We start from the raw sequence: 144,179 nt of genomic DNA, 5'->3' as shown, positions 1-144,179 counted from the left end.
GTCATATGGCGAGTAAGTTTTCTTAGTTTCTTTTTCTGAAGTCTTTGATTCATTTGCAGAGTTCTTTTCTGATTTTGCTGCCATGATTATGCAGTCTAGGTTCTTTTTGTATTTCTCGATATTAGAGTCGTTCTGATATCATGTAGAAAATAAGTTGTTTCAACCAACCTTTCTATTAGTCATGAACACACATATATATACATCTTTTGATATAAAACTATATCAAATCTTTTCTATCTTAAAATGCATAATTTACGATCCTAATAAATTAGAATACATAACTTTCTATCCTAATAATATACATGAGAGTACTAGCTCAAAGAATACTCTATATATCTATACTTTATTATCTATTAATAGAGTTATAAAAAAATGAAGATTTTAACACAAAACCCCACTAATATAGTTATACAGTTATACTATAATTTCTTCCCACTAGAAATTGCTAAATTTTTGTTCTGTTATCTATAAAATTCTTTCATATACATAGGGAACTAATAGTATAATAAAAATTTTAATTTTAATATATTAATAGTATAAAATATTTTATACAATTATCTAATTATATTCATTTTTTGGATGAACATTTACATAGTTAATATAAAAAGTAATTTTTTTTATTGACATAATATTACGTAATTAAATATATCTATAAAACTAAATTAAAATTAAATTAAAAAATAAAAATCAAATCCATTATCTAATATATTTTTGGGCTGTTCATGCATCTCATCAAAATCTAAGTTTGATCAGTACATTAGGCAAAGGACATTAGTTGGTGGCCAATTTGTTCTCCATGTCTCCCTTTTTGGAATTGTGAGTTGATGGGTGGGGAATTGAAAGTTAATTTTAAGTTTGCTTAATTAAGGTTTAAGTGGACACATGATCAAGAGTTAGTGAGCCAAAAATAATAGTAAATCCCATTTGCCGGTTGTTAGCAAAATGTTAATTAATTTTGTGCACGTAATATAAGATCATGTTATTAAATATTTAATTTTTAGTATTGAGTTTGAATTTTAAAAAATAATAGCAATAATGCTGAATTAATTTATTTATGATAATTAGACTTGAAAATTGATGTAAAACCCCCCAAAAAGAAAACTAACAAATGGGTAAAGACAATAATATAGAGGTCCCCTCAATTTTCTAGCTAAGATGGGTCATACATACATTTTTTTAATAGTGGCACGTGCTAGTGCTTCAAAATATTAAAACATGAAATTCCCAACCTATATCTCTGATTTGGGAAATTAAAAACCCCTCAATTCCTTCATTATATTAGGTAGAGGAAATTAAAATTAAATCTCTTATGCGCTCTCAAAACCCATTACAATAATTTAATTAAATGAAATTTGTAATACATATATAATACTTTAGAAGTTGAATTGAATTCGATAAATAATGTTTCATATAGTAATAATAAACTTCCAAAAATACGTAATTTAAAAAAAAAAAAAACTCACATCGTCAAACATGTACCATGAGGCTTAAGAGACATATTCAAATTAGGATGTCTTGTAAGACACAGAAATTGCATGTGATAACCTCGTGCCTCACAAATTGAAAGATTGGGCCTTCCCTCACGTAGTTGTGTCCCTAACATACCAAGGATGAAGCAACAAAGATAACAATAATAATTAAATACATTATACACATTACCATCACATCTAAAATGGAAATAAGTATAGGCCACACTTCTTCCTTAACTGATTATACCAAGTATAATCGTATATTATAGCTAATTAATTCGAGATTGGTTTATTGTCTATTATTAATTTATTATAGATTATTTTCTTAATTTTAAATTGGCTTATCTTTTTTTTTTAATTTTAAATATGTTTATATTCTATCTTTTGTCAATTATTTTGTTAATCAAAATATTTTTTCCAATATTCCCCCTATACATTATAACTACGGAAAAGTCTAGGGGTCAGCAACTTTGTTAAATTCTGACCAGCATGTAACCAGCAAAGAAAAATAAGTTATTGGATGAAATCTCACACCATTAAAACCATCATTGATGACTATTTGATGGCTACAAATCACAAAAGTTACTCTCCCCTAGCATTTCTTGTAGAATTATAGAGAATAAACAAAATTACTAAAATAATAATGTAGATGAAACTACATACAGTTGATGTTATCAGCGATAAACAAACAATTGTCGAAAATGTGATAGACTTAGAACTAACAAGAGGACATAAATCCATTTTAGGTGTAAAATTGTGAAAAACAACCGTAAAAAAAAGAATTGAGAGTAAAAAAAATTCAGAGAATTAAATGGTGATCAAATATGAGTGATAAAAACATAAACAATTTTCTTTTACAAAAAATTTGGGATAACAATATCAGAATACTCAAGAAAAATACCATAACTCTCATATCATATTAGAATTCATAATAATAACACAAGAATAAGCTTGATATTCAAATGTTATTGTTGTGATGATGCACAATGAAGAGTGCCTATTTATTATAGGCCAAGGATACAACCTAATCTTAATAACAAAATCAACCTAATATCAAATTAAATAAATCTAAAATCAATATTATATTATATTATATATATATATATATATATATATATATATATATGATATAAAATGGAAAAAAAATATTTTGACTAAGAAAAGATTTGCCAAAATGGTAGAGTTGAAATGTATTTAAAATTTTAGATACAGAATTAAAACAAATTAAATATTATGAGCACATTTTAAAATTTTTAAAAATTTCAAAAATGAAAAGCATACTTGAGATATTTGAGAAAGTCTAATCATATAGTTATAATGAAAGTAAAATGATGCTCATCAATTGAAAACATGAAACGTGACGAGCAGGACATGCACATCGGTTTGGATATCAGTTTGTCTAAGACTCTAAGCATATATACATGATGAGTTGAAGTAGAAGACATTAATTTAACTGAAACGTATAATATCAATAACTAAACTAAATTAAAGCAGAATACATCAACGAAAATAGAAGACATCAATTCATCGAGAGTATATAAGCTAGATCAGAATTTGAAGGCCTAGAACACATTAGTCCAAAGTAAGAAAGGCAAAACTTGTCAAGTTTGTTTGTTTAACTCGTGAAAAAAAAAAGTTAGGTTAAACTTTAATTTGATACTGCAAATAAAAAATGCATGTCTAATCCGTACTATTTAATCCGTGGGCTATAGTAGGACGGGATGGTATAAACTGACAACATCTCTCTAATACTTTTTTTAGGATTATAAAATTAAAAGCAAAGAAAAAAAAAAGATAAAATCAAACCCTAAAATTCTTATTTCTTCTAAACACAATTACATAATCACATGGAAGATATTTTAAGAGGGGAAGATTTTTTTAGGAGTTGGTTCAAACGTGGAAACTCATGTGCAGTCGACTTCACGTGAAGTTGATATCTGAGAGCTTCATCTAACGGCTCTCAGATATCAACTTCACGTGAAGTCGAGTTCACTTGAGTTTTCACCTCAAATAATATATTAATCAACAAGATGATAATAATGGTGATAATTAAGCTACTAAAATTTACAAGAATGAGGCTTCTTGTCAATTTTTTTATAATACTTTTTCTTATTAACTGTTGGTAAGATATAATATATAAATTACTGAAATGTATATCTATAAGGTAGTATTTGTTTTGAGGTATTGAGACAGAGATTGAGAGACTGAGACTCAGTATCATATTTGTTGGTTCAGAGCCTGGTACTAAAATTTCTGTCTCTGTCTCTAAAATTTCAGTATTTCAATACCTCCAAAAAGTAGGAACACAGGGGACTAAAATTTTTAGAGATGGAGACTGAAACTTTAATAACATTTTATACCTAAAATATCCTCATTTCAATTAATTAATTCTAATTTTACCCTTTGTACAAATTAAATTAGAGTTTTATTCTTCAATTTCTGTCTCTTACTTTGCACCAAACAGAATATTGAAATTTAGTTCAATTTCTATCTTTTAGTTTCTATCTCCCAGTTTCAGTCTTTTCGTCTCTGTCTCTCCACCAAACGCTACTTAAATTTTTATAATGGACTAACAGGTTAATCTGTCAGTCCATTATCCCATAAAAAAACGAGACGAATTAATATTTTCATATTATTTTTCTAGACACACGAAATTGGTTGGCCCGTCTTATTTAGTAACAAGTATCTCTGCTTGTCACTCCTAGCCAAAGAGATTAAACCAAGATTTCAAGTTTTATAAAATTAAAAAAAAAATTGCATTAGAGAAATTGCCATGAATGTTCCCCCTAGGGTTTAATTTGTGATGATATAATGGCATAAAGTAAACACTTCACGTACGGCGGTCAGCCACTGCGTTTTCTTTTAATTAATATAATCACTTTCAAAGATGTTGTTTTGTTGTTTTATTATCTGGCTTCATATAAATTAAGATACTGATTCAATAAATGATTATGACACTAATTAGGCACACAAGGTCATAAAATAATGAAGCATCACTTTCGTTCAGATCTAAGTCAGTGACTAACTATTAGTTTAGAGTTTGATATATGTATGTATGTGTGCCAAATAATAATTCTCATCTCTTTTTCTTTTTTCTTTAAAAAGATATAAAATAAAATATTCAGTGTTCTTCATATAATATAGTTAGGAATATTATTTAAGGATCTACTATAGTTCATAATATTTAGTCTATCGGAATTTTCCCTAGTTTTAAACTATGACTTTGAAACTAAAAATAATTATATTAAAAACATAACTCAGCATGATTTGATAAGACATATTAAAATAAAAGAAATGAAGTATGTGTCATAAAATTATTTGTCCTAAAAACCTAAATTATTTTCCCAACAAATTTATTTAAAACATTTCATTTGTCAACAATAATAATGTCCAATATACTAACAATAACAAAATTATTCATTATTGGATAAGGACACAAATTAAGAAAACACTTTCTAGATAGAGCCTAAATTATTTTAAGTATTTTATTTTTTTTTAAATTAGGACACAAATTAGTGGTTCTCTTCATCCTATCTACATATTTGAAACTATGAATTAGACTAATACTAAAAAAAATGATTTGATCAAACATATTATATCAAATTGAGTTAACATCTCCTCTAAGCATTTCAAATCATGATTTGGAATTTCTTGACGACATAAAAACACACTAATTAGCATGATAGGAGGCATATTTTATTTTGATTAATTATTTAACACATGTATTATATTCAATGAACATTATGTCATCCTATGTTGTTGTGAACTGAATCACAAGCCTGAAACATTGGAGCGGTGAATGTTGAAGGTGGCAAGTGTTTTAGGGTACAATTACATGGAATTCTGTGATTATTAGCATTAAGAAATTAAAACATAATAATATAGAGAAAGGCAAATAAATAAATATTTATATAAGGGTTTTTTATGAAAATATGAAGAGGATCATTTTTATTTTCTCTTACTATGATGATCACATGGTCCTGCTAATAGAGACATGTACATTGAGGCCCACTTTGTTAGCTTAAAAACAAACACACTCTTATTAGTGCCACTTGAAATCAAACCCCAATTTGGGAACAACACACACAGAAGGAAAAACCTACACTCTCCCTACAAATCCCTCTTTTTTCTCTCTCTCCCTCACTTTTGTTTATTAACACAAGTAATTTTTGTATTATTATTATTATTCAAAGTGTCTATATATGTCACACAATTTTTAATTAATAATTTGTACAAAAAAGTGTTTGTAACGTAACTTTTAAATAAGTTTGTATTTCTAAAATATATACTGAATATTTCTGATACTTGTATAAAAATATAATTATTATTAATTAATTATATATTTAAATTGTTTTTAATTAATAAAAAGTACATGTTAATAATTAAAAAAATATTTATGTCAAAATAATTTCTACCATAAAAGGTATAGTGTAGCATAATTATTGACACATTTTTTTTCAAGAAATAACAAACTTAGAAGAAAAAATGAGTAGGACCCATCACTATAGAAAAATTTCATAGAATTGCTCAAACTCAAAATCGTAAGTTCAATATATAAATACGGTGGATGTTAATATGTCTATCCTTAATGTAATTATAGTTATTATGTAAGTATCGATAAGATTAAAGTTATATTTTTTTGTTTATATTTTGTTAACATTTATTTAGCAATATTTTTTAAAAAACGTTATTGAATAATAAAAATATTATTTTAATTTCAGTAATATTTTTTAAACACTATAATTAATGTAACATAGAGACATATACTAAAATGCACCTATATATAAATATTAACATTCACTTATTGTTACCATCCAACATCCAACTGCGCCTCAATTATATGCTTTTGGTCCAAAGCCGTCCATTTGGATTATTCCTGTGCCATGAGATACCAAAATCAAATTATATCCTTTTAAATTCAATCAGTTAAAGATCTTTTTTTTAAAATAATCAGGAATATCTATAAATTTTAAGTGAAACATCTACTCAAAAATATGTCATTTAATTCTAATTTGATTTTAATCGGAGGCTACATTTGTTTTTTAAAATAGAATAAAATAAGACACAAAAATAAGATATAAAGAATTGAAATATAAAATTTAATATTTTTATATTTTGTTTGATAATAAAGTAGAATAAATTATAAAAATTTATTTTTTTTATTTTTTTATTTAAAAAATTTAAAAAAAATATAATAATAAAAAAGTATAATTATAAAAAATTAATAAGAATAATAAAAAAATAAAAAATAAGTTGTATTCTTTTATTAGTATCTCTATTGCTATATTTGGTTGTTGTCTCAACATAAATAAGACATGGACATATATACATAAGAGTACATAGACATAAGAAGACACTGATTTTATATCTTGGTAAGTTAGATATGACAAAAAATTATAAAAGAAATTAGTGTCTTAAGTTAAAAATTAATGTCTCAACATTTTAGAAAAACACAAAATACATGTTTTTAATGGGTGCTTGTGTATAACCGTGTCTTTTATCATTTTTGTCTTCGTAAACAAACACCATACATGTACTCTTGTGCACTTCCGTGTCTATGTTTTGATAGACATGTATACAAAAAACAAACTCTGCTTATGTTTTTTTTATTATGATAGACACAAAAATACACTAATTTAATATCTTTAAACACAATATTTCTATCCATGTTTCATCTGCTAAACATAATAATCGTGATAGATTAAAAATTTTTGTCCACGTCTAAAAGATCACACAAATAAATACTATTGACAAAATTAATTTACTAATTCCACAATATAAAAATGAAAAAAATTTTGTATTTATTTAATCTTTAATACTGTGAGTTCAACAATCATGATTAGAAGGCCAAAAAAATTGTATTGTTTCTTAATCAAGCACCATTGCTTTATTTCCCAAGGCAATTGTTTTCTTCACATCCAACATCAATGTCTTGTTATTAATGTACTCTCTCTCTCTCTTTCTCTCTCTTGTGGTCCTTGAATCCACTCCCTCACTTTCCTTTATTTATATCTCCCTTATCACTTTCTCCATTTCTGCATAAGAAACCAGCTTCTATAATCCAACTACACTACTAAACCATTTTTCTCTTCTTCTCCTCTAAATAATTCCACTACAATCCTTTCTCTTTAAATTTGTTTTCGTTAATTATTCAAACTCCCCAACCAAACCCCATTATATATATATTACATCATAATATATATACACTTTAATTATTTATTCCCTACACTACTTCTATCTTCTTCTCGGTTGGTTCTGTTTGCATCAGTTTCTATATTAAAACCCTGAAACTGAAGCATCATCACACAAAACCTATATTATATATAATTTACTAGCTTCAATTCATTCATCATCGTAGACCAAATAATATTAGCCCAAAAATAATATATATTTTTTTCTTAGGGACATATATAAAAATATATATTGAACATTATGTCTAGCAGAAGGTCAAGGCAACAATCAGGGTCTAATAGAATCTCCGATGACCAAATCATCGAACTTGTTTCAAAGTTGCGCCAACTTGTTCCTGAGATTCGAGATAGGCGCTCTGATAAGGTATTATTATTATTATTATTATTATTATTCTTTTTCCATTTTTTTTATTTTTCAATAATGTCCTTTCTCATTATTATCTATGTTTTTTTATGTTTGAATTCTATATGCATGAAAGATTAATACAATAATAGTACTAAATTAAACTTCAACAATGTTTGGTCTAACCTAGCTAGCTAGTAGGATAAGTTGTATATATATAATAATATATATTAAATTATTCATGGAATTGATTTCACCAATATATATATATATATTGCTTCAAAAGGTTCATATATTAATTGATTATATATTACTTTAGCTTGAAGAAAATAGTTGTAGTTAATTTCAAGTATGCTAGGTATAATGCAGCTAGGAAATAGGAAAATGTGATTTCTTATGAAAATATCTTATTAAGAGATTTTAAATGGTTTAATATTTTAACAATATATATTTAAGTGAACTATTTTATATTTTGTAATATGGTCTTCACATAAAGACTCCTTCAAAAAGTAACCAACAAAAAAAAAATAGAGGGTCTTGAATTAATTTTACTAATTCTGTCAAGTTCTGGAAATTAAAAATTATTAAAGGGTAGCTTGTGTAGGGAAGCAGGGCAATTAACATAATGCCATATGGCTCATATGGCACATGTAAATCATATTATTATTATTATTATTATTATTATTATTATTATTCAAGAAGGATTCCAAATAACCCCATATTTTAAAAGCATAATTCTTAAAAAATTAAAAGACAAATATTATTATTGTTTTTACTTTTGATATAAAAAATAATTAATAAAAAAATAGAATTAAAATATACACAAAAAATAAAGAATCGTTTCTTAATTCAAAAATGTAAAGGAATCTCTATAGGTATAATGGGTCAAGGGGTTCACATTGACTTGAACATATGTGTATGAAGATTTTGAGGGTAAAAAAAGGAAAGAAAATAATAAAAAGAAGGAAACAGCACAGAAGCCTAGATGGTGGAAAACTGGAAAAGAGATAAAATGGTGTCTGCTCCATAACAGTCATGTGGTTGATTTGGACCTACTTCAACTACTGCTCAAACGAAACTTCCCTCTATATGCTCTATGGTCCCTCAAATATAGTCAAATAGGACTTCATAGTACATTTTAAATAAATACACATTTTCTATTTACTATAATAATAAACTAATACTAAAAAACAAACGGTTAATTTCAGTCAATATTATAGTAAATTGTCAAACAAATTCAAAAAATAAAATTTTGTTAAATTTGTATTTTAGATATTTTTTTATTGAGTTTTGAATATTCTTATTTTTAAGAATTTTAGATTATTGACTATTGCATGTTATTGATGGGGCATGGTTAATTATTAATTTTATGATGACTTTTTGTTTTGAATAGGTTTCAGCTTCTAAGGTTCTACAAGAGACATGCAACTATATAAGAAACTTACACAGAGAGGTTGATGATTTAAGCGAACGTTTGTCTCAATTATTGGCCACAATTGATGCTGATAGTGCTGAAGCTGCCATCATAAGGAGCCTAATTAACCAATAAAAATTTAAATATTATTAATTATGCATGATTTTCCATACTCAAGGAGATCATATATTATATGAGTGTACCTTTAATTAACTTTAAATTTCAATTTTAGGGTGGTAATTAATTAGAGTGCAGTTTGATATGAGTTATATTATGTGTGCCTCCCCTCCTCTATATGGTAGGTGTAGTGCACTTTTATTGTATGGAAAAAAAAAAAAGGGTTTTGTAATAAGAGAATTTAAGGACTTTTGTCTCATAGTTATAATTATTATATATAGCTCTCATTTATAGATGGGCCAAAATGTATCAGCTGTTAAATTTATTAAAGTTATTTAAGTGTTTTAATTACTTTTTATTATTTCATGACTTCATATATATTATCGTGTGTGGGAGAATTGGAAGACACATATATAATATATTCCAAGTTTATCAATAATAATATTAAATCAATGGTTTTATATAATAATAATAAATATATAATAAAAGTACAAATCTAATAGAATATGCTAATTAATTAATAATGGAAGCTATAACATGAACATTATCATCGTGATGTGTTTAATTACTTAAGGTATTTTGTCGGCAAAGTTGGGTTCAAGTTTATAAAATGACATAATATTCAAAAGATCGTCCTCATCAAAGCGTTTGACGTGAAAGTGATTTGAACTAATGATGGATATAGTTGCTCATATAATAACATATTTAGAGATGCCATATTTTTCAATTCTTTTTCTTTTTTCTCATTTTCTTGGTTTATCGATATAAGGTTACATACCCAAGAAGCTAATTTTCGATATAAAATATGTAATAAATCTAAACTAATTTTATTAAGTCATATATATGACTTACATTTTTTGAACCGTATATTAAAAATATATATATTAAAAATCAATCATTCGTATAAAATATATATAAAAAATAAATTAAATTATATATATTTATACAAATGTATAATAATTATTTTTCATTTACACTTAGCATTTTTGTATTTTTTTTTTCCAATGCTTTGGTCTTTACTTTGAGTTAACCCTCTTTGTTTGAGGAACTATTTTGGAAGGTTGCTTCTTACTTTCCTACTTGACTAATGACTAACTATTTTGATTATTTCTTACAAAGACAATTAAATATAGAAAATATTTACAGTAGTGTTGATTTTAAAAAAAAAAAAAAGATGTTAGGTTATTATTATTTTTCTTTCTACTATTTATCTTACTTTGAATAAACACTAGTCAACTCCTCCTTGTTTTCTGTTAAAAGTGTTGACTACTCCAAGTATTTCTCTATTTTTAATTAAGAAATTGAATTTTTAAACATTTAAAAATAAAATACGAATATAAAATCTTAGGTAAAAATTATTTTTGTGAATAATTTAAATAACTAAAACATAAAAAAATGTTTCACAGTAATTTAAAAATTTACAACATTAACGGTAATACTCAAAATTAACAACTGGATTTTTATAAAGAAATATGATTTTAAAATACTTATTAAATTAAATAAAATATTTTAAAAACTTTTTAATATTTTTTATTTGTCAATACTTTTAATCAATAATATAAAAATAATCATTTTTTTAAAAATCTTAATTAAGTTAACAAAAGCTCAAAAATGAGTTATTGAAAACCCGGAAAAAAACCCCTAAAATTAACTATAATCAAAACCGGAGATGAGCATAATAAAGATTGACAAAACCCTTTTTGTGCTTTTCTTTTCAACTTAATTAGATTTTGTGGTTTGACTTTACATGAAAAGATATTCATGAAAAAAGACAATTAGCAATCATAATCATTCTAACAAACTTTAATTAATAATATAGACATATAGTGACACTGCTCCATTTCATTTACTACTTCACCTCTCTACCAATCCTACACATCTTATCAACTTTTAGCACAATCAACTTCTTACATTTCCTCAAATATAAATAAATAAATAAATAAATAGGTTCTCCTGTTAATTACCACTTATGGTCACTCCCCATCTTTAATTACCACTTCACCTTTTTTTTCAAACCTTGTTAATTAATTGACCATCAACCTCTTTAATTTCATTAACATTTTCTTCACATCATACTTGAGGTTATGTTATTTCGAGAGTTAAAAAGTTCTCCCAAGTCTTTTTGGTTAAAATAAGTTTTCAGATAATATGAAAGATTATTGCTTATTAAATTCTCAAGATTAGTGTAGCTAGTTATTAAGGAACCAATATATTTTTATGATGATGTCAAAATAAACATAATGGAAACGAAAAGAAGATATATATATATATAAAAAAATAAAAATATTTGGTAACTAAAAAATTTATCCAAAATATTTAGTATTCATGTAGTAATTAATAAATACTAAATAAAACAATTTTTGATTTTTTTTTCTTGTCTCTAACAATACTGATAAGAAAAAAATTTCGAAGTAACACTATCATATATTAATTCATACATTAATTAGCTTTAAAGAATGAAAGGATTGGGTGGGAGCCAACATTGCAGCAAATATTATTCAACATAAGAAAATAAATCTAAAATTCAAACTCAATAAAAAACATACTTTTAGTAAATTTCATAATGAGTTTGTTTAGCAACTTTTTATATTATTGTTGACTGAAATTAACTCTATAGTACCTCTAATTCTCTAAGATTGTGTGTGTTTACAAGCATAAACAATAAAAGATGGATATAGAGATACAAAATTATATTTGTCAAATAAAACATGGACAAAAATATTATGTTCTATAATATTAAATTAGTATATTTTGTACAAAAATATTAGTCAGAAATATAACCTATTTTTTTCTTTTCTTTTATTTTTATTATCAATATTTTATAATTACATTTTCTACTATTTTATTTTTCTTTCTAAGTTTTGTGTGAAGAAAAAATAAAGATAAATTAAACTTTTTATTATTTGTTCAATCTTATATTCAGTTTGTCATTAAACAAAATAAAAAATACTAAAGTTTATATTTCTATTATTTGTATTTTATTATGAGTGTCATGTTTTTTCTTGTTTTCAAAACTAAACGTAGCCTAATATTTACTCTTAAAGAATTCATATAGCAGTTCTTTTTATATATGTAAAAATAATTGTTTTTATTGAGGGAAAAAAAGACTAACTTAATAATTTTGCAAGAGAGTGTTTGTTTTTATTTGGTTATTTGTATATTCCGTGTAAGAGTGTGGCAGTAACTGTTTTCCCTGCCGACTAATTAGAAAAAATAACAGAAAGAAAAACCTACAAGTTAAACGACATTGTACTTATTTGCACAGAAACATGCTAGAGCATAGCTCCATTAATTATTAGGTGGTTGATTACCCATTTGAGGCATATATTTACTAATAATAAAATGCTATATTTTTAGCTGAAGCAAGGTTAGCATAGGTAGCTATATCCTAGACAAACATGGTTGGCCGCTACATTATATTCATATATGGAAATTAAATAATAATTATTAGTATCTTAATAATAAATACAAGAACTTTATTTATTTTCATTATTACTAATTTGATGAGGATTATTTTATTCGGTGATTTAGTTATTATTAAGTATTAACTATTTTTGTCAGCTCTCATATACCCTAGTCCCTAGTTGTATGTGTCTAGATATTTTGTAAGGGTTATCTATCAAAATAACCAATTTGGTTGTTCGATTCGTTTGTGGGAAATACTATTTGTACACCAAAAGTAGTTATTAAAATCAGCCACTAATGTATGTGTGTATAAATACATGTGTAGTTTAATTTATTTTTAATATATATTTATATTTTAATATGTATTTTATACTGGTGGTTGATTTTGGTGGCTAATTTTGGTGTACACGTAACATAACCCTTCATTTATTTATGTAAGTGTGGAGAGTTTGAATCTAATTTTGTATATATAATAATTTATTAGGCAATGACAACCTATTAAATAAAATTCAAATCTACGAAAAATTAGTTCTTATCCTATTAGATTAAAGAATACTATAAAAAATAAAAAATTATAAAAATAGTAAATCAATTTAGTTTCCAATAAATCATATGTTTTAAATTAGTCTCTAAAAAATATAACAGTAAATCTGAGTGATCCTTCTATTTAAGGGAGAGAAAATTGAGATTTTAAGTGAAATAAAAATAAATAAATTAAGTACGTAAAACATGAAATTGTAATAAGACAAAAATAAAATCGTCAGATTTAGTACAAATTTTGTAAATTTGATTGACTTATTTAAAATTGTAATATCAAAAAATTTTAAGAATTAAATCGATATTCTAACTATTATGCTTCCATCAGTTAGATGATGATATATACATTATATAATAATTTTATAAAATGTTATCATTTAATTAGTAAAATAATCAATTTGATTTACTATTGTATCTTTTATTAATCAATTTGAGGAATTTAATCTTTCGTGAATCAAATCGATAACTACATTATTTTCAAATATCATTTTGACCCTATTTTGTAATAATAATTAAAAAAAAAAGTGTACGTAGCTATAGCAATTAAACTCTGACTTTTACTATGCAAGTTGCATATATATGGTTACAATAACGTGGTGAGAATGAGAATGGTAGAAGAAGTCCTTTAAAAAAATTAAATGTGTAGTTATGAGTTATTATATGGACAAAAAGGGAAAGGGACTAAACGCTTTTCCAAAGGGTCCAGTTGTGTGCCATATGATCCATACATGCATGGTGGATGCTTCTTTCTCTGAATTTGGAAAACGATAACTGAGACTCATACGGTTATAATCATGTATAGTGCTCAGTGTGTATCAAATCCGCAGAAATCCATGAAAGGTGACACTCATTATCAAATTCATCATTTTCCTCATTTATGTTTTCTTGTTACCATTCTTTTAAATTGTGGTTCTCATATTGCGCCCTCTAATTCTAACCAAATTAACTCAATTGGTATCACTTTGTAATTATTAAAAAACAAAAAACCTAGTTACCGATGAATATTTTCATATTTTTTTTTTATTACGACGGATTATATGTTAGCCGGTAAACACATTATTATTGTTTACATGGTTCTTACGTAAGCCCAGCAAACTCAGCCCAAACTCACCCAGTAAATAGTGAGTCAAACTGAATCTCTTTGTGCGGCTTGGCCTAACGAATTAGAGGGATATCTACCTCTCTTAAACCGATAATATTAAGGAGACAAAAAAAAAAGTCAAAACTTATCTTATTTAACATTAGCGATAATTAATGAATATTAAATAAGACAAATTCTAACTGTTTTTATTTGATTTTCTTTAGTTACCAAATATTTTCGTCTTAAACGAATCAGCCGAGTCGAACACAACTGGTAGTAAACGGTGCTTCTGATCCTATCTTATGTCGTTATTTTTCTACTTTTTTAGACGATTCTGCACTTGATTGGTTTTTATTTTTGCCTGCAGATTCTATTTCACGCTTTCAGGAGCTCACCAAGCTATTTGAAGATCAGTTCGTTGCTTCTTCCATATATTTACACGACTCTAATTATCTGAACACTATCAAGCAAGGACAACATGAAAGCCTAAGGGAGTATGTCACTTGCTTCACCAAATAGCAATGAGCATTCCAAACCTCCACCCAAAGGTACACCTACATGATATAAAGAGTGGACTCCGTCCAAAAAAATTTCAAGAGGCTATCATAGTAGCCAAATCCAGAACCTTGGCCGAGATTTGCGAGAAAGCCAAGGGTCAAATGGAGATTGAAGAGCTGCGCCAAGCTCGGAGATCTGAAAAAATCCAAACCAATAAGAATGACAACAAAGTTCGGGACACAAGAAACCCTTTCATTTAACACCGCGTTACGATTCTTATACCCAATTCAACACCAAAAGGGAGAAAATAATTAAAGAAATACTGAATGCAAAACTAATCAAACCCCTTTGGAAGGCTAGAAACTACCAAGATTTAAAGAATGTGGACAAGTCAAAGTATTGTACCTTTCACCGAAAACATGGATATACTACTGATGAGTGTGTCGTAGCCAAAGACTTGCTAGAGTGACTAGTTCGACAAGGACATTTAGACAAATACATCGGCACTCACATTCAAAACCGTACACCACATTCAACCAACCAACTTTCTGCAGGGAAATCTTCTCAAGACAAGGACAAAGCAACTCATGCCCAACCCAATCAATATTGAAGTATCATTAATTGTATATTTGGGGGCTTTGCTGGTGGTAGAACTACAAGCTCGGCTTATAAGCGCAGCTACTGAGCTATGCTCGCCGTTGAAGGCGCCCTTAATAGTCTACAACCTCTGCCCAACTTTTCAGAGATGACGTTTCAACCGTCCGACTTCCATTCAAATGAAATCAATTTAGATGACCCAGTCGTTATCTCCATTCAATTGGGGGATCTAATAGTCTGCAAAGTGCTATTAAATCTCGGGAGTAGTTCCGATGTTCTTTTCTACTCCACATTCCAAAAAATGAAGCCGAGTGACAATACACTACAACCATCCGCTGGAGACTTAGTAGGGTTTTTAGGTGAACGAGTACCTTTCTTGGAATCTGTGTGGTTATAGACAACACTTGGTGAGAATCCTCAAACAAAAACTCTAGATATTCAATACCTTGTGGTTGATTATTTCATTCCTTATAACTTAATTCTTGGCCAACCTTTCCTGAATAAGTTTGGTGCTATATTGTCAACAATTCATCTCTGTGTTAAGTTTCATGTGCAGGACAACCTTATTGTAACAATTCACAGTGTTCACCGTTAAGCTTGGCATTGTTATAATGTCAGTTTAAAATTCCCTATGGCCAACCGAGCTATAGGTGCGCAAGTAAACGCCGTCCATAACTCGCTCGAGCTTCCATCATTAGCCTAGTTAGACCTAAGAGCCGAGCTTCAAGAATGGCTCACCCTAATGGAGAATTTACAAAAGTTTCTTTAACTAACGATCCAAACAAGTTCACTTTTGTAGGTTTAGCTTTGCAAGAAGTTGAGAAGGAAAAGTTCAGACAATTTCTTCAACAAAATGCCGACCTATTCGATTGGACCCCTGCTAATATTCCCTGCATTGATCTTTCCATAATATCTCACAACCTGCCATTAAACTCATCAGCCAGACCTATAGCACAGAAAAAACGCAACTTTGGAATGGAGAAATGACAAGCATCCTTGGAGGAAACTAAAAAGCTGATTGATGCCGACTTTATCCAAGAAATCAGGTTTACAACATGGTTAGCCAATATTGTTATGATAAAAAAAATACAATAGTAAATGGCGCATGTGTGTTGATTTTACCGATTTAAATAAAGCATGCCCCAAAGATGCATATCCATTACCATCTATTGATGCTTTAGTTAATAATTCATCTGGCTTTGGCACTTTAAGTTTTATAGATGCATATTCTGGTTATAACTAAATCTTGATGCATCCTTCAGATTAAGATAAAACTGTCTTCATAACTGAATATGGTAATTTTTGCTATAAAGTTATGCCTTTTGGCCTTAAGAATACAGGAGCTACTTATCAATGACTTATGGATAAGATGTTCGCCAAACAAATTGGTCAGAACATAGAAGTCTATGTTGATGACATGGTAGCTAAAACCAAGATCGGCAACTCTCACGTAGACGACCTTGTGGAGATCTTCAGCCAAATCAGAAAATACAACATGCGACTAAACCCCGAAAAATGTGCCTTTAGTGTCCAAGGAAGTAAATTTCTCAATTTTTTGCTTACAAGCCGAGGTATAGAGGAAATTCCTGACAAATGTCAAGCTGTGTTGAAAATGAAGAGTCGTCAAATAATAAAGGAGGTCCAATGATTAACAGGAAGACTTGCTGCCTTATCAAGATTTTTACCTTGTTTAGCTTCTAAGTCTTCTTGCTTTTTTCAAATGCTCAAAAAGAAAAATAATTTTAATTGGGATAATAATTGTGAAACTGCTTTTTCAAACCTCAAAACTATTCTTTCAAAACCTCCGATTTTGCAAAAGCCTGAATGTGGGGGAGGGGGACTTTATCTTTATTTATCTATCACTGATTGGGCTGTTAGTTCTGTTCATGTTACATAAAGGAACAAGGTGCAAAATCCTATTTACTTTGTTAGCAAATCGCTACAAAATGCCGAGCTTCATTATCCGAATATAGAAAAGCTTGCCCTAGCTTTGGTATTCTCAGCTAGATGTCTCCAACCTTATTTTTAGAGCCATGTCATTAATGTTTGGACTGACCAACCACTTCGACAAGTGCTAACAAAGCCAAAATTAGCTAGATGACTAATAAAATGGTCTATCAAGCTGTCTGAGTTTGATATCAGATATCACAGTGGAAGATCAATCAAATCACAATATCTTGTGGACTTTGTCGTCGAGTTTACTGCTCCTAATTCCGATGTACCACCCATAGAATGAACACTTTATGTAGATGGTGCCTCTAACGCACAAGGGTGTGGGGCTGGTATTCTTCTTGAAGATGATAATATAATGGAATTATTCTGGAACATTCTCTACGTTTCTCTTTCATGGCAAGCAACAATCAGGCCGAATATGAAGCGCTCATTGTCGGCTTAAGGTTAGCAATAAAACTCAACATTCCTGAGATAAAGGTATATTGTGACTCTTTATAGTACATAAGTGAATCAATCATTTCAAGTCAAAGACCCACTTCTAACAAAATATTTAGAAATTGTTAAATCCCTCGTTTCTTCTTTTTCAAAATTTAAAATACATCATATTCCAACGGAACAAAACCACCGAGCTGACATTTTGTCCAAGCTTGCCACCACACAATCACACACTTCAACTCTTCTAGAATCTACTTTAGCTACACCAAGTATCAATTTAATTGATATTTTAAGCACCACCCACGATCATAACTGGCGATGGCCCTATATCCAGTATTTGAAAATTGGAAATGTTCCGTCCGGAATTGATAATTTGAAAAAATTCAAACGACAAGCTTTCTTCTTTACATTATTAAATAATAACCTATATAGACGAGGTTATACTCGTCGACTATTAAATTTTTTAAATAGTGTTCACACCCTGGGTCGAGATATCCGATCCGAGATGTTCAGTAACAAAGCGACCGACCTCTTCAGGTCAGGCTATCCGACCTCTTCTCAAAGAGCTCGGTCAAATTGACAGGAAAGCCCAAAAAGGGGCCCAACTTAAGGAATACGACCCAAATCCAAAGACATCCCAAGCCTACAGAGAGAAGGGTGGTTCCCTTGAAGATAAGATGACCTCACTCAAAGATAAAATAAGATAAAGATAAAATAACTAACTTATCTTATCTAAAGAAGGTCACTCCACACTATTATAAATATACTAGAGCACCCAGGTATAACTCATACTCTGATTTTACATAAAAACCTGCTAATACCCTTGCTAACTTAAGCATCGAAGTCCCTTGCAGGTACCCCCACCCTCCGGTGATAAGGGATCAGCAGTGCAGCTAGATCAACACGTCGGACACGACAACTCCGGCCGCCACTCACCAGCCGGACATATCATCTTCGACCAGCACAGAAGATCTCGTCCGAGATCGACCTACAGTTTCAAGTAACCCTCGGAACATTGGCGCCGTTGCCGGGGACCTTGGAAGTCATCCCATTACCATGGCGGACGACCATGACAACGACCACAATTCAGATCTAGAGGATAGAACACCGCACAAAAATGCGGACAATACGCTGAAAGATACCCCGGAATCTAACGGGGACAAAAACTCATCAAATCTGGGAGTGATAGAAGCGCTTCAAGATCGTTTAAAGCAACTTGAAAAAAGAAACCCAGCACCAACGAGAAATTGGGAAGGATCTTCAAAGAGAGGTAAGGCGACGCCGAGAATTAGAAGATAAACTTCTAAAACTCGAAACCGATCTCAAAGCCAAAGCTACTCGGTCCACCCCTAAGGATGACTCTTGCAAGGATCAAGATCCATTCACTAGGGAAATCATGAAAACCAAAATCCCTAAGGACTTCAAACTTCCGGATATGACTTTGTACGATGGCACTACAGACCCCAACCATCACCTCAGCAATTTCAGAAGTAGAATGTACCTCACCAATGCCTCGGATGCAGTTCGCTGCAAAGCTTTTCCAATGACTCTCACAAAGACAGCAATCAGATGGTTCGACAACCTACCTCCGAAGTCCATCTCAAGCTTTGATGACTTAGCCAAAAAGTTTCTAGCTAGATTCTCCATCCAAAAAGATAAGGCTAAGCACGCCCCCGGCCTATTAGGAATCAAGCAAGGAGATCGGGAAAGCCTTCGCAACTACATGGAAAGATTCAACAAAACATGCCTAGACATACAAAGCCTACCAACAGAGGCCGCCATCATGGGCCTCATCAATGGCCTAAGAGAGGGACCTTTTAGCCAATCTATATCAAAGAAGTACCCCACATCTCTGGATGAAGTGCAGGAATGAGCGGAGAAATACGTCAACATGGAAGAAAATTCTCGACTAAGAGAAACCTCAAAATCCGGATTCACCTACCGAGACAAAGACAAAGAGTCCAAAAAGAAGGAAGATCGACAAGGGAAAAAATTAAAAAATATCATAATTACACCCCTCTTAGGGTGTCCCTGGTGGATGTTTACAAAGAAGTCTGCCACACAGAAAAAATACCCCCAGCTCGACCACTCAAAGGCGAAAGAGGAGGAGGAAACCAGAATGAATATTGTGAATACCATCGAGTCCGTGGGCACTCCACCAACGAATGCTTTGACTTAAAAAATGTCATAGAAAAATTAGTGAGAGAAGGAAAACTAGATCGGTATCTGGCCACCCGGGACGATGAGCAAAGAAAAAGGAGAAGAGACGAGGAGGTTGGAAGAACCGAGCGATCATCTCGTACACCAGAAAGACATGTCCATATGATACACAGAGGATTCACAGGAGGAGGAATCTCCAAATCATCTCGCAAAAGATATCTCAAAGAAGTATATCATGTCGAAGGAAAGGATGAAGCACCCGACATCCCCGCAATTACGTTTACCAAGGAAGATGCATCTGGCATCATCTCAAGACACGATGATCCCATGGTCATCACCATTATACTAGCAAATGCAAATCTCCACCGCACACTGATAGACCAAGGGAGCTCCGCCGACATCTTATTCAAAACTGCCTTCGACAAGCTCGGCCTGGAAGATAAAGAACTCAAAGCATATCCAAATAGCCTGTTCGGACTGGGAGACACTCCAGTGCAACCACTGGGATACGTCCCGCTACACACAACCTTCAAAAAAGGAAACCAATCCAGAACACTCAAAATAGACTACATCGTGGTCGACGTGAGTTCAGCCTACAACGCCCTAATAGGTCGGACAACATTAAATCAACTCGGCACAATAATTTCAACTCCACATCTATGCATGAAATTTCCAACTGCAGAAGGGATAGCTACGATAAAAGCAAATCAGAAGATGGCACGCCACTGTTATAACGAAAGTCTAAACCTCAGAGGCAGAGGAGAAGAATTCCACACAATCGAACTCGGTGGAGTTCAGAGGCGAGAAGAACTCCGTCCACAGCCTAAAGGCGAAATAGAGAAAGTCCAGATCGGAGACATCCCGGACAAAACAACCAATATTGGCACGACTCTAAAAGGAGATATAAAAGAATCACTCATACAGTTCTTACGAGACAACGTCGACCTCTTTGCATGGAAGGCTGCAGACATGCCAGGCATAGACCCCGAGTTAATGTGTCATAAGCTAGCAGTCTACCCTGGATCTCGGCCAGTACAATAGAGGCGTAGAAAGCTCGGTCCCGAAAGATCCCAAGCTGTGGAAGAGCAGGTACAAGCTCTACTAGAGGCAGGATTCATAAGAGAAGTCAAGTACCCACTATGGTTAGCTAATGTCGTCTTGGTGAAAAAATCAAACGGGAAGTGGCGAATGTGCACCGACTATATAGATCTCAACAAAGCCTGCCCAAAAGGCCCTTATCCATTCCCAAGTATCGATGCTCTGGTAGATACCTCCTTCGGATATAAATACCTCTCGTTTATGGATGCATATTCCGGATACAATCAAATCTCCATGTATCCATCCGATCAAGAAAAAACCTCATTTTTAACACCAAAAGCAAATTACTGCTACATTGTGATGCCTTTTGGTCTCAAGAACGCGTGAGCTACTTATCAAAGGCTAATGAATAAAGTCTTTTCAGATCATATCAGAAAAGTCATGGAAGTCTACGTGGACGACATATTAATAAAAACACAAAGTGAAGAGACATTATTGTCTGACCTGGTCCAAGTGTTCGACACTAGAAGGAAGCATGGCATGCGACTCAATCCTGTAAAATGCACCTTTGCCGTAGAAGCAGGCAAGTTCTTAGGTTTTATGCTCACACAAAGAGGAATTGAGGCAAATCCGAATAAATGCCAAGCCATACTCAACATGAAATGCCTAACTTGTGTCAAAGAGGTACAACAACTCAACGGGAGACTGGCAGCCTTATCCAGATTTCTAGCAGGATCAGCGATAAGATCTCTTCCCTTCTATGCTACTCTAAGGAAAGGAAAGAAGTTCGAATGGACAACGGAGTGCGAACAAGCCTTCCAAGATTTCAAAAGATTTCTAGGATGGCCACCTATCCTATCTCGGCCACGAGAAGGAGAACCACTCATATTATACCTCGCGGTAGGGAGTCGGGCAGTAGCCTCGGCACTAGTTCGAGAAGAAGACAGTGGGCAACAACCCGTATATTTCATCAGTAAAGCATTACAAGGATCCGAGCTAAACTACCAAAAAATAGAAAAGTTTTCCTATGCTCTCATACTAACATCTCGACAACTTCACCCGTACTTCCAAGCTCACACCATTAAGGTTCGGACCAACCAACCCATTAAAGGGATATTGCAGAAAACAGATCTAGCAGGCAGAATTTTACAATGGGCAGTCGAGTTATCCGAGTTCGACCTCCAATATGAAGCTCGGACAGCCATCAAGTCACAGTACTTAGCCGACTTCATTGCAGAATTTACAGACACCCTGGAAACCCCCACAGAATGGAATCTCTACGTGGATGGTTCCTCGAATAAGACAGGAAGCGACGCAGGTGTGATAATTGAAAGTAATCAAGGAACCCAAATCGAACTCTCTCTCAAATTCGGGTTTCCTGCCTCAAACAACCAGGCGGAATATGAGGCACTACTAGCTGGTTTAAAGCTGGCTAAAGAGGTCAGACCTCAAAGACTCATTATCTTCAGCGACTCACAAGTGATCACTTCACAAATAACGGGGAGCTACCAAGCCAAGGACCCCAATATGAAAAAGTACCTGGGTAAAACCAGGGAACAACTCGAACAATTCCAGGAATATGAGATCCGCCACATACCCCGCGAACAGAATGCCCGAGCTGACGCACTCTCAAAACTAGCCAGCACCAAACCAGGAGGCAACAATAGAAGCCTCATCCAGGAAATACTACAGAACCCATCAATCTCGGAAGAGGAAAAAGTCCTAGCCATAACTGGTCTAGATCAAGGATGGATGACTCCTATAATTAACTACCTCAAAACAAAAACACTTCCTACAGATGAGAAGGAGGCAAAAAGGTTAAAACGGGAGGCACAATACTACACTATCATAAACAATACTCTATACAAAAGAGGAATTTTAATACCATTGTTAAAATGTGTACCGACTTCCAACAAGAAGGAAGTTCTAGAAGAAATACACAGTGGCATCTGTGGCAATCATCTCGGAGTACAAGCGCTCCACAAAAAAGTATTCCGGGCAGGATTTTATTGGCCAACTCTACAAAAGGAGGCCACAGAGTTCGTAAAGACATGTCCACCATGTTAGAAACATGCCAACTTTCACATCGCCCCACCAGAGGAGCTCATCAGCATAACCTCACCTTGGCCATTTGCAAAATGGGGACTTGACCTTCTTGGACCCTTTCCTCAAGGATCGGGACAAGTTAAATTCCTCATAGTATGGGTAGACTATTTCACAAAGTGGATCGAGGCAGAACCCCTAGCTAACGCTACTGCTCAAAGAAGTCAAAAATTCCTATATAGGAACATCGTCACAAGGTTCGGGGTCCCATACTCCATCACCACGGACAATGGCACCCAATTCACAGATGCAGGCTTCAAAAAATTAGTAGCCGACTTAAACATAAAGCACCAGTTCACTTCCGTCGAACATCCCCAAGCCAATGAACAAGCCGAAGTTGCCAACAAAGTTACATTGGCTGGGCTAAAATGGAGATTACAAGACGCAAAGAGAGCTTGGGCCGAAGAAGTCCCACAAGTCCTATGGGCATATCGAACAACGCCACATTCTACCACAAAGGAATCACCCTTCCGATTAGCATACGGAACGGAGGCAATGATCCCAATAGAGATCGAAGAAGGGTCGCCTAGAGTGGTTCATTACAATGAAGAAGCCAACTCCCAACTTCAAAGGGAAGAGCTCGACCTACTTCCTGAAATCCAAGAAAGAGCTCGGATCAGGGAAGAAGCACTAAAACGTCGAATGGCTTCCCGATATAATCAAAAGGTAGTGCCAAGAGGTTTCGCTGAGAATGATCTCATCCTAATCTAAAATGATATCGGAATAACTCGACCCGGAGAAGGAAAGCTGGCAGCAAACTGGAAAGGACCCTACCGAGTCATAAAAGTACTTGGGAAGGACTACTACAGACTGTCCGAACTCGAGGGGCGAGAGCTTCCCAGGTCATGGCACGGCTGCAACCTAAGAAGGTACTATAGCAAGGAATGGTAAGGGATCTCAGCATAGGGTGTACTCTTTTTTCTGAAAAGGTTTTTTAATGAGGCACCAAGTTGAGATCCACAAATTATCCGACTCAAAAGGATAAAAACTCCACATGTACATATTTGCATTTTCCTTTAAATAAAATATGTTTAGATATTCTACAAATGCTCAAGCCACATTAATCTGAAACATTCATCGTCCGATTATAAAGCAACAGATCGACAGAAAGTGAAAATCGAATTCACTGCACGATCACGATAAAGACCAGCAGAAATGAAAACTAAATTCATCTCAAGGTCGATTAAACAAGGATTGAACTCACCTTCTACAAATCGGCAAATATGAAAACAGAATAATACAAGAAGTTATCGAAAGTGATCCGGAGAAAAGACCTGACGAGGTCATAATGGATTGCTAAATAATAACTTAAAGACTGGCCGACGTTAAGAAGTCGGACCAAGTCAAACCAAGTTATAAGTAAACCTTGGAAAGAGGTCTGGCGAACCCTATAAAAGAGGATTACTTTAACTTAGAAAGGCTCGACATGACGAAGTCGGCCCAAAACATAAAAGTTATAAAAGTAATACCTGAAAGAGACCTGAACAAGCTCCAAGAAAGAGGATTACAAAAATAACTTAGAAGGGCCCGATATGACGAAGTCGGCCCAAAACATAAAAGTTATAAAAGTAATCTCTGAAAGAGACCCAGACAAGGTCCAAGAAAGAGGATTACAAAAATAACTTAGAAGGGCCCGGCATGACGAAGTCGGCCCAACACATAAAAGTTATAAAAGTAATCCCTGAAAGAGACCCGAACAAGGTCCAAGAAAGAGGATTACAAAAATAAATTAGAAGGGCCCGACATGACGAAGTCGGCCCAAAACATAAAAGTTATAAAAGTAATCCCTGAAAGAGACCTGAACAAGGTCCAAGAAAGAGGATTACAAAAAATAACTTAGAAGGGCCCGACATGACGAAGTCGGCCCAAAACATAAAAGTTATAAAAGTAATCCCTAAAAGAGACCTGAACAAGGTCCAAGAAAGAGGATTACAAAATAACTTAGAAGAACCCAACGCGAAGAAGTCGATCCAAAACATAAAGCTACAAAAATAATCCCTGAAAGAGGCCTAAAAAGGGGTCCAAAAAAGAGGATTATCAACAACAGCTCGGACAAAACCGACATAATGAAATCGGCGACTTCAGCGTTATACAACAAAAAGTTCCAACACTCCCAAAAAACTAAAAAGGCTGCCAAGACAACTGCAGACAGACGTGATATAAAAACTGCTAGCTATAATAATGGCAAGCTTCAGAGGCCACCAAAATCAGCCCCAAAAGCTTGGAAACTGCTTTGTTTTTCAAAATAAAGTTGCTAAACAAGCAACCAAGAGAGTGTCAACAGTCAGCAAAATACCATTTACAAAAAAAAAACAGTTCAAAAGCCCACAGACAGGGCCATACACAAATAACTAAAGAGGATCCAGAGGTTTCCCAGAAGCAGCATCAACATGGGGCGAAGGAGGACGAGTCTGGAGGGGCACAGCATCCACCGTCCCGTCATCTCGATTCAATATCTGACAGTCAAGCTCGGGCACGGGATAACTAATCCCGCCAGGAGGAGCTGAAGAAGTCGGCACAACAGTGGCTTTGGCAACTGGCACAGGCAGAGGTTCAACATCGTCGTCATCAAGGTCGTCAGGAACAATCTTGCCCTCCTTCACGATATTGTCCAGGCTGAAAAGAGTAAGGTCGACCTCGGGAGCAAGAACTCGAACTTTCCCCTTCAGGTTCTCATAAGCAGCATTTATGCTGCCCACAAGGTGACCCTGGAGCCCAGCATAGTCAACCCGGGCAGACTCCAACTCTTCTCTGAGACGCATTACTTCACGGTAGGATGTGACATAGCTGTCCTTGTGCCTCAATGTCGTGTCCTTAGCCAACTTCATGGAAGCCGCCAAGGCCATAGAACTAGCCTTTTCACCCTCTAATTCTTTCTCCACCTTTCCCAAATTTACCTCCAGCTCCTCCTTCAAACCTTTTATTCTATCAAACTCCGCCTTAGCCTCCAGCATGAAAGATTTTGTAGCATGAACCAGGATACCCTGAGCAGTTCGAAAAAGAGCCGCACCCATATGAGCCATCTTCACACTACTTATAGTTATGAACTCCAGGTGATGAAGAATGGACACATCATCCATTGGAAGACCTCCATAGGGGGCAATCTGTTGGTCGACAAACTCGACGGCATCAAAATCAGGGGCATCAAGGTTAAAAGGCTCAGATGTTTTTTGCTTTTCTGGAGGAGGAGCGCCAGCACCAGCAGCTGAAGTTTGCGGAGGGTCAGTTAGACGAACCCGAGGAGTAGGGATCACCCTCCTCGGCCCAGGTGAACTCGGCATGGATGGCTTCGATTGAACCTGGGACGATCCCTCTCCGGCCACTTTGGCCGAGATGTTTTGGGCGACAGTAGCCTTCCTGGCCCTCTTGAAGGCCTTCATTGATTCATTATTTTTAATCATATCTGCAAGCAACACATAACAGTGAGAAATCAAGTTACAAATTAGAAAAGAGCTTGCAGAAAATAAAATCAACAGACAAAGAAAGGAAATCGATCACTACCCAGCTCAGCTCAAAGAAGTGAGGGGCTCCCTAAGAATTTCTTGGTATCAAGATAGGGAGGCTCCCCCCAATTCTCCTCCAACATAGTCACAAAGGCCTGCTCGACCTCGTCCAATATCTCCCTTGAATACCTCGACACAGCAACGTTCTTTTGCCACTCTAAAGGAAAAGTGGGCTCATCATTCTCATCCAGAAAAAAGGGCCGAGCTCCTTCAACAGCTCGGACCTTGAAGAAATAGTTCTTAAAATCACGAAACGACTCGTCATACATAGAAAAAACTTTCTTCCCTTTCGAAGCTCGGAAAGAAACCCAGGCAGCCTTTTTCTTCACTACCCCAGGTTTTGTCAAGACAAACAAATAAAAGAAAAGGGATTGCGAGGCAGGGACGTCAAGTTCACGACACAACAATTGAAAGATCTTTATAAAGCCCCAAGAATTAGGGTGAAGTTGGGATGGAGCTACATTGCAAGACCACAACAGATTGGTCTCAAAAGGAGTAAAAGGAATGGTGATGCTCATCTGGCCAAAGAAAAATCGTATGCATAGAAAAAAGGACGGTCTCCAGCAACTCGAGTAGAGAAACAAACTCTCTCTTCAGAAGTAGGGAGTACAAGCTCATAATTCTTTTCCTCACTATCACTATTACAAACCCTATGATATTGCCTAAGCTGCTGACAAAATTCAGAATCAACCAAAGAAACACATAAAAGAACCATCGAATCCACCCAATCAGCCATGCCCTCAGGGACTTGAGAAGATGTTTCAACAATGTTCTTACGAGAAGACATGAGGTCAACTAGTCCTACAGCAAGAAAAGAAGAAAATGGATTACTAACCCAAACATCTCGGATAAAGTCAAAAACCATATCAGAACAACTCGGACAAGCATGACACCAGAGCAATACAAGCAGCGAAAGGAAACCCCAGGACCCACACTAAAGATCCAGGGGCATCCTTTGGAGGCAACTTATGGAACAAGGACTCAGGGAAACCTACAAGTCTACATCTCTACACATCTTAACAGGAAGATAACACTCTGAGAAGAAAGACACGAGCTACAAATCAAATAAAGTCATCAAAATAACTACCTCCCAAATTCACAGTCGCAGACGGAACTACCAAGCAACGAAAGTATCAATAAGAAGTCATCAAAGATGCCACTTTTTTCTTCGTTTTATAAACACCCCAAACAAACAAGCCACTAGAAAAAATCGTTACTTTCTACAAAGGATCATCAATAAAATCATCAACAGAGCGAAAGTCATCAAAAGGAGCAACCTTCTGGGCAAAGTAAAACAGGTTCATAAAAAACCAGAAAAACATGCAGCACAGCGACAAGCGAGCACGACAATGCAAAAAGATTCAAGCTTTCCAAACATGCATTCAAAACCAAAACTTTAACAAGAACCGAAGGAAAAAACAACAAAAAAAGCACAAAGAAAGAAAAATCAACCTGAACGAAGGAAGAAGCTTCGAAGGAGATTGAAAATGGAAAGACGGAATCGCCCAGAAAATCGCCGAATGACGCCGCAATGCAAGAAAGGCAAAGTGTAGGCGAAAACAGAAAGCGAGAGAGTGAAGGGAGAAGTTACAAATAAAAACGAAGAAAAGAAACCATTTTTTATTGCAAAATTCAAAATAAAAAGCCAAGAGAAACGGGGCAATTAAAACCAATTAATAAAGGTATTAAACCCTCGCACGTTCCCAATAACAGAGCGCTGATATAAAAGTGCGCGCTTTCAGAGGAAAACGTTCCACATTCAAAAAATTTCTACAAGGAAAGAAATCGACAAATGCTCGAGTTCGGCTTCACTAGAGAAGGATCGAAGTCAAGGACTCGACCTCAAAAAAGAAGACCGAGCTCAAGCAGGGGCACTGTTCACACCCTGGGTCGAGATATCCGATCCGGGATGTTCAGTAACAAAGCGACCGACCTCTTCAGGTCAGACTATCCGACCTCTTCTCAAAGAGCTCGGTCAAATCGGCAGGAAAGCCCAAAAAGGGGCCCAACTTAAGGAATACGACCCAAATCCAAAGGCATCCCAAGCCTACAGAGAGAAGGGCGGTTCCCTTGAAGATAAGCTGACCTCACTCAAAGATAAGATAAGATAAAGATAAAATAACTAACTTATCTTATCTAAAGAAGGTCACTCCACACTATTATAAATACACTGGAGCACCCATGTATAACTCATACTCTGATTCTACATAAAAACCTGCTAATACTCTTGCTAACTTAAGCATCGGAGTCCCTTGCAGGTACCCCCCACCCTCCGGTGATAAGGGATCAGCAGTGCAGCTAGATCAACATGTCGGACACAACAACTCCGGCCGCCACTCACCAGCCGGACATATCATCTCCGACCAGCACAGAAGATCTCGTCCGAGATCGACCTACAGTTTCAAGTAACCCTCGGAACAAATAGGTTGGAGGTAGATCTCACCTTAACGGAGGCCTACAAAGGTATCTGCAGTACACACGTAGGAGTTTGGAGTCTATCTTCAAAAATTCTCCGTGCTGGCTTTTTTGGGCCGAACTTACATAATAATTGTAATCAAAAGGTAAAAATTTGCACAAATTGCAAAAAAATTCTCCCATAATACATGTCCCAGCCGAGCTATTGAACAACTATGAAGTAAGTTGGCCCTTTTATCAATGGGGAATCGATATTTTTGGTCCATTCTCCATTACACCAGGTCAGGTAAAATTTTTAGTTGTAGCTATTGACTATTTCTCTAAACGGATTGAGACACAACCATTAGCTAAAATCACATCCCAACAAATGATGTCTTTTATTTGGAAGCATGTTATATGCAAATTTGGTATACCACAATATGTTATCACTGACAATGGTCGCCAGTTTGTCGATCATAACTTTACATCTTGTTTACAGAATTTAAAGATCCACCAACATTTCTCTTCAATTGAACACCCACAAACTAATGGATTAGCTAAAGCAGCAAATAAAGTCGTCTTACATGCCTTAAGAAAGAAATTAGATTATGCTAAAGGGCTTTGGGCCGAGTTAATCCTAGAAATTCTTTGGGGATACAACACAACTATACATTCTGCCACCAAGGAAACTCCCTTCCGCTTAGTATATAGATCAGACACTATGATTCCTTTGGGGATCTCTCAATCCTCGTTGCATACACAAATAACCAACCAACATGAAGCTCGACAGCAAGATCTGTATTTCATAGAAAAAATTCGAGATATAGCCACTCTTCACCATCGAACAATGTAGCACAACATAGCTCGATGATACAATCAAAAGGTCCATCATCGCTCATTTCAAGTCAACAACCTGGTGATCAGAAAAACCAAGCAAGTCAGATGACCTTCATCTCATGGAAAATTTGCAGCCAAATGGGAAGGCCCATTCCGAGTTGATGAAGTCTTAGGAAATAGAGCATACAAAATTCAATCTCTAGATGGTACAATTTTAACTAATACTTAGAATATCTCCTCTTTAAAACAATATTACAGCTAAAAGACAGGGACAGGCTTGTACTCTTTTTCCTACTTACAAGATTTTTCCCAAAAAAAAATTTTACTTTGAGAAGTTTTAATGAGACATGCCTACCTGCACCTTTGAAAACAAGGGTCAAATAACAATCTATTATGTTTACGAAAGCTGACTTACTGATTAATTGTTTTCCTTTCATATGATCTCTGTCAATCTGACTTGTGACTATCAAACACAAATTATGACTAATATGTCATCCTCATACAACTATTCCTTCAATCAAATGCTCAATAAACATCACAACTTTACCCATTTATGGTAAACTTTTTTGAAATGTATCCAAAACAAAATTTTACCATATCAACTTACCAACATGATACCTATCAATCATAACATGGTCACAAAAATTAACATGATTATCTTTAAAGATTATACAAATTCATCAAAAGGAACTATACCGAACTATTGGCAAAGTCAATCAAACTTCAAAAAATTCCATTTACAATCTCATTCGTCATTCCAAATGACAATGACAAATCATTGTCATTAAAATAACAAAAGCAAAACAATTAACTATTACATAAAGCCAAGAAAACTTGGCATCAGTCAAAGATCAAAATAATCACAGGTTTCATACAAAACACTACAAAATATATGAACTCAAACTTAAAATCAATCTGTCAAGTTTTCATCCTCTTCTTTGGCAGCCTCATCATTATCTACTAGATTTCCTTCACAGACAACTTTATCCGGATCCATTTGGGACAAATCTTGGTCAGGGACAAAAAACTTGGCCAGCATCACCGCCCGTTCAAATCCATTAACATAGGCTTCCAAAATTTCAGTTTGCCTACTGTACTCCAAATTTTTAAGTTTCACAATAGCTTCAATCATTTGATTTTTCATATTAGAAAGATCATTCTCTTTCTTCTTCAACAACTCTGTTTCTTTATCATAACTGTCCTTCACCAACTTCAATGCCTCCTCTTTCTTAGAAACCTTCTTTTTTATATCAGCTGCGAAACTATTCTTTAAATCCAAATATTCTTTCAAACTAGTCAGTTCATCAGTCTTTTCTAAAAGCTTCTTATGCTTCACCTCCCAACTTTGACCAATGCTCGCTAACCGAAATCCGAGCACCTATATCAGACAATAGAAAAGTTATATTATATAACTAGAACTTTATTTTTTCATTATATACAAGTACTAAAGTCGTATCTGTAAATATTGGTCAATAACCACATCTCCGACCCGATTCACTAAGGTCTTATTGGATGATGATTGAAATGACTCATTGGCAACAACCATGAAAGGAAAACTTTTGTCCCACACCAAGAATCCATCACTACCCTCGACAAAGCCGTGCAATTATTCTTGATTACTCACAAAGGTGGTTAGCTCCTCCAAAGGAATCTCTTTTGCTTTTTCTATTAAGTCGTCAAACACATCTACATCAATAAGGTTGGACTTTCTTCTTTTTAAAGACGATCTTCTTTCTCCTTTGAGTTGGTCGATTAACCTCCCCTTCTCCATCCCCATTGCCAGGGTTCGATGACGAGCCCTCCTTTTCCACATTTTTTGTCTTGAAACGAGCTTTCAAGATCGCACCCGAAACTCCCGGATATTTTCCACCTATATAAAAAACAGAACATATATAGTTAGTCAAATAAAACAGTCATAACATCTTCAAACCTTATCTACAAAACTTACCAAGATAGTTCACCACGGACACTTTATTATCTTCCCATGGAAGTAAGTCAAAAATAGAAACAAAATTTTCTCTATCAATATGCTCAACCAAATAATTAATTATACACTCGTTTTTTGCACTAATCACTTCTGGACCCAGAATATCCTGAGGTTGTGAACACCAATAAAGAGAAAATTTCTCACCGAGATGTTCATCCAGATAAAAAAAAAATCCTCGTCTACTGATTTAACTTTCAAAAATATTCAGATAAACCAAAAGACTTATATAATTTGAAAACAGATAAACCAGAAGTGATATTCAGATTTATCCAAATCCCTTTCCATACCCTTTTAGCCTGAAACATAGAAAAGAACAACTCTAATGAAACTTTTACCTCCAAAAACTCTATTAAAATTTTAAAACACCTAAAAAAAGTCCAACCATTTGGGTGCAGCTGGGAAGGTGCATAGTTCAACTGTTTTAAAACATCACATTCGAAAGAAGTGAATGGAAGTTTAACACGGAGTTATTCCAACACACAGCTATGCATGAAAAATACGAGCCCCTGAACCCGCCCTAACAATTTTTGATATCTCTATCTCACCAACACTATCCTTATCCATGAAAAGAGACCCGCAAATTTTTACATCCTCATCGATTCACTTATACGGGCCGTCATAATCATCTTTCTGCACTTCCTTTCTCTTTTTCTTACCCATCATTTTCAGAAAAATAAAGAGAAGACAAGAGGATGATGATCAAACTGAAAGAGAAAGAAACTAACCTCTTTTATTCATGTTTTACCCTCTTTCCAAAAACGTTTTAACAAAAGTGAACTTCTATTTATGAAACCCTTCAGCATTCCAAAATAAATATGCCACATTTAATATAACCGCTTCAGTTCTATTCAATCCATCACGACGGTTTTCTTCCAAAACTAACGGCACTAATTGCATTGGAAACTAGAACGGTAATTCACTTCTGATTTAATGACAAGACTTTTTCATTTTTTCATTTTTCTGTTTTTTTTTTTCAAAAAAAATCTCTATTTGCTCGTTTTTCCATTTATGTTTATTTTCATAAAATTTGTTGAATTGTGGGCTCCATATCTATAAATCAAAACGTCGAATTATAACTCATCAATAAAAGCTCAAACTATTTCATCAAAATATTGCCAAACTTGGAGGCTATGATATGAGCATTATAACTCGACTATACACGTTATACATTAGTTATCAATAATAGACATCAAAACAAATATCGAAATGCTCCAATATCTCATTATTCTCCATTAAAACAAATTATTCGGAAGTATAACTGTTAATACTTTATCCTAAATATAAAAGGAAGGTAATACGTTTATTTAAAACACAACAACAATACAGAATTTATTATACATTCACTAACTTGAGTGTCGTAGTGTCTTTTGCATGTATCCACCCCTTGTTCTCTCGCTGCTAAAATATAACTCATCTCGACAGAAGATTCTTAGTTATTCACCGACGGACGAACTATACAGCGACCCACCTACAATTAGTTAATTATCATTATAATTATTTATAGTTACGGTTATAACCATTATATATATATAATAAATTTAATTTTAGTGTAAGTCATAGTTGAATATAACCAATTTTTTTATGGAGAAACTCCAATGCCGCTCAATGTTGGTGTTTCTTACGGAAAAACTAATCTATTATCTCACTTCAAATACGTATGAGTGTAGTGTAAGCCTAATAAAAATTTTATTTGAGCATAAATTATCCATTAAACACTCCCCTTTATATATGTCCATCAGTGACATAAATGTTTATAAAAGTTAGCTAATATTCCTATATATTCACCTTTATCAATATTTGAGACCATAATTTCATTGTATACATGATATAAACATTCCTTTTTATTATTAAAAAAATTATTTTTAATAGTTATTTATTTTATTTTTAACAGAAATAAAAATAGTTATTAATATACCAGCAATTAAATGATAACCATCTTATATTTTGTTGTTAAAAGATTTTAAGTAAAAAATTTTTTAATGACTATGAAAAATATAATTATCTTTACAAAATATAAGTTAAATAAAATATATAATGACTATTATGTTATTGTCACTAAGATAGCATTTGTTTTGAGGTATTGGGACAGAGACTGGGAACTGAGACTCAATATCATATTTGTTGGTTCAGAGACTGGTACTAAAATTTCTGTTCCTGTCCCCAAAATTTCAGTATTTCAGTACCTCTAAAAAGTGGAGACACAGGGGACTGAAATTTTTAGAGACGGAGACTGAAACTTTAATAACATTTTATATTTAAAATACCTTCATCACCTCCAAAAAATGGAGACACATGGGACTGAAATTTTTAGAGACGGAGACTGAAACTTTAATAACATTTTATACCTAAAATACCTTCATTTCAATTAATTAATTCCAATTTTAACCTTTGTACAAATTAAATTAGAGTTTCATTCTTGTTTCAATTTCTATCTCTCACTTTGCACCAAATAGAATACTGAGATTTATTTCAGTTTCTGTCTCTAAATCTCTGTTTTTCAGTCTTTATTTCTCTATCAAACACTACCTAAAAATTTATAGTTAAAAGTGATTTTTATGACGGTGTTTATAGGACGACATCTTTTTTGATGAGGGGCAATAATCATTCTTAAATGGAACGAAAAAAAAAAAGAAATAGAATATTAAGATTTATTTCAGTTTTTGTTTTTAAGTCTATGTCTTTCAGTTTCTATCTTTCTATCAAACACTACCTAAAAATTTATAGTTAAAAGTGATTTTTATGATGGTGTTTATAGGACGACATCTTGTTTGATGAGGGGCAATAATCATTCTTAAATGGAACGAAAAAAAGAAAAGAAAAGAAAATAAAGATTCCAAGAGTCAAACCCGGGTAAACACCGTAAGAGGCCAACATGTTCACAACTAAACCAAAGCTTCACGTAACAAAATCGTTAGATGAAAATAAAAATGACATGTTATAACGGAAAATACCATTATTAATTATATCTACTCTATATCATAGAGGCTGACCAGGCTACATGAAATCTGTTATAACGTGGTCCAAACACTAATTTATAGTTTATAGTTCATAGAGCATAGGGAAATTAATAAGCACTATGTAAGGTTGGTGGCTGAGAAGCTAGGAGCTAATAAAGATTTTGTAGCCACTGATTCAATGATACTAATAAAGATTCGAATTTATGATGCTCTTGACTTCTTCAACCCACTTGAGAGTAAACTCCATATCCTTCTTCGTTTACCAAGTGGCAAGTGATTCAAAAATACTGTATGAATGATAGAAATCAATTCCACTAAATTATTTAGTATGGATTCAAAGTATAATACCTATTATTTATTAGTTTTTATGATCACTCACTCACATAAATGACACTATCATCTTTTAATTCTTAAACTTACCAATAATATATTTATAAAGTAAAAGAAAAGTTTAATAACTCAATACATTTTCATTTATATAAAAAGATTATTAAAATACATGAGTTCAAGTCTATAAATAAAGTTTTATAATAAAATAATAATAATTGTTATACAATTAAGTATTAATTATAATATTTTATAAAATTGATAGAAACTTGACTAGTCAAATTTTTTATTTAAATTTATTTTAAAATTTTTAAGTTTAGTCATCAACTTAAAGGTTTCAATTTATGATTTTTTTTAGTACAAAAGTGATGAATAGAACTTGTCATATAGATGCTTCATGCATAGTTCTTCTTTTATTTGTTTCATTAAAATCAACTTGACTTGTAGCTTCTAATTTTATCTAGGAAATAAAATTTAACTTGTGATTTTTGTAACTTTTAATTTCAACACTTATAATTTTTGTAGCTTTTAATTTTATGATAAATCTAGTATAACGTAAGTTGACTTAATTTTTATATACGTATTGTTTCACACAAATGTTTAAGAAAGTGATATGATAAATCATTAAAATAATCAAACTTGTTAAGTTTATGGGTAGTTTATCTCCTAGATTATCTCCTAGAGTCATCCGTCATTTTAGATCCCAGTTAATACCGACAAAGATCTCTTAATTTACCAGATGACAAGCTATACATTTAAAAGTATTAGAGAATAATCATTCATATATATATATTTTTTTATCAATTTAAACTTTAATTTTAGAAGAAATAGTTTTATGACATGGTATTAGAGTTCTGTGTTCGAAAGACTTAAAATTCAATTTTTGGTAAATCCTAAAATGAAAAAAAATAGCATAAGACAAATAAAATGAAAAAAGAAAGCCTATGCAAAAATTAAGTAAATCCAGAAGAAACTCTTGTTTGAAGGAGCGTGTTAAAGAATAACTATTCATATTATTTTCTTCTATCAACTTAAATTTTTGGAAGAAGTAATTTTCTGACAAAAATAATCAAACAATTTGAAGTTTAATAATCAAACTTTTTATAAACACTAAAAATCGACTATAACTATATATATTTTCTACTTTTATTTGCAATTTAATTAGAAATATAAACTAGTATTTTTATCCGTAATAACATTACGGAAATATAAATCTTTTAAAATTACGTCGATTCTGACATTACAGATTATGGCACAAAAAAATTATAGCATTAAACTACTTTTACAAAAAGGTCGTAAGGATAAAAGTCTCTGTCGGTTAAGAAGCTTAGAGTCTCTATAGATAAAAAAAATTAAATAATAAGTTTTTAGTTATTAATTTCATATGAAAGAGTTTAATTTTTTACTAATAATTAATTTTAACATTCATTATCTAAAATTTGAAAGAATTTAACGTATATACTTTTATATTTAATTAGGTGTTAAATCTTTTGTACAAATAGAAATAATTAATTTTTATACTTGTTATTTAAAAATAATTTTTTTCTCTATATATAAAAATATAATTAGATATTAGTATAAAAAATTTATATTAATAGTTATAAAATTAACTCAAATTTATTTTTTTAAATAATTGAATTTTGATTCTAACTTTTAATCACAATGTTAGTATTTTCTCTAAATTATATATAATAAATATTTGAAAAAAAAGAAGTAAAAATATAGATTAGAAAGATAAGCAGTAAAAATCTAAAACTAAATAAAAAATATGTATATAATAATATTTTTTATTTAAATTATTTTATGTTGTTAATTTTATTTTTTGTAGAATAGAAAGGTAGAAAAAAAATAAAGAATAAGAGAAAAGAAAAAAAGATAAAGAAGAAGAATGAGAGAGGGAGTTTGTTAATTTTGAAAGTTAAGAGTATAATAAAAAATATCTAGTGACACATTTTGATTTGTCAAATTATAAATTATATATAGAGTGAGAATGATAGAGAGAAATAGAAAGAAAAAAAAAGAGAGAGAGGTAGATAAGAGAATGTAAGAAGGAGGTTTACTAATTTTAGAGGGAAATATTTTCTCTAAATTTTAATAAGAGAGTATCATGTGACACATTTTAGTTATTAAATTAAATTAGTTAGTAATATATAAATATAATATATAATATAGTTATATTTCAATTTTAATATTTTAATTTTAATTTTAATTTAATTTGATTGCAATTAGAAAATACCATATTATAGATTTTGATTGTCAAATTTATAATTAGTCATTAATAATAATATATAAGAGAGATAGAGTGAGTGAAGGAATGAGAGAGATAGAGAAAGAGAGAGAAAGAGGAGGGGAGAACTCTTTAATTTTAAAGAAAAAAATTGATTTTAATTATAATAAAAAAGTGACATATAACATATTTTGATTGTAAAATTAGTAATATATAATAGATTTAGTTTGCTAATATTATTTATAAAATGTGATATAAGTGAGAATCAAGTTAAATTATTATATAATTTATGAAGTTTGATTTATAAATTTAAATATATAAACATTATATAATATTATTAATAATCCTATATCTTATTCGAGTATAATCTCCTACAAACCCAAAAGTTTGACAATTATTTAACGAATTTAGAAAAGTTATATTGTTTGTAGGGGTGTTTAAAATTAATCCAAATCGAATAAAACTAACGAGACGAATAAAAAAATTGAAAAGCGAAATAACCAAAAAATTAGAGTGTGTTTAATTTGTGTTTTTATTTTATATTTTTATTTTCATTATTTTCTGTCTTTTAAATTTTGTGAAGGAAAAACTGAAATTAGTAAAAATAATAAAATTATATTTTCTGTTTTTATCTCCTGTTCAACTTTTTTTTCACAAAATCCAGAAAACAGAAAACACTAAAATTAAAAATAGAAAATGAAAACGCAAACGACTAACACACCCTTAAATTATTATAGTTTTTGTTTAGTTCGATTCGGTTTTTGATTTTAGCTGAAAAAACCTGAACCAAACCAAACCAGTATATGAATAAAACTTCTAAATTACCCTAACCCTAATGAGCCTACACGGAACACTGAAGCCTATTCTTTCACTCTCACCTCTTCAGCGCTGCAAACCTCAGTACTTTCTCATATTCTAAACTCTCACAATCCCTCATCCTCCACTCTCTTCTGCCATCCTCTGGACTATAATAGCCTCGAAGGCGCCACACCCGCGGGCCACGGTGTCTCTCTCTCTCTCTCTCTCTCTCTCTCTCTCTCTCTCTCTCTCTCTCTCTCTCTCTCTCTCCACAGTGACACAACAGTAGCATGCATCATCAGCCACCGACCCATCATGTTATCATCGATGTATTCGTAGCCCTGTGTTTCCCTTTTTGCAGTACAGCACAACAGAGTCCAACTGCTGTGTCATCTGTATGCAGGTTTATTATTGATTTTCTCTCTAATTTTTCATTCTTTGTATGTTAACTTTTCTTTTTCTATTCTTGTTATATATTTTTTTTATTATTGATTGTTGTGCTTGATTTTAATTTTTTTTTGTTCACTACTATTATTAATTTTTAATTATTTTGTGACTATTTCAAACATCACTACTAATGGAAATGAATATCTGTAAACATGGGTATTTATGACTTATGAGATATACTTGAAGATAAAAATAGTAATGAAGATTTGAAAGCACTTCAAACAAAATTGTTTAATTTGTACGATCATTTTTGTTTTAATATCGTATTGTTTACTTTATTTAAAATTTGAGTATTTGACGTTTATTTTTTGTTATTGTACAAGATGTCTCTGGTACGGGTTGAGAGATGGATCGAGAACTTGCGGATTGAGGCGGATGCCGGATCACTTGGCTGGAACAATGGGGGGAGGTACCTGCAAAGACACTCCGACGCTCAAGTCAGAATGAATCTTAGAGGTATAAGGTGTGAGGGATGAATGAATACCTGGAGGGACCTGGGTCCTCTATTTATAGGTGATGGTAGCTGTCTTATCATATCTTGTTTGGCCAAGATAAAGGAGACGTTTGAATTTGAAAGTTGGTTAGGAGCTCTAGTGGGCCGGTTCGGGCCTTCTAGAAGGGTTTGGTGGGTCAGACCCGGGTAGCCGGGTTTGGGGACTATCTCGGGTGTAGGATCCGTGGGCCGGATCCGTAACAGTTGCCCCCGTAGCAGGAGAGCGAGCGAGGTTGATCTGTCGCTGGGAGGTGTGGTTTTGACTGTTTGTGGTCTTCTTTTGTTTTCTCGGGTCGTCGTTTGATGCCTTTGAGGGGAGGTTGGTGCGCCGACCCTGGTTTTTGTGGCTGAGCCGAGGCTTCGTCTGGCCGTTTTAGGTTGATGCGGCTCTTCTGCGTCCTTGCGCCTGTTGCATTTTTTGAGGCGTGCTTTATTAGTTTCGTTTTCCGAGGGAGCATTTATTGTGAGGGGACGTTTTTGGGTAGCTTCCCTTTATTGCCCCTGCGCCCACTTTTAGTTTTCAGGGCTATTTGTGACTTTTTGTCTTTTTTGAAACCGTTTTGGCTTTCCTTCTTTCTTCCCTCGTTTGTTTCATCTCTCTTTTACTCTCTTCTCTGAAAATCTCTTTCTCTCCCTTGCGTTCTGGTGTTTCTTCGTGGTTGAGTTTCTGTTTTCCTGCTTCAGCATTTTTCAAGCTTGTTTTCTGCATTACCAGGTTGGTTTCTTTTTGCTCTCGTCATTCTGTGGTATTTTGTTGTTCTGTATTTTCCATGCATTGTTTTGCCATCTGCATTCTTGTACTGTGTTTTTCGTTTTGGGTGGTGGTGGTATTTGTGTTTTGGAGGGGCTGAGCACCACTGTGTTGGACTGGTAGTAGGTGGTAGGTTTTTGGTTGTCTTCTCTGCTTCTGCGTAGGGTTAGTAGGCTGACGGTGGTGCTCCTCCCTATTTTTGGTATGCATCGGTGGAGGAGTGAAGGTGTGGGTACTCTGATAGCCCCTTCCAGGGGTGTCCCCTCCCGCTATACTTGGGTGACTAGCGATGTGTGGGGTGTTCTATCGCGGATGATGGATGCTGATCTCCAAAGGCTCCGCGATCAGGGGACGGTTTGCGGTGGCAGTGATGTGGAGCGGCAATATGAGCTTGCCCTCCCTGACGCCGATGAGCGGTTTTGTTATTTGAACCTCAATTCACCGACCGTGCCGGACTGGATGCGGGTTTATGAATCAATGCTTACTCGGCTTGGTGTGCGGCTCCCCTTTTCGACGTTTGTTCAGGAGTTGCTGAGTCGGTGTTCCGTGACGCCGTCTCAGCTTCATCCGAATAGTTAGGCGGCCGTTCGTTCCTTTGAGCTTGTGTGTCAATATCTTGATCTTCTGGTCTCTGCTCCTGTTTTTCTTTTTCTTTTCTTATGTACTCTTCCGACTAAGGAAGGGAAGCATAAGAAAGGATATATGTCGTTCAGGGCTCAGCCTCATCGTCGTATATTTGGTTTGTTTGAAGATTCTTTCCATGGTTTTAAGAGAGAATATTTTAAAGTGCGCCCCGTTCAGGGGCATCATCCTTATTGGTTGACATTAGAGGGCGAGCATCGGTTCCCGACTTATTGGAATTTTGGTGCAGGGCCGTCGGTTTTGACCAAAGTTACATACGATGGTTTGTCTCCGGAGGACAAGGACATCACTAGTGTCCTTTGGCATTTGTTCGGGGAACGTCCGTTAAATCCTCGAGACGTCATGGGGGATCCTGTGTCCTGCCGAACATATATTGGTGTGTGGCTGTCATTTTCTTTGTTTTTATGTTTGTTTTTCCTGATTTTGTGACTTTGTGTTTTTCTTTGGTTTTTTCAGTTGAGATGGCTGGTGGTTTGACTTCTCTGGCGAGGTTGAAGGCAGCAATGGATCGGGAGGAGGGGTCATCGGCATCTTCTTCTACCCCTGTTTTGAATTCTGCTGCGGATTCCCAGGCTGTATCTCAAGAGGTGATTTCGGCTGGGGTTAGGGTTGGTGCTCAGGTTTCACCTGGTCCAGTGAATTCGCCTGAAGTCGTTGTGGTCTCAGCTTCCGAGGCTTCTCGGAAGAGAAAGAGGCCTGAGGAACCTAGTAGTGAGAACTTGGAGGAGGAGGGTGCTGTTCCTACCGTGATGGATCGTTGTTTCGATGCTTCAGGGTTTATAGATCAGTACTTGATGCCTGGCACCGAGCCATTTTTTTATGATTGTGATGTGTCTTTTCAAGCCAAGTCGGTATATCGCGCCCTCCTCCGATCCGCTGTTATTGTCTGGAAAGCTGAGCCGGTGATGGCTCAGGTTGGTTTGCTGGATAAGAAGCTCCGTCATTCCCAAGCTGATGTGGCCAAGTTGAGAGAGCAGTTTGAGGCTGCCGAGGTAGCGAGAGAAAAGGCGGTGAAGTCTTCCGAGGAGGTTGGGGATGAGATCCTCCGTCTTTCCGAGGTTGAGACTTCACTTCTATCTCAGCTGGGTATGGAGCGAAAGCGGGCTTCCGATGATGAGTCTTAGGCTGCCGTACTTCTTGGCGAGATGGAGGTTCTGAAGGCTGAAGTTGCTACTTTGAAGAAAGAGAAGGTGGAGTTACTGGCTGATGCAAAGGGTGCGATTGCGGCTACCGAGGAGACGATGAGAGCTCAGGCTTTGGTGCTGGCTCCGGGCGTGGACGTGTCTGTGATGGGGGCTTTTAAGACCGTCCGTGATGGCCAGATTGTTGACCTTGAGTAGCTTATTATAACTTATATTTTATGGGACTTGTTAGTTTTTTAGATGCTTGTTGGCCCTGAGGCCGTGTATTTTGATGCTTTTCGTTGAACATTTTGTATGCCATTGTAGCTGTTTATAACTTGCTTTTCTTGATGACTCTTGTGTGATTGTGGCCGTTCGGGCCTTTTCATTTTTCGAGCCGTTTATATTTTTAAGCCGTCGTGACTTAGGGCCTTCGGTAGGCCGTTTGGTAGTTTTTGAGGATATCTGTTTGTTAGGCCCCGACGGTGATCGGTCCTCGGTGTTGGCCGTTTTGTTTGTGTTGCCGTCATAGTGGTATTGGCAAATGTATTTTTGTAAAAATGGAATTTTATTAAGTTTGGGCCTCGTTAAAAGCCTCCATTTTTTGTTTTGGTAGGGAAAGAGTACCTGAAGATAATGAAAGAAAACTATACAAGAGAAAGGAAAAATAAAGTTCAGATAAGTAAAAGGGCATAGTTTTTTAGGGGAGGAGCGCCTCTACGTGTAGTATCGCCGTAAGTTGGTGGCATTCCAGGTTCTCAGGATCTCGGTTCCGTCGAGCTTTTCGAGCTTGTAGGCTCCTTTCCCGATTATTCCTTTCACACGGTATGGTCCTTCCCAGTTGGGGGTGAGTTTTCCTTCCCCTGGCGTTGGAGTTCCGATGTTGTTTCGTTATAGGACCAAGTCATCGGGTGAGAAGTCTCTCCGTATTACGCCATGGTTGTACCTTATTTTGATTTTTTTTAGGGCTAACTCTCTCATGTGGGCTACCGACCTGACCTCGTCATTGAGGTCTTGTTTGGCATTTTCGTCGTTGCCTCCGATGGTTCTTCTCGGACTTGGGTCCCCGATTTCGACTGGGATGATGGCTTCTACTTCGTATGTCATGCGAAAGGGGGTCTCCCCGGTGGAACTTTGCGGGGTGGTCCGATATGACCAGAGGACCGATCCGAGTTCGTCTGCCCAACGCCCCTTGGCTTCGTCGAGCCGCTTTTTAAGTCCTTTGACTATTGTTTTGTTTGCCGATTCGACTTGCCCGTTCGTCGGGGGATGTTCTACCGAGCTGAAGCGTTGGGATATGTGTAGTCCCTCCAAGAATTTCTAGAACTTTTTGTTTGTGAATTGTATTCCGTTGTCCGAGATTACGACTTCCAGAATGTCGAATCGGGTGATGATGTGTTTCCAGAGGAATTTACGGCACTGGGTAGCCGTGATGGAGGCCAGGGGTTTGACTTTGATCCACTTGGTGTAGTAATCAATTGCAACAATGATGTATCGGAGCTGCCCGGGGGCTGTCGAAAATGGGCCGACGAGATCGATGCCCCAAGTTCCGAACGGCCGATCTACCGTGATTATACTGAGCTGGTGTGGGGCGGCTTTATGATAGTTGGAGTGCTTTTGGCACTTGTCGCAGTTCCTGACTGTTTGTATGGAGTCCCTGATGATTGAGGGCCAAAAGTAACCGGCTCGGATGATTTTCTGGGCCAAGGTTTTGCCTCCGATGTGATGGCCACAGCAACCCTCATGGATTTCGTGAAGTATGTATTCCGTGTCTCCGGGTTCGATGCATTTGAGTAGGGGCTGCGAGAATCCCCGTTTGTATAGATGTCCCGTTATTATGGTGTTGTTGATGACTTCCCTTTTTATCCGGTTTGCCTCTTTAGGGTCTTCGGGTAGTACTCCGTTGAGGAGGTATTGTAGGATGGGAGTGGTCCATGACTTTCGGTCGGAGATCGGTAGGCTGTTGTCGGTGGTGTTTGATATAGATGGTGTTCTGACGATCTCTTGAATTAACAACCGGTTACCGTGTCCTAGTTTGGTGCTGGCCAATTTTGAGAGTAGGTATGCCCTTGCGTTTCGTTCTCAGGGGACATGTTGAATGGTTACCTGATCAAAATCTTCTTTCAGTTTGTTTACCTTGGCGAGGTATTGTTGGAGTAAGGGGTCTCGTGTTTGGTAGTCCCCGTTGACTTGGGAGCTGACTACCTGTGAGTCGCTGCATATCTCTAAAATTTTTGCCCCGACTTCTTTGGCTAGAATTAAACCGACCAAAAGAGCCTCGTATTCTGCTTGGTTGTTGGAAATTGGGAACTCGTATCGACCGGATTGTTCGATTACGATCCCGTTTTGGCTTTCGAGTATGACCCCGGCTCCACCGGAGGTGGTGTTGGATGAGTCGTCTACGTGTAGTTTCCAAGTTTTGGGGTGGGGTTTTCTGGCGTCATCTCGGTGATGAAGTCTGCCATGGCTTGCGCTTTGATTGCATTCCGGGGTTCGAACTTTATTTGGAATTGGGACAGTTCGACGGACCATGCCAGCATTCTTCCTGCTAGGTCGGGTTTTTGTAGGACCTGTCGGACCGCCTGGTTAGTTCGGACTGTAATAGGGTGGGCTTGGAAATACTGTCGGAGGTGGCGGGATGCCGTTAGGAGTGCGAAGGCAAGTTTCTCGAGGCGTGAGTAGCGTGATTCCGTGTCTTGTAGGACTTTGCTTATGAAGCAGATGGGTCGTTGGGCTTTATTTTCGTCTTCTCGGATGAGTGCTGCAGCAAGGGCTTCTTCAGTTATAGATAGGTATAGGTAAAGGGTCTCTCCTGTTTGAGGTTTAGCGAGGACCGGGGGTTCCGCTAGGACTTTCTTAAAGTGTTGGAATGCTTTTTTGCATTCCGCTTCCCATTTGAAGGGGATTCCTTTTTTCATGAGCTTGAAGAAAGGGAGCGCTTTTTGAGCTGACGCCCCGAGAAAGCGGGATAATGCAGTTAACCGGCCAGTGAGTTTCTGAATGTCTTTGAGGTTTTTTGGGCTTGCCATTTTGAGGACGGCTCTGCATTTTTCGGGGTTTGCCTCTACTCCGCGTTGTGTGATCATGAAGCCGAGGAACTTTCCTGCTTCCATTCCGAATGCGCATTTGGTTGGGTTGAGGCGCATTCGATGTTTCCTTAAGGTGTTCGTTATGAGCTCGAGGTCGGTGATGAGCTGTTCGCCAGATTCGATTTTTGCGAGCATGTCGTCTATATAGACTTCTAGCTTGGTCCCGGACAAGTCTTGGAATATTTTGTTAACGAGTCTTTGGTAGGTGGCTCCAGCATTTTTTAGGCCAAAGGGCATGACTTTGTAACAGTAAGTGCCGTCGGGAGTGATGAAGGCCGTTTTTTTCTCGTCGGGTCAGTGCATAGGTATCTGGTTATATCCTGAGTATGCGTCCATGAAGCTGAGGTATTGGTGGCTGGACGCGGCGTCTACTAATCTGTCTATGTTTGGTAGGTGGAAAGCGTCTTTTGGACAGGCTTTGTTTAAGTCCGTATAGTCAACGCACATCCGCCATTTACCGTTTGCTTTTTTGACTAGTACGACGTTAGACAGCCAGGTCGCGTAGGGTAACTCCCGGATAAAGCCTGCTTCGAGGAGGGCTTTGGCTTGTTTTTTAACTTCGGAGGCTCGGTCGGGGGACATTTTCCGTCTCTTTTGTGAAACGGCCTTGGCCGTAGGGTCTACGGCCAGTCGGTGGGACATTAAGTCGGGATCTATGCCTGGCATATCGGTGGGTGTGAATGCGAACAGGTCTCTGTTCTGTTTCAAGAGGTGAGAGAGGTCCTCTTTGAGGTTGTAGGGAAGGTTTCGGTTGATGAAGGTGTGTTCTTCTCTGGTTTGGCCTATTTGTAGCTTCTCCATGTCTCCCTCAGGTTCTGGTCTAGGTTGCCCATCTTGTCGGGCATCTAGGTCTGCTAACAATATGCCGGCCGCGTCTCAGGATCTCTTCCTTAGGGCTAGGCTGGTGTTGTCGCATTCTGCCGCGGTTTTCCGGTCTCCGTGGATAGTCCCGATTGAGCCATCTTCCGCTGTGAACTTCATCAGGAGGTATTTGGTGAAGATGACAGCTGAGAGGTCGTTTATGGTTTTTCTTCCAAGGATGACGTTATAGGCGGTGGAGTCTTTGAGGATTACAAATTCGGATAGTATTGTCTTTTTCTGGTCTGTTTTTCCTATGGTGAGGGGGAGGATAATGGAGCCATCTGGTTTGAGGAAGTTATCCCCTAGCCCGGTTACCCCATTGCGGTGTGTTTGGAGGTTGTCATCATGGAGTCCGAGTTTGTCGAAAGCCCCTCTGAAAAGGATGTTGGAGTTTGCTCTTGTGTCTACTAGTATTCTTCTTACCAGTCCGGTTCTGATTCTTGCCGAGATAACGAAGGGGGCATCCTCCGCCGAGGTACCGTGCTGGCAGTCCTTGGGGGAGAATGTTATTGCTCTATTGGTAGCGTTTGAGTCTTGTTGTCTAACTGCCAGTATTTTGAGGTCCTTTTTTAGTGCCGATTTCGATTTCCCCGGGACGTCTTTACCTGTGATGATGTTCACGATAATGGTTGGGTCAGCTTCCGGGCTTTCTCTGGGGCCCTGTTTTTGTGTTCTCGGGTTACGTCCTTCTCTTTCGGGTGGTCTTTACTTTTTCGCGCGTCTTGGTTCCCTGATGAATCTGGCGAACTCGGGGATTTTTCCGTCTCGTATAGCTTGCTCGAGGGCGTCCTTTAAGTCGAAGCAGTCTTGCGTCCTATGTCCGTATCCTCGGTGATAGTCGCAATATAGGGTTTTGTTGCCGCCTGTTCTTTCCTTTAGCTGTCGGGCTTTCGGGAGGATGTCTCGATCTGCTATTTGATGGTATATTTCGGTGATCGGCGTAGTTAGTGGTGTGTAATTGGAGAATTTTCCTATTCTGGGGGGTCGGTTTACGTTTACCGGCTTGTGGTGTTCCTTCTGATTCTCTCTGGAGGTAGGGTTATGTCTGGTTGCTGGTAGGCCGTGTTGTGTGCTGCCGTGTTGCCGTTTGTTGGCGGCTACGACCTGGCTTACTTCTTCGTCATTTATGTACTCCTTTGCGACACCTCGTATTTCGTGCATCGTCCACACTGGTTTGGTAGTGAGGTATTTTCGGAAGTCTTCGTTCATGAGTCCGTTTGTAAGGCAGAGGCTTGCGACTGAGTCTATGAGCCCATCGACTGTCAGGCACTCGTCGTTGAATCGGTCGAGATATTTTCTTGTGGACTCGTCATGTTTCTGTGTGACTCCCAATAGGCTGATGGGGTGTTTGGCCTTGGTAATTCTAGTGGCGAATTGGGCCATGAACCTCCGTGATATGTCGCGGAAACCGGCTATGGACCCATTGGGGAGGCCATTGAACCATTTGATTGCTGGTCCGGCTAGGGGTTACTGGGAAGGCTCTACATTGAACGACGTCGGTGGCGCCTTCTAGGTTTATTCTGGCCTCGAAGGCCGTTAAGTGCTCCTGGGGGTCTTTGGTTCCGTCGTATTTCATGTCCGTGGGTTTATCAAAGCCTTTGGGGAGTTTCGCTTTCAAAATTCTCTTCGTGAAGGGGGTGACTCCCATTATCACGTGGTCGCTTCTCGTGCATTTGGTCTCTCGGTATCGTCGGTCGTCGTCCGTGTGAACAAGATCACGGGAGACGCTGCGGTCGTACCTCTTGCTGTGTCGCCGTTTTGGTGATCTGTCGTGTCTTAGGTACCGCGAGGCGCTTCTATCGTGTCTCTTGTCGTGTCGCCGTTCTGGCAATCTGTCGTGTCTTAGGTCACGCGAGGCGCTACTATCGTGTCTCTTGTCGTGTCGCCGTTCTGGCGATCTGCCGTGGCGAGATCTTGATCTGGAGGTCGCGTGACTCCCGTTTTCAGCGTTGTGCTTTTCCTTGGTGGCAACCCGGCCTTCGAGTTTCTGTACTCGGTGGCAGAGTTCTTGGATTATTTGGGCTGACTTGTCTTTCGGATTTTCAGAATGTCGTGTTTTTGTGATGACGGGGCCGTTCTCATTGTTATGGATGACGCTTGCTACCCTTCCGTGGAGTACGGCTTCTTGATGTTCGGGAGTAGGGTTTCTTGTTCTGGAGTCATCTTGGTGGTTAATGGAATGCTCTTCAAGTCTGTCCGCCATTCCGACTCAACCGGCGCCAGTCCCCACAGACAGCGCCAATGTACAAGATGTCTCTGGTACGGGTTGAGAGATGGATCGAGAATTTGCGGGTTGAGGCGAATGCCGAATCACTTGGCTGGAACAATGGGGGGAGGTACCTGCAAAGACACTCCGACATTCAAGTCAGAATGGATCTGAGAGGTATAAAGTGTGAGGGATGAATGAATACCTGGAGGGACCTGGGTCATCTATTTATAGGTGATGGTAGCTGTCTTATCTTATCTTGTTTGGCCAAGATAAGGGAGACGTTTGAATTTGAAAGTTGGTTAGGAACTCTAATGGACCGGTTCGGACCTTCTAGAAGGGTTTGGTGGGTCAGACCCGGATAGCCGAATTCGGGGACTACCCCGGATGTAGGATCCGTGGGCCGGATCCGTAACAGTTATATTAAATTTATTTTATTTTAATTATGATAGAATTAATATAATTTTTATTGAAATGAATAATTTCTGTGAAAATCTTATAGTACTATATTTTTCTGTGAAAAATAGGAGATGAAGATGAATATTTTTCTTGAATGAGAAATGAAAATGAGAATGAAGAGAAATTTCAAGATGTAAAATAAAAAATGAGAGATTCTCTTTCGTCTTGCTCCACGATATTATCATTATATTCCTATTTCTAATTACTATGGATGTTGGTGTCTTAAGCTCTTTTTGCAACGGTTTTTTTCACAACAAAAAAAAATCTTAATTAGACATTGATAATATTGTTCACATTTAATTGAAGAAGGAAAAAATAAAACTTTGAAAAATAATAAACAATTTAAAATAAATAAATTAATTAAAAATTATTTTAGAAATTAATGTTGGTTGGCTAAAAATATAAAAAATAAATATAAAGTGATTTAGATAAATTAATTACATAATTTAAAATTGATTAGTCATACGATTAACATTGAATTATATATTATATTAATTAAGATATTTACTAAATAAATATTAGTTGAAATCTTCATCTATCCACTCTTAAAAGAAAGGGATAAGTATGATTTTGGTCCTTAACGTAGAGGTCGAAAATCGATTTCGTCCCTAACTTTTTTTTCGCTCTAAAATGGTCCCCAAAGTTTCAGTTTGTTTTAAAATCGTCCTTCGGATGAAAATACCCTTCTCCCTTCACCCAAAAATCAACCACCACCACCACCACCAGAACAGAAGCCACCACCGCCGCCAGTATCATCATGGTCATCATCACCATCAGAACTTTTTTCAAAATAAACCAAAATCAACTAAGAAGCCCAAGCTGAACAAGACCAAAACTCAACCAAAATCAAAACAGAACCCATCATCATCATCAATACCAGAACTCACCACCATCCCCACCTCAGAAAATCAGAACTCAAACAATCAGACCAATTAAAACTCAGAACCATCAACAAAATTCAAAACTAAAATTCTTCCTCTTTTATTCTTGCTCTTCTTCATCTTCTTTTAAAAAAATTCAAGCAACATGCACAATAATCAACAAATTCAGTAACAACAATATTTCACAAAAAATTCAGAAATTCTACAAAAAATTTAGTTTACAGAAAAAAAAGAAGAAGAAACGGCGAGCGGTAAAGACGAGGAAAAAGAGTAGTGGCGGAGAAAAAGAAGAAGAAGAAGAAGATGGTGGTGGTGCGTTGCGGTGCGGCGGTCCTCCTTCTCCCACCCCCCTCTCCTCCCCCTTTTTTCTCGCTCCCCCTTTCTTTCTCTCCCCAGCTCCCCTTCTATGTATCCCTTTCTTTCTTCTTTTTTTTTATTTATTTTATATTTTTTTTATTTTATAATTTTTTTAAATGAGGGGTAATTTGGTAATAAAAAAAATAAAATTAGTAAAAAAGATGAAATAAACTGAAACTTTTGAGATCATTTTATAACAAAAAAAAAAGTTGAAAACGAAATAAATTTTCAACTTCTACGTTGAAGATCAAAATCATACTTATCCCTAAAAGAAACTTGTACGACGCTATATGATGAATTCAGCTCTCAAAGTTAAGCATGCAAGCTTAGACTAACTGGATCATGACCGATAAGCATGCTGTATGTATTATATATTATATTATATTATATGCTTATTTATTGCTTATATAATAAAATAAAACTAGTCATTGTGATCTTCATGAAAAGCACGCGAAGATGTCTCGGTACGTAATAATGCGGAAAAAATTATATGAAAATAATTTTTTGTTGTTAATTTTAATCAATTTTCTTCTTATCTTAATAAGATGATATTTTTTATCCATATATTCTCTTTCATCTACATTTATTAAAATTTAACTTTAATTCTAAATACATATTATCTATCTCTTTTATGACTTTCAACAAAATTATTATTTTAAATATTCATTTGAATGTTAATATGTGATAAAATTTAAATTATAAAAAGTTGATTGATATTCATCACCAATAAATTTGATTTTTTTAGTTGGATTAAAAAATATGATATTATTCAATTATTGTTGCTTTTAAAATTGCTACAAGACCTGACGTAGACAAAAACTGAGAGATAAATGAGTGCACGAAAATGTTAATTGTTTGATTGATAGCAAAGTCAACAAATCTATCATGAAGCCTAACCCTCAATTTTTTAAAATCTAATCTTCGGTTATCTTTATCAATATATACGTTCCTACACAACTCCCGCTTTCTTTCTTATTCAAAGATATGCAGGCATGAACTTATCGAAAGGGTATTTTAATCGGACTTTGAGAATCTTTAAAAGTAATTTTTTTTAATTTTTGATTTATAAAAAATAGTAATATTAATGTTTGGTGTAATTTTTAAAATTAAATTATATTTTTTTAAAAAAATATTTAAGAACTTATAGAAAAATTAAAAAATAATTTTTTTATAATAAAATTTTTTTTATCACATTTCTTTTAAAATAAACACTTTTAGAACTAAAAACTCAAACACAAAATAACTTATTTATAAGCTACTTTTAATATAATCATTTATTGTTTAAGCTATTTTTTCAAAAGGAGCTTAATTAAGCTGTTTATCCAAACTGGACCTAACTCTCGAACTAAGATTGATTCCCTTCAAGCTCAATTAGAGATCCTCCGAGCTGGTGGAATGCATGGAGGAGAGGCGATTTCGGATTTAGAAAATAGATGAGAGAGAGCCTTGCAAGAGGAGGAATCTTATTGGAAGGAAAAATCTCAAGTTAAATGACTTAAGGCTGGCGATTAGAATATGAACTTTTTTCATCAGAAATTCCAAAATCATACACGAAGGAACAAAATCTGGCAATTAGTTGGTAATGATGATTCAGTTGCCTCTTCTAATGCAGATATTGCAACAGTGGCAGAATCTTACTTTTGTGAAATATTTTCATTCACTTGCAATGTAGATCCTATATACCTGTTTATTAACTTTGAGTCTAAGGTTACAGTTAACATGAACCGTAGACTTCAAAGACCAATTTCTATTGAAGTCAAATGAGCTACTTTCAGTGTTCATCCTCAGAGTGTTCTGGAAAATGATGGGATAACAACAAAATTCTTTCAGCATTATTGGGATATTGTTAATGGTTGATGAGTTTGAAAAACTCTAAATTCAATTTAATAATGAACAAACATTATTAAAGCAATTATTTACAAAATTATTAGCTTGATCTCAATTCATACTTGCTAAATTAATAATTTTGTTTGATACAGAGTTGCATTGGGCCAGAATTAAAAGAAATTGTTGCAAGCCCAATATTAAAATATTCAGCATTGATATAAAATTATTTTTGATCTTTATTGCTGAATGATTGATATATCAGTTGGGCCAGTTTTAAGTATTATTGATACAAGCTAAAACTATTCCTCATGCATGATCCAAAACCAATTGAGAAGGAAAGCAAATGTTTTTATTGTCTTATGTCTCCAACGGATTTCATGCTTCACCATGTAATGAAATTCAAATTTCATAAAAGTAAAGTTAATAAATGCATGGGAACTATAAAAGAGAAACTGTCATTGATTTGATGGCTTGCCTTAATGAAGCACGCTACCTAAAGCAAAGGGAAGTAAAAGCAAATCTTTTTTAATTAATTTGTCAATATCAATTGATTGCTTTTCTTTTCTTCTCTCTCACTTTCTTCCTCTCTATTCGGTCATTACACAGCAACCATGGAAGCTAAAGCTTTTCACTGAAGGAAAGGAGATGCACGTCTAAAGACCCTTAAAATGATGGCAAGAAAAAATAAACTAAAAGTATGTAGTGGATGAGATTCTCACCAAGAATGGTAAGATTTGGTGAGGTAATCTCGAGCTCTTCATACCCAAAAAGAAAGAAGAAAATCTTGGCCAGCAAGGAGAAGATCCTTGGAGAGGATGGCTTGTCTCTGATTTTGCTCAACCACCACAGGAGGTAGCTACAGTGGCTACGTGATAGAAGAGGTAGAGATTGGAGCAGATGAAGCTATCATCATCATGAAGCATCAAGGGCCAGAAGTTCATCTTGGAGAGCAAGGCAAGGATGAAGGGCTCAGATTGATGAAGAGTGGTGACCAAGGAATGACTAGAGGTAATTGCATGTTGGTTTTTGCATGGGTTATCTCTTCTCTCTCTCTGGCCGAACCGGTTCTAACTTGAAGAAGAAGAAAAAGAAGATTGGCTTGGTTTGTTTGGTTTCAACCTTGGAGGCTTCTCCCTATAAGTAAGGGTGAACAGCCAGGGTTTGATTCAAGGAGTGAGAGTGCAAGGCACAGAGTTCTCATAGCTCTCTAAGCTGACAGAATTTCTTCTCCTTCAATGTTATTCATTTTGTAATTTTTCTGTTTAATTTTGTCATGTCTTGAGTCTCATGGAAAAAGACAAACAAGTGAGGTTTGTATGAAAAAGCCATAGAGCGAAAAAAGGCAGAGAGTGCAAAATTAAAAGAAAAAGCCATAGATGTCCTTAGAGTTCCTTTGTACATCTGTGTTGTGTTTCATGATTCTGTGGGAATCCCCTTGTAAGTTGGGTTAGCACTTTACAGTTGAAAGCTTGGCAGTGACCAAGTCGAGTTCAGTCTGGGTTTAGATTCTGAACTTGTCCCGGATAGGAAGGGTAGTTCCTAGGGAGAATTGGTATTTGTAATCAAGGATGATTATAGTGAAATTCCATCATTGTTGTGATGGAGACTGGATGTAGGCTGCCTTGCACTGAGCAGCTGAACCAGGATATATCTTGGTGTATTTCTCTCTTTCTTCTACTCCATTTCTGTTTCTGCTACACAGGAGATAAAACTGAAAATATCTCGTGCTGACTAACGAGACATAAAGAAAAGTCTCGTGGCTAGTTACGAGATAAAAAGTCAAAAAGTTTCCAAAAGCAGTTTCAAAGGCCAGCAAGTATTATCAAGCGAAAAAGGGGCTAAGATTCAACCCCCCTTCTCTTAGCCACTGATAACCATCAATGGTGATATATTTTGGGCTTTGAGGAGTTTCTTTTGTGGGGCCAATTCCTAAAAGGATTTAACTGTACTTAGATCTGCCTTATCCCCAACATTCCTAATGCGAGCGATATATTCCAAGTAAGACCGATCAGTCTTTCATCTGTTGTGTATAAGATTATCTCTAAGATCATTGTTCGCAGATTACAGAAAATGATGGATAAATTAAGCAGCCCTAACCAAAATACTTTTATTAAGGGTAGATTGATTTTTGATAATATCCTAATTGCACATGAGTGTATGCACTACCTCAAGAACAAGAAGTATGGTCTTAATTTTGAAATGGCACTCAAATTGTATATGAGTAAGGCATATGATCAGGTGGAACAATATTTTTTAGGTTTATTTTGGAGAAGTTTGGCTTTGGAGCTCGCTGGATTAATTGGATAAAAGAATTGGTAACAACTCTTTCTTATTCTGTCTTAGTGGAAGGTCAACCCTTTGGTTTTTTTAAACCAAATAGAAAAATCCGTCAAGGAGACCCTCTATCCCCCTATCTATTTCTCTTCTGTGCAGAAGGTCTTTCCTTTTTCCTACACAAGGTAAAACAAAACAGAATAATTTAAGGTATCCAAGTGCACAGACGTTGTCCTAAGGTTAACCACCTTTTTGTTGGTGACTCTATTCTATTTTGTAAAGCTAATCCTATTGTTTGTAAAAATATTAAGGATTTACTTCAATTTTATGAAAGTATCAGTAGTTAAAACGTGAATCATAATAAGTCAGCTATATTTTTTAGCCATAATACACCCCTTCCAGTTCAGACTCAATTGGCTTCATCTATGAACATTGAACATATTGGGGCATAAGACAAATATCTTAGCTTACCATCCACAGTTAACAGATAAAATAAAGCAACATTCAGCATCATCAAGGAGAAGGTTCAAAAACATATTCATGGATGAAAACACAGTTTGTTATCTGCGGTGGAAAGACAAGTCTTACTCAGAGCAGTTGGAGAAGCTATCCCTATTTATACTCTAGCTTGTTTTAAGCTACCAGATAGTTTAATCGATGAGATTCACTCTCTATTATCTCAATTCTGATGGGGCCAAAAGGGAACTGAGAGATGCATGACCTGGATTAGTTGGGATACGATGATCCGACCAAGAAGAAAGGGGGGTCTCGGTTTCAAAGACCTTAGCGTGCAGAATTTGGCGTTACTAGGCAAACAATTTTGGAGAGTAGCTACTCGTCCTAATTCTCTATTATCCAGAATGCTACGAGGTAAATATTTCTTTAATGGAATGCATTAACTGCTGAAATTGGTACCTTACCGTCTTGGGGCTGGAGAAGTGTACTGGAGAGCCGGAAGGTCATTGAGAAAGGCATTAACTGGCGGGTTAGAAATAGAGAAAATATTCGCATCTTTGAAGACCTTTGGCTGCCACCGCCTTACTTGATGGTGATTTCACCCCCAGAAAATGTCCAAAACCTTGTCAATCTGGTCTACTGAGTCAAGCATCTTATGGATACAGATAGAAAATGGAATCAAAATTTAATTTTAGGAATCTTTTCGAGAAATATTTCAGACAAAATACTCTCAGTAAAGATACATGCTGGAAATGATACAATATAATGGGATTTGAGCAAGTCTAAACAGTATGACACATCTTTAGGATATAGGGTGGCCTACCTCTTCCATCATCTCCGAATGGATTTATGCCGATTCAGATGCAATAGAAGAAAACATGGATTGACCTCTGGAAACTAAATATGCCTCACAAAATCAAGCTTTTTTTCTGGAAGGCACTCGATGGTCGACTCCCTGTCCTTGATCAGATTCATCATCGATTTCCATTGACGTCTTCCCTTTGCCCTGCTGTCAGAAAGAACCCGAGACTATCATGCACTGTCTATTGAGTTGTGAGAAAAGAAAAGGGATATGGTCACAAAGTTATTTATGAGACTGTTTATCTTCCCAGCAAGCTGATAATTTCTGGTCATGGTGAAACTCTATGGTGGCTCTGATAAACCCCTTCAAGGACTCTGGTTGAAACCCTCAACTTATTACAATACTATGCTAGAATTTCTAGAAAGCTCAGAATCAAGATGTGTTTGAAGATTCTCCCTTATCATCATCTTCAATCCTTGCTTCAGCGGTGAAATTGCTTTGAGAAATTCAAAGGGTTCCTGCTATTTCGAAACATATCCTTTAGACAATGACTTGGCTTCGTTTATGACATTTTCTCTTCTCCTTATTTTAAATTATTCCTATTTTATTTTATCACCATTAGATGATTTATCAAGTATGTGTCTTTGGGAGATCCCCACCGTTGCATTGCCTTATCCTGAATTAGACTCTTATATTTCATTATTCATTATTTTAATGAAATATATATTTTACCTTTGAAAAAATATATATAATTATTTCCTATTATATAATAAATTTAGTGCTACAAAGTAGAGTTTAATCAGATTTTACCTTGAAATATTTTTATAATATCAACATTGTTTATAGGTCTTTCAAAAACAACTTTATTTAGACAATCGCAACAGTCAGGATAGAACCCAAGATGACTAACACCTTTGGGCCCAGGATAGAACCTGCGATCCCGGTAATCTCCAATGTTAATAATCTTCCATATCTAAAATGGAAGGTGGCTAGAAATCGCCAGAAATTCCACCAAACCCGGTATTTCTCAATGCCACTTCCTAATGGCATGAATAGGGAGTCTTAAAGCCCCAAAGGTATGCACACACACTAATCATAATCTCTCCCCCTCTTTGTCCACTCATTGATTTTCTATGTTACCTAGATAGTTCGAAACATCATGACTTTCAGCTATAGGAAGGTTCCTCGGACTGAAAAATCAATTACTCTCATCCAGTAGGAGGAAAGTCAAGCTTTGGCTGACGAAGTTTCACAGTCAACCCTTTCAAAGTCAAAAAGCATCCCTCACAGTTGTAGGAATTGAGCACACTGTCAACATTAAGTGGTTTTAGTTTTGCATTATATACCTTGAAATCGACATGTAATTGCTCCACATATAAACTCGAGTCCTCTTTGACCACTTCAGATTTTCCTTCATCAGTCCAAAGAAGGATACTTTGATGCACGGTCGAAAGTACAGCTCCAACTCCGTGGATCTAGTCTCTTTCCAACAGAGCATTATAACTAGCCCTCGAAGATACCACTACGAAAACAGTATTCTGATTTGAAGATCCGACTTGTACTTGAAGAGTTACCAACTCTTTTGCAGGAGTCGACACACCACTATAATCAGTGACTGAAATATTAGTAGGGACCAAATCATCAATATGCTTCCCCACTTTTGTTAACATCCTTTTTGGCAGTAGACTTATCGCTGCCCCTCCATCGACTAGCACTTTACCAACACAAATGCCACTCATATAAGCAATGATATTTAGTGGTTGAATATGAGATTTCTGCTTTTCTGTTGGTTTCTATAAGATCCCTAACTCATTTTTTGGGCAAATAAAAGCAAAAGCCTCTTCATCCTCCACATCATAGTTTTCACTTGAGTTTCTTTCATACTCACCCAAATATTCAATGGTATAATCAAAATGGTACTTACCATATCCTCATCACCTTCTTTAAAATACTCTTAATCGAGATCAACGTCTTTTTCTTTGTATCAACGGGGGCCACAACAACAACCTTACCCTTCTCGAACTTCGCTGGTGATGGGATTTCCTTAGGAATTGATTCTCCATCAGATAGAAAAACCACCCGTGAATGAACAGTAGGGGTTGCCCCCTTGCCTCTATTATTCAGTGGCTCCCTCTGTCTTATTTGTCGACCATTCCTCCCTCCTCGATTTCCCCTAACTCGTCCTCGAGGATATGGATAATGGCCATGATGAAAACCTCGATGGCCCCTCTGAGGATTGTGCCTATACTGTGCATCTCGATTTTGAAACTCCTGACAATTCCGAATCCATTGCACTTCCAAAGCCTGGGATCGATTTATTGGAAGAGAAAAATTCCTTTGAAGAACACCAGAACTCTGTCCCTCTTGTCTTCGAGAAGGTTGCCTTTGCCTCACTTGCTCCTACTTATAGGACAACTCCTTTTTCATTCTTTCCATTTCAAAAATGGCTGCAGCGTTAGTATCAAACACAGCATTACATCGAGGACATAAAGATACGTCTCGATCTTTCAACTTTTGCTGCATCAGAAATTCCAGCAATCCTTCACCAACGCCAGGATATACTGATCGAACATTAGATTCAAAATCCCCCAAATCAGTATCAAACTCATAGGAAAAACCAACCATATTAACCCCTAAGGAAGGGTTCTGCAAAGTTTCCACCAGCATCGAAGGGATCAGAATTGACCTTCATGTCCTTTTTGCCATCGTCAAACTTCAACCTCCCTTCCATAATTGCTTCTTGAATCAAGTCCCTGAAATGGACACAATTATTAGTTGAATGACTTGTTGCTTAATGAAACTTACAATAGAGTTTTTCCTTTAAATCTTTTGTTGAAGGTAAAGTTTTGCCTTCAGAAAAATTAACTATTTATTTTTAAGCAACACATCAAATATTTGATAAGATTTTGAAATATCAAAACTATATTTCTTCCCACTCTTATGATTTTGATCACTAGATCGATCAACATTTGCTATTTTCTTAAGCAAAGAGCACACATAAAGTGGCAGCCAAATCAACTTTGGAAAGTTCGAGATCGGACTCCTCGATCGAAGATTCCATTTCAACATACGAAAATTTTTCTTTTCAAGAAAAGACTTTACTTTTCAACTTATTTTCGCTTTTGAATTTCTTTGTCTCCTTATGGAGAATCTCTACCTGGCACACTCTTTCCGCCAAATGTGCTAGGTCAGGAATATGAACATTAAGTAATTTTCTACTTGCCTTACAAGGCGTTCGAAAATTTGATTCATGATCAATCATCATAGGGTTCAAAATTGTAGTCATCTATTGGGTCAATAAATTGACCAAATCATGATGACTTTCATCAACATATTGCCGAAAAGCAACCATCAAATTAGAAGCATTCGATGTGGAACCCAATTGATAGTCCCAAGAATACTCAGAGTACAATGGAGGCCCTGGATTACCACCAAAACTTGATGAATTCCCGAATCTTGGAGGGACATAATCAGGTGGAGTGTAACCTGGAGGAAGACCGTATGGAGGCCAACCAATAGTTATTGACGGTTGTGTTACAGCAATCCGTGGACGTAAATTTCGTCCATTATTCCCAATTGGGGGATTAGTAACCGACAAATTCTCCGCTACTGTACTACTTTCAGCACATGATACTATGTCCACCAATGCTGGTACAACTGCAACCACGCCATCACTTGCAGATGATTCAACATTAGTGTTAGAGACTGTCTCTACCATTCGAATGATCTTACCACTTCTTAATGGCATGAACTAGATCATTTCAACACACTTTTTTGAAACACTTAATTTTCAAAATTGTCCTTGATCAGCGAATATTTTATACGCTTTTTGGCATTATTTCCTTAGTATTTTTGGTACATTTGATTAAGTTTTATTATGTTTTAGTAGGTTTAGTGCAAAAATTACTTTTTGGATGCTACTTTGAGTTTTTATGTTTTTCCTATTTTTTAGGTGATTTGTGGGTGATTCTAGCAAGTTTTGGAAAAGTCTGATTCAGAGGCTGAGAAAGGACTGTAGATGTTGTCAGATTCAGACCTCCGTGCATTCAAACAAGCATTTCTGAAGCTACAGAGGTACAAATGGCACACTCTCAATGGCATTGGAAAGGTAACTTCTAGGGCTTTCCAGCGATATATAATAGTCTATACTTGTCTTTAGAAATGAAGGTCCAAAATCAACGCCCATATCATCCCCTACCCGGCGTTCAACACCCCAAAAGGAGCAAGCTCGGCGTTGAACACCCAAAATGGACCAAATCCAGCGTTCAACACCCAAGAGGAGTCCAAGCACGTGAATTCACCTCAAGCTCAACCCAAACACTCACCAAGTGGGCCCAGAAGTGGATTTTCGCACCCTTTAGCTTAGTTTATCACATTTTTGTAATTTTTAATTATTAGTAACATCTTTTAGGTCTAGTGTTTACTATAAATAAGAGACTTCCTTCTTCCTGAGGATTATGCCTCCCAGGAGGGGAGAAGCACAGACACATTACTACGATTATTTTCTCTAAGCTATGAGCAACTAAACCTCCTAGATTAAGGTTAGGAGCTCTGCTGATTCTCATGGATTAATATATAATATTACTGTTTCTATTTCAATCTATGTTTGATTCCATTCTAAAATGTATCTTCGTTCTTCGAACTAATGAAACCGGGTGGAACAAGAGTATGACCCATTTTCTACAAGGGTTCTTGCGAGTCTCTAGCGGGATAGCACTGAATCACAAGCTTGATTATACATCTCTTAGACGGCTAATCCACCACTTCGTTGGGGACATGGGAACATCTGTTCAGCCGAGGTACGGGGCGATTAGGGCCTTTGTGATATAGACTAGAATCATAAAGCTTCATTCTCCGATCCGGAAGATCCGACCTTGTCTGTGACGTTTTGAGTAGGATCACCAGGGATTGAATTGCTAGAGCTTCACCCTCGTTCAGATTGGATGACCATTAGTACCGGCATGTGATCTGAAGCAGAGGAGATTAATGACCACTAGCCCCGGTGTTAATCACTTACAGTTTGCCATGGAATGATTCATCCATTGTTGGAGTAGACAGTCAGAAAAGTTGATTCAGAAAGAAGAAGCATCTCCAAAGCCTCAATTGAATTCTTATCACTGTTTTCACACCAATTCAGTCATTCTTTCCTTATTCTGTTTTTATGCGTTTTTCACAACCACTATCTTTTCTATCCGCCTAACTAAGATTTGCAAGATAGCCATTGCTTGCTCAATCCAATAATCCTCGTGGGATTCGACCCTCACTCACCTGAGGTATTACTTGGACGATCCGATGCACTTGCCGGTTCATCTGTGCGGAATTTTCGGAGTTCAATTTCGCGCAACAGTCCCACCTGGCGTGCCAATTTGTTTTATCGACTTTTAGCAAATCGAAAGTGGTTCAATATCTAGTGGTTCGATATCTAGTAGTTTGGGAGCGAAACCTACTCCTCTTGTGAGTACCAGTTTTCAAATGTGCATCAAAAGGGTCTTTCGATTAGACAAAAAATAATAAAAGAAAATCTGAAAGATAAACAAAGTAGACTTGAAAATAAATTGATTGAAATTGGAATAAATTGCATGGAAATTAAATAAAAGCGGTAAATTGCCTTCGATTTCATCGAAGGATTTTTGAAATCATAAACAAAGTACTGAATTTTAAAAATGAACAAAAAAGATGCTTGAAAAATAAATTTGCAAAAAGAATAAAAGTTACAAAAAATTTAAAATTAATTTAAAAGATAGTGGAAGGAACCTACAAAAAAAAAGCTCTTAGAAAACTCAAAATTTTGCAGAGAATATGAGTGTGCAAGAGTGTTTTCTGATTCGAGATTCCAACCCTTGTTTCTTCGATCATTCTCTTATTTATAGAAATCCTCACTCAATCATGTTCGAATGTATCTCCTAAATATATTAATTCTTGAGTACCGTTCTCGCTCTTTTTGTGCAACGTGGATAACCGTCAACAATCAACTTTAAATGCTCCTTTCCTTCGATCAGATCTATCGATTTGCTTCTACCTCTTTCCCTCTGATGAATCCTTCTCGATGAGGGTTATATTCCCTGAAAAAAATTGTACCTCAATCTCATGTCTTCGAAATAATATTTTTCGACCAACAACGAGTTTTGACCATCTCCTCGTAATTATCTTTTGTCATTTGTGATTTGTACATCTACATTATCATGTCTGAAAATAGTTCACAAAACATCTCAAATAAGATCACCCAATATTATTTGGCCGTGGACGTCACAACTTTTATCAAAAGGATTTGAACAACTCTTCGCACATATTTTTGGTCGTCTTCACCTCTATTATAACCGGGATTCAACATACATTTTTCCTTCTTGTTAAGAAGCAAACCACTATAAGAATCTCGAATATATACTACTGACGGTTTTATTGATAGCCAATTATTTTTAATGACGGTTAAGTTATTGATAAATATACGTGAGTGAAAATCTTATTGATAAAATTTGACCACTTTTACCTATGTTCTGGTGTTCTCGGTAAAATTAGTTATAATTTACCGCTGACCTAATTTTTTTATTGATCTCTCATTATATATATATACATTACTAATAATTTATATAAATTATATTTCTCATATCAGTTAAATTTACTAACTATAAAATAAATTATGCAATTATCAAATGAAATATTTAAATAATTATGGAACCAAATAATATATATCAAATTTATTAAAAAGCTAAATAAGTAATAAAGATATAATTTTATTAAAATGATCATCACCCATAATATTCAGAATAACCATCTGGATACTAGGGATAATAAATATCTCATGTCATGAAACTACTTATCCCAATAGCTTAAGCTGATTTTGGGGTTCATTAAGGATCGAACTCTTGACCTTTCGGATCTAGAGTTCTAATACCATGCATGTCATGATACCATTCATCCCAGAGGCTTAAGCTAATGGAAAAAGATAACACTAATGGTTATATCTCTAATACTCCCTAAACCTCCATTATACGCAGTGTACAAATATTCCATTGGTTTCCATACTTTCCCAATATAAATTCAATGCAATAAAATTCTATCTACATGTAATCTTCCTTTAGGAACACGCCATCCTCTCCGCCGTTCTTGTCTCTCTCGTGGTCGGCGGTGGGTCTAGGTGGTGGTGAAACGTCGGCTCGCGATGGATGTGAGTCCATTAAACTCTTTACGCTATCATAACATCAAAATTAATACATTAATTATTGTTTTTCTACTTTTAGATAAATCCTCACAGTTACTGTCATAGTATCCATTAGATACATAATATCATTAGTTACAGGTGAAAACTCAGGCGAAGTCGACTTCACGTGAAGTCACTGCACCTGAGTTTCCCCCTTAGTTACATGCAACCTTTTTTCTTTAGATGAAATCATAAGTATCCTCTTAACCGAGGACAATCCTATTTAACCAGGAGGGAGGTATGATTCTTTTCTTAATCTTTATTGAACGTTTTATAAAATAAGGTCCACTTAACTATAATTTAAACTTTAGTTAAAGTATCTTTAATTTGTTACTCTTTTCATATCAATCAATCAGATTTTTTCCATTGTTTGTTTCAACCCTTGATTAAGCAGGAAGCATGGCTAAAAACCAAGTAAAGGCTTAAGCATAATAATCAACAAGAAAGTTGACTTTGACGACACAGTTGCATTTGTATTATTGCAAGATATGAGCCATCAAAACCATACTAGGCTGTGTGTTGGGACCATAAGATGATTGAAATTCCGCATATATGTAGATGAAAGTGCAAGCCATAAATGTCATTAATAATGTTTTCTTCATCTTTTGCTCTAAGCCTTATAATCATATGGAGTATTGAAATTATCCTTATATTATTGTCAATGTCTCTATCTAAATTAGTTGGCAAATTTTGACTTGCAATGCATTGGCTTGCAAGTTTCTTTCTTTCCAATTTCTAGTGGTGCATGTGCATGCACTTTTCTCTTGTTTTTGCATTCTGCAAAATTAATAATAGATAAACTAAAAAGTAACCTAAGGACTTTTGTTACAAAAATAATAATAATAATTTTATATATTCGATATAATGCATATATGCAGTGGCTTCTGGCCTCGGGCAACGACTTCCGGGCACATGAGTTGAGGCCCAGAAGAGGGCCAAGTCCACTATGGGTAAGGATCTCTCTAAATACGGAAAGATCCAATCACTATAAATGACGATATTCTTTTTTGATATGTCATTGCTCGTACTATATAATGGGAAGCTCGAGACTACTCCAAATATAAAATACAAATTCTAAATCTAGTATTTCTTATATTTTTTTTATTTGGACGTTGGAGTATCTTTGTAAATATCATTCTACTATTCTATTAAAAATGTATTTCAAAAATTATCATACTCAGACATGCGAGGAACTTGCCTCCAATTTTTTTAACCCCACTCAATTATGAACTGTACATATATAAACAAATGATGAGTGCTAGGAGCCAGTAAAATTTGTGATGTTTAGTCATCAATTAGCTATCATTAATATTTTTAATGGTGTGAGATGAGATCTAATAATATAGGATTAATCATTTTTCTTTTGATGGTTAAGTGCTGGCCAGATTTCAACAAAAATACTGACCTCTAGACTTATCCTAAACAAATTATTATTTTAAAAAATTTTAATTAAATTTTTTTAAGAAATACTTGTTAACAATAAATTATTAAGACCTATTGATAATTGTGACCATTGAGAAAAAATGTATTAATGTTGTTCATCTTTGTTTTTGGTTATTGATTATATATTTAATTAAAAAATATGTAAATCAATATAAATAAATATAAAAAAATTATTGGATTTTGGATTCATTTTCTATACGAAGAAAAAGTCTAAATATTAGTATCTAAATTTATAGTTTTTCTTAGCTGACAGTCAAGCTGCTGAGGTTGAGTTAGGGTGGTAAGAAAAATGTCTCATTTTGAGAGAGAACAGCAAACACTAGAAATCAGAGAAGAAAGAGAAGAGAAAAAGTTATTTTTGCACATATACAAAGTCTTTGTAAATTAGTCATTGCATATTTGTTATCCGTTAGATTAAGCTCAAATTTAGATGGTGTGTTCTAGGCACATAATTCTTTATTTTCACCATTCAGATCTTCAATCCTTGTAGTTGAAAATATTAGCTACGCAACAGGCAACATCAGCTCTGTTTTATGGTATTTTCATATTCTTGGTTCTTATTTGTAAGCTTTGATATTTGAGTTGTTTGGCTTGTTGTATGCACATTATTTGTGACTCTCTTGTACCCTATTTTAATCATAATAAAGCTATTTCTCTGATCTTGATGACTCATAATTTTTACTTCTCACATTAAAAAAATTTTCACATTAAAAATGATGTGTTTTTGTCTCTATTGGTGTGTTAATCTGCTACTGTTATTTATTTGTGAGTAAATATTGCCGGGCTTTTAATTCTTGAAAAATGATGTGTTTTACTCCTATCAAAAACATATAATAGCAAGTTTAGTAGTTAAATTTTAACGTGAATAGAACATTTTGTACTAGAAAATATCCAATAGTGGACCTCTTTGATAAGATTCACTAACAATCACTTTGACTACACAGGTAATTCTCTATTTGTTTTTTATTAATGTTTCCAATTACAACCACATTTTTTAACAGTGATGTAGCCATAATATTGCAGTTGCTTACATTGCATCGCATTGTAATTATATTACAAAAATGCATGTAGTGTATTTAATTAATTTCTGTTTTAGGTAATGTAAATACAAGGAATCGCAATAGCAACAAATTAGTTTACATTGCAGTGCACGTATACGACTCTTGATTAACGATTCTTGATTCTATTAGGATTAATGTCGGGAATCAATTAGTCATCTTAGTATTCGACCAAATAATAATAATAGTATTGGCGTAATGAGAGTGACACACAATGCCGCCACCACCAAATTCAATATAGTTGTTTCAAACCATTGCATATGATATTGATTTATGTTACACCATCTTCATATGTATATCTATCTTCTTCTTCATCATCATCACTATTATATATATATCAAGATTGATCATTATTCATCATCAGAAATTGGAGTAGTACAGTGTTGGACCAGTGTATTTAATTTGCCGTAGTTTTTTTCTCTGCTACTTTAATTTGACATGGACCTCTCACACAAATACAACAAACATAACATGTTCGAAAATAGTTCAGAATCTTTGTTGTCCTTTTTAGCTATGTAGTACTATCTTATCCTGTCAGATAGAAATTGAAAATTTTTGTTAAGATTTAATAATGTGACATTGTGACATGTCCCTTTTGGTTCTCTGAGTCTGAGCTACACATGACATTATTCAATCTGTTATATGAAGAAATCAGATGTTATCTTTCAATCTGGAGAAATGCACGGTTTATGTTTTTCTGGGCTAAAATTAAGTAATTAAGAGCGTGACAGTAAGGAATAGTTTGAACAGTTTATATGATGAGACTACAGTAAGATTCCAGTTAGATTAAACACCAAATCTGACCCTTCTTTATTTTCACTCAGGATAAGGCGATTTTTGTCTTAAAAAAATACTTTGATTATCAACCTTTTATTTTGGAACAATACGTGTTAGTAACAGAAATTAGTTTTGTGGAATTTTATTTGTATTTTGTAGGGGGTTTGAAACCCAAAAAAAATATTAATAAGTTTATTTTTGAAAGATTTTTTAAGAGAAGAGAATGTTAATATTGATAGTATTGGTAATGATAATAGAGAGAAAATAATAATAATGATAAAGTATAATTACACAATAAAAATAATAAGTGGTGGTAGTAGCAGTGATAATTGATCTTATTATTGAAATAATTTTGTTGAGGTTTTTAAACACCCCCAACCCTTGCTATTATTGTTTAACAGATTTTTTAACAAAAAAAATCAATATTATTCTAAAATAAATGTATTTTTCTGGGACAGAAATTCGTAAAATTTGACAGATACCGACTTAGCTAAGTTCAAATTTAAATACTACTAATATAAAAAAAAAATGGATATTATCACTCTTATTTTTATATCACTTTTTTTTTTACAAATTTATGCAAACATACACTGCACAATAATTATTTCAAACATATTTTAACAAATATTAGATTCCAATTTCATTCCTTTTTTTTGCTTTCAAACTTTCAAATTTCTATCAGAATTGAATTGTAACTCAATCCATCAAAACTCAACTCAGTTCTTTCTCGATAAAGTTACAAAATACACTGTGCACTAAGTTAACATTGTTTTCTTTTGCGAGGAAAAGAACAATAGTATACAACATATATGGGTAACGTAACCTTGTTCCGTATTATCTACTATCTAGGTATACATTGCATACAATTAAGCTTTTGATTAATTTCATAAGCACATTTCCGTATTATCTACTATCTAGATATACATTGCATACAATTAAGCTTTTGATTAATTTCATAAGCACATTTTCACGTATAACACCGTCCTTTCATGGAACACTAATGTTCCAATATTTGTGCAGCTCATGTTCCAATATTAGTATATATTCAACATATATGGCTCCTATTTTTTTTTCCCTTCGCCAACCTATGCTGTAGTTGCAAAACCTTTCTTTTGGAAGGTTTTTTAATGTAGAAAGGCAAAAAAATGTCATTGTTCTACTAGGCTCTTGACCAATAATCCCCCTTAAACGGGTTTTTAATGTAAAAAGATAATACAAAGGATTCATCCGTTAAAAGAAAAAAGTTGATACTTTTATTGAATGACTATTATTGAAGGATTTGTGGAAGTATGTGATAGTCTTCGAAGTAAATCAATTTGGAGAAAGCACCAACTCTAAGGCTGTGTTTGGTTCTGAGTTGGTTCTGAGAACAAGACAAGACAAAATACTAAAAACAAAACACAAAGGACAGAGACAACAAAAATTAGTATTCTTGTATTTTGTTTAGTAATAAACTAAAACAAATTATGAATGTTCAATTTATTCTTATTTTTTTATTCAAAAATTTGAAAAAAATATATAATAATAAAAATTATAATTATAAAAAATAAAAAATAAATATTATCTCTTATTAGTATCTCAGTATCATTCCTTTCAAGATGGACACAAAATACATTAATTTAATATCTTTGAATATAATATCTCTGTTCATATCTCATCTGTCAAACACGATTTTGTGTCTATGTTCCTGTCTCAATGTCGCTTGTAAACAAACGCAGCCTAAGTTACAACATCGAAAGTGTTACCAAAACCCCCACTTGCGTTTGGTGAATGACTGAATGCAGTCCCACGGAGCAAAACCTCGACACATCCTCCCACCTTCAAATTGGGAAGACATTACAAGTTAGAGGCCCAATAGCCAGCCCACTTTTTAAGTCACACACCATGGAGTGTGAATGTCCCTGAGCTGTTCAATTGTGTCCTTTGAATACTATTTGAGAGGTTAATTTGATAATACACAAGCTCAATAAAGAACAGATGTGCAACTGGAAACTTGGTCAACATCAAAGATCCACATTCACAGGAACATCGTATATAATGTCATCATCTAAACCTAGACTGCTGAAGTTGCAGATTGCAATAAAATTGCTTTGACTGACACAAATGAATAGTACAGAACTATATGATGTTGTATGTTACAGTTAAGATCATCGGAGGTACAAAGGAGAGTGATTTTGGTTAAACTCAGCTACATTAGTTACTTGGGGAAAGGTGCTCTATCTTCTCTCCGCTTTTAGTATTCGTTCAGCACCTCACCAGATTGGTGTCACTTGACAGCACCAAAAGTTGAAACAACCGACAGTGAGACTACTACGTATCAACGTAATCAACTGCATGCTCTCTCATGTCGCACCTCAACAAGAAGCATAATTTACTTCAAAATTTAACTAGAATACATCACAACTATAATTTTACTAGAAATTATTTTTTAAATGGTTTTTTAATTGGTGTAATTCACCAAAATAGGTGACTGGAGTGATGTGTAAAGATATGTGCTGGTCTGCTTTATGCACCTTTCGAAGAGCCAGAAAGCAGCCACATGTAGTAGACAAAACGCATACCACTTTCCGCAATCTCCGAAATACAGAAAAAGACAAAAAAAAATAAAGATTGCTTTTCGCACCCTACGAAAACCTCAGGGAAACTACACATGTAACGAGTTACTTTTCACAACTTGAGAAATGTCTCTCATATCAGATAAGGTTACATTTCGCAAACTGCTAAAAGATTGGCCTATATCCGTTTAATACACCTTGCAAGCCCATTTTAGTGGAATTTACTAGCTTGGCAAGGTGGTGAGTAATAGATACGACACCAAGGCCTCAAGGGCCTGGTTCAAACTCCACCCATTATTGGCCGAGGCAGTATGTGATTGACAAATCAGTTTGCCTCATATAAAGCCACAGGGTTGATTCCCACTCCCAGCAATAGCTGGATTTAGTGTGTGTGGGTGGGTGGAGATGTGTGTGTGAGTGTGTATGTCCAAAAAAAAAAATCCACCCATTGAAATTTTGGAGTTATTTCAAAATTTCCCACCAAGGCATCCTCTAGTGCACCTGTAAACTAGCGGGTCAATGACCGATTTCGTTGACCAATTCACAGTCGCTTCAATGCAAAACGACCAATTTTTACTTGATTTTGACCAAGTTGAACGGGTCAATTACATATCTGGCCTAATGGATAATCCAAACCTATCAATGGTTTTCTCGGACGAACCGGTCAGTCCATTCCAATTTTGATAACTATGTAATTTAAGAGTTATTCAACTCTCTTTATAAATTTCAAAAAAAAAGGGGACAACCTAGTATGCAAACATTAATGCAGAATCCAAAGAACGGTCATACCTAAAGGGTATAATGTAACCAGCTTAATCTAATAATTACACTAGTGACTGATTTTACAATATAAACCCGTGACCTTGAAGTTACATGAAAACAAACTCAACTATTATTCCAAAGCTTCCCTTCTCATGACTTTCAAAAAAATAAGATAAAATAAAATTACTAATGCATTGGAAACTTAAAATTCTTATTTTCCATACAAAACTTCCAATTTTAGCTCCTTTAAAGAGTAGGATTATTGTCCATGACCAAGAAAGAAGAATAAAAGTAGGGGTATGGGATTATCCTATGGTTAGCTATTAAAAGAAAAACAAAAAGATAAAAAACAAAATGCAGACCATTGTGTCTAGTGTCAAACTATTCCATAAGAAGAAAACTAGAGTTCAAGAGTCATGAAATGACACATCAATTCTGCCTCTGATAACTATAGAAGCATTGCTACTGGGAGAAAAGGGAAAAACTGACATTTTAAACTCAACTTCTATCCAACTCCAATTCTTGGCATAAGGCAGCAAGCCTAAGATAGCAAAGGCAATCCCACAGTGGCAGCAAAATCTATCTAAATTGGTTCTTGCTTAGACCGGATCGATGCTCAAGTCTGAAAATATGTTGAAGTGGTATCGCCAACGAAGAAAAAGAAAAAAGGGTTAAGAATTGAGGCTTCTTACCTAGCAAACAAACTAAAATTCATCTCTGGGCTGTTTATCACCTTTGCTGAGCGAGAAAAGCCACTGAAACATTTGATATATACTGCCAGAGGATGGCTCCTGCTTCGGATTACAGACTGTATCATAGTCATGCTTCTGATGAGGTGCAACTATTTTTTCCTGCAAACAGAAAGATCATGAAAATCAGATCCATAGACTGACTATTCCGAACTAATATTGCATATCAAACTTCTTACACATTAGACAGTGGGATTGTGCTAATACCTTGAAGACCTCAAATGAACAGAAATCAGAACCATCACAACCCTGTGTACAATAGCATTAGAAAGAAGAAACAGAACACATTACTGATGGATAACAGCATAAAAGGATTTTAAGCTATCAAAAGTAAGATACTTGAACTTCTGAACCACAGTCAGATATTCACATAAGAACAGCTAGAAAAAATCAAGACTAGCATTTTAATTTACATAATCTTCACATGAACGGAATAAACTTACAGGCATTGGAATGGGGTGTTCATTGTGCAGCACTTGCACAAAGTGCTTGCTTTTAGATTTGTCTTGAGCCGGACAACTATACAATATCAGCATGTTATTGCCTGCAAATGGGGCTAGAGTGCTACCCCTCCAGGTTCTTTTCTGTGGAGGCTTTGGAGGGAGCTGCAAAGGTTGCTCCTTCTGAATTTTTTTAAACTCTACATTGTCAACAGCTATTAGACAATAGTAGTTGCACCAAAACACACTTAAAAAATATATATAGTAATTCAGTCATATTTATTTATGTCAAATTGTAACGGATATTAAAGCCTCACCGGATCCATCAAGAAATAAACCAAGCAGACACGAAAATGGAATTATAGTTTCCGCATGTGCAAACCGAAGTCTTGCCTTTTCAAAGCTTCCAGGAGGGCGTCTTTCTACAGAAGTAATCAGTTAAGTGTAAATGAGTGCAGAAAACAAATGCTTCCAAGTTCACATATTCAGCAAACAATCTTCAAAAGAAGCCACCATTGCATTTATAAAGAAATAATAATTTGCCATTAACTAATTCCAACCAAAGGGATGAGAAATAGATTTAAGAAGACCACATGCTAGAAGAGTACGCCAAATACAACAGTATTGGGTTATGGGTACATGCTTTATGTGGTTATGAGCAAGAAGCTGAAGATTTAAACGAAAGACCAACAGTTAAAGATTTATTGGAAACAAATATTAAATCTTTTAAGGATAAATAAATTCTTAAAGAGAAGATATATGTGATCAACAAAAGGCAAGCAAATGGAAGATATTGAAGTCCAATGGTCAAACACCACATAAAGTATTAATTGGAGCAATTAAAGTAACCAAAGAAGCAAGAAAGAAATAATCTATTCATTGAAGATGTGACATTCAGTGGCCAACATTTGTGTTAATCAGGAACCAGAATAATCTCATATTGAACAAAAAGCACCAACATATACATCAAGATAAAAGAGTACCCAAAGGTATAAATGAAATGGAAGGGAATCACTGTCATTATGGTGACCAAATTGTAAAGAAGAGGAAGGTAATTTCTTCATACTATATTAATTACAAAGAAACATTAGTTGTCCATATTGAAGAAGGGGATAACAGCTAGAGAAGGTATACATATGGAAAGAATGCATGATCAAGAACAATTACAGTGGAACGGGTAAGAGGAATTATTTTGAGCAAAAGGAAAAACCAAAGCAAAGCCATAGCTAGCCAGGGGTGCAAAAATTGAACACTCCCTGACCGCATTTGAAGGCGATTTATGTAAAGCCAAGACACATGAACGAGAGAGAAATCTGAGCCACCATTGCAATGTACCAATGATACACAATGCACGTACGTACAAGTGAAGCCACCAAGAAATTATGTCAATACGCTAAGAACTGTTCAAAGAACGTCATTTCTTATATCATTATTCTTATTTCCACTGTAAATTCAATAGTGTCTTAGCGTTAAGACTTGAGTGAGTTGCTTGGTAAAGACAATAGTGTCCTCAAGTTGTGTAAAATTGCCCAAAGGTAGAGCCAAAGGTGAGTGAAACCTAGTGGTGAAGGAAAGACCAAGAATGCTCATAGGTAACCATAAGTGAGTAAAGCTTAGTGATGAAGGGAGGCATCTATTGTAAGGTAGTATACCTTTTGTAACGCATCATCCCAAAGACGGTGGAGACTAGATGTAAGCTTTACCCCGGTGGCTGAACCAGGATACGCATCACATGCAAGCTTCTCTCTTCCATCACTCTATCCTATGTGTGCATTATATTTACTTTTTTATATATTAACCCCAATAAAAGCTTGCTGTTTACTCTAATAATCAAATGCTTTTCAATTTTTCACGTTCTTGTATTTTGAGTACAAAATTTAGGAGAATTGTTCTGAATTCTGACTGAGCTACTCTAGCAGAATTTTTAGTGCACGGAAAGTTTTTAAATTTCCTAGGACTTGATTAACCTTTCTCAAATTCCCTGGTACCATCAAAAGCTATTTTTGAAAAATCTTTAATATATGAAATATGATTACCTAAAGAGACTCATCCATACATAAATCTCATAGCCTCAAAAGTTTCATTTAATGAATATGCCATGCACAAGAAGATATAATACACACTTAACATTACAGTATCTGAAGTACCTTCTTCAGCTTGAATAGCTTGTTCCATAGACTGCACAACATCTTCAAGTAATGGCAATCCCATTCTATAGTTGAGCGAGTTTCCATAACCCTTAAGGATATAAGCCTCCAAGTCATCTGTCCACTCCAGCAACATAATCTATTTACACAAGAATGAGCATTTTAAGAATTCATGGCATCCAAACAGCAACGAAAAAGGTGCAGCGAAATGTTAACATGGTTGTTGTAGAAATAGGAAAAATAAGCTAATTTTTTCATGCCCATTCAACAATAGCAACTTTCTGGGCATTCAAACTTCAGTTTAACAGCAAAACCACCTTAATGGAATCTGTAGTTTCATTTCGAGATCAATAAAAGGCGGAAAAACCATATCAAGATATCAAAGTTTCATTTTATTATCTTCAGTTTGATTTCTCTTTTGGTGCATTGTTGTTTGTGTCATTTTTGTTCGTTAGTTCTAATCTATCCTAATTTACATACAAATAAAGAAAAAGTAGATCATTAGGTCACAAAATAGACTCACAGCATCACTACAAACGTACCTCAGAAGGGCCAAAAAGACTACATGCTTGATTGGTAATGTCTAATAAGGATGCTTCCTGTCAGATAAACACAAATTAGGTAATAGAACAATAATAAGGGAATCAAACTCTATAGCATCAATAAGATTTTCCTTTTCTTCTGATAAAAACATCAAAGATTATATATAAACTCAGAAAGAAAAAGATGGCGAAAACCAACAGCAGAAGAGAATGAAGAAATGTTACCTGTTTACACAAAAACCAAAGAGATGATATATCCTGCCTCGTAAAATTCAGTCCATAGCGCCCAATTAATGCAGATGTGATTTCATTCAATACAGGTTCTTTAAGTTTATTAACAGCGGGTTCCTGCTTCTCCCTGAAATGCTGGCCCCATAATTCAAAAAAGTTATACAAACATACTATTGGGCAAAAAGGATAACAAAGCACAATAGATACCATCAAACATCTATTTTGAAATTTGTTGTCCAACTTGCTTGAACATTTAAAAATATGAAGTATGCTGCCAATTGTTTACCTCAGGTGGCCTTCAAAATACAAAACCTTCATGTTCAATTTAATAGCCATTCCATGTGGCAAAACTAAAATGTATCATACTGGCTATGAGCCTATGATTTCATAAGTTTAATAAACATGTAAGGATTTGCAATAGAAGTACTCATGAAAAATCAATCAAAATTGAAGGCTGCATCATACCTTGTAGTTATGACAACAATCATGAAATCTCAGCATGATGTCGCTAGCACGGCTTTCACTTATAACAGAAAACGCTCGATGTTTCCCAGGTCCAAGGCTACCATTTCCACTAAAAAGCCCCATCCCAAATGCTACCGCACTGGCCGAGGCTCGAGGAACCTATGATACAGAGAAGAATATGCATAAGCATATTTTATAATAAAAAAAGAAACATCTCTATGTCTTATAATCTAGTTCATCTTGCAGTGTTACTACAACTAATAGTCAAAACAACATAAATAGGACTTCCCTCCCCTCCCCCACCCCCCCCCCCCCCCCCGCGCGGGGCCCTCTTCTCCTCTTTTGAGCATCGGATCCCACATTTCCTAAAAGCCCCAAAACTACTCCTGGTGTACATAGACTAATAGAATGAACAAGACTTTTAAAATGACAAGTTCTACCCAGACAAAAATGTTAAGATAAACTCACCTGAGTTGCCCTTATTGTATATATGTTTGGATGGTACTCTTCATCAAACAAACTTGGAAACTTTTCTCTAATTTTGAGTCCAAGATCATATAATTCTTCCTCTCCTTTGCTAATCAACTCACCACCCTTGAGCCTTCCTTGCCAAGGAGATTTCCATCCATCTAGCCAGGAAGGAACTCTTTCCAAATGCAAATTTCGCCTTCTGGCATCCTTTATAAGATCTTCCAACCGTAACGACAAATTATCTAACTCTCTTATCCTTTTCTTTGTAGGAGAACGAGTTCCATGCCTTGCCTGGGTACATAAAGTAGCATTTTAATCCATCTGTACATTAGCTCAATACCCTCAATCACAACAAGCTGGACATTCCATATAAAGATTAACCCTTTACTCGACAATGTTGAACGATTTTAAAGCAAACAACATAAAAAGCTAAGAACACAAATGTAAGAACTACTATTATAAAACCAATATTCAAATGCAACATCCTTCATCATAATTGATAAATGAAACCATTATTCTCACATTGCTGAGAAAATTACCACAAGATTTAAGTGAGTTGGAACACATCCTTCAGGAACTTTAGAAGGTATAAAATTACCGTTTGCAATTTCTTTTACAGCACCATACCTGGAAAACAAAATTCAGCAAGAAAATTTAATCAATCTCATTTGACAAGATCAACACATATGCAACAAAAACGAATTGGTAAAGCGAATTGCCTTTAAATACAAAACGCTGATCAAAATCAAACAAAAATAGATACCCTAATATGTTTCATTTTCAAATATCAACACATAAAAGAGCGATTTAGAAATTGTGATTGGGAATTGAGAGAGAGACCTGGAAACAGTGGAGAGATGCTTGCGAACATCGAAAGCTTCTTCGGCGTTGAAGCAGTTGAACGCAGAAAAGAATATTACCATTAACAAAGCTACGATAGGCTTCTTCATTCTCTTTGATTGCACTCTGCAAAACCCACCACCCACTGAATAAACAAACCTCCTTCTACGTGAAAAAAAAAAAAAAGAAAAGCACAGGGAGACAATGAGAATACTAAACAATGTGAATAATTGACATATTGGATGATCAATATGTGGATGGAGTGAAGTTTTTTTTTTATTTTATCGGTCAATTTTAGAATCCATTGTTCACACAATTTATTGTAACAAAACCGGAAAAAAAAATTGGAACAAACCGGACCTGTTATTTTTCAAATTTTGAACCAAACCAAAACCTTTTTCTTGTGCATTCCAAATTCCAAAGTCAAATAATTTTAAGCCGGTTTATAATGGTTCAGAACCGGTTATACCAGTAGACCGGATGATCCCATATTGACAAATTCCCAACAGTAGAAAAAAGATTTGAAAACAAACACAGGCAGAAGCAGAAGAACGAAAAAAGTTCAACCCAAGAGAATCAGAACAGAATCGTGATGAGAAGAAAGAAGAGAGGAATTCTTGTGATATAAGAAACAAGGAAATGAATTCAAAGACTTAGGGCTTGTTTGGGTGAGCTTTTGAAAAAAGATCTTTTTTCGAGTTATCTTTTTTTAAAAGATCTTATAGAGAAGTAAAAGTAATTTTATGTTTGGATATTTCATGTAAAAAGGTCTTTTTATCTATCAATTATGTTTGGGTATCACAATATAAAAGTACTTTTTTGTTCATTTATTACACGAAAAACATCTTTTTTTTAAGAAAAAAAGATCTTTTAAAAAAAGATGTAAATTACAGCTTCTCAAAAAAGATCTTTTTTTGATTTTACTAGTGCTTTTACTTTTACTACTAGAAATTTGCCAAATACGTTAAAAAATAAAAAAAGATCTTTTTTCATTGAAAAAAGATCTTTTTTTAACAAAATAATAGCGCCCAAACATGCACTTAGAATTGAGAACAGAATTACTGAAAATCAATACACACAAAAAAACATACACAAAAGTTCAACCCATCAGCAACGAATTCAGAATCACAAAAAATTTCAACACAGACTTCTTCTAATCAAGTATTCAACAACGAAAACTCAAAATACGAAAACAAAAAACTCGGCATCTAAACCCAGAAAATCTAAGAACAGGAAAACTAAGCAAAGAATCCAAACTCAGCATCCAAACTGAATTCAGAATCACATCAACAACTCCAACTCAGAACGCAACTCAACTCAGACTCTAGTACACAAACTCAACTCAGAATCTTAGAAATTGAAACTGAAGAAGCAGTGGCTTACTGGAGACACGAGGGAGGAACGGCTGTGACAGAGTGAGCTTGGACAGAGAGTGAGCTCGGAAGAGGATCAGTTCGCGACGGCGAGGCTTCGGGCAGAGATTCACGGAGAGAGGACGCGCTTGAAGAGGATCGAGCAACCGCTCGCGACCGACGAAAACGGGGCCGAAGAGCAACGGTTTGCGACGGCGAGGAGAAGATTCCACGGCGGCAGAGAGGGACGTTCGCACTTCGCCGTGAGAGGGATCGAAGCCGGAGACGGGCTCAACGACGAGGACAGAGACACGAGTTCAGGGCGGCCGACGACGACGAGGACAGAAGCGGGCTTGACGACGGCGACGCCAACAGCAGCTCCGAGCAGAGGGGTCGCTGGCGGCGCTGGAGTGAGAGAGAGGGGTATTCACTATTTTCGGTTGTGGGAGAGATGGAGGGGGTAGGTATTCTGAGGGTTTTTTTTTTTAATTAAACTCTGAAAACCGCTAAAAACCGGCCGATCAAACCGACTCGATTTTTAAAACACTGCCTTTTATAATAAATTTTAAATATTTAAAATTTTATAATTTTTATACTTCTAAACTTAAAATTAATTATTTAAATTTTTTTAGCATTTAGAGAATATTTTTTCATACATTTTGTTACATATTGACTAAACTTTGGTATAATATTAGTTATTCGATTTTATGGTATTTTTCAAAATCTCTATATTCACCAATGTTCTGAAAACCGGACCGGACCGGCCGGTCGAACCGGTCCGACCGTGAACCGACAGCTTAAACGGTTCGGTTTACTAACAAAAACCGCTATTTTAAAAACCGGATACGAACCGCTGAACCGGCCAAGAACCGGTCGGTCAGACCGGATCGGAACCCGGCCGGTTTATAAGAAACGACGCCGTTTCCTTCTTTCGTTGAATGAAAAGGTTGCACGCGTTTCTCCCCCAGCCCCATTCCTTTCTCCAACTCTTCCCTTCAGCAAATGCCCTAGCTCCACCAAAGAAAGAAACCCTAGCCTCCACCAATCTTGTCGCCGTCTGTCGGAGTGGGAAACTGCTGCTGCCGCCTCCGTTGCACTCAAGAACTTCCGTCTTCGTGCTATCGGCGTTCGCTACTTCGATCTCACCAACCCCTGTTCGCTCTCCATCCCCTGTTCGCTCTCACGAATCGCCTGGTCGCCGTCGTCCGCGCGCTCAACAGCTCTTCGTCGTCCGTCGAAGGTCAATACTCACTGCTAGTGGCTTGTTCTTTGTGTTTTTTTTTATTGTCTGTTCAGAAATCAAACCCTCTTCGTGCTTGTTCATCGATGGTCAGTGATAGTCGTTTCTAGTGCTTTTGTTTTCATTGCTTGATGATTATTGATTAAGTGATGCGTTGCTGTTTTCTTTTTTTACTTTGTGCTTGTTCTTAGTTGATTGGCTTTGCTCACTACTCTGGCTTGTTCTGGCCTGCTCTTGATTGATTAACTCTGTTACTGGCTTATTGATTGATGATAAATTGCTACTGATAAGCTGTTACTGTTTTGTTAGGGATAAATTGTTACTGTTACTTATAAATTGTTAGGGATTAGCTGTTACTGTTTTGTTATGTTTGTTGCTTAATGGTAAAATAGAAATCAAATCAAATGTTGTTTGTTGCTGAATGATAATTTTTGTTGCTGAATGCTGTTGGTAGTATTAATTCTGTGCTGCTATTAATTCTTTGGCGGTGCTGCTGCTGTTTTTAATTTTGTGAATGATTTATTAATTTCAATGAAAAATTTGCCACAGATGTTGAGGGACTCTTAAGCTTATATGAAGCTTCACATCTTAGGATTCATGGAGAAGACATATTAGATGAAGCTCTTTGATTCACCTTAAATCCATTGATCTTTGTTGCCTATGTTAGTTAGTGTTTGTTGATGGCCTGGAGTTTTGAGCTGTTTGTTAGATGAGTTTAGTTGTGATAAATTTTGATAACTGTTATATTTTGAGAAGGTTTGGTTCAGTAATTAGGTTGAGCTTGAGTTTAGATTGTGATAAATTTTGATAATTGTTATGTTTTGAGAAGGTTTGATTCGGTGATTAGGTTGAACTTAATTGTAGAAGAGGTCTTGCTACTCAGTTGTAAGATTGTACAGTATTAACTTATTAAATGATTAGAATTGCATTTTGTTTGAACAAAATTGCATTTTGTTTGAATAGTGTTGACCTATTGAATAGTATTCAATGATTGGAATTGCATTTTGTTATAGATGGTGGTGATTTTCTTATGGAATGACTAAGTTTGTATTACACTACAAGTATGTGTTAGGCGTTTATTTATAATTTATTTATTATTTTATTATTAAACGGTTTTTTCGGTTAGACCACGGTTGAACCGGTTGAACCGATAAATCAGTGAACCAGTAACTAAGACGGTTCGATGAGCGGTCCGATTTTCAAAACCTTGATATTCACGATAACCGTGTAGACGTACTGTCAATACACAAAAGATGTATTGTTCAGCTCCAAAATTTTAAAAAACAAAAATCTAATAACCGAGTATTATCCTAAAATTTAGTCAATATCTAAAAAAATTAGTTATAACCTTTTACCACCATAACAAATACTTCATAAAAAAATTTATTGATTTTTTTAAAAAATTAATATATTTAAAACAGAAATACTAAGTATTCAGGTCTTTTGAGTAATCAAATTTAATCAAATTATTAAAAATAAAAACCACTTCCACACCTCTCTTTCTCTCTCTACTTTAACGATCGTCCATCTTCCTTCTCTTCCTCCTCCTCTTACGTTCCTTCTTCCTTCTTCAATGTCGGCGTTACTACTACCCCCACCGTCGTCGTTGCCGCCACCACCATCTTCTTCTTTTTTCTACTTTAACGTCATCATCGCTACTGCCATCGCCATCATCGCTACTGCCATCGCCATCATCATTGTCATTACCAAGATTTTGAAAACCGGACCGATTATCAAACCGTTTTAGTCACGGATTCATTGGTTTATTGATCCAATCGGTCTAACCGTAATTTAACCAGAAAAACCATTATAATAAAATAATAAATAAATTATAAACATCTTAAATATTTTCAAATTTAAAACCGTACGTAAAATATCACCAACTAAATGTAATTAATTAATCATCAAAATATGCAATAACTTGCTGCAAATTTGTTGACAATTAACATAATTATACTTCCATTAAAAATAGCTAGATTGAATTACAATGCACAAGTTAAAGATAAAGGATTCTGTCTTAATGTAGCTAAGTCAAAAAATAAAACAAAAAATGAGTGTTGCACAATAAACATACAACAGAGCCCAAAACAAACACACAACACAACAGAGGCTGAAACAAAAACACAATAAAGCCTGAAACAAAAAGAATCCAACACGGAGGAGGGATAGCAAGTCCGCCGAGATCAAGAACAGGGACAGTGCAACCAAACAATGAAAACAGAATTTTGTTTATATAACAAAACAATCACTAATTGCAAATTTTTTCTTCATAAGAACAGAACAATGAAAACATGAAGCATATAATAAAATCAAAAGATCACCAATTGCAAATCTTTTAATAAGAACAGAAGTTAGAACAGTGAAAAATGAAGAAAGATTAGTAGTTTTCAACCCAATTTTAACAAAGCTCATCACAATGATTAACAACAAAAAAAAAAGCAATGAAGGAACAGTGAATCAATAACATAGGCAGTGCAAATTCAAGAAACTTTAATAAAATTTAACTACAGAAACAGACAGTAAAGCAGTAATAGAGTTATCAATTTAAAATTTATCATCAAATACATTTAGTGAGCAAAACCAATCAACCAAGTACTGACTGGGCATTCGGAAAAAAAAAATCAAAAGAACATTTAAATCTCAGCAAAAACACAACAACAATAGGAACATTTAAAACAAAGCAACCCAAAAAAAAATCTAAAAATCACCATTGCTGAAAACAATGATTTGATCCGTGTATGCAAGAATTAAAAGCTAAGCTTACAAGAAAGTGAAGAATACCAAAACCAAAGAACCTTCAATCACAGCTTAAATCAAGAACAGAAAATCACAACAAAAACAAAAAAATTAGAAGTAACAGAAGAACAACAGAACAACAATCCAAGAACAATTAGCAAATTAACAAATTCACAATAACAGTTAAAATTCACCAGAAGAACACTAATGGAAGTGGAATCATCATGCTAATACGTTTTCTGCAAAGATGCTATTTGTGCAGCTAAAATTTCCTAATTACTAAGATCCAATTATTCTAATTTCACATGCAATCAACTTACTAAGTTTCTAAAAGCTAGAAATTATAAAACCAACCAGAAATACGGTTAAAACATTTCATCAAACATGTTGAGTGCGGTAAAATTAAAACAAAAATAAGAGAATTCAAAGCTTAATATCAATGTGATAGAGAAGAGAACATAACTATTGTAACTTTAATTCAGTCTATGAAATAATCCAAACCACTACCAAATCAAATAGTTACTTATTGTAATAGAAATCAGAAGTTGCAGAGTTTGAAGAAGAGTATTGGTGTTGTGCGAGTGTATTGTCTGGTGGCGGGTTTAGGGAACTGACGGCGGCGACAAAAGAGAGCAGTTCCACGGCTAGATGGAGCGCGCAGGTTGGTCGCAGTGTTTGAAGCAGAGCAACGTGGCTTCCAGACGAACACGAATCCGAACTCGAACGGGGAACGACGAGTGAACGCGAACAGTGAACGCCGAGCGAACGTGAACGGCGAAGAACGCGAACGAAGACGACAGCTGAACGAAGACGCGAACGTGAACGGCAAACAAACGGCGACGGAAGCGCGGCTGAGCAGACAAATACGCCGGACGCCGAGCTCGAGGAAGCAGCCGCGATCGGTGACAGCGAACAGGGGACTTGGATCACGAGGGAAGCTAGATAGACGGACGGATGGAAAACTTTGAGTGCGACGGACTCGGCAGTATGCCACTCCTTGCGGCGGTGGTGTAGGCTTTCAGTGCTAGGGTTTTTTGGCTGGGGTTGTGTGATTTGATTTCTTTCTGAATGAAAGAAAGAAAGAAAGGGGGGAAAGGGAGAAAGAAACGAAGGGGCTTCCGTTTTTTGTGTAAACCGGGCGGGTCTCGGTCCGGTCCAACCTGTCGGTTTTTATCCGGTTCAATGGTTTTTTATCGGTTTTCTAAACGACGATTTTACATGTCTGACCGGATCACTAATGTTATCGGTTTGTGGTTGAATTGGTCCGACCAAACGGTCCGGTCCAATTTTCAAAACATTGGTCGTGACCGTCACTTCTGTCTTCTTCTTGTTATATTTTTGTTGTTATTGTTTAATTTTTTTTGTCTTTTTCTCTTCATCCTTCTTTATTATTATCGTCATTATTGTCGTCTTCATCTTCTTCTTCTCCTGTAAATACTCAGAAAACTAAAGCACATAAATTTTGATGCACAACATACAAATTTTGTGTGCTATGTGCAAAAATTTATATACTATACCAATAAAATACACGCAACATATAAATTTTGGTGCACAGCACAAAAATCTTGATTCATAGTATAAATAAAAGTCCAGCCCAAATATTCATAATTTCTAATATCTAAAAATAAGTGAATTAGTAGAACGGTTTTATCTAAATAAATTCAGTGACCAATAGAAATTTTACATTAAAATGCAATCTCAATATTATAAACTTGATGTTTCTAATCATGTTGAATTAAGTAATTTGTGCACAATTTTTGAGTTATGTCAAGGGTTAACGAAGACAGAAAAGTCTTTAACATATCCTTTGATTGATCATTTGATTCGCTTGATATCAACTCTTCCTATTTCAATTGCTACAATGGAGAGATCTTTTCAACTATGAGTCTATGAATATTCTGAAGAATAGACTCAGAAACAAAATGAAAGATGAATTTCTTGTTAATTATCTTTTGATTTACATCAAGAAGAAGATTGATGAAAGATTTGACACAAATTCTATTATCGATAAATTTTATGATTTGAAGAATCAACATGTATCATTTCGTTAGTAAAAAGTATACACATATTTTTTTATTTTAAAATATATTCTCTATCAGTATAGTTCTTTAATGCAACTTACATTATATAATTTATTTGCATAAATCTTACTTTAATATTATATATGTTATTAGTCCCCCCATAATAATATTTCTAGATCCGTCTCTGTGTGCTATGCTTTGAAAATTTGTATGCTATGTTTCCAAAATTTGTATGTTATATGCAAAAATTTGTGTGTTATATCGACAAGTTTGTGTTATGCGTAAAATTTCGTATGTTGTGCTTCGAAAATTTGTATGTTATGCTTCAAAATTTGTGTACTCTCCAACAAAAAATTATGTGTTGCAGAAAATACAAAAAATACAATGTGCACTCTAATTATACGCTAATAAAACACGTGTACACGCATATTATTTTGAGAATTTTTATTATTAATGAACTAACTTAGTTAAACTTAATTTCTAAAAAAATTGTCCATCTAACATCACTCTATTCGAATCGAAATATAAATATTTAGCAATTTATTTATCATTTTACTCTAAAAGAAACGAGCAGATTAGCGATGAGTAGCAATGATGTGTTGTTCAAAGTTCAAACCAAAAGGGAGTGTTGTTTCCTTCTTAACCTGTTGACCCAATATAAAGCCCTATTTTGTCGAGCAAAGACTCGACCAATGAGAATGCAACGCCCAATTCCAAAGGAACCCTGTTGGCCCAGTCCTAGGGAAGTAAACTGTGTTTGGACGAGTCTCTTTCTTTTTTGTTCTTGGACGAGTCTTAAATGGAAGAGTAGAGATTTTTCTTTTTTCGGACGTGAAGAGTAGAGTTAGTTGTTCACTCCCTTGATGAAACTTACGTGCTGTTTTTTTGGTTGGGTTGGGCCCCCTATCACAGGTCGGGCTAAATACCAAAATTACCAAAGAGATTTTCAAGGGAACTCAGGGCTCCTTGCCAAAAAAGGAGATCAAGTTTCTCGCCAGTAGCTTCGTCCTTTTTGGGAGAAGGAGGAAGCACAGAGACAGGTATGACCGATACCACAACCGATGATGCCTCAACAGCAACGTCTTCAGGTGGCACTCCCGAGGAGGAAGTCGGAGCTGTCTGAGGTCTCGAGGTGGAAGACGGACCGACCTGAGCTCCCGCAGACTTTGGATTCTGAGGAGGCTTCTCCTCATCATCCGACTCAGGTGCAAGGACAATCTTCCCGTCCACCACTATGTTGTCTGTGCTGGAGGGAGAGATCAAGGTCAGGAGCCAAGACCTTAATTTGGGCTTCCAGGTTTTCGAACATCTCGTCCATGCGCAAGGCAGCTGTTTCCTGAAACCCGGCTAACTCCTCCTTCAACTTTTCTAGCTCTTCCTCCAGAACTAACCTCTCCCCAAAGACCTAAGTATAACTTTCTTGATACTTTTTTGCCTTTTTCTCGGCCAAGGCAGTAGCAGCTTCCGACCTGTTTGCCCTCTCCCGAGCTCTCTCCAAGTCGGCCTTCAATGTGTCCCTCTCCTTATCCAATTCCGCCTTAGTCTCACTTAGCCTTTCCACATCAGCTCGGGCAGCCACCAAAGCCCCATTTGTGGCCTGGATAGGAGAGCTCTTCATCTCCTTAAATAACTGAGAACAAACCCTCCCCCCCCCCCACAATGCGAAGTCCTCATCGCGCCAGAGTCTGCAGGTGGTTTTGAATTGCCACATCATCCATGCTCACACGATGATGAGGGAGAAGGTTCTCTTCCCCCCAAGCTAAAGCATCAAAATTTTTGGTATAGATGCTCTCCTCCTCATCAATTTTTTGTTTCTTCGAGGTAGGTTCAGTAGAAGAAGGAGATGGAAGGATGGACTCTGAGGGGATAAGGCGGGAAAGGGGAGTCGAGATGATAACTTTCGGATCGGAAGGATCCGATCCCGACCTCTTCCTAGGCGAAGATCGAACAGGCTTTACGACCTCTTGTTGCAAAGAACCCGCCCCGACCTCTTTCTGTTGCTGAAGACTCCGGGCTACCACAGTCTTCTTGGTGTTTCGAAGAAACTTCATACCTGATTTTGGGGACATATTTTCTACAAAAAATAAAAGGATATATTTAGAAACAGCAAAACTGTCAGTAAAAGAAATTCGACAAGAAAAGGAAAAGGGAGCTACCAAGCTTTGATTTCAAATGGCTGGGATCTCCCAAAATCTTTTTGTATCCAAATGGGGAGGCTGACCCCAGGTATTCAACAAAAGATCTACCACACCCCTCTCTAGGTCATCTAACTCAAACAAGTCGACTTTACGAATTATAAGGTTGTCTTGCCAGTACAGAGGAAAGGGGGTTCTTGACTCTCAAGAAGAAAGAAAGGTCAGGAATCATTGGTAGATCGGACCTTAAAGAAGTAATTTTTGAAATCGTGAAAAGAATCGTCAAAGATAGAAAAAAACCTTCCGACCTTGTACAACTCGGAAGGATATCCATCCCAACTTCTTCGAGGAACTATAAGGTTTTGTTGCAACAAAAAGATAAAAGAAAACATTTAGAGAGGGTTCGACATTTAAATCCCTACACAGCAGCTCGTACATCTTCATAAAGGCCTAGGAATTCAGATGTAGTTAGGTAGGGGTAAGATTACACGACCTAAGAACCTCCATCTCAAAAGGAGTAAAAGAAAGTCGGACGCCTAACTTAGTGAAGAAGCAGTCATAAGCGTAAAAGAAAGGCCGTTCTGAATCTACTAAAGGAGGAAAACACACTCTCTCCTCGGGGTCAAATGGCTCTAATACATACATTCTCTCGACTTTCCTATTCTCACAGATACTATGATGCCTATGGAATTCATCACAATACTCCCTATCGGTCACAGGGACACAGAAAAGAACGGTACTTTCTACCCAAACCAGAAAACTAGGAGGGGCTTTGGTTGACATATTCGTAATAACACGGCGAGACATACAGGCTATACCTACAAATACCAAATAAAGAAGACTATTACTACCAGAAGTCGGACATCCCAAACAAGTCGGGCAAATAAAACAAAGCAATAAAAGAGTGTTCTTCCCAGATATTTTATAGAACAACCAAATGGCACCTCTCCAACATCACGTAGAAGAGGCACCATTAGGGGCAGTACAGTGCACAAAAGATAACAGCTATGATAACACAAACAAAGATTTTTTCAAAAAAAAAAATAAGAGAGTCTTTTAAATCTTTTTGGTAACAAACGTTTTCTCTTCTCAAAATGCTCCGCATCAAAATAAACTTTCACCAAAACAAACAAAAGAAAGGGGCAAAGACAGCAAAGGCAAAACAGCAAGCAAGTCTCACATGATCAGAAAGGAGAGTTTGAAGGAAAGAGAAAATGAGAACCAACCTTGAAGAAGGTTGTAAAAAAAAGGGGAAAGCACATCTAAAAGCAGCATAACACAAACGATCCCCTTCATGCCGGCAAAAGCAAGTAACTCTTTAAACACTGATATTGAGAAATCTCGAAGAAACAAAAATGGACGAAATGACATAGAGGAGCACTTTGGAGAAGTAGGAAGAAAAATAGCCTTTCAGAAATGCAAAAGGAGAAGAAGAGCCGAGAATCCCCCTTTTAAAGGGACAATAAATCAGAAACGGCTCTATCACTCCTCTTTAAGCGTGCGCGAATTCCCAGGATGCCGCGCAGTATTCGACAGTCATTAAAACTCCACCAACATTCAAAAATTCAAAAGACGTCAAGGATATACCGACAAGGTTAAAGCCCGACGTCCACAGCAGAAGTCGCAAAATGCTTGAGCCCGACCTATAAAAGGAATGGACTCAAGTAGGGGCACTGTTCATACCCTGGCTCAACAGATAAAAACCAGGCCCAATAGCGCAAAAGGCCCATCAATAAAGGTAGACTTCATGATAAGCCCGACCTCTTTGAAGAGGTCGGACAATGACATAGAGGTCCAGCTCTACTTGACCTAACAAGTGACTGCATCCTTAAATCTCTCTAACTAACTCTACTTCATCTAGAAGGTAGATCTCAACAAACTCCCAAGATAAAGGGAACGCTTATCTATCAAAAAAGATAGAACTACTACAACAAAAGTGGTGATCTACTCTACTATAAATACACAGAAACCCCAGGTATAATTCACGTTCTACTCTACTAAAAATCTGCCTAAAGTTCATACTAACTTAAGTATCAGAGTCTCTTGCAGGTACCACTCTCCACCTCCTCACGAAAAACTCGGACAGGCGGCACCTCGACACCAAAGAGATCGGCCGCTGCCATCGCAAGGGACTTAGACCTTACGTTCAGGCCCAAATCAACATTTTAACTAACACTCGAAATAATAGTATTGATTAATAATCTTATTCTCTAATCTAATTAAAAATTACAAAGGTGACTATAAAATACTTTCCATGCACAAGAGAGGGAGATTGAACCCTACCACGCACTTAAGTAAAGGAATTAGTAACAGATTAGTTAATGTGAAATCTTTTCTTAATGCTGCAAGTTATACTATAGCAGCCAATTGCTAATAATTTTTCATGCTTTAGAGTATTTGATTACAAAGTATGTCTTTTTGGGTTGGAAAGAAATTGCAATCTGATCTAATATTATTTATCTTTACAGCCTAACGAGTAACGAGTACATTACACTGCCGCCGGTCTAGTGCTCCTTATTTATTTATTTATTTATTCATGGCCATATATAGGATGCATGTCACTTCTCGATTACCTTGATGCATTCCGTTTGCTCCTTTTAGTGATCTTGTTTGGCTCTTAATACATATCAATGAATAAATAAATAAAAATAACCCTGATCTTGATCTATGAGATTATGAAATCAATTCTTAAAGGTAATACTGTAGTTAACAGTAAGAATTTAAAGAAGAATGAAGATTATTTTTTTAGGAAAGAAAAAACTTATAAAAATGTCACGTGTAATGTACATGTTTTTTTTTTTTAATTTAGTAAAAATCTTCATTTTTTATTCAATTATACTATTCATCAAAGAAATTTTCATATTATAATTGTATCAATCATAATTATAAATTTGTTAAAAAAAAGATAAATAAAAATAAAACATAATTACTATATTTTTAATATATATATATATATATATATATATATATATATATATATATATATATATATATATATATATGTGAACTTTTCATTGAGTAAATTATTTTTGGTTTATCCTTTAAAGAAGGTTGCATTCTTTAATTTATTTATTAGATACATTATAATTTTTCATTTTACTATGCTTGATAGGAATCATTGATAATATCACAACTTGTTAATCAAATTAATCATATTTTTAAAAATAATTAAATGAGTTAAACATATTTAAAAAAATAAAATAAAATATATAGCCTACTACTTTATTAGTAACTCTATTTATAAATTATGTTATAAAAGAGCGCAGCACTTTTTATTTTACTTAGAACATATATTAGCATTTACCGTTACTATTTTCTATTTAGATATTAATGATATATATATTGATATGTACGTTACAATACATTTATCAATCAGTCACCAAAAAAAAAAAAAATACATTTATCAATCAAGATATTATACTCTAGAAAAATGAATTATTAAACAGCTGCCAATTCCTTAACTTTATCCATTCAATCATTATTGTCATCTACCATGTAACCCTTTACAAGGATCATGATATATGTAGGATTGGTCACAAATTAAAGGACACTCGGTTAGTGTATGCATGATGAGTGAGTCTCTCACCATAAATGTACGTGTTTATAAGAAGATTTTAGATTTAAAAAAAAAAGTATAAGGTAATAATATATTATCTGTCAATTTATTATTAATAATAATTAATTATTATATTTTAAATACAAGTATAAAGAGATACATCCAAAAAATATATATAAAGATACTTTTATTAGACACAGTCATAAAAAAATATTTTTGTTAGATACATTCACAAAAACACTTTTATTAAACACAATTATAAACAAGAGTTAGCTGAAGTTAACAGAAACGCTGTTAGTAACGTAGCAGAATTAATTTAAAAATGGATAAAAATCAAACTCGCTGTTGTAAAATAAAAGATATATATATATATATATATAAAGATGTATAAATAGAAGACTCTAGTATTAAAATAATTAGCTCAATAATAATTTATATATATATAATAATATTATATGTTGTAATGTGTATATATATACAAAGATAGAAAGAAGTATTAAAAATAGAGAGAGAATTGCATATGTTTATTGTTACTATCACAATATAATAAAGATGATTAATATTGCTATTAATATTATATGTAAAGAGTAATAGAAAAGAGAATTTAGAATACTAATAAAATAAAAGAAGAGAAAGAATTGTAGAAGAAATATAAAGAGAAGAGTATTTGATTGCAACATAAAGAGAGAGTATTTGTTTATTATTGTGTGTGTATTAACAACGGAGGTTAACCTCCTATTTATAAGCATATGGGAGGAATGTTTTCAACCCATATTAATTTCATTCTCTATTGGTAACATGAAAACTGAGTCACTTGCATGGGCATCCATATCCTTTGTGTTTATCACAACACTCCCCCTTGGATGACCATTCAGGATTATTGCCTCGTTAAAACCTTACTAAAGAAAAACCCAGTGGGAAAAAACCTTAGTGAAGGAAAAAGAGTACAATATCCTTTAGTGATAGGGACTGCCTCATTAAAAACCTTGTCAAGAAAAACCCAATGGGAAAAAAACCTGACCAAGGGAAAAAGAGTACAGTCTCCCCCTCTTGTCGACATCAGTTGATGTCTCGAAATCGGCGCATCCCAATCTCATGTACCAATCTTTCAAAGGAGGATTTTCGGAGCGACTTTGTAAATAAATCTGCCAGATTATCACTTGAGAGGATCTGTTGGATATCAATTGTCCCTTGATTTTGAAGATCATGAGTGAAGAAGAATTTGGGAGAAATATGCTTTGTTCTATCACCTTTGATGTAGCCGCATTTAAGTTGAGCAATGCATGCTGTATTATCTTCAAACAGGACAGTTGGAGCTATCTTATGATTAATCAGTCTACATGATGACAGAATATATTGAATCAGACTCCTCAGCCAAAAACAATCGCGACTAGCTTCATGAATCGCCAGTATTTCAGCATGATTAGAGGAGGTTGCTGCTATCGTCTGTTTCGTGGACCTCCATGATATAGCTGTACCACCATATGTGAATAGGTATCCTGTTTGAGACCTCCCTTTATGTGGATCAGACAGGTATCCGGCATCTGCATAGCCAACTAGTTGTGACTTGGATCCATAGGGATAAAACAATCCCATATCAACCGTTCCATGAAGATATCGAAAAATTTGTTTGATTCCACTCCAATGTCTTCTGGTTGGAGAGGAACTATACCTTGCTAGTAAATTCACCGCGAATGATATGTCAGGTCGCGTATTATTAGCAAGATACATTAGCGCTCCAATGGCACTAAGATATGGTACTTCAGGACCAAGGATATCTTCATTTTCTTCTTTAAGACGGAATTGATCCTTTTTCACATCCAAAGATCTTACGATCATTGGTGTACTTAATGGATGTGACTTGTCCATATAAAATCTTTTCAAGATTCTTTCTGTGTATGTTGTTTGATGAATAAAGATCCCACCTTTTATATGCTCGATCTGCAGGCCGAGACAAAACTTAGTCTTTCCAAGATCTTTCATCTCAAACTCTTCTTTTAGAGTTTTTATAATTGTTGGAATCTCTTCAAGAGTCCCAATGATATTTAAATCATCAACGTACACAGCAATTATAATGAACCCAGATGTAGTTTTCTTTATGAAAACACATGGGCAGATATCATCATTCTTGAATCCGTTTTTGGCCAGATACTCAGTAAGACGATTATACCACATTCGTCCAGATTGCTTTAGACCATATAAAGATCTTTGCAATTTGACTGAGTATAACCCTTGCGAATATTCATTGGATGGTTTAGATATTTTTAGTCCTTCAGGGACTTTCATATAGATATCACGATCTAATGAGCCGTATAAATAGGCTGTTACCACATCCATTAAATGCATATGCAGTTTATGATATGCAGATAAGCTGACCAAATAACGCAATGTTATCGCATCCACTATGGGGGAATACGTTTCTTCATAATCTATACCGGGCCTTTGTTAAAAATCTTGTGCCACAAGTCGGGCTTTGTAGCGCACAACTTCATTTTTCTCATTTCGTTTTCTCACAAATACCCATTTGTATCCAACAGGTTTTACATCTTCTGGTGTACGGACTACAGGTCCAAAGACTTCACGTTTTGCAAGTGAGTCTAATTCAGCCTTCATGGCTGCTTCCCATTTTGGCCAATCATTTCTTTGTCGACATTCTTCAACTGATCTTGGCTCAAGATCCTTACTTTCATGCATGATATCTAATGCCACATTATATGCAAATATTTCATTGACAATTGTCTTATTTCGGTCCCATTTCTCTCCTATAAAGACATAATTTATCGAGATCTCGTCATTTTCACAATTTTCAGGTACCTGAACATCTTCTGGCGTTATATCAGAATTTTGGACAACTGCCGGTGTCTTTACTATGTCTTTTTCAACAGGAATCGTATTTACCTCTTTTCTTTTTCGAGGATTTTTATCTTTGGAACCGACAGGCCTGCCACGCTTCTAGCGTGTATTTGCTTTCGTGGCTATTTGTCCTACTGGGACATCAATTCGAATTGGGGCATTTTCCGCCCTGCCACGCTTCTGGCATGAATTTGCTTCAGTGGCTACTTGTCCTACTGGGACGTCAATTCGAATTGAGGCATTTTCTGCTGGTATGTAAGATTTGGTTATCCTCTTTGTATCGGAAAATGCATCAGGCAATTCATTTGCTATTCTTTGCAAATGTATAATCTTTTGAACTTCTAGTTCACATTGCCCTGATCGAGGATCTAAATGCATCAATGATGATGCATTCCAATTAAGTTCCTTTTCATGAAGCTTATTCTCTCCCCCTAATGTTGAAAATTTTGATTCATCAAAATGACAATCCGCAAACCGGGCTTTTAACACATCACCAGTTTGTATCTCAAGATACCTCACTATAGAGGGAGAATCATATCCAACATATATCCCCAATTTTCTTTGGGGTCCCATTTTGGTGCGATTAGGTGGTGCAATGGGAACATATATCGCACACCCAAATATTCTTAAATGGGAGACATTTGGCAGCTGGCCAAAAGCTAATTGCATAGGAGAGAACCGATGGTAACTCGTTGGCCTCAAACGAATAAGTGCTGCGGCATGTAAAATAGCATGCCCCAAACCGAGGTTGGGAGATTTGTTCTCATAAGCAAAGGTCTAGCAATCAATTGGAGGCGTTTAATAAGTGATTCTGCTAACCCATTTTGTGTGTGAACATAAGCCACTGGATGTTCAACACTTATTCCATTAGCCATACAATAAGCATCAAAAGCTTGGGAAGTAAATTCACCAGCATTATCAAGACGAATTGCTTTGATTGGATTTTCTGGAAATTGTGCTTTTAATCGAATAATTTGAGCCAGTAATCTCGCAAACGCCAGGTTGTGAGAAGATAATAATCACACATGTGACCATCTCGAAGATGCGTCTATCAGGACCATAAAATATCTAAAAGATCCACATGGTGGATGAATAGGTCCATATATATCACCTTGAATCCTCTCTAGGAATTCAGGGGACTCAAATCCAATCTTTACTGGTGATGGCCTTAAAATTAACTTCCCTTGAGAACATGCAGCACAACAAAATTCACTAGTTTTAAGAATCTTCTGGTCCTTTAGTGAATGTCAAAGAGAGTTTTCAATAATTCTTCTCATCATGGTTGTTCCCGGATGACCCAATCGGTCGTGCCAAGTTATGAACTCATTTGAGTTAGTAAACTTCTGGTTTACAATGACATGTGATTCAATTGCACTGATCTTGGTATAATACAACCCAGATGAAAGTGAGGGTAATTTTTCTAATATAACTTTCTTATTTGAATCATGAGTTGTGATACATAAATACTCATGATTTCCCTCATTCATCGTCTCAACATGATATCCATTTCGGCGAATATCTTTGAAACTCAACAAGTTTCTCAGAGACTTGGTAGATAATAGTGCATTATTTATTATAAATTTTGTTCCTCCAGGAAACAAAATTATAGCTCTTCCGGAGCCTTCTATCACATTGCCTGAGCCAATAATAGTATTAACATATTCCTCTTTTGGCACAAGATGGGTAAAATATATATCACTTTTGAGAATAGTGTGCGAACTTGCACTATCCGCAAGGCATACATCTTCATTACATATCCTTGCCATTCTCTTCAAAAACAAATAATAATAAAATGAGTAGTATGCACAGATAAATTGAATACTTGATCAGAATTATTTTTCTAAGAAATACTGTACATAAAATAATGTCATATACTAAAATTTTATTTTAAAATTTGACACATTTAATAATTTCAAAATTCATAAACATTAATATTTCATTATTTATGTACATCACATTTGAAACTTAAATACATAGAAAATAAAACTTAACAATAAATTTTTTACATTATTTATTTACATAGATACTTCACAATTCCACATATTAAACTATTCCATCATTGATCAAATGACCAATATTTCCTTCAGGATCCTCAAAGAAATCAGATACATCATAATGAGTGGTGGAGTTCTCAGCATCATTTGAAACAAAATTTATTTCCTTTTCCTTGTCGTTCTTTTTCAAAGATGCCTGGTAAAGATCAACTAGGTGCCTTGGGGTACGACAGGTACGTGACCAATGACCCTTTCCACCACAGCGGAAACACTTCTCCTCGGTTGATTTATTCTGCCCGATATTCCTTTCTTTATCCCAATTCTGGTGAGATCCTCTCTTTTGAACATAATTCTTTTTCCTTCCATAATTTTTCTTATTATTAAAACCTTGCCATTTACCTCTTCTGGGGTAATTTGCCACATTTACTTCAGGAAATGGGGCAGCGCCAGCTGGGCGCACTTCATGATTTTTCAATAACAACTCATTGTTGCGTTCAGCAACAAGAAGGCAAGAAATTAATTTAGAATATTTTTCAAACCCTTTCTCTCGATACTGCTGCTGCAGGAGCACATTCGAGGCATGGAAGGTTGAGAAAGTTTTCTCCAACATATCATGATCAGTTATTTTTTCCCCACACAATTTCATTCGTGAGGTGATTCGAAACATTGTAGAATTATATTCATTTATAGATTTAAAATCTTGTAAACGCAAATGCGTCTATTCATATCGGGCTTGAGGAAGTATCACCGTTTTCTGATGATTATACCTTTTTTCAAAGTCTTTCCAAAGATCTGCAGGATCTTTTAATGTAAGATATTCATTTTTCAATCCTTCGTCAAGATGACGACGAAGGAAAATCATGGCTTTAGCTTTATCTTTTTGGGATGCATTATTTTCAGCCTTAATGGTATTTCCAAGATCCATTGAATCAAGATGGATTTCAACATCTAATATCCATGATAAATAATTGTTTCCAGATATATCAAGAGCATTGAATTCAAGATGAGAGAGTTTCGACATAATGAAAATTTGTTACCTGAGTCTTTCTAGGAATTTGATCAGAGTCTCGTACTGATAACGTGTTGTAAAATAAAAGATATATATATATATATATATATATATATATATATATATATATATATATATATATATATATATATATATATATAAAGATGTATAAATAGAAGACTCTAGTATTAAAATAATTAGCTCAATAATAATTTATATATATATAATAATATTATATGTTGTAATGTGTATATATATATAAAGATAGAAAGAAGTATTAAAAATAAAGAGAGAGAGAATTGCATATGTTTATTGTTACTATCACAATATAATAAAGATGATTAATATTGCTATTAATATTATATGTAAAGAGTAATAGAAAAGAGAATTTAGAATACTAATAAAATAAAAGAAGAGAAAGAATTGTAGAAGAAATATAAAGAGAAGAGTATTTGATTGCAACATAAAGAGAGAGTATTTGTTTATTATTGTGTGTGTATTAACAACGGAGGTTAACCTCCTATTTATAAGCATATGGGAGGAATGTTTTTAACCCATATTAATTTCATTCTCTATTGATAACATGAAAACTGAGTCACTTGCATGGATATCCATATCTTTTGTGTTTATCACAACACTCGCGACTTTATTCTCGCTAACTCGTGAATAAACTCATAAATTTCTGTGAGTTTGTTACTTTGTTCGAGTCTAGTCGATTAAGTCAAATTATTTAAAAATAAATTTGACATCAGTTAATTCAATTTTATTATATTTAAAAATGTAAATTCAAATAATTTTGTAAGTTAATTTTTGAATTTGACAATCGTACTTAAATAATATTGAATTGCTTATTATTTAAATTAATTTTGTATTGGTTAAGTCTCATCCACTATAAATGGTATAAAATATTAGATTAAAAAAATAAGAATAAAATATTATTTTAACTTTTAATATTTATGTTAAATTTTAATTTTATTTCTAATATTTGAAAATATTTTTTATTATAAATATTTTATTTCATTTTATTTTAGTTCTCAAGTTAAATTAAAATTAACTATTTTTTTCCCAAAAGATAAAAACATGAAACGTGACTAAAGGGGGGATATGTAGGTGAAGTAGAAAAAGAAAAAGAAAAGAAAGTTCGTTGCTTTGGCACAAATCATTAGTAGCATTACTGCATTTAGGTGTGTCCCAATGTACAAGCTTTAATGTTAAAAATGGAAGCACATGGAAGAATTCCTTGAATTGAAAACATATATAATTAGGTACTTCAAGTGCGGCACCGCCTTGTAGTAATGATCACTACCAAGTAGTATTCTACTATTCTATAATATTCATTCTCACTTTACAAGTGTCCCCTTTTAGAAGGGTAATTGTTTTACAAGACTAAATGTCTTTTTCCGTCTCTATCTATTTATTTGAAAGACTTTCCATCTCTTAAGGAATCTGAATATCTAGATCGATTTTTATCTATTTTGATATATATACGTTTCAGTCTCTATCTATTTTAAATAAATACTTTTTTTGGTCTCTAACAAGAAATTAAAATATACATATATCAAAATAAATAGGGATCGATTTGGATATTTAAATTTCTTAGGAGGTAAAAAGTCCATAAAACAAATAGTTAAAAATTAAAAAAGATATTTACTCTTGTTTTAACTTTTAAGAATGTGTTTGGAACAAATACTTTTGAAATTAAACTAAAAATAATTGAATTAATTATATAAAATAAGAATTAATTTAATTTAAAAATTAATATAATGATTTGATTTTATGTTTTTAATTTTTACCTATTACATAACTTTTGATCATAACTAATAATTATTATTAGACTGTTACATAGATCATCGTCGAATTATTGTTAGTTTTTTATTTGTCTAAACTTTTTTTATATATTAATACTTAAAAAGAATAAAAATAGTTTTTTGTATTTTGAATACACTAAATTATTTTAATTGAAATCAAATCTTCAAACGAAGAATTTTGATCTTAGTTATAATATAAATTTTATGGATCTAGAAATCAAATCCATTTTTAATTTTTATCTATTCCAAACATAAAATTTAATTTAAAAATCAAATTATTTCTAATTCGTTTGGATTTCAAACCCACCTAACACAAAATAGTAGTATACTTATAAATTAATTGTTTCTAGAGAGTATATATACGAAGGAAGAAAAGTACACAAAATTTTAAAGTAGGTGGTTTAGTTTAGAAAATAATAATCATATTTTTGGTGATTACAAATATTCGGTTGGATTAAAAATGGTGGAAACCAGGTGCAGTCGACTTTACGTGAAATTGATAGTTGAGAGATGAAAATTTAGTCAAATCAGTCAAATCATCTAACAGTTCTTAGCTATCAACTTCACGTGAAGTCGACTGCACCTGAATTTTCACTATTAAAAATTTAATAGTGTGTAATTTATTTGATTATTGTTCAAAAAAATAAACAGTCCAAATTTTTTTTGGTAACACATTTTTTCTATTCTGATTTGTAACCACTGTACTCAAATATTCTATTTTTTCTTCTGAACCAAAACCTATGTGATTATCCATAAATTAAAGATGAAAAGATGCTTCACAAATCAAATAGTAAGTTCAGATGATTTCAAGCAAAGTAAAAAAAAGGTGAATCACTCAATTTATGCACTAAAAAAAGAGAGAAAAAAAAATAACAAATTGAGGCCAAAAAGGTAAAATCAAATAATTGAGGCCAAAATGTAAAATCAAATTTGATTTCATGGAGAAAAAAAAATCAAAGAAGATGAGTTACTATTTTGTACAACTACATTAATTTATTAAAGTTACTATCTTTCTGCTACATATTTTTAAGTAAGAAGAAGAAAATGAAAGTTGTTTTTTTTATTATAAATCAAAGTTCATAATTAAAATTTGAAACAAAAGAATAGATCAATGGTTCGGATCGTTGAAGTCCAAAGAAAAAGAAGAAAAGAGAAGCAACTAGACAACTCTACTAGCCATGAAGTTTTGCTGCTGCTGCAGTTCCATCATTTCTCTGCGTTTCTACTCTAATTTTTTTGGGAAGAAAAATATAAAGTCAAAGATGTTCTACCAAACTCAAGTTTTAGAAGTTTCATTCTTATATAAAAAGGTAAACGGCTAGAAATTGAAGCAAGAAAAGAGAACCCACAAATCTGAACCGATCCGCCATCCTCACCACTCAAGTCTAAAGTTTTGAAAGCAATACACCTACACTAAAGGGAGCATTTCGCCAAGATAGAAGGCAATATTAGAAAATTCTAAAATCGGGTTATGCTTATAGCTTTCAAAGTATTTTAATTCTTCTTCTTTATGTTTCTCTATCAAATATTCTGGTTCTTCAGTGTTATTATTTTTCTTTGTTTCATTAAATGAAAAAGGCATAAATGTGAGAATTTAGAAAAAGCCATTGAGAGAAAAAGCAAACGAATTAGTTTGAAAAAAAGCTAAATGATTATGTCAATCTCTTTTGTAATCTGTTTCTATTTTTTTCTTGTACTTGAGAGGTATCCCTTATTAAGTTAGGTGAGCACTTAGTGTTGAGAAGCGTAGGGAGTGAATCTAACCAAATTAAGTTTGGTTAGAAATTTGGTTTGTCACAGATAGGATTAGAAAAAATCCTAGAAAATTGGTGTATGTAAATCTTTGAAAAGATAGTAAAAATTTTACTATAGTTGTGGTGAAGACTAGATGTAGATCATATTGCATAAGATAGTTGAATTAGGATATATGATTGTGTACTATTATCTTCTTTGCTCTGTTTCTAGTTTGTTCATTATTGTCTCTTATATAATCACTTTCGCACAGCAGAATCTGTTTTTAGTGATAAAGTTTAAAAAAATTAAAAGCAACCCTAGATTCAACCCTCATTCTCTAAGTCATTAAAAATTTTTATAAATATAGAAGAGAGTAACTATCAAACTATAATTTAATTTAATTATTATAATACTAACACTATATCAACTAAAAAATAATAGTATACTTTCTATTTTTTATAATGTCATTCTATAGTCTATACATAATTTCTCTTTTACATTATATATATGCATGGATTTGTAAAAAAATAAGTGATATTATTAAAATAAGAGTGATAATATTCATTCTCTCTAACTTATCAGAATACTAATAATAATGATAGAAATACACCACTTTTAAATTTTTTTAGAACAAAACCACAAAATTATTTTTATAGATATTAAGAACTTATTTATCCTAGTATAAATGAAGTTTAAATGATATCTCCTATGTACACAGCACAAGAAGTTGAGATTATAATAACTATCATTTATTTTTTCTATCTTATAAGATCAGAAACTAATTGCAATACGCTTAAATTGCTACTGTAACTTAATACTAAAACATAAATTGTTGTTTGGAACCGTAAAATGAACATAAGCATCTAGTAATAAATGATTAAATTAAAGTTACATCTTTATGAAACTTCTTTAACTTTAAAAAAATATCCATCAATAGTAATAATTGTGGTTTTGTACTGTTTTGTCGGTTTCCATAAGAACATGTTTCAGTAGTCACGAATCTATGTTAACAGTCTTAAGAAACATGGTTTTGACTAATTCACAAGATCTCCGGCAAAACTTGCACAAGAAAATGTCTCCCTAGCTAACATCATGCTCTTATTTTTTGCATCACTTTCTTTGACTTATTATTATTATGAATTTATGCTTATTATGATTATTAACAACACCTGAATCTCATGTTCTAAGGGGATGCATACAATGTTCAATTTAATTAGTGCAGAGAATCAAATAAAATTTGATAACTAAATTGATAAGTTTTAGTTCTCATCAAAAGCATTCAAGCACCAAACATAATTTCACTGCTAACTAAAACATCACAGCATTGAAAATTTGAAATTGAACAAAGAATTAACATATTATGCAGTAACAGCACTAGTTGTGCAGAAAAACTTGCTTCCTTTTTCTCTTTAATATGATCAATTACATCAATATATCAGTCACCAAAACTTCACTGTACATAAAAAATAAAAAATAAAATAAGAAAGTTTGGATATGAAACAAACACCAGAAGACACAACTCAAAAAAAAAAGATTGGATCCAAATTCCAAAAACAATTGGTTTCCAAGAACAATATAGTTAAATGTTACCATAATACTATTATGATGAAAACTAGTAGCAGCAAATTGGGCATCTAATTAGTCCATTTTCATTGCAATCAGGGCAACGCTTGAATCCACAATCACCAACCTCATCACTATCTTGTTCTTGTTGTTCTTCATCATCATCGTCATCATCATCATCATCATCATAGCCTTCATCATAGTAGATTTTGCAGCTTCCATAACAGGTTTCACAAGGCACAAACCTTATATCACCACATGCCTCACACACTCCTCCACCATCAACATTATTATTCTCATCAATCTTCTCACAACACTGAAGCAACTTCTCAAGCTTCCCTTCTTCATGCATTCTCTGAATTTCCTCAGCTCCACCAATGTAGTTTCCTCCAACAAACACCCTCGGCAACCCTCCTCCTTTACCGAATGCGCCACCGGCCCGGAGTAGCTCCTTGAGCTCCTCCTTGAACCCTGAATGCATTGACACATCTCTCTCATCCATCTTAACACCCAATCCTTTCAGAATAAGCCTCACATGGCAGCAATCCTCATAAGTCTTTCTTACCCCTCTAAGGCTTGTGAAGTAAAACACAACCTTTTCCTTCTTCCCAAATGGGGTGTGCTTAAAATCATCATCATCATCATCACAGATCTTCTTCTTTTCTTCATCACAAGAGAATCCATTACATTCAGAAACTCCTTTCTTTATGAGATATGGCTCCCCTCCCTTTTTGGATTCATCATTTCCATGATTATTCTCTATGAAACAACAAGACTTGTTGTTGGGTGGATTTGGATCAAGATGGCCCCTGTTAACATTGACATCAAAGGAGAAGCTTCTTACAAAGTGATGATTTGGTGACCTCATCAAAGGGCTTGTTGTTGTTGTTGTGTCCTCAAGACCTTCCATGAGTTCCCATGTGTTAATTGTCTCTGGCTCCTCATCACAAGGTGGTGTTGTGATTGGTGTCTTTGGCATCATAACAACCTTTGGCAACTTCTCCTCAATCATATTGGACCATGTCTTTGCATTTGAGATCAAGACCTCCTTCTCCTTCTCATTCTCACTCTCATTCTCATTGGTGAATCTGAATCCATTGGCAGCACCAGAAGAAGCAGAAATCTTGGTTGATAAGTGATCAAGAGAGCCAAGTGTGGTTGATGTAAGTGCCACAACATGGTAACTGTCCCCTTTTCTCTGAGGTGGGTGGTGGACATGCATCGAATAGCTTCTGGGCATTCTTTCAGAATAAGCACAAGAGTTGCAATGGATGCACCTCTTTTCCTTTTGCTTTGAACTAGCACAACCCATTTTCAATCCCAATTATCAAATCCAATCACAATGTGTTAAAACAGAATTGTATTGATGATTTTGGTGGAAAGAATTTTCTAGAAATGATGTTTCAATCAGAGAAGAACAAGTCTTAAATTGGGAAAAAGAGAAAGGGGAAACAGGGAAGGAAACTGAACTATAATAATTGAAAGTCAAACAAAGATGGCTGAGAGTGAAGGAGAAAAAATCAATGATTTAATCACCAAATATTCTTCATCAACAACATCTAATCTAATCTAACTGTAACATACACGCTTTTCCCCTGTCTCTCTCTAGATTCTTTAGAGAGAAAAAGAGAAATAAAGTAGTAGTAGTAGTAGTAGTAGTAGAAAAAGAAAAGAAAAATATAGGGTTGGGGTTTGATGGGATTTTATAGAGGAAATGGTGTTTTTGAAGCTTGAATTTTGAATGATTCTGATTGAGATATTGATTCTCTCACTTCTCCAAAAACTAAGGAGGAATCGAAACTATCTCAAAGTTTGTTACAGCAACCTTGGCAGTACATGGTGAGTTTCATATGTTAATTAACGTTGTTGTTTGTGGTGTGTTGTTACATTTCATAGTTTCATTACATGGAATAAGCCGGTTTTCTCTGTCGGTTGAAAATGCAAGTTACTGGCGGGTGGCGGCAATGTTGGAAGTACTCGCCATTTGTGGCGCGTGGATCAATGGAAAAACAGATGTCATGGGACCCACCGTTCACGCGCTATTAGCTCTTCTCCGTGATCACCACTCTCAGCCGCGTTCTGCAGAACCTTCTAAAACTTGAAAATTGCTCCATTTGTTAAGAGAAGATAAACCCCAAAATTGCTGACTACACTAGAGGTTTTCGAAATTGTAAAAATGAAAAATCACACCAAGTTAATTCTCATTTTCTTTTTGTAAAACTAGGAAAAATTTGATATATAGACGTATAAATGTTATTTTAGTTTTGATATTAAACACTTGATTAAAATGACATTATTTAATTTTAATAAACTATAAAATGTCTTATTTTTAAAAAAATTATAATTATTAAAATTAAATGACATCGTTTCATTAAGTATTTACTATTTAGGATTAAAACTAAAGTAACATCATCTCGTCTAGTCCAACAAAAAAATTTATTAAATTCGAATAATTTAAAAAAAAAAGAGAATAAAAATTAACATAGTACAATATTTTCAATCTCAAAAATATTTATGGTATAAATAATTAATCTCAAAGACTATTACTTAAAACAATTCTTAAAACATGTAATTAATTTATGAAAATATTTACTTATTCAGTAGATTAATTTTTTTATTTCAAAAACTTAGTAAAATAAAAAATATTTTAATTATTTTTAAATTAAAATAATAAAATTCATATATTTCGAATGTTTTCTCTACTCTAGAAAGTAATAAAACTTCTTGTTGTATCTCATTTATATTTGTCTTATTTCATTATGTGGGCTTGTCAATTTTTCTTAAATTTTTAGAAAGTTACTTAAAATCAGTCAAACAATGTGGTTGATTTTGTTAAAAATGATTAATTTTGCTTACTATGCAAGTAGATTATAATATTTGTTTATTATATTCTTGTGTGCGGTTGATGAAATGTTATGTCAATTTTTCAACTTTATGTTGAGATAACCGCTCAACTAGCAAGTTGGCATGCATGATGTGTTACCTAGAATTCACAAATTATATTATTTAGATTAATGCCTATTATATATATATATATATATATATATATATATATATATAAAGATATGAGAGTTGAGAGCAAATCCTAATTAGTCGTCATTCACGCTGTGTCACACTCTTATTTTCTGTCCTCTCCTCTCTTCGACTCTATACTCTTAAGTCGTCTCTTCTCACGGACTCATCACTGTCGACTGCCGACCGCCACCTCCTACCCTTCAGTCCCTCACCGACAATGCTAAGATCTTCTCCTCTCAGTCTTGACGTCACAACAGTAGTGAGTCTCATCATCTTCGCCGTCAGAGCGTCCGAGCCTCTGCCTGCTTCTCAGTCTTCACCATCGGAGCGTCCGAGCCTCTGCGCCGCTTCTCAGCCGTCGCCAATTTTCACCGATCTTTGAGCCTCTGCTCTTTCTTCCGATAAGTAGCTTCTATGAACTCTAAATTTTTTTTACTTTGATTTGAAGCATTTGTGATTCTGATTTTAATTGAAGCATCAAAAAATTTTAGTTTGTGATTTTGATTTTGATTTTTAGTTTGTGGTTTGAAGCATCAAAATTTTACTCTTTGTTTTTTTACTTTGATTTGAGTTAGGTTAACTATATTTATGTTTTTTATTCTGATTCTGTTTTTTATGATTTATGTAATGCTTTGTGAATTATGTGATTTAAGTAATTTTGTGTGTTTATGTTACCATTTCTGATTTTGATTCTAATTTATATAATTTATGTGTTTGTGTTATAATTTTTTTGAGTTAGGTTAATTATGATTTATGTTTGGATTCTGATTTGCATGACTTATGTTTGTGATTTATGTAATTTATGTCTGTAGGATTTAAGTAAATCGAAATTTACTGTCATTACCATTACAGGATGAAAGAAGGCTTGAGAATTATGTTTTATAATGTGATGAATTATGTTTGGTTGTGTATGGATTATGGATATATTTGGTTATTTATGGATATGTTATTATGTTTGGTTGTTTTTTAATGTAATTAGGTATCAAATGTTTGTTGGTTATTGTTATTTAAGTTTTTGAAGATTATGGAAATTATGTTTGTAATGACAATTGAGGATTATCTTTATTTTTTTATTTTTTCTATTTTTTTTCTTGATTTTTATTACTTTTTACAAAAATCCACGGAGACCGCGGTCTCCGGCGGATACAAAGTCTCTGTTACTACTTACTCGTAGCGGGGATGGGACGAGGACTGAGACATGTTTTAGAGGCGGGGGCCGGGGGCGGGGGTATGTCCCCACTCCTATGGGGACCCGTTGCCATCCCTATTTAGAACGATATATAAGATATAATAGTTAGTTTGGTTTTCGAACAAGCCATCTTAATTTGATTCAAAATAGTGAAATGCTAAGACATCAAAATTTACTATTGTTCTGGCCCAGCCCAAAAGTTGAAGGTCCACCAAGTAGACCCGCTCCTCATTCGTACGACGTGACACTCTGCACGTGCTCTAATATCCTCAATGGATCTTGCTATCTGGTGGAAGTTTCTAAAGGGTTGGGTCTTGGCACAAGGAGGGCCCACCCGAAAAGATAGGAATAAATAGGAGGGGCCTACCCCTCTCCCAAAGTACGTTACTACAACCTTAATTAGCCTCTTCATCGTACGAACTCTTACTTTGGCATCAGAGTATCTTTGCAGGTGGCCCCACTCGCCGACCAATCGATGACATATTGGCTCGATCCTCACCCCAGCTCCGCATTTAGGTCCTAATCTTCACTTCCAAGATCTATCCTCAACCGATTCAATGAAGTACCGAACAATAGTACCGTCTGTAAGGACCTATGCGAGTTGATTAGGGGTGTTTGCGTTGCGGTTTGGTTCGGTTTTAAGGAAAAAAGTCATCTGATCCGAACGCTTAATTTATGTGCGGTGCGGTTTGGATTAGATTAACCTTTTTTGGAATTCTGATCCGATCCGATCCGATTACAAGCAGTTTGGATAAGTTTGGATCTGCAATTTTTCAATAAAAAATAATAACTTAGTTTATAAAGTTAATAACCTGTCCAACAATTCAATATAATAACAAAACGTAAATCCCATAAAACATTATAAAGCAACATGTCCAAGTGTCAAACAATCCAACATATTCAACAAGTCTTGATAAAATAACAATTCTTCAACATAAAAATAACTAAACAAGTCTCAACAACACAAAATTAAAAACATTACAAAATCTTAATAAAAATATAACATAAAAAACTCCAAGCTGAGAGGTGAAGCATCGATCACTAATCAGATTTATCACTAGAGTCTTCTTCATCTATTAGTTGAGGAATTGGCTCAAGTTCTACAATAAAATATAATAAAATAAATATTAGTAACTTAAACATATTATCAAGTAGTGAAGTTAATCAATATATGTAGATAAAATAAAACATAATAATAATAAAGAACATTACCTTTCTCAAGTTTTTCAAATTCTTCAAAAGACTCTTCAAGGTCAATTAGCAATGAATTGGCTCAAAACCAATTTTGTGCACAAATAAAAGCTTCAACAGTTTTTGGAGTAAGAGAGCTCCTATATTGATTAAGCACTCTACCTCCAGTACTAAAGACGGATTCAGAAGCAACCATTGACACAAGCATAGCTAAAATATCCCTTGCAATTTGACTTAGAACAGGATATTTGTAATTGTTAGAGCTCACTTTACACCAAGTTAAAATATCAAAACTCCTTTGGATCAACTGGCTTCTCTAAGGACTCCATGAGATATAAATCCATTTCATTTGTGTTGACACTCTCACTTTCTTGTATATCATTTTCAAATACTACTGCAAAGCGTACATCATCAAAGGCACTATCATTCATATTCACATCTTGGCTGTGTTGTGCAAATTGGTGTGCTTGATCACTATTGAGAGCAACCCTATAACTGTTAAACAAGTCATTGAATACTTCTTTCACCTTACCACATAAGAAATCAATGGTCAAACACACACTTTGATTTGAGTTTATAAAGACACTCTTCAACTTATGTTTTTCATTCATGAATAAGTTCCAACCATCTCTAGCAACTGATATCCTCTCCAGAATATGGAGTTTTGGCTGCAAAACACTCATGAAATAACGAAATCCCTCTCCTTCAACAAATCTAAAAGGCAACTCATCTACGATTATCATTCTAGCAAGAGCTTGTCTACATAAATCAGGATCAAATAATACAGTAGTCAAACAATTACCCAGCTCATTTCCTTCTTCTTTTTTAAGTTGCTGCATAACAAGTATTTTTTGTGTGGGATCAAGTGAATCTTTTGGAAATTTTTTACACTGACTCAACAAGTGACTTTTAAGATTGCTAGTACCATTTTTTTGTGAATCATCCACATAAGATGCTCCACACCACTTACATATAGCCCTAGGTTTGGGACCATATTCATCTTTTTTAAAATACTCCCAAGTCCAAGATCTAGGTCTAACAGATTTTTTAGTGTTACCTGTACCTGGTTCCTCAGACTGGCTAGGATTAGGTGACTCATCAGCAACATTTGCTTTGTCTCTCCTTCTCTTAGATCTAGTTCCTTCATTATTCTGATCACTGCGTGGTGGCAGCGGCGGCAGTGATGGTGGCTGCGTCTGCGTTTGCGTCTGAGTTTGTGACTGCGACTACGGCTATGACGGCAGCATCGACTCTAACTGTCTCGAAGATCTGATTGATTCAAAAGTGGACGGAGTAGCGCTTGTAAATTCTGGCTCACTGCTTTGAACATTATGTGATAACAAAGAATAGTTAATCAATTTATGTTATTTTAATATTTTTCTCAATTAACTAACATATTGAAATGTTATCAGCATACACATTACAAAATAAGAATATTACCTCGGGATATGAAGCTGACATTGTTGACTTTCAAATTGAAAGCTAATCAATTGAACAAATATAAAATCTGCAAAAGATAAAAAAAAAGAATTCAATCAACAAGAATAAAATACATAATTTAATACAAAGTTTAATAAATTTTAATAACAATATCATATTGTCAAAAATAATTTAATATAAAGTTTAACAAATTTTAATGACAAGAACAGATTGTCAAAAATAACAAAAACAATAATACAACAAGAACAAAATATTTAATTTAATATAAAGTTTAACAAATTTTAATAAAAATATCATATTTTCAAAAATAACAAGAACAATAGTACAACAAGAACAAAATATTTTTTAATATAAAGTTTAACAAATTTTAATGACAAGAACAGATTGTCAAAAATAACAAGAACAACAGTACAATACAAAATTTAACACAGTTTAATAAAATCCAGAACGTTACCCTCCAGAACAAAACAAAATTAAACAAAAACAATTAAAAACATACCGAGAAGAATATGCAGCATTAGTGTCACCGAGAAGAGGAGGCGACAGCAGCATCACCGAAAAGAGGAGGCGGCAGATGGCATCGTTGAGAACAGGAGGCGGCGGACGGCGTCGGCATGTGACGGTGAGAGTGAATGAGAATGAGTGAGGTGTGTGTGAGATACGATACGGTGAGAGACTGACGACTGAGAGTGAGTGAGAGTGAAGAGTGAAGGGTTTCTTTAAATTAGGGTTTGTGTATGTTTGTGGGAAAGGGGAATGAGGTGACCAGTGCTGTGGGGAAAGGTAAGGGAGTAGAGTAACTGAGTAAGGGTATTATCATCATCATCATCATCATCATCATCATCATCATCATCATCATCATCATTATATGCGGTTTGGTTCGATTGTGCAGATTAGAACCGCAAACCAAAATGAACCGCAATAAAACTGATCAAAAATCCTAAAGCATCCAAAATTGAACGGTTTATTTTGGTTTTTAGTTTGAATCGGTGCGGTTTTGCGATTTTTTTTGGACCAATTTGGATCTGAACACCCCTAGAATTGATGATGGAGGCTTTCCTCCACCCAGAGGACGAGCCAAGAGAAGATGGGGACAACGACTGCCAAGGGAGTCGCCTCATGAGTAGGGTGAGCACAGGAACCTCTCGAAGGCACTGACCAACCCCTTTTGACAATGGCCACTCCCATGAGCAATCCCCTGAAAGGTGTCCATTTAGGGGTACAAGCAACGATAATTTTTGGATCATGCAAGAACTCAGACACAGGGTTCAAAACCTCAAAAGAAAGTTGGCGGCGAAAGACCGCTACAATCCTGAGGTTAGCCAAAACACCAGCTCACGCGCAAAGGCCTGGCCCAGCCATTCCTGCACCCGGTCTCCGTTGAGGAGATCGGGAGAAAGATAACATGAGAGGAGGGTGGAGGAGGACTACGGGTGCGACCAAACCAACGGGCATACCCAACCCTTCTACTCCCGAGACAAATCGAGAAGCCAGAAACAAAAGGAGGAGCGAAAAAGGAAATGCCGGGATCTCGTGGTGATCGGCACCACTCCCTTCCACTCTTCCATCCTCGAAGTCCGTCTACCCAAGAACTTTGACAAGCCGACAGACATGATGTATGATGGTACCAAAGACCCACAAGAGCACATCACGACCTTCGAAGTCAGGATGAACCTAGAAGGTGTGGGAGGCACGGTCAGGTGCCGTGCATTTTTCGTGACCCTGGCTGGGCTGGCGATCCGTTGGTTCAATTTCCTCCCACAAGGTTCCATAACCACCTTCTTGGATATTTCTCTAAAGTTTCTAGCCCAGTTTACTACTTACATCGCCAAGGCAAAGCACTTGATCAACCTCTTAGGGATAACACAATGGCTGGAAAGTCCACGAGAAAGTACCTAGATCGTTTCAGCGATGAGTGCTTAGAGATTGACGGTCTCACAGATTCTGTGGCCAGCTTGTGCCTCACTAATGCCCTAGTGAACGAGGACTTTCGGAAACACTTGACCACCAAGCCTATTTGGACAATGCAGGAAATCTAGTGTGGTAAGAGAGTATATAAACGACGAGGAGGTCTGTCAGGTGGTAGCCGCCAACAAACGGCAAGAGCAGGAGAAATCGAGGGATGCCCCGAGAGAAATAGCATCTGGGAGATCTTTCAAACCTTTTTCCCAGATAGGAAAGTTCACAAATTACACCCTTTGACTGCCCCGATAGTAGAAGTATTCCAGCAAGTCGTAGATATGGGCATTCTGCCTAAACCAAGGCAGTTAAAGGACCGCATGGGAGGAAACAAGAACCTCTATTGTGACTACCACAAGGGATTTAGACATAAGACACAGGATTGCTTCGACTTGAATGATGCATTGGAACAAGCTATCCGGGAAAGAAATCTGAGTGAGTTTTCGCAGTTCATCTGGGAACCAAGGAGGAAGGAAAAGGAGCGTTCCGAAGAAGATCGTGCCCGAGTGGTCAAGCCAAAGCAAGGCCCTAGAGAACCCAAACTCAATGCCTAAAGTGGTAGTGAATGTAGTGGTCGGCAGGGACGCCTCGCCAAAGTTGAAGTCTGCAGCAAAGAAAGATGCCAAGATACTTGCCTTGGCAGCAGGGGAGAGGCTTTTCCCTAGAGAGTTTCCCAAAATATCATTTGGGTCGAGAGATTGGTGATGTGATGACCTCTCGGAGGACCCGCCCATGGTGATCATGGCGAGAATCGGGACAGGCTTGGTCAAGCAGATTTTAGTCGACACAGGGGCAGACTCAAACATCATGTTTTAAAACGTGTTTGACACCCTGGGATTGAAGGAAAGCGATCTCAAGGATCACCGTCACGGAGTCGTAGGATTAGGTGACAACTACATCAAGCCCGACGAATCTGTTATTCTGCCTATCTATGTGGATTTTGGGGCAAGCTAAAAATCTGCAATGGCTGAGTTCGTAGTCCTGAGAGACTCCACAACATACAACATCATCCTCGGGAGGAGAACCATCAACGACCTATTGGCGATCATTTACACGAAGTTCCTAACAATAATGTTCATGGCGGACGATGGGTCGGTAGGGACAATTCGGGGTTATTTGGAAATGGTCGTCACTTGCGATAACGCCAGCTTGTCCCTCCGAAAGAGATCCCAGGAAGCAGCCGGCGTGTTCATGGTGGACCTAGATGCAAGGATTAACGAGAACCTGAGACCGAAACCCCAGTGTGACCTAGAAAAATTTTAGGTCGGGAAGACAGAAGACAAGTTCACGTTTGTGAACCGTAGCCTACCCTATGAGCTGAAAGGTCCTCTGCTTGAAGCCATTCGATCTAACGGAGACTTCAGCCGACATGCCGAGAATAGACCCAGAGTTCATGTCCCATCATTTGGCCGTGAAACCCGAAGCAAAGCCCATCCCGCAGAGAAAGAGGAAGATGTTCTTGGAGAGAGCAAACGAGATGGCCAAGTAGACGGCCAACTTGTTGGAAGCCGGTTTCATTAGGGAGTTAGATTACTCTACTTGGCTTTCAAACGTGGTCCTCATGAATAAGGCAAACGGGAAGTGGATGATGTGCATGGACTACTCGGACCTTAACAAGGCTTGCCCCAATGACTCATTCCCACTCTCTAACATAGATGCCTTGGTGGATGCAATGGCGGGATGCAAGTTTTTTAGTTTCATGGCGATGCTTACTTTGGGTACAATCAGATCCCGATGCATTGACTTGACGAGGAGAAGATGTTGTTCATAACGCTAGGGAGAAATACTATTACACGGTCATGCTGTTTGACCTAAAAAATGCAGAGGCCACTTTCCAAAGGCTCATGAACAAGGTTTTCAAGGACCACATAGGTAGGTCGGTAGAAGTGTACGTCGACAACATGTTGGTCAAAACGGAAGAACCGGATGCCCTGGTAACCGACCTAGAAGTCATCTTCGACTCTCTTCGAAAACACAATATGAGGTTAAATCTCCTGAAATGTGCCTTTGTCATGGGAAGTTCCTGGGGTTCATGATCACTCAAAGCGCGCGCGCGCGCGCGGGGGGGGGGGGTAGAATCTAACCCGGATAAATGTAAGGTCGTGCTTCGCATGGCGAGCCCCAAGAGTGTAAAGAATGTGCAAAAGTTAGCCGGAAGGTTGACAGCTCTATCCTGCTTCCTCAGGGTATTAGCAGCCAAGGCGTTGCCTTTCTTTAACTTAATGAAAAAGGGGATGGATTTCGAGTGGAGCCCATCTTGTAATGAAGCTTTGAACCATTCAAGAGGAATTTGTCGGAACCGCCTATGCTCGGAAAGCCAAGAGAAGGAGAGCCCTTGTATTTGTACCTCTCGGTGACAGAAGAAGCTTTGGCTGCTGCCTTAGTGCGAGAAGAAGGGAAACAACAACAGCCCGTGTACTTCGTAAGTAAGGTACTCCAAGGGGCGGAAGTGAGGTATACAAGGTTAAATAAAGTGAACTTCGCTTTGTTAGTCTCCTCCCAGAAGCTAAGGTAGTATTTTTAGGGGCACCTGATCATTGTGAGAACTGACCAAGTGATAAAGCAGATATTGCAGAAACCTGACTTGGCGGGACGAATGGTGTCCTGGGCAATAGAGTTATCCCAGTAGGCCAGTATGACATCCAATATGAATCCCATCACACCATCAAAGCCCAAGAAATGGTCGACTTTTTAGTCGAGGAAGTTGGTGATTCACCCAAGACACCGAGCACACGGTGGAAGCTCCATATTGATGGAGAGTCCAACCAAGTGTTTGGTGGAGCGGGGGAGAACTCGGATGGGGTGACTTACGAGCAGTGCGTTAAATTTGAGTTTTCGATCTCAAACAACCAAGCAGAATATGAAGCCATGATTGGAGACTTAATATTAGCGAAAGAGGTCGGGGTAGCAAAACTTAAAATCAACAGCAACTCCCAGGTGATAACAGCCGAGGTGAACGAGACGTACCAAGCTCGGGATCCGTTGCTGAAGAAGTATTTGAAAAAAAACTAGGCAATTGTGTGGGAATTTTGGAGAAGTGATTGTCTAACATGTCCCCAAAGAGAGAAACGTCAGAGCCGACCTCTTGTCAAAGTTGGCTAGCACCAAGCCTGGAGCGAAAAATCGATCTCTCGTTCTGTCCCAGCCCAACAGCTGAAGATCCACCAAGCGAACCCGCTCCTCATTCGTATGGCGTGATGCCCTACACGTGCTCCGATCTCCTCAACAGATCTTGCTATCTGGTGGAAGCTTCTAAAGGGTTGGGCCTTGGCACGAGGAGGGCCCATCCGAGAAGATAGGGATAAAGGAGAGGGACCTACCCCTCTCCCAAGGTACGTCCCTACAACCCTAATTAGCTGCCTCATTGTACGGACTCTTACTTTGCCATCGGAATGTTTTGCAGGTGGCCCCACCCGCCAACCAACCAACGACATACTGGCTCGATTCCTCGCCTCAGCTCCTGCATTCAGGTCCTAATCCTCACTTCCAACAATTTCTCATCAACCGGTTCAACGAACTACCTAACAATTATTTTTAGTTATTATTTAGTTTTTAATTCAATTTTTTTTAATTTATTTTTTTAAAGTGATAAGTACTTTTTTCGTCCCCAAGGTCTGGGGTCGTAATCAAAATCGTTCCCGACCTTTTTTTCTTATTAAAATCATCCTCAACGTTCAAAAACGCTTTAAAATCATCCTTCTTCGAATTCTTGGACCAAAATACCCTCATCATCATCATTCTTCTCTTCACCTTTCTCACCCCACCACCTCCACTGCCACCAACATTACCACCACAACCACCATCAACACCACCACCACCACCACCACCACTACCAACACCAACCAACACCAACACCAAGAACATCAAGCAACAGCAACAACATAATACCATCAACACCACCACCACCACCACTACCACCACCACCACCACCACCACCACAAACACCACCAACCAACACCAACACCAAGAACCCCAAACAACAGCAACAACACAAAACAACACCAAACCAAAAAGCAGAAACAGAAAGCAAAAAAACAAGAAAGCAAGAAAGCAGATGCAGATGGCGGAGGCAGAGGCGACGAGGAACGGCGAGGTTGCGAGGCAGAGGCGGAGGTGGCGAGGAACGGCGACGAAGGCGCGTCGGTCTCCCTCCCCTGTGCGCACTCTGTTCCTGATGGCAATGTGGCGTGGTGCGGCGCGATGGACGGTGGCTGTGGCAAGGCGACGATCCTGAGTAACGCGGCGGTGACTGGCGCAATGGCGGCGACAGGACGCGGCTCCTCCAACGGCGGCGATCCCCTCCCCCCTTTCCCCTTCCCACTCCTCCTCCCCCACACCCCTTCCTCCACCCCCACCCCGCGTCCTTTCCCCTTCCCCCCACCCCCACCCCGCATCCTTTACCCTTTCCCCCCTTCGCCGGTGCCGTCCCCCCTCCCCCCTCTCCCCTACCCCCTCGTCCTTCCCCTTTTCCCTTCTCCCCTCTCCCCTGCCCCCTCCCCTCACAGAAGAAGAAAACAAATTCGCGGATCTGATGCCACCGAGCAACGACAACTCGCGGATAGCGGCGGAGCTTGAGGCCCTCCCTCCCCTCTCCCCCGAATTCTCTTTTTCCCCCACCCCCTCTCTTTCTCCCCCCCCCCCTTTTCTCCCTTCCCCCTTCTCCGATTCTCTTTCTCCCTCCGCCTTTCTTTTCTTTTTTTTATTTTATTTTATAATTTTTTAATAAAGGGTAATTGGTAATAAAAAAAATTGGTAAAAAAGACGATTTTATAACGTTTTGTAACGTTGAGGATGATTTTAATAACAAAAAAAGGTCGGGGACGATTTTGATTTCGACCCCAGACTTTGGGGACGAAAAAAATACTTATCCCTTTTTTTAATTTTGTAATTCAATAACATACTTTATCTTATACTTTTAAACATTAATAGCTAATTGATGATAAAAAATAATAAATTTTAATAATTTTTTAATTCTCTTACTCAAAATATTAACATGAATCAAATTGTTTTTTTTTTATATAAAAAAACCGACATATAATTAACAACTAATAATATGTGTGGAAAGATGTCACGTATTACATTTTTAAAGTGCCACATGAAACTTAACGATAAAATTTCAAAAAAAAAATGAAGAAGCTAACTTAACTTATGTCAATAAATTTTCAAGAATCAAATTCAACATGAACCCTATATTATCCAAAATGAAAATTGAAAATTGTGTGACTGAAATATATTTGATGGATTTCTTTGATTGGAATTGGGCCACTTGCCCACTTCATAATATGGCATCAACTGTATGTGGAGATGCACGTGCCATGGGTTCTTTCCGGTGTTCTCACATCTCCAAGTATGGGTATTGTGTGGAGTTTTGTTAAAGACTTAGGTCAGATAACTAATAATTTTTTTGAAAAATATGAATAACTATTAATTAGATTAAAATATATTACATTTTTAAATTATTTATCTAAATTTTAATATTAGAATAATTATCCGCATAATTAGTAAAATAAATATCTGATATATCTATTATTCACATTGTTTAATATTTTTATTGTCTACTTATACTTTTCTTTTTTAAAATTATTAAATCTTGCCAAGTGGCCAATACCTTTTCAATAAGATGAATGTTAATTTATTATTTTTGACTAATAATTAATAAAAAATATTTAAACATATGAGCTAAAAATATATAATTAAATGATCACATTAAAAAAATTAGATTAATAAATAAAAATACTGACAAAAAATAATAAATTCTGTTCGTTATAAATTTTTGGGCAAATGACTTGATTAAATCAAATTGCTTCTAATATTTCGTGAATGTTCCAAACCAAAAAATGCAAAGTCAAAGTCCTAAGTACATTTCTATATAAATCGAATTGAGTCAATTCGATTTAGCGAAACACATAGTAAATCGAATCCATTGGATTCGAATTAGGTGAAAAGCGCAGTTCAACTAAAATCGAATCAAATCAATTCGATTTGATATTATCCTACTAAATCGAAACAATTGGGCTCGATTTACGGATGAACTTAAATTGAAACAAATAGATTCGATTTATAATTGAACATAAATCGAATCGATTAAATTTGATTTACACATGCACCTACGTTATGGTAAATTGAAACTAATTGTTTCGATTTAGAAAGCAATGAGGTATATAAAAACGAGCTCATACACGAAATTTTGTAGAAGAGTGAGATTCACAATGGTCAGTGATGAGAGTTTTGTAGCTCTTGTGCACTATAGAGGGTCAATTAAGAAGAAAACGCGATCAGGAATTAAGTTCACTGACAAGGACCCGCTGAGTGTTTTTCTCAAACTTTCGACTAGTTTTGATGAGTTTAAGAATACTATACTCAAGAGACTAGGACTGCATGGCGTGAAACGAGTGAAATTATTCTATAGAATTCCGATCTTCGTGTTACGCGATGATGTAAAGTATGATTCATTCGTTATTAGCAGTGACGAAGATTTGCAGGTGCTGTTTCATTGTCGCCGCCAGTTTCCTGAGGTGAGGACTCCGGAGTTGTTGGTGAAGCTTGTGGATATGGCATCTAGTTTTGGAGGTTCGAATAGGGATCTCCACTCCACAGGACATCTAGCCAGCTCTAGTGCCATGCCTGTTGGATCCTCGTCAGCAGTGCCGGTGATTGCACCTGAGCCAGATTTAGTGGCTTCACCATCCTTTGCCGTTAATCTGAATTGAAGTTGTGATGCATTAGTTGGTGAGGCTGGACTGTTGGGAGAGGGTGCTTTCGCGGCGCCCAGTTCTCCTCCGTTTCTTCTGGTTTTTGGAGAGGTTAGAGCACCCGATGGGGTTGAGGATGCATTGCATGATGATGATGATGATGATGATGATGATGATGATGATGTGGAGCTCACAACGATTGCTGATGATAACGACGATGAGACACCACGGACGACTCCACCTATGGGTGGGGGAGCATCTAGTTCAGGTACTAATCAGTATCCGCCGCACTTCTCAGCTCTGGACTTGGATGCCATGGCACCTCAGGAGGATCCCTGATTCCCTGTGTACCTGTTGGCTTCGGGGCAAGAGACACGCAAAATGCAGGAGGTGTAGCTGAATTTCAGTTCGGTCAGCAGTTTCAGGATAAAGAAGAAGTCGTGTTTAGCGTGAAGACCTATAGCATTCGCCGCGGGGTTGAGTACAAGGTATTGGAGTCGGATCACCGCAAGTACTATGGCAAGTGCAAGGAGTTCAGGAGTGCGCATGGCTCATCCGGGTCAGCCTCCACCAGCACAAAGGTATTTAGGAGGTAAAACGGTACAATAGTCCTCATACTTGTCTAGCCACATCAATCTCTAGTGACCACAGAAAGCTTGATTATCATGTCATACCGGCCTTCATACTGCCCATGATCAGAGCAGATGCTGCCATGTCGATCAAGGTACTGCAGAATGCCACAGAAGCACACTTCGGCTTTAGACCGACGTACAGGAAGGTTTGGATGGCCAAACAGAAGGCCCTGTCATAAATTTAAGGTGACTGAGAAGATTCGTACAATGAGTTGCCACGATGGGTATTGGGCTTGCAGATCACTATGCCAGGTAGTGTAGCTGTGTTGAAGACGAGTCCTGTTCGAGTTGGTGGGCAACTGGATGACTCTACAGCTTATTTCCATCGTCTGTTTTGGACATTCCCACCCTGTGTTGAGGCATTTCGACATTGCAAGTCGTTGGTCAGTGTGGATGGTACCCACCTGTACGGCAAATACGGTGGTACACTGCTTATCGCGATTGTACAGGATGGCAACTCCAACAGTATCCCTATTGCTTTTGCACTTGTGGAAGGTGAAAATGCAGAGTCGTGGTCATTCTTTCTGTCTCACCTTCGGACTCACGTGACGCCTCAATCGGGTATACTTGTCATATCAGATAGGCACAACGGGATAAAGGCTGCGTTGGAGGCTCCTGATGGCGGATGGCTTCCATCTACTACATATAGGGCGTTCTGCATCCGTCACGTGGCGGCTAATTTTGCCCTGACTTTCAAGGGAAAGGATGCAAGGAGGCTATTAGTGAATGCTGTATATGCGAAGACGGAGGTCGAGTTTCAATACTGGTTTGACATCCTGTGTGCGTTTGATAATTTTTCTTTTTCAATTAATTTTCTTCTATTAATAAATTCTATTTTTATTTTTTATTTTTTTCTATTATTTTCTTTTTGTTTTTTTTTACTTGTCATCTAGTTCCGTTTTTCCCCCTTTTCCCATGCGTCCCTTTTTTTTTCTTTTTACCTTATCATTTAATTCAATTTTAATTTGTCTAAAAAAAAACTTGCATTCCTTTTTTTTATTTTATTTATTTTTCTTCTTTTATTTTTGTTTTTCTTTATGTTTTATTTTATTTTCGTTTTTATTTTTTATTTTTGTTTTTCTTTATTTTATTTCTTTTGTATATATATATATATATATATATATATATATATATATATATATATATATAATTTAAACAAAAAAATTTTCTTACTATTCTTTCTTCTTTACTTGCCTGTTTTCCACATGGTACGTTTAATTCTATTTGGTGTTTTGTGCTAAGAAAAAATAATGGAGAGAGATCACATGGGTTACTATTCACACCCAGGGAGTGATTCTTATTATTGTGGATGGAGGAACTACCCAAATTTTGGTTGGCAAAGTCAAAACCAAAGAAACTTCAGTGCTCCATGTTCCAACTATCAAGAACCACCATCTCCATATTCATACCAAGAGCCACCATCTCTCTATTCATACTAAGAACCACCACCTCTCTATCCATATCAAGAACCATCATCTTTCTACCCATATCAAGAGCCACCATCTCCCTATTCATACCAAGAACCATCCTCTTTTTACTCTTATCAAGAACCATCATCTCCTTCTTATTCATATCAAGAACCATCATCTATTGAGCTTCTCATGAAAGAATTCATACATGATATAAGGACGAGTGTCAAAAATGTAGAGAAATATGTGCAGTTGATTATCAATCCCCAGGAAGAGGATCAAGCAAATTTCTTCCCAAGAGATATAATGCAAGATCCTATGGAAGAAAGTGAGGGAATCAATCATAGGAGTTCATACTCCAGTGAATTAGAGAACTTTCCACCCTCACACATAGAAAAAGAAGAATAAAATTCAACAATCAAGTGTCAAGCTAGTGACATTAAAGAAGCGCTTGTTAGGAGGCAACCCAACTACTAGTATCTTTGGTTTTGCAGTTGCTTTGGCTTTAATTTTATAGTTATTTTGATTTTAGCATTATAGTTATTTTAGTTTTGGTTTTAAATTACTTTATCTAAATTTTTTAGAATTTTTCTTGTTTTACATGTGTTTTGGTCATGCAAATGATTAGAACAGGAACAGGAGCAATTAAAAAGAATTTTTGACACCCTGTTTTCAGATTTTCTTTGCTTGAGGACAAGCAAAGTTTTAAGTTTGGTGTTGTCGCTTCACTTTTGGCCTTTTCTGTTTATTTTAATAGCACCAAAGGGAGATGAATGTTCTTCATGGAGGAATGAGATGGCCACTAGTATAACTGAGGTGGTTGAGTTCCTTTCATTCTATTTCTCTTTCGTTCTTATTTTGTTGTCTTTTGTTTTCTGTTGCTTTGATTGCCTGCATGATCTTTAGTACTTTCAGTTCTTAGATTTAGTTTCATTCTGTCATTTGCTTTTAGTTAAAATTTTTTTTTCTCATGTATTGCTCACTGAGCTTGAATTCAAAAGAAAAAGAAGTGATGTATTGCATGAGAAATTGAGTTTATATTTAAGAGTAATCTTATTTACTTAAATGCGGTGGTATTATTTGTGATTCTGAATGCATGACATGAACAATGCATATTTGAATTTGAATCAAAGGATGTTGATGTATAAGGAACAGAAATTTAGAGAACTATTATGAATTTTCTGAAGTAAACAAAAGCTTAATCCTTGAAGTAAAAGAAACAGCAAAAGAGAAATAAAAGCAAGGTCCAAGGCTCTGAGCATCAATGACTGGGAATATCTGACATGATTAAAAGCTCAAAGAGTTGTTCTCCTAGTCATATGCTTGTGGTGTAATTGTGTCAAGTAATCCTTGAGACAGAGCACTAAGAGTCAAGATCAAGTGCATTTAGCAAAGTATGCCCAAGGCTTTGAGCATCACTATCTGAGAGTAACTGAAAGAAAAATCAGAACTTAAAGAGAGTTCCCCAGTTAAGTGCTTGTGGTATTTTTGTGTCAAGTAAAGCTTAAGACAAAACATTTAAAGTCACAGCTAGGCTCAGGGTGCAAAGCACCCAAGAAAAGAGAATTAAAGGAAATTTGCTGTGTTCAAGGATTAAACTGAAGTATAAAATACTAGAGAATTCATAATATTATCCGGATTCTAATTCCGAATGACATTGACGTTCCTCTGATTCAAAGGAGAGTGAGATGCCAAAACTGTTCAGAATTGCAAGAGATAAATCCCACTTTAAGAAGAGACACAAGCATAACTGAACTCTCACTTCTCATGCAAATTTACGTCTTAATCTTGTATTAGCTTTGGTTGCTTAAGGACAAGCAACAATTCAAGTTTGGTGTTGTGATGCGTGAGCATCTTCCCTATCTTTTCCTAGTGAATTTGCATTCAATTTGTTGAGTTTAATCAAGAATTAATTATCTTTTAGCCACTATAGATGCTACTTTGAGTCGTGTACAATTCTATTTATTTTAGGTAGCATTCGACTGGATTCAATGGAGTTTCCGCAGAAAAAGAGAAGACGATGAATGATGCTGTCAACCATGACCTCTCTGCATTCAAACCTGAATATCTTGAGCTACAGAGGTCCAATGGACATGATTCTAGTGGCGTTGGAAAGCTAACTTTCAGAGCTTTCCAACGATATATAATAGTCCACACTTCTTCTCCAATCACGCTGCCAAGGCTGTGCCTAACTTGAGATTTCTCAAGTTAGGCGCAAGACAATTATAAGCACGCACAAAGATTTGGCCACATTCCAAGTTAGGCGCAATGCAGCAACAACAAAACGCAACAATTAGCGTGACTCCAAGTAAGGCGCACCAAGGTTTGAGTTAGGCACAACATCACTCACTTAAACTCCAATCCATACAGCCATGATCAAGTAAGGCGCATGAATCCTTAAGTTAGGCGCAACATATGAGTATGGATGGCCAGCCCTCACTACACCCCTCAAGTAAGGCGCAGCTCCATGCCAAGTTAGGCGTGCATTCCTATGAAGCTAGTGGTCCCCATTCATCAATTGAAGATGCACGAAAGTTATATTTTAATTCTGATTAAACTTTATTTTATTTAAAAATAGGAAAATATATTATTTAGTTTTAGAAATTATATTTTACATTAATTAGGACTTGATATAAAAGGGAAAAGAATCAGCCCTTCGGGCTCTCTCTTCTCTTCTACCTCATTTCGTACTTTATAGTTTTACGAATCCTAGTTTTTCTCTCTGCATCATGAGCAACTAAACCTCCACTGTTAAGGTTAGGAGCTCTGTCTATTGTATGGATTGATACTATTACTTTTCTATTTTAATTCATGTACTGATTTATTATTTAAGAATTATTTTCGTTCTTTATTTTATGAATTTGGGTGGAACGGAAGTATGACCTTGATTCTAATTGAGTTCTTGTATAACTTGGAAAATCTCTTTACTTGAACAACAACTTGAAAACATATTCTCTTAAATTTTTAATTATCTGGACTTAACGGGATACGTGACATATAATCCTCTTATATTTGGGTAATTAAGATTTTTGTGGCATATAAACTAGAATTGAACTTCATCCTCTAATTGGAATTAAGTGACCAAGGAATTGGCGGTTGATGAAAGTTAGAGTAGACTAAGAAGGTCTAAGGAATTAGGGCTTAGTCATCTATAGTTTGCCATGAATTGAATCTTGTATGATTAAAATAGTTAGTAAGAAAAGTCAATTCAGAAAATAGATATCTCTGAAGCCTTAACTGTTTCTCCATATATTATTCTCATCAATTTACTGCTTGCTGTTTTAATTTCTGAATTACTGTTTAATACTTTTGAATACTAAAACACTTTTTTCTGTTTGTCTGACTAAGCCAATCACTCAACCATTGTTGCTTGATCCACCAATCCTCGTGGGATCGACCCTCACTCACCTGAGGTATTACTTGGTACGACCCGGTGCACTTGCCGGTTAGTTTGTGGGTTATAAATTTCGCACCAACCAGCCAACTTGACGACATTTCTGTTCGCCAAACGGCACATGCACCTGTATAGCCATGACAATGCAGTAGACCCCCAACTGTACTGACCCATGTCCTCTAACCTGGCGACGTACGACAGCCATCAGATGTGGAGGCGGGTATCTAACTTGTCCCCAAACAGCTGCGTCGATAGGAGCATCATGATGTACGCACGAACATATCTCCTAACCGTCTCCTCATCTGCCCCATGTGGAAGCTCACTAAACGTCTCCTCAAACCATGTGCACTTCATTGTGAACTTGTCGATGCAGTTCGCAGGAGGCAATACACCCAGCAGCTCCTCAAACCACACCCATGGTGGCCGGCCACCCGCTATATATCGTGGAAAGTCTGTCAGGCATCCGCTAACATACTGACCGTCTATCGGGAGACCAAGGTGGTACGCTACATCCTGTAGGGTTATCGTGCACTCCTCAAATGGCATGTGAAATGTATGCGTCTCAGGGCGCCATCTCTCTACGAAGGCGCTGACCAACAGCTCGTCCTACCGAAACCAACTCTCGTTCAGTCTTGCAAGATAGTACAGACCAGCCATCTGCAAGTAAGGAACGATCCTATCATCCAACATCATACCGTGCTGCCGTCTCATGCTGCTGATGCATCGATGGGGCTGCAAAAGAATAGAAAATTTCTTCTCACATTCGTCACCGAAAAACTGCTCGATGGATCAAAATTTCTAGCTACCGCAGACATTGCATGCAAATACTTTGAAAATATTTTTACAATAAATCCCTACCAATCTTTTATAGATAAAAATGTTAACCACTACATTAATCACGATCCAATTCTTCAACGTAACAAAAACAATTAATATGAGATAAAAACATGTTCTTTCTATTAACACACATAAAAACCTATAGTTACCCCTGTTCATGAATCTACAGCTAACCATATTCTATAGTTAATGACTCACTAAATCTGACATGAACTAAATTCAAATATCTGTTTTTGAATTTATTTTAAAAATCTCAAACTCACGGTTCTAACCAACTACTAATTTATTTTAAAAAAAAAAATTAAATACTAAAAAACACTAACCTCGTAGTGAACGGCACCAGCAATATGCGCGACTCCATCTAGTCGATACAGACGATTCGGATCGTCTTCCATGCGTGCAGATTCAGTTGTTCCCGGGTTGCTTTCAAAGAGATTTTCGGATTTGGGTGGTGGAGTTGTGGGTGGGGTATGAGGTTTCTTAGTTCGAATCAACTGACTTTGATTTGTTTATATTGCAAAGATCCAAGAAAATCGAATCAATTAGATTCGAATTATGCTCGACGATAAGTACATGTAAATCGAAACAAGTAAGTTTGATTTACAAAACCATCAAATCAAATCAAATGGTTTCGATTTACGTTGTGCTTGTAATCCGTTGGCTAAATCGAATCTTTTTAATTCGATTTACATGTATTTGAAAATCGAATTCACTAAATTCGATTTATTAACATTTTAACCAGAAACATAATTCGAATTTATTTGATTCGATTTTCATTCAAGTTCGTTTTTCACTTAATTCGAATCTAATGGATTCGATTTACTACGTTTTTCATTAATTCGAATTGACTCCATTCGATTTATATAAACATTGTATTTTTTAATTTGAGACATTCACGAAATATTGAAATCCATTGGGCTTATTCAGGCCATTTGCCCTAAATTTTTTTCCTCCAATTATGGCTGCTCCTTTCCAAGGGAGCTACTTTTATTTCCTTTCGTGATTTCTATACCATTTTCCCCTCGGAAGCTTCATCATAGCGGCAGTAGTAGTTCATTTAAATTAGGCTTTTTTAAATTTGACTGATCATTGATTAGTAAATTAGAAAATTAAAAGTTTTGAGATTTAAAAAATTCATATATGTTAATCAATTTTTAACTAATTTCATTGATTCCCTCGCAACTAATTTTTTCTAAACCAAGATGGTTTGATAACCGATTTTCAATTATTTCGATTTGAACCGATCACTTCAGCTCAATTCTTAATACATTATCTTAATATGTTTTTAAAGAAAAAGAGAAATTTAAAACATAGACTAATATATATTCTAGTATATATTCTAGTATAATGCCCGTGTCTCTCTCCCTTTTTTTTTGGACAGGATTTTTTTTTGTTGGACAAGGCTGTGTCTCTATTCTTATGTATAAAGATTTGTAGTTGTTTGTCCTTAAAAGTTATTAGAAATTATGAAATAGGTTGGCTTTATATAATATTTAGAAAGTCCAATGTTTGTATTGGGCTACTACTTTTAAAATGTCTACTTTTTTTCGGTGGAAAAAACTTAAAAAACCCAGTTGATTATTTTATGTTTTTGGTAATCATAGTTGCATTCTAAATTAGAATAAGTGCTAGTTTGAATTTATTTTTTTAATGAAAAAAGTATTTTTTTTAAATAAAGTATTTTTATTTAATTTAAAACTATTTGGATACGTCTTTAAAAAAAATTATTTTTATTAAAAAAAATTATTTATTTTTTCTAAAAACTAACAATACCTTACTTTAAAAAAAATAGAAGTAAAAGACATTTTTAATACTTAAATTTTTTTTTTAAAAATTTTATGCAAATATAAAATAATTTTTTGTCTGTTAAAACAAAGATCTTTTTTAAAAAGATAGAAAAAAAATATTTTTTTTAAAAACCAATTCAAACTGACTCTAATAGTGCCCAACGTAAATCTATTAAATATATTATTCAGGCATACAAATTAAATATCATTTATCATATATTTTTGAATTTGTTTTCAACCAGAATTTTTTATTCTCTTATTCTAGATGTGTACCATAAATCCATAATGTTAAAGGAAATGATAATCAAGAGAGCTCTACTATTTTGACCTATAATTTTCATACAATTTGTTTGGTTCTTTGAACAATTCTTGCAAATTGTTGTTGTAGCCACTATATTCAGGGGGAAAATTAGTGGGTGTAGTGTTTGTTGTATCTTATGTTAGGTGTGAAGGCCTAAAAGAGCCATTTATATCAATTGTAACCAAATACATAATACACCTTAGCCATATCCGAGTGGCAAGTAGCTTTTAATTGAGTGTTATATTATTTTATGAAAAAACAGAGAAAATTAACTTTTAGTTAATAAAATGTTATATAGCCAATTTTAGAAAATAGAGGAAGAATATGGTGAGTGAGAATGATGATTTATTCCTTATTTCGATCTGAATTTAATTGTGGGAGATCACAAAACATTATAAAACATGTTACTATTAATTATAGAAACTTGCAATAATTATATTAAATTTAATTATAAATCTAAATAAATAAACGGGCCTGCTACACATACAAGCTTACAAGTTTACAAGTTGGCCCAGCCCAAATACAATTCACGCGCATGAAAAGGGATTACATGGAGCATTATGTTCACGCGCTCAACACTCAAACGGTTACGTATCCTAGGAGTAATGGCAGACTCTTCCACTTCTTCCACTTCTCAAACCGATTCGAATACAAAGCAACCCTTCCGTTTTCGAGCGAAAATCGAAGTTCAAAATATACAAGTCGTCGCTAACCTTCGAAACCTCCATCAACACACCATCAAACTCTCCATCAAGAATCTGAAGAGAAAACAAAGCAACAATACTCAAGGTAAGTTCATTAAGATTCCTGTATATTTTTCAGATTACGAACTAGGTTTTACTTTTCTTCTACGTCGTTGTTCTAGGGTTTACTGTTATTCTTTCTTCTTTGTTACACTGTTCTTCTACGTTGTTGTTCTAAGTTCTCCTGTTATTCTTGTTGTTCTAGATCTTCTGGTAACTGATTTTTGGGGGTATATTCCGTAGATTGAGGGGTATATACTGCTTGACATTGTAATGTTGCTTGATATTGAAGCATGTTTGAGTGATATATGACTGATATATATATGGATGTATCTGAATCATATCTATGGGTGTATCTCACTGTTATTAATGGGTGTATCTTACTGTTATTAATGGGTGTATCTGACTCATATATATGGGTGTATCTTACTGATATCTTTGGGTGTATTTTTCGTTTCAGAGAGAATGGCAGCAAGAAACCAAACAAAAGACCTTAAGTGTGCCACACATCTTCTAAGTGATAAATTCAGAAACATGAGTGAGGAGAAGAAGGCGATTGTGAGGGATCTCGGATTCGGTGGGTTGATGCACATCCCACCACTAAGGGTGGATCACCAACTGTTAAGGGAGCTGGCAAACAACTTCAAACTTGGGGAGAACAGACTGAAAACAGGATATGGTTCTTTCAAAATAACACAAAAAACAATAGGTGATGCGCTTGGCATCAATGCAACAGGTAACTAGCTTAAAATTATAGGTGTATATTAAGTTGATGCTTGGGTGTATTTAAGTTGATGATTGGGTGTATTTGAACCGACTTGGATACTTTTTTGTTTTCCGTTTTGTAGGAGATCTATTTCCTGAGAAAGTTGAGTATAAAAAACTTTCTGATGATGACAAAATAATTTTTAGAAGATTCCAGGGTAAGACCCTCAAAAGTCTTACCGATGAGATGATGGAAATCGGCGTTGGCAACGAAGAGGAACGCCTGATGTTCAAGAGGATATTCATCCTCTATATACAGATGGTGTTCCTTTTGCCAACAACGATAAACAAAATATCGCCTGTGCACTTGGCCCCAATTTTTAAGATGGACGGCATATCGGAGAGAAACTGGGGGGGGGGGGGATGTTTTGACCTTCATGGTCAAGGGCATCACAGACTACAAGGAGAAAAAGAAGAAGACAATTGATGGCTGCCTCTTCGCCCTGATGATAATTTACTTTCATCTTTCAAAAAACAAAGGCAAGAAGAGGGCTGAAAGACCACCAAAGCCCTGGATTGCCAACTGGACTAAGGAGCAGTTGGTGAAAAGAATGACTGCAGAAAGAGAGAAAATTTTGGTAAGTAAACCTAATATGTTGGTTGTATTTTATTTACCTGAATGCTGCTAGCTAAAATATCTAATGTTTCAGGGGATTGTGAAGATGGCGGAGACAAGAGCAAGAGAAAAAATGAAAAAAAAAAAGAAAAAAAAGAAAAAAAACAAGAAATCAAAAAACAAAAAAAGGAAGGCGAGTTCAACATCGTTTTCGGAGACAGAAACAACTACTGACAGTGACACTTCTACCTCTGAGTCTGAGACTCAAGAAGACTCAGAGGATTCAAGAAGAAAACACCGCAGCAAAAAGGGGAAAAAGTAAGTACCATACTTGGGTGTAATTTCTTTTTCGAGTTGGGTGTATTTTGTTGATCACGTTGGGTGTATGTAGTTTATTAAGCTGGGTGTGTTTCGTTTGTTGCGTTGGGTGTATATTGTATATTCAGTTGGGTGTATCTTGTGCATTCATTTGGGTGTATTTTTTAGTACGTTCTAAATAATGATTGTTTGCCTTCCAGAATGGACTCCAGAAAAAGAAAGAAGAGTCAAGAGGAGTCAGATTCTGATTCAGAATCTGAATCTGAATCAAGTGATGAGTAATATCCTGAAATTATTACTCCTTTCTTTTGGCTTCATTATAAAGATTTCGTGTATTAACTGAAGTGTCTCTTATTAACTTATAGGAGCGAAGAATCATCACCGGTGGAGAAGGAAAAGAAAAAGAAAAAGACAAAAACATCACCAAAAAAGTAAGCACTTCTTTGGATAATATTCTGTGATAAAATTAATTTTTTATTTCTAATTGGTACTCTTTTTTTTCCACCCAGAACACAACCAAAAAAGAAAAAAGTTGTTGTGGAGGATTCACCTCCTGAAGAAGATCAATACTTTGATGGGTACAGTACCTCGTAAGCTATATTACCGTCTATCATCGTAATTATTTTTGTTAACATATTCTTTTATGAATGTAGTGAGAGATATGAAATATCAAGTGACGAACTAGAAGAATGGCTAAGGGAAAACGTTGATAAATCTGCTGCAGAGGAGTATGTCTTGGTGGGGTATCTATTTCAGATTTTGGTGTGTTTTTTTTGCTAATAATTGTTTCTTGTTTCGCAGGGAGAACCAAGCAGACCTGCGATCGACAGAAGGTCGCTATGTGTCCTCTGAAACGTAAGAAGCTTTATTTAATAAAATCTTGTTATCATGATTTGGGTGTATTTTGTGGAACCATTTGGGTGTATTTTGTTGATCAAGTTGGGTGTTTGTTGTTTATTAAGTTGGGATATTTCGTTTGTTGTGTTGGGTGTATATTGTCCATTCGGTTGGTTGTATCTTGTGCATTCATTTGGGTGTATTTTATACATGTATCTTATTTTGTCTGAATAACATCAAATCTGTTTTAGAATACCGGCTGTGAACTTGGGAAGTGATGATCCTTCCTCTTAAGGACGCACAGAACAGAGTGGTGTAAATCAGCCGTCAGAGAGCATGTAATTTCTCTTTCAGATAACCGTTACTTTTGTTCTTCTATTACCTTCTACTTCTAATTCTATATATATATTTTTTTAGAAAAAAAGCCCTTTATTATTTTATTCAAGAAAAAAAAGGCAGAAAAAAAAAGCAAAAACTGCAAGTATGTAAGTTCTCAAAAAACAAAGCCTGTCTTCTTTTTGAATTGTTCGGGTGTATTTTTTGACCTTCTTTGGGTGTATTTTAGGTTGAGTCCGACTGATTCGAATATGATGGTTGTGAGGGAACAGACACCGTCGGATGCGCTTACAATGTGAGTTTTCCAAGAATATTTAAACCTTATAACCTTATTATTTTCAAAGGCGTTGTTAACCCTTCCTTTTTCTTCTTGTTTAGAGTCCCGATTCAGGTTTTTGTGCCGGCATCCCAAACAACCACTGAGACAGATTTTGAACTAACCCCTATGCTACAGATTGAAGAGACTACAGAAACGTAAGAAAGAGTATTGGTTGTATATTTGTTTAGAGTTTGGGTGTATATTTGCTAACAGTTTGGGTGTATATTGTTCCTGATTAGTTTTTTTTACGCCATGATTAATTTTGTGTAACTGTGCAGCACTCTTGAAACCCCCAAACAACTTCAAGAAACCACACCCACGCTTCCCCCAGCTCCAACTAAAATGTAAGTTCATCAGACTAAAATCAATCTTTGCTTATCATCCGTATATTCTTATTCTTACTCTTATTCTTATACATGATGACGCAGTCATCCAGCCGCAGAAGACGCTGCTGCCCTGTTGATGATGACACGGACAGCAACCTATGTTCCTAAAACAGATCCAGGGGTGCCATCATTCAGCCTTGGATTGACTGATTCAAGCCAGGAGGGGGCATCAACGCAGGAGACAGAAAGGGCAAAATCTCCTGAAGCTGCAAATTTGCTAGAACAATTAGGCGATTTGGTCCAAAAAATAGCAAGCAGTGCGGCGAAGGGAAAAAACAAAAGTCCACAAATTCAGAGGGAGACTGGGGGAGAAAGTTCTGCGAAGTTTGAAACTCCTGGGGCAATAAATCAGATTACGGATGATATGAAACAAAAGTGCTACATCTAGGGGACGAGACTGAAGGAAGACGCAGATGGCAATACTAACGAGTATGAGGAGATGTGCACTCTCATTGCCCAAGATGAATACATTTTGATGAGAATGCATCTTGCATCCCTCCAGGCAAAAAGTGATATAGAATCTCAGGTAATATTAGAATAACATTAATGTTTTTACACCAAAGTCAACTGCAATGTTTATTAATGTAAAATTGATTTCGGCATATATTTCTAGATTGTATCTACCATCTGCCTCATCCTCAACCAGAAAAATGAAAAAAGGTTTCAAGAACAAATATACTGTCTCCCCCCCGATATTGTGGTAAGTGTTACTTCTACGAACTTTGGGTGTATTTTCTGTATTGAATTGGGTGTATTTTTTACGTTCGATTGGGTGTAAGTTGTGTATTTTTAGTATTTCATTTCTTGTTTCGCAATTCTTGCAGAGCATGGCACTTTCGGATCACCCAAAGGGGGAATTCATATCACCGAAAACGAATAAGGAATTCAGGGTGGAAGACTACCCGAGTTTTATTCCCTTCATAGATAGAAAAAAATTAACTTCGCATCCATATGTAAGTTTTCGTTTGCTAAATTTGTTAGTACGCTTATTTACTTATATGCCAAATAAAATAACGCACTGTTGAAATGTGGCAATCCTTCAGATTTTTGCACCTGTTTGCCACTCGGGGCATTGGTGGTTATGGCTGATAAATACAACGAAGTGGAAATGTCATATACTTGACCCGCTACACAAAAAAGCTCCAAGCGAAGAGAGAAAGCAGATTAATAAATTCACTGTAAGTTGCCTCTGTCTTCTTTACTTTAATAGATAAGTCTATTTCGTTAGTTGTGTTGGGTGTATGTTGTCCATTCAGTTGGGTGTATCTTGTGCATTCATTCGGGTGTATTACTGATTTGTTTTGGTATTTAAGGGATATGTATTTTCAAGATTGAAAGCATATGCCGGCGGGGAACCTCTGCAGAAAGACGAGAAGGAGAAGGAAATTAAAGCATCATATGTTAAAATATCAGGCCAAAAAACAAGGTATAAATTTGTGACTCTGAACATTAAACTTTCCTAAATGAGATTTGTAATCTATTTTCTTCGTTTTCAGCTATGACTGCACTATCTACGTTATGAAGTGGCTTGAGTTAATTGAGCTGGAAAACATTAAAAAGGGGAAGTATAAATGGGATAATTGGAAACAGGTAACTGTCTTTAGAACTATATAACTCTGTATTACTTTACTGAATTAATATTGCTGTTTAAACAGAATATACTTTTTAATTGTAGGAGGAGGTGGACCACTATAGAGTGGAGTATGCTTCCCGGATACTATTCAGTGAGATGAATAAACAGAGAGATCGGGCAATTAGAGAGAGTAGTGCTATAAGGCTGTCGAAGTCATCCTCTGTATTATTGAGTCCGTTTTGTCAGATAAATTCTGCTGATATAGAAACTGCGTAATCCAACTGCTGGGTAGTTTGTAAATTGAACAAATGATGTAAATATTTGCCATTTATCAACAACTTCTATTCCATGTATATTTTTTTCCATAGTTAAACTATCTGTGCTGTTAAACTGTCTGTGCTGTATTCAAAAGCTGTATTACAGGTAGTAAAATATGAAGGAAAAAATCAAGGCATATATAAACGCAAATTATAAACTGTTACACCCAACGCAAGTCTAATAATACACCCAAGATTGCATAAAATATACACCCAAACTGTATGTGCTGTATTCAAAATGTATGAATTACATGTACTAAAATATGAAGAAAAACATCAAATCAAATATACACCCATAACCTGCGAATTTTTACAGCTTTTGTTCTATATGTATCTATATATGTGTCTATATGTAAATTGTGAATTAACAAAAATACACCCAAAAGAACAGTGCTTTTACACCCATATTCTATAAAACTATACACCCAAAGAGTTATCCCCCGCTGCTGGTACCCTGAACTGATAATTCATAACGTATCCTTGATATTGGCTGGAATTTGAATGCACCGCTGATGCAGCATCAAACAGGTTTATCTGAATATAACACTCACACATTAGCTAAACTATTAACGAGAAAAATAAACTCAATCGCCACAAATTTAAAGAACATTACTTTTACCTCGCTTAAAACTTTCGTCTTCTTCTTCTTTGTGGCATTTGCAATCTGTTTCTCCAACTTTGAACCTAGCCTATTTTTTGGACGTCCTCTTGTTCGAATCCTTGGCGGGCTTTGAAGCTCGTTAACGGATTCCAAGTTGGCGTCTTCGTGGGATAAAGAAGATGTCCCCTTCCTTTTGGCTTTTAATGATTCCATCTCGGCCATGACGTTATCGTACGCACGGTGCAGAATTACAGTCAGCTCCTCCGATTCGGATGCAAATTCGCAAATATTTTGCGAACGAAAAACCAATTGGTCGAACCTCTTGCTTCTTGGCTCCATCAGTGGCTCGTCGTGGATGCTCTTGATGTGTGTGTGTCGCCTCTTTACCTTCTTGCTCCATCGTTCCAGTATATATCTAGGGGACACTTGGCTTACTTGTTCGAAGCTTAACACGCTTAGTGCGTGACGGCACAGTATCCCTCTCGACTCGAATAATAAGCATTGGCATTTTACCTCGGCTGCAACTGAGTCGTAAGTAACCACGAACTTGTTGAATATTGAGCTGGAAACTTGTTCTCCGACATCGTATACTGAATAGCCTAGAGCGGAATTCTTTAATCTGGTGATGCAATTCGCCTTTCCTCTGAATTGCGCTTGGACTTCCCTAAACTTTGCATGAGTGTACGCATCTTGAAACTGAGCTTCAATGGAGGATTTGGTTGCACACCGTATGACCGTATGAAAATCTGCAGCATCTGATTCTCTCTCTGCTTGCTCCCTGCTTCCGAGGCAATTATCGTATTGTTTGACGAACTGAATAAGCGAGTTGTTTCGGGTGATATACTTGTTAAAAAATGAATGCATGCTCTCGCTCCTCTGTGTGCTTCTCATCCCTGCCCAGAAGTGGTGATCCAGATAGATAGGAACCCATATGTGACGGTCTTCGTACAGATCTGCATAATACACCCAAACACAGACTATAAATACACCCGAGGGAACATGCAATTTACACCTCTGCTGCAGATTTTAAAAAGACATTACCTGAAAGCCACTTGTTGTCCGCAAGACCAAAATTCAGCAGAAAATCATTCCAATTCCTATCGAATGAGTCTTTGCTGTGAGAGTTCCAAACAACTTGGCTCATTTCTTGTTCAATATCGGCATGTCCCTTGTACCCGTTTAATTTGCTTGGAATCTTCTTCATGATGTGCCAAATACACCAACGGTGAACTGTTGTTGGCATACAGGCCTCTAAAGCCCTTTTCATTGATGCGCATTGATCAGTGAGAAACCCTTTCGGAGCGTTTCCTCCCATGCAACGAAGCCAGCATTGAAATAACCATTTGAATGATTCAATTTCTTCGTTCTTCATCAAAGAGCATCCGAGAAGTGTTGACTGACCGTGGTAATTCACCCCGACAAAAGAACCACAGACCAAATTATACCTGAAACAAATTACCATGGTCCAGAATGAAAAATCATTAGTTACACCCCAACCAATGCTTCGTATACACCCAATGAAACAGCCAATATACACCTCTACTGCGGATTCGTAAAAATAAATTAATTTAGCATCATAAACAGGGGCAGTTTGTTACCTGTTTGTATTGTAGGTGGTGTCGAAAGAAATGACATCTCCGAAATACTCAAAGGCGGCTCTGCTTCTTGCATCGGCCCAAAAAGCCAGCTTAATCGATTGATCCTCCTCGAGTTCGAGCTCAAAAAAGAAATTCGGATTCTTCTCTTTCATTCTTAAGAAATATTTCCCGAATTCCTTTGCATCTTCTTGTTCGGAAACATTCCGCACTTTCCTGGTAATGTAATTCCTCACGTCCTTTTCGATAAAATTTAACTCGCGGTGACCCCGGCAGCCGCAACAAATGATTGGTAGGTTTTGCTTGGTCTGATACCGGCCTCCTCGTTATTCTCTATCGTACGACGAATGGACATGCTTAGTTCCCTGTGCTGTTTGAGCATCTCTGCTTTGCTTGGACAGTAGGGGTGTGAATGATCCAGCACAACCTTTGAAATGATCCAAGCACCGACATCCTTCAATGTGTGTATATAAATTCTTGCAGGACAGTTTAAACCGGCTGTCGGATTGGTCTTCTTAGTCGGAGATATTTTAGATTTCCATTTTCCCTCTCTGCTACATGTAATCAGTTGATTCTTAATCTCATTTCCCTTCCTATTTGTGCACCGAACTCTTGTAGAGAAACCTGCAGCCTTGGCGTAGTTCCTGTAAAATTTTCCAGCATCTTCAAGGGTGGTAAAGGTCATTCCAACCTTCGGAACAAGCTCGTCATCAACAATTGAGAGAGGCTGCACAATACACCATGTCAGAAACTGTGAATACACCCATAGATATGATTCAAATACACCCAATCATGTCTAATATCATACACCCGAACCGCAACAACTCAACTACAGAATGACCTTTAAAGCCATAAACTGTAAATACACAGGCTGCAGAATACACCATGTCAAAAACTAAAAACACACCCAATCATGTCTGATATAATACACCTGAACAACAACAACTCAATTAAAATAACAAAAAACCAGTAAAGTGTAAATACACCCACACTTCTAGCAAAAATACACCTAAAAAGGAATTGATCTACACCCGAGCGTCTGCTATAAATTCCAGATAATTAATCACAACTAATACATTGAATCGACAGATTCATGTTAACGTGTTACTTTCACAGTCAATGTTCAGCAATTTTTCAACTACACAATGCTATACAAATTACTGAAAGAAAATTCATACTAATCCTATGTAAATCAAACCTCAGGAACTTCGTTAGATTCAAATTCATAATCCACTTCGCCTGGATTCAGCTGACAATCTGAGGTTGAATGATCCATTATCTTCAAAACGAGTTCAAACTTTGATTTCAGAAAACAATAAATCAAAATAGAAAACGAAACTCGAGTTGCAGAGAGAGAGGAAAGTAACGTAAACGAAGAACATACCAGTGAGAAAAGGAGAGGAAAAGAACGATGGAGAAGAAGGAGGGAAGACGCGCGAGAAGAAGAACAACCAAATCTCAAAATAACGAAAACGAAGAAGGAAACAAATCTTTTAAATTTGGTAGTTAGATATACGCGAGATCTTATATAGCGCGTGTATACAACGTATGTGGAGCAGCGCATTTTTTTGTTTTATTGCTTAATTAACTTGTAAAGCATACAAGCCCTAATGACTTGTATGCAGAGCTTTTCCGATAAATAAATAGATAACAATTAACATTATTTTTTTTACATTCAATATTTACTGTAAATATAAAACGTAAAATAACTAATGAATAAAAATATGAATAGAAAATAAAATATAATAATTAAAATTTAATTTGTTAACTAATTAATCTTGTGTTCATACAATATTATTATTATTATTATTATTATTATTATTATTATTATTATTATTATTATTATTATTATTATCTATTAATTAAAGTAGAAGATAAAGAACCATATAATTAACGAACCATTATTAGGATGGGTGAGAATTATAGCATGAATTATTGTGAATATAACTATCTATTAATAAAATTGTGGATAGAATTAATTATTGTAGATACAACTATCTACTAAGAAAATTGTTGCACATGAATAAGAATTAGAACTATATCAATTAATATAATTAGAATGAATAAAAATATTGATGATTGATAATTAGTTTAATAATGCATTGAATATTGATTTGATATAATTATAATAAAGATATTTTCTTAAAATAATATAATTATACATTATTCATGAGTTAATTGTAATATAATTAGAATAAATTCATTTCAAAGAAAAAAAATTATGTGTAATCTTCATAAATTACAGTAATTTCTTTATTTATGTATACGTATATATTAATTTTGTTAAATAATCCTAAATATTTTCTTATTTATGTATACGTATATATTGATTTTATATAATTATAATAAAAATATTTTTTTAAATTAGTTTATTATTCATTAAATACTAATTATAATATTGTAATATAATTATAATAAAGATATTTTTCTAATATAAATTTATTTAGAGAAATATAAATTGATTATTAACAACTGGTGCCATTATCATATTATTATTATTATTATTATTATTATTATTATTATTATTATTATTATTTTCGATCGATAATTGATAAGTAGTTTAATAATGCATTAAATATTGATTTTATATAACTATAATAAAAATATTTTTTTAAATTAGTATAATTATGTATTATTACTTAAATGCTAATTATAGTATAATTATAATAAAGATATTTTTATAAAATAAACTTAGAAGAGAAAATAGTGCATTTATTTTGGCAGAAAAATGAATTCATAAGGAATCGACACCTCACTTTTATTAGTCGGGAAAAAACCCAGTTTTAATATATTAAGTAAAAGTAGATTAGAGAAGAAAATTGGAATTTAAAGAGGTATTAAATGTGGATTTTTCGCAATGAAAGAAAAGGAGAATAAAATTTTTAAGATGCAAATTCGGCTGAATATCACTAAACTTGTGCGAAGATCTTTGAAAATTGTCAATTTAAATTAAAAAATATTGAAATTGTCTACAAAGTACGATTGCATCGGATGCTTTTGTCATTAATGTGGCTATGTAAGACATGAGAGTAGAGAGTTTGCAATGCCTATTTAGAAAATTCGGTGAAAGGAGATGTGAAGGAAAAGAGGCAGAGAAGTCAATTGAGATGGAAAATAATTAATGGGACAAAAGGAGAATGCTCATCCAAACATTCCAAAGATAGAAACCATCCTGCTGAAAGGGTTTGTTAGTTTTTTAATTTAATCCATTCTTTTTTTTGCCCTTGCTTGTCCTATTTTTAATTTTTTATTTTATTATTATTTTGTAAAGATTTTTATGTATAATGCATGATCAAAAGTCCAGAAGTATTTTTATTTAGGAAAATGATATCTGAAAAAAGAGTTTATATTAGCGTAGGTCAAAATAATAATATTAAGTTCAAGTTAAGTAGACATGAATATAGAGTTTTTTTTAGAAAATATATTATTTTGTATTCGGTTAAAAACTCTTGGATTCTAATAAATTTGTTTTGCTTTGAACTATATGAAAAAATAATCCAAGAAAAAAGGAAAGACTTGTACCTGATCGATAAAAATTATATAATTCATATAATATATGTTGGTATTAATTTATTTTAATAATATTTTAAAGTAATAACATTTTGTATTTTTAAAATTATATATATAATAGGCTTTTTAATTAGGAAAGAAAATTTAGAGGTCTCTAATAAGTTTGGAAGTCATATTTCTTTTATCGTGCTAGAATTTGATAAGATGCTGTGAGTTAAAAAAAATTCTGATAATTGTTTTAATTTTGCTTTTTGAATTTTTAGAAGTTTTGTCATTTTTTATTTTTTTTGTCTTCATGCGATGTAGGGTAGAGCTAAATTGAGATGCATATTATTACACGACAGTTTATTGATGAGTTGAGTACACGAAGAATCATTCAAACGGACAATATATCATCATTATATTGCAACTTAAAAAACTTAAGTCTATGGATGTGCGATGATTAATGTTAGAGATATAAACTAAAATTTTAAATTTTTAAAAAATAAATTATCTACGCACATTTTTTCATAAAATTAAGACATTAGTTTGTTGTATATGACTTTTTTTTTTAATTAATCTAATTATTTTTGTAAATTTTTTTATTATGTACTTTTGTTTAGTATTGACAAAAATGAGAAAATATATATTAACTTAATTTAAAGTTAAATATATCGGAATATATTTTTTTGTTAAATATTAACTTAATTTAAAGAGACATTGGATGTAGATTTTTTTACGGCAAAAAGAAAGGAAAATCATATTTCTAAAATGCAAATTCGGTTGGGTATCACAATTTTTGCAAAAATTTTTAAGAATTGTCAATCCAAATAAAAAAATATTAAAATTGTCTAGAAAGTACGAACATGAGTTTTTGTCATTACTGCAGTTATGTAGGACATGAAAGAAAAAGCGAAAAAAGAGAGCTAGAGAAGCAAACTTAAAGCAGATTAATTGGGATGAAAAATAACGGAACAAAAGAAGAATCCTAATTCGAACAATCTAAAGATAGGAACTAGCTTGAAAAAAAATTGTTAGATTTTTTGTTTAATTTTTTTTTGGATTAAAGTTTTGGACTATTTGCATTCTCTTTTCAATAAATTGAATGCAATTACTATTTTTTGGAGAAAAAAAAATACCAGCCAATTTTAGAATTTAGATTTATAATTTATGATTTAAAATTAATAGTTTATAATTTAGATTTTAAAATTTAAAATAAATAAAATAATTTTTAAAAAATTATCTGATATTTGCTAAAAAAATTAATTTCTTGGTATTATTTTTATTTTTATTTTACTTAATACCAACTAATTACAGAATAATTGATTCTAGTAATAATATATTATTTGTGCTAATTTATTGTAAAGAATTTTTTGAGAAGAAAGCTTTTTACAATAAATAAAATAGAAGAAGAAAAATATGAATCTATAAATTGATTATTAGAACATAAGTGTTTTTAGACTTATATAAGCTAAGAAGAAAAACCAAAGACTCAATAACTAACGCCTAAATACCTGTCTTATCACTTAACAGCTAGGTTACACTTTTTTTACTTTTCTTGAGCTCATCTTGAGTCTGTTTTACAATACTACTCTTAACACCCCTCCCCAAACCCGAGTGAGACCTCTGAATCACTCGAAATTTATCCTTCAACCTCTGAAAAGCAGTCGGTAAGGAAGAACTAGAAAAGGGTGGTGAAGAAGAGATAGACACTCAAGAAGTGAAAGCATTCATGCAAGAGTCCATTAGAATGACTTCAATCTAAGAGCAAATTGAGTGGGTAACAATATCCTCAATGAATTTTATAAGCCCACATCAATTTGCTATTTTGGAAACAGATCACTAAATTAAGATCCTTCTTAAAGTGTTCAACAATGAAAAAATTGGTATTGGTTGTCAAAGGAGTTCAAGGCTCACCAAGGAAGCCAAATCAAGAAGTAGAATTGAAGTGGTGCAAGACTCAATTAGAAGGATTCCAAGATTTATTTGGGTGCTTCAAAGGTAATTTGGGAGTTTGTTCATCCAAGTGTAAAAATAAAGATCAACAAGAGGATGATCGGAAAACTAAAGTATGGAATTCGGGCATATACTTCTACAACCAACAATTTTGGGTCCCAATTGCTTGCTTGAGGTTGCTTGAGAGCTTGATGTACTTCGTTTGGGATCCCGGAGAATTTTGGAAGAGCAAACATGGGTGGCAACTCAAGGATGAGTGGAAGCATAATCCACCTTGACACAAGCTTCACTCAAAATGTCAAACTTAAGGATAATAAACCAAAGTGTTAGGTGGGAGACACCCCACCATGATAACATCCTTTTAACCTTTCTCTTCTTTTAGCTTTTGCTTATTGAATTTTGTTTCCTTTGGTTAGTGTTAGTTTAATTGGATTCTAGGCTTAATTTAGTTGTATTTTAGTTTTGATCATGTGTTTTTGATGAATAATATATTTTGAGATTGAAATCCTTTTATTGATATCATGTTTGGTGTCTTAAAACTCTCAAAATTTTTTGAGAAACAGAGCATTGTATGTACGCACACTTTCCCAGTTTTTGACATTTGTGCGTACGCATCCATCTGTGCGTATGCACACTTGTTTTCACACCCTCTGTTGAGAGCGCTCGCACCTTCTTGTGCGGTCGCACCCCAACCTTTTTCATCGTTGTGCGTATGCACTTCTAAGTGTGCGTACGCACACATGATCCTTTTGCTAAAACAAAAATCTCTTTCTGTGCGCACGCACCACCTCGTGCGTCTGCGCACTCGCTTACACCCCTTCTATTGGGAGCGCTCGCACACCCTTGTGTGCTCGCGTCTCCTATGTTTTCGCTTCTTGTGCGTACACATGGACCTGTGTGCGTACGCACAAGCGTTGATCTGGGCAGCAATTAGAAAGAAACCCAGTCGCACTAGAACTCTTCCCCAATCCTTTTTCTTCTTTGTTCTGGCCACCACTAGTGCCACTGCTACATCTTCTTTTCTTTCGTTCTTCAACTTTGCAATTTTCAGGTTTTAATCTTTTTTATTTCATTTATTTTCTTGCTTAATTTTTATTTTTTAATTTAATTTTGGTAATCTAGCTTAGGTTTTGCTTAATTGGTTGTTGTTGAATTACAAGTATTCAATTTCTTATTTATGGATTGTTGAGGCTTCAATTTTGGCTTGAAATTGTTGAATATGTGCATTGCATACTATGTGTTTGATAAAATGCTTGAATGAACTTTTAGTTTAATGCATGTGTTGTAGCTACCATATATGTTGGACTATATTCTTGTTTGGCATTATAATCAAGAATTTGCACTTTTGAATGTTCATGATATTATGTTGGATTAGAATTTCATTAATACACTTGTTTGTTGTTTTGAGATGCTGCCACCAAATTGATGTGAAAATTGACATTTGATTTCTTGTTTGGTAAAATTTTTAACAAGTACATATTGAATTTAGTGAATTGAATTGAATTGCTTGTTCATCATGGTTTTTAAATCAATATAATCATATACCAAGGTCCTTGTTTCTTTTTAATGTTTTGCATTTATTTGAGTTACTTGACTTGATTCTTATCAAGTTTGTCACTTTTTGTAACAAGCACCTTGTCTATGTGATTAATTCATTAATTTTTTTAGGATGAATAAGTAGATTTTTTTCGTTATTAAATTGGTTATTGTGTGTTGTGCTAATTTTTATTAATTTTGCGCTTTCACTTACACAATTTCAATATCCAATATTTCCTAAATTCAATTCACTCTTGTTGTAATTGCCTAAACTTGCTTGTCTTTAATTAATGATCATCCATTGTTTGCATCTTAGGCCGTTTAATTGAGGAACTCATGCCTACTTTTTGATTGTGTGGATGTCGTTTTACCCGGCCGTTGTGTGTGTTCTAACCGTGCGCATAATTGGAATACACACGGGGCTTATTGTTATCATACCACACCACTATGCACACTTCCTCAATTAAATGCTTGTTTGTTTTATATTGGCTCCAAGTATACATTGTATTTGCTTCCTCCCTTGCTTTTTTGTGCCACTTGCCTTATTATTCCTAATTATACTCTATTCATTCTTTTTGAGGATGAGCTGTAAAGGCAAGGAGCCGGTAGAGGAGGAGGACGCCGAGGATGGAGAGGTCGATCCTGCATTGGATTTGAAAATTTTTCAGCAGTCCGAGCCCCACATCTGCCAGCTGAAGGTGGATTACTTTAGAATTATTCTCCCCAGATTGTATTCATGCAACAGTTAAATGTGGGGGAGGATTCGCGATTTGTGGGGCATAAATTTTTTTTTCCGAACACTTTGCACTTTATTTTTTATTTTTCTTTTATTATATTTCTTGTAGATATTTGGAGTACTTTTGACTATTGCATTGCACTTTCTTATGATATATAGTTTATAGATAGAAGTTGTGATTGGATGTTGTGAATAGTATAGTGCCTAGTTCGATTTTTGTCCTAATTGTTCATAATGGTTTTTGGATATTGGAAATTAGGAAAAGAATTAAGAAAATTTTTAAATTGCATCCATCACATTATACATACATATATAGGAAATAATTTTGATGAAAAAAATTCAAAAGATCTCTTTTAGAGTATACCATTGATTTGATTCGAAAAATTATTTTTTAAGACTTGCTTGAATGATTCTTGTGGAACATAGAAGAGAGATAGAACAAACAACCTTTTGAGTTGTTGAGCTTATAATGTGTGATTGCATATTTTAATCACTATTTTATTCTTGTGTGCTATACTCCTTTTATGATTGTGATCTTGGGTTTGCTTGACTCTCTAATTCCAATAGTTGATGTTTGAATGCATTGAGCATGATTGAGGCCATCTTTGAATTCAAGCTCAATAACCATAAGACTGTACCCCTTGTATCTACCATTGTTAACCCTTTGAGCCTTATTTATCCCATTGTTTTTAACATTAACACATCACAACCTTAAGCAGAAAATTCTAACCTCATTACAACCCTAAGAAGCCCTCATTAACACATCACAACCTTAACCTTAACCTCATTACAACCCTAAGAAGCTCTCATGATACTTGCATCCATGCATCAATTACTTGTTGATTGTTAGATGAAGAGCGAAAATCTAGAAAGCATGATTAGAGGAGGATTGAGTGATTAAACCCTAAACACTGAGCGATTAGAGTGCATACACATCCGGTGAGGGGTTCAATTGCTCAATTTTATATTTTCACACCTCTTATTATGTATTCTTGCAAGTTGCTTCATTTTGAAAACTTGAATCAATTCATTGAATTTTGATCACATTGCAATATTTCTTTACTTTTACCCCTATATGCCCATATGCTTACTTAGTTATTTGATTGTTTGTTTTCACCAAATCAATAAGACATTATAGTATATATAGATATAGATAGCATTTAGTATGATAGCATGCATATAGATAGTTGCATTGAATAAGTTGTTCACCCTTTGATCATTCTTCTTGTTTGTGTTTAGAATGGGGACATGCTATTGTTTAAGTGTGTGGGAATTGATGAGTCCGTATTTGATGATAATTTTTTGCTTGATTTGGACGGAATTCATCACATAAACTCACACTTAATCACCAAAATAGCATACTTTTGTGTTTTCTCTCTAATTTGAACCTAAATGTGAAAACATACATTTTTGTGCTTAAATTAATCATTTTACTTCTACTTTTATTCCATTCGATGCCGTGATATATTTGGTTAAGTGATTTCAAGTTAATTAGGCAAGAATGGTTTGGAAGAAGTGAAAGGAAGCATGCAAAAAGGGAGATTTCATGAAGAAAACAAATAAGAAGCACACACTGAAGTGTGCATACGCACAACCTCCTGTGCGTACGCACAAGTGCAGAAATTGGCAAGTGTACATACGCACAAGTTCCAGTGCGTGACCTCATTAATGAAGCACGTGGCTCGCAAATTTGGGGCTCTCTTGGCCCAATTTTTAGGGCTGCTGAAGCCAATTTGAAGGCTATATCAAAGGAAAATAAACATACATGAAAGGGGGGCCTCATTACACACATTAGATAGATAATTAGGAGTAGGAGTAGTGTAGAGTAGCTTTCTTCAAATTCTCTCTTAGGGTTTACATAGATTTCATTGTAGAATTTTACAATTTAAGTTTTGATCTTGGATTTTGCTTATTTCATTGTAAGTTCTTTAATTTCCTTTTTAATTTACACTACTCTTGCTACATTTTCTTCTACTTCAAGTTATTTTGTTGAGATATGCAATCTTGATTTCTTGAAATTTTGATTGATGAATTTAATATTTTATAGTTTATACATGCTTGATTGGATTTCTATTGTTGATATTGTGAATAGTTTGGTTAGAGTTTTTATTTTTCTTTTCAATTTATCATGTTTTATTTTTATACCTACCAAGTGTTTGTAAAAATGCCACTTGGTACTTTTAAGTAGATTTTCACACCTTAACTTGAGAAATGAGTTCCTAGGATACTAGAGTCATAATGTCTGATATTTAGAGTCCATTTGAGAAGTAGCAGAAGCTACTTTTTCTGACTTTTGAATTATGAAAAGTTACAGTACACGTGTTTGGCACTATTCTAAAAAGAACTTTTAACTTCCCGAAAAGTTAATTCATAACTTTTTGAAGAAGTAGAAATATATGACTTCTCCTCCTCGATAAGTCATTCTATCATTTTCGTAAAACAAAATGACCTCAAAACAAAAAAAAATATACTTTCATTCTTGGCTCTGTACAAAAATACTGGAGGAAATACTGGCCCCCACAACCATTTTCACCCAAGGTTTCATATGCTAGAAGTATTGGCTTTCTACCATCATTTTTACATAATGATTTATCTACTGAAAATATTGACCCTCCACCACGATTTTAAAACAATGTTCCATCTGAACCACCTATTGCATATATTCCTTCCAATTTTTTTTATCATTTTACCACTCTATTTTTATTATTAAATTTGTATTTAACATTATGTGTGGTATAAAATCTCAATTTTAATTTTATTTTTTTCCATGTGATTTTATTTTTATATAGCTGCTATTATTTTTATAGTTAGTTATAGCAAGTTCTTGACCCCAATAAAAGAGGAGAAAATTCTAATAGAAGTAAAAGAAATAAAAAACAGCAACAAAACATACATTGACACACATTTCACATTTATTTTTTATTTTTATCTACCATATCATACACAATAAAATAGCAAACACTAACTACACAATAATTTTTTGGCATTGCCATCAAGATTATTGTGAATTAAAATTTTATTACTATTTACCACATACAAGAACACCATTATGGGTGAAGATGAAGAAGAAGAACCAGTTTAAATTGCCTAAACAATTATAATCTTAGTGATTAGGTTATAGAAAATCAACATTCAATATTGAAAAGTATTTGTTATCATCGTTGTTTTAATATCCATTTTTTGTGGAAAAAATTGTATTTTTTGAGTTATTTATCCAAACGCTACAACTTTAAAATAAGTACTTCTATAACTAAAAATCCAAACACAAAATAACTTATTTATAAGCTACTATTAATAAAAGTACTTATACTTTTAAACTCTTTTGGAAAAAGAGCTTATTTAAGTTGTTTATCCAAACTAGGCCTTAGTGGTAATTTTTGGATTGTTGTTGGCTCTTGTTTCCATTGATGCTAACTCTTTACTAAAATGGAGAGGGGCCTTCGTCAAGGCGACCCGCTATCGCCATTCTTGTTTGTGTTGGTGGTGGACGTCCTCAACAGAATGATTGGCGAGCCAGTGAGGAATGGTCGCATATCCCCACTGTTGGTAGGAAGGGATGAAGTTGAGTTATCGCACTTACAATTTGCGGATGACACAATATTATTTTGTCCGCCAGAGGAGGAGACTGTGAGAAATTATAAGAGGCTTCTGAGGTGCTTCGAGGTTATGTCGGGACTGAGCATTAATTTTGAAAAGTCTAGTTTGATATCAGTAAACTGCAGCCAGGAGTGGACTAGTCGAATGTGTCACTTGCTTGGATGCCAGGAGACAACCCTACTGGTGAGGTATCTTGGTATTAGCCTAGGAGCAAATCCGCGGTTAGTTAAAACTTGGAAGCCGGTAATAGATAAGGTGGAAGAGAAGCCCAGCTTATGGAAAACGAAGGTCCTAAGTAAAGCTGGAAAACTGGTACTCATCAAGTCTGTCATAAACAGTCTACCAGTTTATTACCTGAGCCTGTATAAGATGCCAAGTGCCGTTGCCCGAAGAATCATTTCACTACAGCGGAGGTTCTTCTGGGGGAAGGAGGACGGAAGACCTGGCATGGCTCTTGTGAAGTGGGAGATGATACAAGCACCAAAGAAGTTAGGAGGATTGGGGGTGGGTGATGTAGTGGTACGTAATACGGCTTTATTGTTTAAATGGTGGTGGCGCTTTTCAAAAGAGAAATGTCCGTTATGGAAGAAGATTGTATGCTCATGCAATAGATTGAATCCAAATCAGTTGCTGTCTACTCAGACCTTACCGGTGAGAGGGGGCCCATGGAGAGACATATGTCAACTACAAATAAAGGAGCAACAAGTAAGACAGAAAATGATTGATGGTCTTGCTATTGAGGTAGGGGATGGCAGGACCACCAGATTTTGGGAGGATACTTGGCTCCAAATAGGAAAGCTAAAGGACTCTTACCCGAGACTCTTCTTAATTTCAAGTAAAAAAGGATCACCAATTGGGGATTGTGGGTTTTGGGATGGGATAGAGTGGGTGTGGCATTTTCAGTGGAGGCGGGAGCTTCGCCAGTGGGAAACAGAAACCTTGGATCAGTTGCTTCTTGTCTTGCAATCTGTTAAACTGATAGCAGAAGTGCAAGACAGAGTGGTGTGGAAATTTGAGAAGGAAGGAGTTTATACTACTAACTCATTTGTGCAGGTCTTGCAGGAAGTGACTATGGATGAGGAGATCCTGAACTACAGATTCACAAAAGACATTTGGAGAGGTTTAGTTCCGCCTCGAGTTGAGCTGTTCACTTGGTTTGCTCTGATTGGCCGGATTAATACAAAAGACCGGCTTAGTAGGTTGGGAATCTTGGAACCGAATGAGAATATCTGCGTGTTGTGTAAAAAGGCGGTTGAAAGTGTTCATCACCTGTTGGTTGCCTGTGAGTTCTCTTGGCAGGTTTGGTGTATATGGACCGCGGAATTTGGTCACGTGTGGTGTAAGATCCGGTTAATTAACGGCTAATTAACCCATAAATGAGAATTTATTCTAGAAAGCCAAAAATATTATTTTTATGGCTTAATATGATAGAGGAAATTGAGACGAGAATTTCGGTACCAATTTTATAGAAATCGGACCAAGATTGGACCGAACGGGCCAAACCGGACCAACCGGACCCAAAGTGGGCCCTTGGCCCAACATAACTAAACCAAAACCCTAGTTTTCAGCACTCTCTCTCCTCACACAACACCAAAACACGCTGAAAATTGAGATGGAAGGGGGAAGAACACTCTCTCAACTTCCTTCTCTCACTTGATCTTCAAACCACCATAACTTTTGATCTAGAGCTCCGATTGCCGCTCCGTTTGCGGCCACGCGTTCACCGCGGAGAGCTCTACAAAACCCATACAATCAATCTTGAGGTAAGCCACGTTTTACTGTTCGAAATTCCAGCCCTTGATTTCGAGTTTCATGAGCAAAAATGTTGAGATTTTGGGTTCTTTGATGTTATAGGACCCAACTCTCTTGAAGGAGAAGGTTAATCTTGTCTCTTTGGACCTTGGGTGTGGTAAGATTCTCAACCCTAGTATAATTTGTTGTTCTATGATGTTTGGGT

The 144,179-nt window shown here is 35.4% G+C and overlaps 7 protein-coding genes, 1 long non-coding RNA gene and 1 pseudogene across 12 annotated transcripts; 7 read left to right on the top strand and 2 right to left on the bottom strand.

Annotated features, from left to right (window-relative positions):
- Window positions 1-7,491: 7,491 nt before the first annotated feature.
- On the top strand, window positions 7,492-9,882 carry LOC107621588 (transcription factor PRE6-like). The gene is made up of 2 exons (XM_088484161.1): window positions 7,492-8,024; window positions 9,397-9,882. Exons 1-2 carry the CDS (start codon window positions 7,902-7,904, stop codon window positions 9,550-9,552), a joined length of 279 nt encoding a protein of 92 aa, XP_088340287.1. The 5' UTR covers window positions 7,492-7,901; the 3' UTR covers window positions 9,553-9,882.
- Window positions 9,883-41,453: 31,571 nt separating this feature from the next.
- LOC148581906 (uncharacterized) lies at window positions 41,454-42,044 on the top strand (annotated as a pseudogene).
- Window positions 42,045-67,114: 25,070 nt separating this feature from the next.
- Window positions 67,115-76,600, bottom strand: LOC107622818 (uncharacterized). Of its 5 annotated transcripts, XM_088484145.1 has the most exons (14): window positions 76,411-76,600; window positions 76,099-76,237; window positions 74,716-74,841; window positions 74,415-74,502; window positions 73,873-74,166; window positions 73,405-73,563; window positions 72,934-73,074; window positions 72,709-72,765; window positions 72,167-72,305; window positions 70,337-70,441; window positions 70,023-70,219; window positions 69,787-69,828; window positions 69,564-69,681; window positions 69,025-69,452 (listed from the first exon to the last, which is right to left on the bottom strand). In XM_088484145.1, exons 3-14 carry the CDS (start codon window positions 74,823-74,825, stop codon window positions 69,430-69,432), a joined length of 1,473 nt encoding a protein of 490 aa, XP_088340271.1. In that variant the 5' UTR covers window positions 74,826-74,841; window positions 76,099-76,237; window positions 76,411-76,600; the 3' UTR covers window positions 69,025-69,429. The 5 variants fall into 5 exon arrangements, with proteins under 5 accessions (XP_088340264.1, XP_088340271.1, XP_088340268.1 ...); XM_088484138.1 differs by lacking the exons at window positions 69,025-69,452; window positions 76,411-76,600 and adding an exon at window positions 67,115-67,331 and having other exon boundaries at window positions 69,523-69,681; window positions 76,099-76,233; XM_088484142.1 differs by lacking the exons at window positions 76,099-76,237; window positions 76,411-76,600 and having other exon boundaries at window positions 74,716-74,874.
- Window positions 76,355-78,251, top strand: LOC107622819 (uncharacterized). The gene is made up of 2 exons (XR_001616279.3): window positions 76,355-77,307; window positions 77,857-78,251. It is a non-coding gene; the product is annotated as an uncharacterized LOC107622819 (long non-coding RNA).
- Window positions 78,252-98,531: 20,280 nt separating this feature from the next.
- On the bottom strand, window positions 98,532-100,664 carry LOC107624099 (uncharacterized protein At5g39865). Its single transcript, XM_016326553.3, has one exon. It carries the CDS (start codon window positions 100,026-100,028, stop codon window positions 98,766-98,768), a length of 1,263 nt encoding a protein of 420 aa, XP_016182039.1. The 5' UTR covers window positions 100,029-100,664; the 3' UTR covers window positions 98,532-98,765.
- A 7,809-nt stretch (window positions 100,665-108,473) lies between these two features.
- LOC148581905 (uncharacterized) lies at window positions 108,474-109,546 on the top strand. The gene is made up of 4 exons (XM_088494409.1): window positions 108,474-108,753; window positions 108,835-108,995; window positions 109,081-109,228; window positions 109,335-109,546. Exons 1-4 carry the CDS (start codon window positions 108,474-108,476, stop codon window positions 109,544-109,546), a joined length of 801 nt encoding a protein of 266 aa, XP_088350535.1.
- A 4,173-nt stretch (window positions 109,547-113,719) lies between these two features.
- On the top strand, window positions 113,720-118,271 carry LOC107621434 (uncharacterized). The gene is made up of 6 exons (XM_088494407.1): window positions 113,720-114,205; window positions 114,392-114,470; window positions 114,590-114,794; window positions 114,902-114,980; window positions 115,074-115,565; window positions 118,215-118,271. Exons 1-6 carry the CDS (start codon window positions 113,720-113,722, stop codon window positions 118,269-118,271), a joined length of 1,398 nt encoding a protein of 465 aa, XP_088350533.1.
- A 4,896-nt stretch (window positions 118,272-123,167) lies between these two features.
- On the top strand, window positions 123,168-124,497 carry LOC148581904 (uncharacterized). Its single transcript, XM_088501440.1, has 3 exons — window positions 123,168-123,351; window positions 123,766-124,041; window positions 124,154-124,497. The coding sequence occupies exons 1-3, from the start codon at window positions 123,168-123,170 to the stop codon at window positions 124,495-124,497; spliced, it is 804 nt and encodes a 267-aa protein (XP_088357566.1).
- Window positions 124,498-127,261: 2,764 nt separating this feature from the next.
- On the top strand, window positions 127,262-128,324 carry LOC148581903 (uncharacterized). Its single transcript, XM_088494405.1, has 6 exons — window positions 127,262-127,348; window positions 127,436-127,522; window positions 127,647-127,775; window positions 127,866-128,000; window positions 128,136-128,222; window positions 128,319-128,324. Exons 1-6 carry the CDS (start codon window positions 127,262-127,264, stop codon window positions 128,322-128,324), a joined length of 531 nt encoding a protein of 176 aa, XP_088350531.1.
- Window positions 128,325-144,179: the final 15,855 nt, after the last annotated feature.

Source organism: Arachis ipaensis, chromosome B10, assembly GCF_059453495.1.
Source record: "Arachis ipaensis isolate K30076 ecotype BB chromosome B10, ASM5945349v1, whole genome shotgun sequence".
In the NCBI taxonomy this organism is placed as follows: Eukaryota; Viridiplantae; Streptophyta; class Magnoliopsida; order Fabales; family Fabaceae; genus Arachis; species Arachis ipaensis.
The sequence above is the reverse complement of the archived record's forward strand: the minus strand, read 5'-3'. Positions and strand labels throughout refer to the sequence as shown.

Bases quoted from the DNA above. Each gene is read 5' to 3' on its own strand.
- LOC107621588 (XM_088484161.1), top strand. From the start codon at position 7,902: ATGTCTAGCAGAAGGTCAAGGCAACAATCAGGGTCTAATAGAATCTCC. The intron at 8,025-9,396 runs GTATTATTATTA...TGTTTTGAATAG, and splicing joins GAGATAGGCGCTCTGATAAG to GTTTCAGCTTCTAAGGTTCT.
- LOC107622818 (XM_088484138.1), bottom strand. From the start codon at position 74,825: ATGAAGAAGCCTATCGTAGCTTTGTTAATGGTAATATTCTTTTCTGCG. The intron at 70,442-72,166 runs GTACTTCAGATA...TTACTTCTGTAG, and splicing joins AGCTATTCAAGCTGAAGAAG to AAAGACGCCCTCCTGGAAGC. The intron at 70,220-70,336 runs GTGAGGCTTTAA...TTGACAATGTAG, and splicing joins TTTATTTCTTGATGGATCCG to AGTTTAAAAAAATTCAGAAG.
- LOC107624099 (XM_016326553.3), bottom strand. From the start codon at position 100,028: ATGGGTTGTGCTAGTTCAAAGCAAAAGGAAAAGAGGTGCATCCATTGC.
- LOC148581905 (XM_088494409.1), top strand. From the start codon at position 108,474: ATGGCTGAGTTCGTAGTCCTGAGAGACTCCACAACATACAACATCATC. The intron at 108,754-108,834 runs GTGACCTAGAAA...ATGAGCTGAAAG, and splicing joins CCTGAGACCGAAACCCCAGT to GTCCTCTGCTTGAAGCCATT. The intron at 108,996-109,080 runs GTAGACGGCCAA...CTCATGAATAAG, and splicing joins AGAGCAAACGAGATGGCCAA to GCAAACGGGAAGTGGATGAT.
- LOC107621434 (XM_088494407.1), top strand. From the start codon at position 113,720: ATGGTCAGTGATGAGAGTTTTGTAGCTCTTGTGCACTATAGAGGGTCA. The intron at 114,206-114,391 runs GTTAATCTGAAT...GATGATGTGGAG, and splicing joins TGGCTTCACCATCCTTTGCC to CTCACAACGATTGCTGATGA. The intron at 114,471-114,589 runs GTACTAATCAGT...CGCAAAATGCAG, and splicing joins TGGGGGAGCATCTAGTTCAG to GAGGTGTAGCTGAATTTCAG.
- LOC148581904 (XM_088501440.1), top strand. From the start codon at position 123,168: ATGGCAGACTCTTCCACTTCTTCCACTTCTCAAACCGATTCGAATACA. The intron at 123,352-123,765 runs GTAAGTTCATTA...TTTTCGTTTCAG, and splicing joins ACAAAGCAACAATACTCAAG to AGAGAATGGCAGCAAGAAAC. The intron at 124,042-124,153 runs GTAACTAGCTTA...TCCGTTTTGTAG, and splicing joins GCTTGGCATCAATGCAACAG to GAGATCTATTTCCTGAGAAA.
- LOC148581903 (XM_088494405.1), top strand. From the start codon at position 127,262: ATGTGCACTCTCATTGCCCAAGATGAATACATTTTGATGAGAATGCAT. The intron at 127,349-127,435 runs GTAATATTAGAA...ATATATTTCTAG, and splicing joins AAAGTGATATAGAATCTCAG to ATTGTATCTACCATCTGCCT. The intron at 127,523-127,646 runs GTAAGTGTTACT...CAATTCTTGCAG, and splicing joins GTCTCCCCCCCGATATTGTG to AGCATGGCACTTTCGGATCA.